Here is a 119,642-nt window from a genome sequence, read left to right as displayed (position 1 = left end):
TGCTGTGACTCATGAGCGATTTTAACTTTATTATTCTTTTAATCCTGATGCAGGCACTTCTTGTATTAAGGCTTATTAAGGTTTGGCATCAGGGATACAGCTTTGCAGCTGGCTAAATGCAAACCAGCAAAATTAGTAGCGTGGGGGGGTAAAGTGTGGCATGGAGCAGGAGCACGCTTTATGGTAGCGCTTGTGTGCTCAGTAGGACCCAACAGATTCACCAGGCAAACCCTCAAGTTTACCTTTCATGGTCCTTTGGTTCAGGAACATGAGGTTTAGTGCTTCATCTCTGGTGTGAAAGCAGTGTTCGTGGCTGCTGTGCACAGAGGGTGCAGAATACATCTCCTGAAGGAGAGGCCCATGAGTGGCCAACAGCATTAGCCTTCTCTTAGAAGACCCATGTTGGGGTAGACATCCTTGTAGAATAAAGAGTTTCACACTTCCCATGCTAGCAAATAATCATGAATGAATGCTGCTTTTGGCACTGCAGCAGAAAAAAACAGCACCAGGACAGCTAACTGGAGCTTAGCAGCTGTGTAGAAAAACAGACTGATGACACACACCACATTACTGCTTGTGCTCCACCAAGTTGCTATTGTTGTACAATAGTGAGTTCTTTATATTTTTTCAAAAGGCACATAATAAATACCAGCACGCAGAGTTTTATTAAAGTGACAAAACCCACTCATTATTGTCTTGACTAACATTATGTCTGTTAGTCAAGGCCTGGCTTTTAATAAAGTTTCATTTTAGCTATTGAGATGACAGATGAGGAAACAAATACAAACCAGGAACCTTTAAATGACTTATTTCTGGAAGCTGTATAAAGTTGTGAGGCACACATTGCCAGACATAAAAGATATCCAAAGGAGAGCGAGTTTCACCCAGTGTAGCTGTTGTTACGGGTGATGCTTATTACTTCTGATCAGCCACTGAAAAAGTGTTGGTTTTGTTATTGTTGTTTCTTTTGACACAGCACACACAACATCTGCAACTATAGTAAATGCTACACTTCTGTCTGCATGCCTGCCGGTGCCAGCAGGTATACCTGTTTCCCTGAAACACAGTCTAGTGTTTCATGGTTGTAGCACACTGGTTTTGACCCAAGGGAAAAGAAATTCCTCTCTCCTACTGGACAGAGACTCAGTGCGTGTGAGCAAAGCTGCCTCTTCTACATGGTCATCTCGGTGGCAGCCCCCACGGGCCTGGACATACAAATTCTGGCAGTTGGCAACAATAATCACCTGAAAACCTGAGCTGTGTTTGAGAGCTAAGGATGTGGTAACTGGTACAGGGACAGAGTTAGAGGGAATGGCACAAAGTCAAACACAAACCGTGCTCATACAGCACATGTGCACAGCCACCTCCCACCTCACAGCAGCCTCAATTAAGAAAAAGCACGTAAAAAACACATGACCCTGCTATCATCCCCTCAGCAGTAAGCCAGGCAGAGGTCACTGCTTCATGCCGATGAGGTCAGAAAAGGCATGATCTATGGCAGCCTCAAAGCAGATGCTTCATGGGGGCAAATTATCCTTGGCTTTCAGAGGGTCTGGCACCTAAAAAGCTACAGCCTTAGGAGAGTTTGAAACCTTGGAGCAGAAAAGACACAGATGGAGGGGCTGATGGGTAGAGAAATACAGTTCTGCTGACCTCTCTGAGGCTGAACAAAGCCCCTCAGTCTCCCAGCATAGCTAAGCCAGCACCTGCAAAGCCAAAGCCAAATCCACGTAAACTGGGACAGAGGGGGCAAGATGGGGTATGAAGTCCTAAGCTGTTGTTTGCTGACTGCCTTGGCTTGTTTTTATGTCCTGAATCAACAGCAAGAGAGATCAAGACTCCTCCTGGCACAGCAGTTGGCCATGACATAACAGTTTCCACATCTTCCGTGCAGAGGCTATGAAGAGCAAGTCCCTCAGCTGTGTCCCATCTTTGATCTTCTTACACAGTTTGCATGATATCATAGAATCATAGAATAATTAGGGTTGGAAAGGACCTTAAGATCATTTAGTTCCAACCCCCCTGCCGTGGGCAGGGACACCTCACGCTAAATCATATCACCCAAGGCCTCGTCCAACCTGGCCTTGAACACTGCCAGGGATGGAGCATTCACAACCTCCCTGGGCAACCCATTCCAGTGCCTCACCACCCTAACAGGAAAGAATTTCCTTCTTATATCCAATCTAAACTTCCCCTGTTTAAGTTTTAACCCGTTACCCCTTGTCCTATCACTATAGGAATTTCCTTCTTTTTAAAGCTACATAATAATCTGTTAGCAATTTCTTTTACTGTGAGCATCACAAGCATAAAAAAGTGGTTGCAAAGGTAAGTTTAGCCCAGGGTGTATGAAAGAGCAGGGAACAGAAAACCAAAATCCCTGCATCACGACCTCAGGACAATGTATGCCTTGTGCCTACTCACCTGTCAGGAGGAAAAAGCACACTAATTATTCCTACAGAAAATGCTCTAGATAAGAAGAGTTAAGAAGCATGCATCTTATAGCTGAACAAAACAAAGCAACACTGCAATTTATATATAATAGGTAATTTTTATTAAAAAAAAACAAACAAAAAAAAACATTGTAACTGACAGAGGAAAGAAACTCCATGAAATGTGCCATACATTCAAAGAGATGTATTTAAAGTAATTGATTTCTTATTCTCTGAGGTGATCATTGATACAGATACTTCCTGACAATTAAAGAACAAAACCAAAGTTCTGTAACCTTCTGCCCTAAATTATCTTGCAAGATGAAGTTCAAGAGTTCCTGGCCAAGAGTCCTACCTTGCTAAATGCCACATACAGAAGATGAATTTAGAGATAGTTCCACTGGCTTCTCTTCCAGCATTTGCAGCTGTGGTGTCAATGAGACTGGTCTGCAGAGCTCGCTGGTTTGGGTACTGATGACAGACTGAAGAAACTGCCCCGGAAAGAGTCCCAAAAGGAAAAAACAACAGTTGTCTTATCCTCAGTAATACCTGTAGTTCAAAGCCAAAGAGGTGGCCAAAAGTGTGCACTCCCAGGTGAACGTATAACATACAGAAGTGTATTTCCCAAGAGCCATTTATTTCTTATATCCCCGTTTCACAGAATATTAGAAAAAGACCACCATATACAAAATTCTTACAAGTTATTAAAAAAACCCTTCAGACCATTAAAACACACAAGAAAATATTTGTTTGCATACAGTAGAAATACAATCCTCATTAAAGCAGCATACCAGAGAAGCCAGTTGTTAAGTAAATTTTCAATTAAAAAAGACAAAAGCCCAGATGTTCCTGTAACACAACCAGAACATTGGAGAAAAGAGAGGAACAAAACATTCATAGTCTGCCATTCCGGGTATATCATCTTCGTAAGGTCACTTCAGGCCTAAAAGAATATGGTATTGAACAAAGAGCATGGAGACAGCGCCTGGGCAGAGCATTCTGTGCCCTACTCTCAGAACAGCAGCTCTCCTCGGCTATGCTTTACTGATGTAGCCTCCTAATGCCTTCCCTCCAGAGGACAGTTTGCCACCAATGAAGACAGTCCAGACTCAAATCATGAGGCTCCCAAATAAAACAGGGTGGCGAAGTATCTGATTTACACACTGAAATTATTAAAACCTCAGACTTGCTGCCATCAGTAAGAAAACATGAGCTCGTGGGATAATCTTGGAGAAAAAGTGATTCTCAAAAAGCTGTCCCTGCTCTACCACCTTGCTTGTGGTCAGACAGGGAGGGAGCCTCCAGAAGAACACAGCACATGCACAGCTGTTCCTGGGACAACATCTTGCCTATGGCTGCCTCATACCAACCACAGTGGTTTCATGACAGCAACTTGCAGACGCCCAGGGTCTTGGCAACAGCCCCCTGCAGGTCCACACCTCCTGCAGCTGCTATACACATGCAGATAGTTCTCAGGAAGGACATAGTGACCTACACTGGCAAACAGCCATTATAGGCAACATCTACATTTATAAATAAACTCGCTGCTCTTTCAGCTTCTTCAGTCCCTCTGTTGAAGTACAGACTGCTGATTCTTCTAAAAGCCTAGAAGATCTTAAGCAACAGAAAAATAAAAACACGGACTCCTTCCTTGGGTCAAAATACAAGAAACACCCCAAAACATCAACTGGTTCTTGTTTGGCATTAAACAAAACATAAACATAAATCTCAACCTTAACAAATTAAGCTGTCAGATGCTAGTCCTACTCCATAGGATGCAGCTTTTTCTCTTCTCAAAACTTTATCACTTCCCCTTCTGAGGCACTGGAAGTGGAGTTGCTTCTACTTTTGTGGCTCAGTCACCACACAGAAATACTTGCCTGGCAATACTGGCAACATCCATGGCCCCTTGGTTTGTGAAAGACGTCCTACAGCCCAGCAGTGTCCTGTGCACAGCTGCAGGAGCAGTGCTTGCCCCTTGAGGGCAGAGAGAACTGTTCCCAAACCTCATCCTTTCAAAGCATGACTACTTAAGTTACCTGCAGTATCCTGTTAGCTCCTCCTTTTGGCTTACTGCTTGACTGGCTGTGCCTGCTCTCAACACGGCTTCAGCATCTTCCATACTCGGACCCTCTTCATCATCTCCTTGATGTGTCCACCTGCCACACTGATCCCGCAGTGGAGGTGAACACCAGCCATTCACTCTTCAGCACACTGATGCTTTCCACTGAGTATGACAGGTTCATTTCTGGCTGCCCACCTCTTTGCAGGGCCTCCTGCCCTCACCTTCTCTGCTCACCAGACACCCTTCATAAAGAAAAGTGAAAGTTCCTGCATTTGCTCTTCAATACTTCTTCCTACATCATGGAGATGGTGAATGCTAGCATATGCCACAAACTTCCTGCCAATATACAGACTTTATATTATATAAATAGGTAAAAGTTTCCGACAAAATATCCTATAATTTCTGTGATGTAACATTTTTAAATAGCATTAAAAACACAAACCATCCAGCCCTTGTGATTAAATATACAAACATTTGTGAATTGATAAGGCTCATAGGTACATATGCAAAAATAAAGTGCCCCTCCCCCACCAAGAAACAGCTCTGTACAGCTATGTTTGAAACAGAACAAGTTATTTAAAATAAAACCTTACAAGCTGGAAGTGCAGCCAGACTTTCAATTCTTGTTCTCATTTCTGCTTTCAACTCGGCAACAGAGGAGTATTTACAAGCGAAAGAGGAGCTGCCATGGCTGACTCCACAGTGCCATTGACCTGCAACCTGTCCAGCTAAGTGCCTCACAGGGCCTTGGTGCTGGCTGGGTGAGCAGTGTGGGGCACGGGCTTCTGATGAGGGTAGTAGCTGTACAAGTAAACCTGTAACAGGATAGCAATGTCCACAAAAACCTGCAGAAGTCCACAGATGGAGAACTGGAAAGGGGCTTGATTCAAGATGAAGTAAACAGTCTTGAATGTGTCCCCGCTGGTCCACATCAGCACCATCTTGACACTAGAAGACAGAAAAGAAAGAGTATTTATTGAGAAGAACTTGGCTTGTGATTATACCTGCCATGCCACAGTATGCTACCTACTTCAGCAAGGGTTTATACTCAACAGTGGGTTGGGACACCCCTTGACAAGGACAGTGTACCTAGCCAAGACATGCAGCACTGTACTTGGAAGGGAAGATCAAATTCTCTACCCCACATATTGCAGCACTCTTACCTCAACAATTACAGCTCCAAATGCCTGTGGCTATGAAGGTAGCCAGCATTTTAAAATATCCCGTTGGGATATTTGACTCAGTGGTGCTCTGTAAACATGACTGCCACATGCTGACAGCACTGACCATAAATCAAAGTAACACAGTGCATGGAAAACAAAGGCAATTCATTCCAGCAGTTACTTCTTGTCCATGCAATTTTGCACTCCTACAAGGTGGAATAACATGTAGAGTGCTCTCTCATGCATGCACACTTTTTTAGCATCTGCTGAAACAAACACTTCTGATGAGGTACAAGAAACCATTTCTTGCTGCAAAAAATGCAAAACCAAAAGAAGTCCAGAAAGACAGATTGTCCAATAATACAGAAAGAGGGAAAACAACATGCCTGCAGCTGTTACTGGAAGGATGAGCATCACTAGGGATTTTTATCAAGGACACCGATCAAAAGCAATGCTTAGGCTTCCTTTTAATAGCCATCCTTGCTTTCATCTAGCTGCACTGCTGAGCCATCCCCTGTCCTGCAGTCCAGCTCCTGCTCCCCCACATCAGAAGAAACTCTGGGGAACAGAAGAAAGCTCTTCAAATAGACCAGTTTTTTTTCAGTGCCCTCAACAAAATGTGAACAGCCAGATCCTGAGGACTGTTTCTGAGCTTCATGCACTTTAACAGGAGTGCTTTTTAAGCAGCTGGATAAGCAGCAGCGGACAAAAGCTTTGTAGTTCACAGTATGAGCATTGCGCATGATTTGTCATAATTATGAGCAATTACGTTTTGCCAGCACTGACTCCAATTCATCAAACACAGTCAGGCCCTTGCAGCAGGGTAGGACTTAATGTTCGTTTCTCAAACATTCAGGCAGGGAGCTAGCACAATTTGTATTTTGGATACAAGTACACTATGCTATTACAAGCCAAATGCTGCAGCCCACTCTCTCCCTATAAAGAAAAGGTGGCCAAGTGCATCAGTTTATATTGCCCCATCACACTAGGGAAACGCAAGCCTTTTTTGTAACTCATGTGATGTCACTGAGTGCAAACAGGTCTTCAATCACAGAATCATAGAATAGTTAGGACTGGAAGGGACCTCAAGATCATCCAGTTCCAACCCCCTCTCAGGGACCTTTCAAAGTGAGTCCACTCCCACTGTGTGGAAGTGCAAGCAAGGACATGGGGTCGAGTAAGCAGTCATTCCCCATCCAAGGTCATTCTAAAAATGTAAATAAATAATCAGAGAAGGAAAACAACTGCTAAATCTGCAACTGCCAGTTGTGCTCTGTGCACAAAAAGCCTGCACCACCTGCCTTGTGCATGTTCCCAGTCACACCGAGTACCTTACACCACACTTATGGGAGGTTTGCCGATGCAAGCAGTGGTGGGGATTGTTTGGGATTTTAATTAGGAAAGGTGATAAACTCTGAGGGTCATAAAACTGGCACCTTGCTTGCAGGCAGCCAACATTCCTCCTCCTCTGAGTTTAAGCTTATCCATGTTCGCTAGGCAACTGATCACAATTTGTCAATCTCTGCTAGCATGGTTGAGGGACCCTCACTAAAAGCGCATGCTAAACCTGGCAGGTCAAACTAACTGCTCGATGTTGACAGAAAAACTATTCAGGGATGCCAGGAAATATCTGGATTAAGAATTTAATGTGCAAAAGATATTTGTCACATATTCCCCATGGAGAAAGTTAAGTGGGTTTTAAAAGTAACCCCAGGGTACAGTGTAGATGTGGAGAAGATACAAGCTGTCAGAAGATGCACAGCCTACAAAAGAGTTTACTCCTCCAAAGAAATAATAAACACTGGGGATTGCAGTTCTGCAGCACCGTAGAAGCCAAGCACTAGAAGCACACCTCTTCCTGTGAGACATGCTGTGCTGAGTTTGTCAAAGCAATTCTGGACTTTGCTAGGAAGCCACTTGTGAACTCAACAGCCTCCAACACCAACTGGGTAACTTGGTGCATGCTCCAGTAGCCTTGGCATGTTCCAGAGCCCTGCTATTCAGTTCACACGCACATCAGACATTCAAGGAAATCAGCATCATGATGGGGGTTCTCACTAGGACATGACAATGCTCTATACATGGGAAAACCTCAACTTGGCAAAAATGACTTAAAAAAATGTAACTGGTAGTGTAAACAGCTAATACCACTGGTCTGTCACTGAATCAAAAAAACATACATCCTTTGCTGCCCTATGGAGGAGACATTTACTCACACTCTCCACTCCCCCACCAGGCTATTTACAGTAGGAGTCAATTCTGGAAAAGTTACAGATCTTGAATATCCTTTCAATGCCCTTGAAAGAAAGCATCCTGCTCCTTTTGCTGGGAACCAGCTTGTTGCTGCATATGCTCTCTATGTTTTGCCTATGGTGTGACCACCCCGAGAACACCCATTCTCATCCGACCTTGGAAGCTAAGCAGGGTCTGGCTCAGGTCTTCTCTAAGATTAAGCAACTATTTAAGAATACTACCAAAAGATCTTCCCAGAGGCTGGACAGTCATGAGTGGCACAATGTATGGGATCATACGGGCAAGCGTTTAAACCAGTTAGCACCTCCGGTGCTTTGGAATTTCACTCCTGAACAAATGCGGAATCCAGAAAAATTAGCAGAACACTTAGACGAGGTGGGCTGCCATCCTGGCAATACCAGAGACGGATTAACTCGCTGCAACGTGCTGGGGCTTGGCCAACCTATCCTGGGCAGAGAGCTGCCTCTTACCTGCCCTGGAGGAGAAAAGAGGACCAGTGTCTGTGAAGAAAGTAAGGGGTTTATTGCTCAAAAGAAATAGGAGTTTTCAGTTGGCTGTGGGAAAGGAAGAGGAAAAAGAGAAGAGCACACCTGAGCCATTCATCCACTGCTCTGCTGTAACCTCCATTTGCTGAATGAAGCTCCAGTTCCTGTAAGATGTGTGAAGCTCATATTTAACAAGCTACCAACACACCACAGGGGGAAATCCTCTAGTCTCAGCTTTCTTCCCCTGCAGGACTCTGCATGCTGCATGATGGTAAATCTGTGGGATCACAGCAACAGCATGAATCTTCCAAGGAGCTACCTGACTCAGCAGCAGCTTCAGTGCAGGCTGCCACCGGCAATGAACAAGCCCTCTGCATGGCTCTGCTCCTTTGCAGTGCCATGCACCAGGTGCCATGAGCTGGCAGATTGCAGCCTATTGGCATTTATCTGGCCCTTAGCTTTACAGTGCAAGAGAAACTGCTGCGCTGTTAACGTAGATGAGGCTTTGCTGCAGGAGACAGTCAGGACCGACCACCAACACTGTCCGAGACCGGAGAGCACAGCACAAACAGCAGCCTCATGCTGTATCTTCCTGACATCTGCAAAGCCATGTGAGCGCAGCTGTTCTGCACAGCACTGGCTACACAGCAAAGCGGGAGTTGGGAGTAAATAAATGGGTGTCTTTCCTGAAATAGCCCAAAAATAAGCTGGGGTGACATGAAGATGCTCACCCTGCTGACATGAAGGATACAGTCTAGCAGGACAGCTCAACTGTTCTTAGCACAAATAAGTGAGCGGGTTAGGGGTGAGCAGTGCCACAATGCAGTCTGGGGACACGGAAATAAACAAATGGCAGCATTTGATTGTGTGACTACAGAGATGCCAACTGGAGGGACAGGAGGCAGGAACTGTGCTGAAATAGCTGGTATTGCCAGAGGCTGAAGCAGACTTTCAGTAAAAATAGCACTTCCCAGTAATTTAAATCAGTACTGCAGTATCCAATGACAACAGATCTCCTAAAAGCAAGTGCCTTCCTTACAGCTGAGCTTGTTACAAGGAGCTGCTAATGTAGTAACAGTCAGTATCAGGTCTGTGTCAATTGCAATTGACCACAAAGAGGAAAAGCTGGCATTTTTCAATTGCTCATAAAATCTGAAAGAACACTTATTTATTCTGCTGTTGGAATTAATTCTCAGAAAGACACCATCACTTCTGATCAGATGCTAGATTAGGGATGGATTGCTGAAGGCTTTTTTTTAATATGGCAATATAAAAATGCCCTACAGTACTGCTGTTCTCCACCGCAGACAGCAGATGCCACACAGACACTGTACCAAGCTTCATTTGCTAAATAAATAAATGGCATGCTAGAAAACAGCATTCACTTTTCTCATGGAACAACCTGTTTCATTCAGGTCCCTTACATATTGTGTATTAATTATGAAGTGACGGCAACTAGAGGCAGAAAACACTTATGAGTACACCGTATCTGCAGTTAGCCAATGAAGCATAATTTTTCAGGAGAATACTCCTGAAATTATTCAGATGCAGAGAGAGCTTGTAAGGTGCATTCCAAAGAGCTTTGTTGCTTCTCCTTGAGAAACTAACAGAGACTGAGTAATTTACAGAACAATGAGATTAGCTAGGTATTTAGTCTCAATTCCCTTATCCAGGACTAATAAGCTCAAATCAAAGCCTTTTGGCATCTTCATTCTTTCTGCTCAAAACCTGCCTGCAACAGTATCAAGTCTCTGGTTTTCCTTTGGAATCTGCACACACTCTGCTCAGCATTAGTCACTTTTTGGTCATTACACCTTTCAAGAAATCTGGAGAGAGATTTTTTACAAGGGTATGTACAAGGGTAGTGAGGCACTGGCACAGGTTGCTCAGAGAAGCTGTGGCTGCCCCGTCCCTGGAAGTGTTGAAGGCCAGGTTGGATGGGGCTTTCAGCAACCTGGTCTAGTGGAAGGTGGCCCTGTCCATGGCAGGGGGCTGCAACTAGCTGAGCTTTAAAAGTCCCTTGCAGCCCAAACCAGTCTGTGATTCTGTGACTCTTCTTCCTTCATCTGAAAGAGCAAAAACTGCCAAAAAAAGGATCTTGTTAAAAAATATAAGCCATGAAGCCCTGTCTTCCACCTCCCTGGTAAACTGGTCTGTCTGAAGACTAGTTGCAATCATCCATCCAAATAACTTACAAACAGTAGCACATTAGCAGAGCTGCAAAGCAGCAGTCTGCAGAACACAGGCTGGTACTTAGCACAAAACCCACACAAGAAAGATATGGCAGTACTCGCTTCCCGTTTGCACTGTAGATTTTCTCACATCAATGTTATGACTCTGCATGTTTGTAGCTTAACACACAAACCCAAAAATACCCTGCAAGCTGGAAGACACAAAGAGGATCAGACATGAGACAGTGACTTCCGCTGAGAAATTCTGTAGTGGTTTGACCAAACACTGCAGCAGAAATAGCAACAGGAGGCTTGTGTTGCCCTGGTGTAATTATATCCTGCTACAGTCACACACTTGTTTCTAATTGTGCTCAGACAGTCAATGAACTCAAAAATCCTGTTATTTTCAATAAAAGAAAAATGAGTATAATTTATTGACCTTTATCTACTTTGAATGCTGCTCTTTTAGGGGGATGTTTTTTCTCTCTCTTTCTATCCCAGGCAACTGTAACTAAGAGAATTAGCCTGGGCTCTTTTTGTTCAAGAATCGGTGGAAGTTGACCACAAATTTCCCAGCGTCATGGCCATGACATGGGAAATGCCAGGCTCAAAAATCTGAGCTTTTAGACTGCTGTAGTTTCAGACATTTCTTCATATATATACTATCACTTGACTTTCATATATGTTTAAAAACTGGTGACAGTTCTTTAGATGACTGGGGATATAAAAGTAGAATAAAATTATTTAAGGGCTGACAAGTTAATATTTCCTCCAGCAATAAGGTACACATCGAAACAGCCTGTCAATGAGTATTTTGAACATTGCATTTGGTTTTGGGAAGCAAGCAAGATGGTACAGAAGGTGCAACCTTTTAAGCTGTTGCCTCCCACAAGCCATTTGTATGGTTATGCCTGGAAGAGAAAGCAGATTCAGTTATAACATCCTGACTCTGGAAAACTTTCAGCTCCCATTTGCAGCTCCAAAATAGTCTCCTTAGAGAAGACAGCAAGCATCTGTAACACTGCACTTCGATCACAGGCTGGCCTGCCTTCAACAGTGAAACACAGACCAGAAAACACGAAATCCAAATGCCATGGTATTTTTGATACTGCACAAAACAAACAAAAATTAATAAATAGAGCATTTGTTCATAACAAAAAGCCATATGGCCTAACAAAAAAGGAGTTCTGCTGATGCTAACCTATTTGTTTTGCCTGCCAAAAATTACTGAAAAGGAAAAGAGAAGAAAACATTGGGATCGGATATCCAAAGTGTCCAAAGTTTGAAAATGTGGAAACTAAATGTGCACACCTTAAGATGTGTCCTTCCGTGTGAGCAAGCATAGATCTTGTTTTTAAATACTGCACAGCCAGCTGGAATCCAAGCATGAAACTGTCCACCAGTCCTACGTGCTCTGCCTTGGTAAGAGTGCCTTACCTCACTTCTCAACAATTCCTCTGAGGCTGGAGCAACACTAACCATCTCCAGATGGAGTCATTTGTTCAGCCCTGCAATGCTAGCAGGAGTTAAGAGGAGCATGTGGCAAGAGAGATCCAGCATTTATTTTGGATCTCTGGAAATGAGCTAAAGCAGTTGAGTTAAAGCCACAACCATGACCAATGGATACCGCAGAGGGCTGCAGTACAAGAGCAAACTGTCTGAAAGCTCTTGTGAAAGACTGTACACATCCCTGAGGAAAGATAAAATGGATGACTTCACTCTGGAACACCATCAGGCAAACAATCCCAGAAAGATGCAGTCTGAAGTGATTGCTGATGGGTTCTTTTTCAACATATGCATTTTATGCAGACTCACAAATAAAACGAAGGTTCATGGAAAATTATGGTAAGCAGGTATTTGTCAATTACTTTTCAGCATAAACTTCTGTTTTCTAAATTCCATAAAGCTGCAGGGTGTGAGGCATTTTGACCCTGCTTAGCACATTCACCCAAAAGCCCGTATGTGTTAGAACACGTCTGTCAAAGGACAATCTAGAAGAAACTACAAAGACACAGAACACGGGTCTGGTGTTGGTGGATAGTCCAGGATCACTCGTATGGCCTCTGGCTATTTCAAGCAGCTATGCCTAAAGTTTAGTCTGTACATGTCCACTAACTGGTAACCCTTAACAGCTACAAAATATTTCTAGTGTTCCGCAGCTTGTGCTTCAGAAAGAGGGGCGGCAGGTCTTAACAGCCTCAAACACCCTAAGTGTTTGCACAGCAGGTGGGAAAACAAATCTCTCTGTGGATCAGAGGAAATACTTGAACCACAATTTACACTAGTGCACTTCCTGCCAGGAGACACAAATGGACACTGGCCAGACTGCAAAGGTCAGGTCTGCTCAGACACGTGGTACAAACATGTCCGAGACAGGCTCTGCTGCTGCTGCAGGCAGATTTGGAAGCTTCAAGACCTGCTGCCATGAGATGGAGCATCTCTCCTCAAGTAGCAGCAAATCACGCCTTACACTGCTCAGAGTAATACAGTCAGCTGCCAACGCACACGGTAGTGCCACCTTAACATAAATGGTGCAGAGCATGCCTAAATTACACCACCCTTCAGCATCCCATGAAGTTGTTTTTGAATACCTGTCACTCCTTCCCTGTCTCTCACCTCTCGCTCAAGGCATTACAATTAATGGCACTGTAGACACAGCTGACTAATGACACCACTGCTATGCCCCACAGGGCCAGTGCTAAGAGATGGCAAAATTACGTCCCTGTGTTAGCACCACTCAGTGTATTGCTGTCTCTAGCTCTAAGTAACTTGAGACACATACGATTTGAAAAGTAATAAAAAGACAGGAGGGAACAAAGCTTTGCTTCGGCACAGCTTCAGCTGTGTATCCCAAGGCTCGAATCATAACTCTTAAATCTTCCTTTCTTCCTGTCCTAGGCAACAAAGAAATCATCAGACTCTTCCTCCAATTTAACTTGAGGTAATTTGAACACATTTTTCCCTCTTCTTCATATGGGAACTGGTACTTACTCTGAGTGTGCTTTTAGTATTAAAATTCAGTAACTGCAATTGTCACTTTAGTCAACATACATAAGGTAACAGTTCTAGCTCTAATGCCCTCCTTATTGTGGATGACGAGTGTTCAGTAATTGTCTCCAATGCCAGCGCCATGAGGACAAAATCTAATGATATTACAGTCATTACTTTTTATGAATTAATCACATCCTTCAGCTAGCAAAATCCTTCTCACATTCTAAGAAAACACAGAAGGACTGAAAACCCAAATCACACTAGTGAGAGTGATCGCTCAGGGACAAAGTCCTACCTTGCAATCAGTTTACTGCCCGGAAGTAAAGTTAAGATGTTTGCAAGAAACACAGCTCGCACTCTTCTCAAAACCACTTCACCGTTACAAGGAAATAATGTCTTGCAGCTCTGTATAAGGGTATGTCAGCAGCTAAGTCTTCATACAAAATGCCGGTTTTCCCCTTTCCTTCCACATGCATATGCGTGCACAGAGGTACTTGTCCTGGGTTCAGCAGTAGTAGTCATGTTTGTTTTTTTTTCCTTTGTGCTAGCTGGTGCAGTGCTGTGTTTTGACTTCCAACCTGAGAACAGTGTTGGTGAAGTCAATGTTTTCAGTTGTTGCTAAGTGATGTTTACCCTGACCAAGGACTTTGTGAGGCTCATGCTCTGCCAGGGAGGAGGGGAAGCCGGGAGGAAGCAGAGATGGGGTGCCTGACTCGGGCTAGCCAGGGAGGTATTCCATACCACAGCACGTCATGGCCGGGGTGGGGGGTGACTGGGAGTTACCCGGAAGGACACGGGGCTTCCGGGTGGAACTCGTCTTCTTGGCCGGTGGTATCGTATTCTCTTCCCTTGTTATTTTCCCTTATCATTGTTGTAGTTGATAGTTGCGGTGGTGATTTGTGTACATTGGTTGCTGGACTGTTCTTGTCTCAACCCGTGGGAGTTGCACTCTTTCGATCCTCCTCCCCGTTCCCCCGGGAGTGGGGGAGAACCCCGGTGGGGGGGGGGGACACGGACCTCAATTGTTGTCAGCTCGGCACCACTCACTGGGAGTGAATGAACAAGTTACCTGACTGGGTTTAAACCACGACAGTACTGAAGTTCAAGGTAACAGTGATGGACCATATGCCTGTGTGCAGGAAGGTTGTGCTTTGCCAGGAGGTGCCATCACAATCCAACACTTTCTGAGCCACTTTCCATGTGCAGCATCACCACTGACTTACACTGGCTGCTGAGCCCTGCTTAGGTTTAAAGCCCTAGTGCTTTAAAGCCCTGCTGTGGACAGAACTGAATGCTGAAGGGAGGAAATAAAAGCATCACAATCACATCCCACAGATAATAGCATGAAGCAAATCTTAAAATTTCGGCCCAGACTTTCTGGAGGTCAAATATCCCCTAGATATTTTCATTCCCAAACCCTTGTTTCTGCCCCTGTGCACACTATGAATCCTGCTTTAGGAAATTCTCTAATACGAGATTTAGTATCTGAAGGGACAGGGCTTCTATCATTACCCTGAAAAACCTTACCTGACAATGCCAGGACATCTTGCTTGGCATGTAATTATGTGGACATACAACATTCCCTGCCATCCTCCCTGGCACAATCCTACCTTTGAGCCTTGCTAAAACAGCTTTTTCTGACACCACGCTTTGTTTCTTCTTACATCCCACTCAAGAATGCTACAAGCACTCCCTGTCTCAGTTTTCAGGTAAATCATCCATCCTGTCAGTCACTGCACTTCCAAATTTTCTCTGTTTGCTTGCCTCTCTGTGTCTGAAGAGCCGGGGACCAAATGCACCACTGCAGGTCAAATTCTAACAGAAAAAAAAACTCATCTTTCTGGACCACCCTGCAAAGTAATTTCCTGGCCTAAGTTTCACCAGTTTCCTGCTGTTCTAGCTCATTTATTAACCACCTACATTACTCACCACCCTGCTCACTTACAGATCTTCATCACGGTCAGTATTACCATTATGGATATTTGCATCCTTGCATCTCAATCTACATTTCTCCAAACCCAAGTCTCATTTTACTTCCATTCTATATTCCTAATCTCACTCAGCCCTACTGCATTGAGGGAGCATCCTGGGTTTAGCAGTAGCAGTCAATTTTTCTCCTTCTTGGTAGCTGGTGCAGTGTTGTGTTTTGACTTTCAGCCTGGGAACAGCGCTGATAATACCGATGTTTTTAGTTGTTGCTAAGTAATGTTTACCCTGACCAAGGACTTTCTGAGTCTCATGCTCTGCCAGGGAGGAGGGGAAGCCGTGAGGAAGCAGAGACAGGACACCTGACCCGAACTAGCCAAAGAGATATTCCATACCACAGCATGGCATCATGCCCAGGGGGGTAACTGGGAGTTACCCGGAAGGACATGGGGTTGTCTGGGCGGACTTGTTTTCGGCGGGTGGTATTGTATTCTCTTCCCTTGTTATTTTCTCTTATCATTATTATCATTGGTGGTAGCCGTAGTGGTTTGTGTTATACCTTAGTTACTGGACTGTTCTTATCTCAACCCATGGGAGTTACATTCTTTTAATTCTCCTCCCCATCCCTCCAGGAGCGGGGAAGGGAGGGGGGAAGGAGGGAGGAAAAGGGAGGGAAGGAGTGAAAGAGCTGTCTGGCTGGGTTTAAACCACGACAGGAGACAATTCTGCAAACACGTAAGTAGATAACTTATTCCACTTACACAACCGACTGTGGTGAGTTCTGTCAAAATAATACCGGCATTGGAATTGAGGCACTTCTGTTCCTAAATTTGTTAGGTAACAGAGGAAAAAGGGCATCCTTAGAAAACTTAAGTCTCTCAGGTGCCTCAGTTCTGAACTTTAGCATCTTGGCAAGACCTGACCTTAATTATGCAAAATACCTTGCATGACACTTCCTTGCCAGCAGAAAACAGAGTGCCCAAATTTAATGGAATGTGTTTTTTTCTAGCAGAAGTACATTTTCTCTTGTATTCCAAATTTTCAGGGCACAGTGAAAAGCACCAACTGAAAAAAGCACTCACTAAATATGCCAACAGTGTTTTATTCCCATTACTGTAAAGAAGCCTTGAACTATTTGTAAAAGATGAATGCTTTTGCTTTGAAGTCAACTGCTTTGAATTTACCTTTTTAACTGACAGGCTGAGGTGCCAGGGGAAGAGAAATGAGAAAGAGGTTCAATATGAACAAGAGCTTTAGCAGTCCACATTGTGCTGCACTCTGGACGATACTTAAGGGAAGTGGATACTGCTGCTCACCCTGTCAGAAGTAATGGAAGGGTAAGGGAAAGAAAGTCTCCATCACCAGTTTTTTTCACCTGCCTCTTCCTTCAGTTCCTGGAATTCTCAGATGTCTTGAGCGCACAGGACACAAAGAACTGCCTTTGGAGCCTCATACTGTGGTGCTACGGGCCTTGACAGAACAGTTCTGGGGAGGCACAGCAGGCAAGCACAGAGGTGAACACAGCACTGACCCCAGCACAGCAACCCACAGGCCGTATGCCCACAGGGACTCAAGCAAAAGTGCAGGTCCTTGAACCTGAAGCACTGATCACAGGTCTGCTGTGATTGAAAAGAGGGTGTGGGAGAGGAGCAGAGAATCCGTTTGCTTCCTGGGATCAGAACAAAATGTTTTCAATCTATTTGTTCACATGCTGACAGGACTCTGCCTGAGTGCACTAAAGAAAGACCAAGCCTCTTTACTTTCCTGACTTAGTAACACTTCAAAGGGAGAAGAAACTAGCAATCTTCTGAGGACTAGAGATGACTTTCGAAACTCTTAACTTTAAAGCAGCCAGATTAAGGAAGGGAATCTGATGTTCTGGTGTTTATTAGAACCACAAATGAAAAAGGGTAGCGAGAAGAGAAGCTGTAAGTGATATGCCTTACAGCTGTACAAAAAAATTGGTCCATCCAGTCATGAAAATTGTTTACTGACTACTCCTCAAACTGTTGCAAACATGGATATGTATGCAAAGTCCAGAAATTAGAAACCCCAGACTATTTTATATAAATGCAACCATTTAGGACAATAGTAACCAGCTGATCAGTGACACAGTAATTAAACAAGAAATGTCACCAAAGCAAAACAATAGAACAAGTAAAACTTCCCCAGAAAATTGTATGAATGCTGTCTGGAGCCTCAGAAGCAATGACAACAACTTTTGCAAACCCACAGAGAAAGCTAAAGATCTGAGCAGAAAAAGCACTTAGGAAGATGAATACGATCACATAACTACAATAAATGGTAAGAATAGTTTAAAATGGGCAATTTGTAAGCACACTGACAACTCTGATTAACTTAGTGCAGTAGAAAAGGCAGTGAAAATAAGGAATAGCCTATACAACACAAAGTACAAACCACTTTTAAGTAGTGCTAATAATTTTGCATTTAGCAATGTATTTCTGGTTCACACTTAAGACCTTGATTACTCCATTTGCGAGGATCCCAGATTTACCTATTAGTTCCCAATTATTCTCTTGAAATCTACTTTCTCTTTTAGAACTCAGTCGCTTATGATTGTCTATACAATGCTTTCTGTAATGAAAAACCTGCTTCTCAATTTATGGGTCAGATGATTTGAATCCATAAAGCTATTCTTATTTAATTAACTCAGTGGCCCCTACTTCCTGTACCCCTCTTCAACCTCCTCTCTCTTGACTATTTAGTATATAAAGCAACTACTATTTTAAGAATAAGAGTAGACATGCTTATATGAGGATTTGGAGTCTACAATCTCAAAGCCTCAGAGAAAGAGTTTTCTCTCTTCAGCAGCTTCATTGCTGTTAGTGCCAGACAGGACACAATGCACTCCAAACTCAGGTCACCACTGTACTGGCCAGTGTTTGCCTTATGTGTATGGCACACTGAGAAGAGGAAAACTCTCATGTATGCATCCATTATCCCTACTTCTATTTCTTTGATTTTGCTCTCATCCATGCAGTTTCTCTCAGTGAGAAACAGAAGCTGGGGATGGGCAGAATCAATAGTGGTATTGCCTGCATTATCTTCTTTTTAACTTTTCTTCTTTTGACACTTTTTAAGTCCTTTTCAGTTAATTTCTCTTACTCCTTCACTGAACCTCCTCAAAGAAGCACAGATATGTAATGAAGCTGCTGTAACAGATGTCAACTGCATCTAACATCTCTCTTCTATGGAACTAAATTTATTTTTAGTTAAGAAGCTAATGCATTACTAGTGCCTGGGCAGAAACACGCACAACTGATGCTACTCCTCTCTGGATTAGGGTTTTGTTTCCTTTTAAACAGCAGAACTACAAAGCAAGTAACTCACTATTCAAAAATTCCCCCAGGCAAAAAAAATCCCAAGAAACCACAGCAGTGGCACCTTTACAGCACTTGCCTAATCTCCTTAAATCTAAAATATCAATAGAGGGGGTGGCCACACATTGGTTAGCCAGCCCTGAATAAAGCCCGACATCACAGCACCTGGCTAATTCAATACAGGCAAAAATACCTAGCAGCTCACATTAATCTCCACAGAGTTTGAATAAAGAAAGGATTGGTCTCTGGGAAAAACATTGTCCTCGAAAGTCAAACGCTTGTCTTAAAAAAACTGTATGAAGAGCTGCATAGCAAGCAAAAAGCTATAAAGCAGTACCAAATAAAAGCACCCCACAACAAAATTTTATCTTCCCAAGACATACCATCTTCTCCTATTTTTAGTATTATCTATAGTGAAAATGAGGAAATAATATCTCAGGATACACATTTAATATAATTTCTCCTTCATATCTCTTTACACTGCACTTATTTCACTGGATACTTTCAGATAAATGCCTGCTCGTAACTGGCTCACAGCTGCAGCACACATCATAAAACACTTTGAGTGGAAAAGCATTCTTAAAATTTGCAGCTCCTGGCTCCGGCAGCTCCTGAGATGATAAATGCTGATTATTTCTCCTTCGGCAACTTGTGGTTTTTAAAACAGGATAATCACTGTGACCAGTACAGTACTGACACAGGAGGGACTAACTATTTTCTTTATTTCATTGCACAATGATCTGATTGAATGCAATGAGGTTTTCCTCATTCAGCCTTTTTAGGCCAGATTTATCAAGACAGGTTCACACATAAGCAGAGTAACTGATTGTGCTAGTTGTATCTAGGTGGTGAAGTTTTGTGCCTTTGATCCAGTGTCAACCAAATGTGACAGGCAAAGATATGCAGAAAGGAGGGTCCTTTCAAGCAGACTGAAAACTGGCCACAGACTAGAAGAGAGACAAGGGGATGACACAGCCCTTCCCTGGTGTCGTGGTTTAAACCCTAGCCAGACAGCTTGTTCACTCACTCCCAGTGAGTGGTGTCGGGCTGGAAGCAATCGAGGCCCCTCCCACCCCAGGGCTCTCCCCTTCCCCCTTCCCGGAGGGATGGGGAGGAGGACTGAAAGAGTGTAACTCCCACAGGTTGAGACAAGAACAGTCCAGCAACCAGTGTACAACACAAATCACCACCGCTACTATCAATGACAACAATGATAAGAGAAAATAACAAGGGAAGAGAATACAATACCACCCGCCAAGAAACGAGTCCGACCCAGAAGCCTGTGTCCTTCCGGGTAACTCCCAGTTACCCCCCACCCCAGGCATGCCATGTTGTGGTATGGAATACCTCTGGCTAGCTTGGGTCAGGTGTCCTGTCTCTGCTTCCCCCTGGCTTCCCCTCCTCCCTGGCAGAGCATGAGCCTCACAAAGTCCTTGGTCAGGGTAAACATTACTTAGCAACAACTGAAAACATTGGTGTTATCAGCACTGTTCCCAGGCTGAAAGTCAAAACACAGCGCTGCACCAGCTACCAAGAAGGAGAAAAACTGACTGCTACTGCTAAACCCAGGTCACCTGGCTCTGTCCCTCCAACCCTTCAGCTGCGCAAGCAGTCCTGAGCCAGGCATAGCATGTGCTAACCTGTACCCAAGCGTGCAGTCAGTAAAGAGACAACAGCACACACCAGGAGCTCAACAACCCCTGCAAGACTACCTTGCTTATTGGGCCCATACTTCCAAGCTAACCATTGATGGCCACACTGGGGTATCACCTGGAATGTGTGCTTCTGAGTGTTCAAGACACTCAGCTCAGCTCAGTCCTAATGCTAAAATTCTTTTTCGCACCTGGGGAGATTCTGCTAACCAGCGGCTCTGAAGTCCAAGCACTGACAGAAAAGAAACTGTAGCCCATGAATTTGCAGTCAAAAAGGTTCACTGCCAAGTGATTTTTACGAGCTTTTGTGAAAAACTTCCATCAAATCATAGCATGGTTTGGGTTGGAAGGGATCTTAAAGATCACCCAGTTCCAAACCCTGCCACTGGGCAGGGACACCTTCCACTAGGCCAGGTTGCTCCAAGCCCTGTCCAACCTGGCATTAAACACTTCCAGGGATGGAGCATACACAACTTCCCAGGGCAACCTGTGCCAGTGCCTCATCACTCTCACAGTAAAGGCTTTCTTCTTTATAGCTAACCTAAATCTCCCCTGTTTAAGTTTAAACCCATTACCCCTTGTCCTATCACTACAGTCTCTAATGAAGAGTCCCTCTCCAGCATACTTGTAGGCCCCCTTCAGATACTGGCAGGCTGCTATGAGGCCTCCACACAGCCTTCTCTTCTCCAGGCTGAACAGCCCCAATTCTCTTAGCCCATCTCAGCCTCATCCTGACTCACTCTGTACCAAAGGGGCTCCCAAGCAGAAAATGCCTTAAGCATCAAAGCAAATTTCTGTACATTCCCTCAACAACATTTCAAGCTAGAAAAGAACTTCAAGTAGCTAGTATAAGCACCTCCAAGCCAAACAAGTAGAAGGAACAAATACAACAAAGAACATGGTTTGGGGTTGGCGGAGAGTGGTTATTTGTTTTGACCACATTAAAAATCATCCCAGCAAGTTTAAAAGCAGCAAAACAGAAGTCATTTCAAAACAATGAAAGAGAAGACAGCGTCACAAATGATTACAGCACTCCGTGAACTCAATTTGCTGCTCTACTGTTCCTACAGACCAGTGCACTGATGCACCGAAGTGAACATTTTGTCTCTTAAAAACCTTTACAAGTTGCCTTTGCGATTTGGAAATCTCAGTGTCATTGCTGAGATATCCAGTATACAGTATGAAAAGATAATCTAGTTTAATACCCCAAGAGTGGGTGCAAGATTAGTTTTCTGTCCAACACTTGTTTACCAATGGTTTCCTAGTCGTGACTGTAAATGCCTCCTTTGAGCTTTTTTAAAAGTCAGTTACAAGCAAAAAAGTTACACAAAAATAAATACTGATGTCATTTGCTACATACATAATAATGTATTACAAAAAAGTGATAAGCTAATATGTGAGTTACACTGGCAGAGTTATTTGCTGCAGGCTCAAAAAATTTTCCTCTTCATTACTTTTGCTATGCAAGATCTCTTTAGTCCATTTCTAATTATCAGTGTTGCGCAGCTTGAGTTGAACTTTTATATGCTGCTAACAGCAACAGCAGTAGTTTTAAACGTTTATTGCACTAAAACGTATTTCACCTTGGAACTGTTCAGCTGGACTCAGACAACAGGTCAGACCTCAGAGGTGTAATGGAGCTCCCACTGCCTTCAGCAGTGCTGCACCAGCTACTGACAGAATCTACTCCAACAGCTGCTGTATTTTCAAGTAAAATTTAGGAAAATGAAACTGCTCTTCCTAGAAAAGCTTTCCCAAACTACACTAAGATTTACCTACACACACAAGGACACACTTACTTGTTTTACATAAGACAGACACCATACCTCATTCCTTCCGTAGACCTATTCTGGTAGTTACGGTAGAGCTGAGGAACACCTAACATAGCTTCAGTGAACACTGCAAGGAAGCCCAGCGTTTCCACAAAGAGAGATGAGTCAAGCCAGAGGTAAGTGATGTAACCGGTCACACCGGTGAAGGTCAGGACACACTGCACGTAGTCTGTAAACTTGCTCCAATGCCAGAAATAGTTCAAGTCAAAATCTGCAACAGAATAGGAACGGAAGAAGAATAAAATATGTTTTCCCAACCAGACTTCAAGTTAATCAGAGTGGAAATGAGAGCTGGGAAGCATGAGGGAGCCACTGTCAGTATCTGGAGGCAGGGAAAGATAGAAAATAAGAGGAAGGACTGAAAAAAAAAAACCAAAACAAAACAACAAAACAAATCAAACTCAAAACCAACAAGAAAAATAAGAGTCTTGATTTGGAAAGCATTTTTTGGGGAGTGTTCAATAAAGAAACAATAAAACAAAGACTTACAAAATACCAAATATTTACAAAGATGACAAAGAGCAAGCATTGACCCTCAAGTACCAAACATGAAGAATTATGAATCTGACTCTAGCAGAGCTAGCATAGGAAGTGTTTCACAAAAAATTCTGAAACACTAAGTCCATGCCCCAAGTACATCAATGCAAGTGCTCTCTCTCTTAGGTCATTATCTCTGTCTTCACACATTGCCTCAATCCAAGCTGCTTAGAAGGTCACCTGAAGACCACAGCTCTGTTCCCTGGTGAAATGCAGCTGCTTGCCGTGGTACAGTTTTACTGAGGTAGGTGCAAGACTGACAAAAATTCTCCTGCAACAAGGCCTCTCACAGATATCACCACTTTTCACCCCAAGGGCAAAACAGACTTCACTCCTGCCTTTGGCAGTCCCCATGAATGCAGGGTGCACACCCAGTTCTACATCTATCAGAACAAAACGCTGTATCACGGAACACAACATCCTCTCTTGAGAGGAAAGTACAAACCAGCCATGACATTTGCTTAGTACGTTAACAGAATTCCACTGAAGGTATGTAGCTGTTGTATCGATGAATAATCAAATATACAAGACCCTTATCATCAACTGTATAGCAAAATAACAACAATTTTGAATAAGAACTCTGAAATAACTGTTCATTAGTAGGTGTTCATGTCTTCCTACCTTAAAAGCAAAGTTAAAACACCTACCTTAGGCCAACTTGATTCTGTTAATTGTCAAGACAATGAACAGGGTTATTATAACCAGCCCAAATGTGTGCAACACAGCAGCACATCACTAGAAGATTTCTGTCGCTGCCTCCTGAGCAGAAGTACAGGATGCTACACTGTTAACTCAGGCAAGGAAGACACTGACCTTCACTGAAAACAGGAACAACAAATTCAGTGAAATGGGAATATAGGCACTTAGCTGCCTGAGGATACACAGGCATACACACCAAATACTAATGTAATTTTCTGCATCTTTTCACACTTTCATATCATTATCAGTCTTACCCTCAGATGCTCTTATTAACTAGTCTCCCCTTTTTAGTACTCTGCAAGCCCTCAAACCCTACTGTCTGCATCCAGCTGAATCATGGTACTTTGCCACACAAAGAGGAAAGCAAAACAGGACAGGAGCCATGCCCAACCTGCAGCATTGTCAGCCATCTCCTTGAACTGAATTAAATAATCTGTGGCAAAACCACTGTCAATTTAACATTGACTTTCAGTATTTTATGGCAGTGTCACCTGGGACTCAAGAATTCAGGGACACAAGACTAAATAAAAGGTAGACCCAGTGCTGGCACAGCTCACACAGCACATGAGCATCATGCAGTTTTGGAGCTTTGCGAAGGCTTCCCTGTTTGGAGATGAAGGAAGAACAAAACAGAATGAAGCAACAAAAGGAGGGCACAACACAACCACAATGGCAGGAAAAGACTATCCATTTCAATTTATGTCTATTGCATTTTCTGCAGGGGAGCAGAGTCAATGAGAACCTCTGACAAAGTAGAAGGAATAACGGACACCCAAACTCCCATTTTTTTCACTTTGCCTGATCTACAGCTGCATAACATGAAATCGCAGAGGCATAACAAAGTAAACTCACACTTATTTTGACAGCTTCATGAGCAATACCAAGCAAATGGTTTCACCCAACACAATAAGTGTGGCACTACACAACTCTTATATTTGCAAGAAAAGCTTCCAAATGTAAATGTCCCTGAAAAAGCGAGAGAGGCATTTGGGCTCACAATGCGGATGGAATAATGAACAGCAGAAGAGAAGGGGACAAAGATAGTGAGGTTTTAGACCATTTAAAAAAGCAACCTCCATTCTGGAACAGAGGAGGTACTGATGGCTTTTGATCAAGATGTAACTACTGCTTTTACCAGATTACTTTTTCAAACCTTCTGAGATGTTCTCAGGCAGCCTTTAGTTTCTTCACAGACATTTCTTCACAGACATCTAAAGCACTGGTCAGAGCACTTGCATTCAAATATACAGGGTAGAAAACTTGCATTTAGTTTCTAGCATGGGTCATTCAATTTTGATACAGTGTCAGGGCTGACCTGCATAGACTGTGTTTTTCCTGCATTCTCCAGGTGCTAAAAGATCTTTTTCAAAAAACCCACCTCTGTATACCAAATCCTTATTTCCCCAATATCATTTTTTAATAGAAATGAAAGAACTAAATCTACATGAGGGTGTGGAAGTTTTGGAAGTTCATGGAACAAAACCAGTCAATGTTCACACAACTACTGTGAGACCAGCTACAAAATCCATGGACCTACACAAACACTTAAACATGCAATTATCTCCTCCTACACCAGCTGTTTATGTGCATATTCAGCGCTGATGCACTGAAGTCCATTTCCATTCACGTAAGTACTAATGTCCCTGAACCTAGTATTAGGCAGCCAAGAAATCTCGTAATGATGATAATTTACTCATCATCTTTTGTTGAGTACTGAAAAATACTGAAAATTTTCAGTATTATTTCTATTATAATAACATACATAGATGAGAAAACTATCATGTGAAACAAGACCTCAGCTGAAGCAGGAGAGTTAATTATTAAGACAGGAAAGAGACTAATTCTCTTTTGCTCAAAACTATCATGGTGCATATAGTTTTCATTTCACTATACTAGGTTATGAGTAAGTTCTAGTTTCTGCTATAAATTTTGAAGAGAGGGAGAAGAAGATGAGAAAGACAAAATGAGATAAGAACAGTCATAACCTTACAGAAAAACATCTGTTTATCTTAAAACATACCAATACATAATCACCAACTGCTCTACTTAACAGATGTATTTTCCAAATGAAGAAGTCTATTTTAGGACACTCCACATTACCAAATTCTGCATTACCAACTACTTCCAGGACAAAGGAAAAGAATGACTGAACTTAAAAAAAAAAAAAAAAGGGGGGAAGAAGTATAAAATGACCTTTCATACAGGTCATACTTTCTCTGGCCCTAATTTTAACTGTTTTGACTGATTTGCCACGATTGCTTCTTTTTAACCAAGGCTGAAGCTTATCTTCTCTGACAAGTGGTTTCAGAAATTCAAAGGGAAAAAAATATCACATACCCATCACTTGAAGGTTTGGAAACAAACTGTGACTCATTTTTCCAAGCGGCTCCCTTCTCAGGGAGGTGCAAACATACCAGTCCTGTAACAAGAGCTGCACACTTTCAAAGAAAAAAATGTTGATTGTGCTGAGTACTGCGATAGGTGTATACAAAAAAAGGCTTTTAAATGCTTAAAACCAAATGGGAACAGTTCCTTAAAAATTAAATAAAATCAGAAAGGAGAAATAAAACCAGGAGGAGTTTTAAAAACAGAACAAAATCTACATGTGTGTGCAGACAAGTCCTGTCCTCCTCCAATACAGAGCAATCTGCAGCAGAGCTGAGAGGCAGATGTAGCCGCAGCTGTCGCAGGAAGATAATTAGAGGACACCAACCAGTGCCTTGGGCCATATCATTTGAGGTACAGAACTGAACAAAGTTATAAATATTATTACAATCATTATTCACGTTGGAATAAAATTACAAATAATAGAGACAATATTGGGATTTTTGCCCTCCTTCCCCAGCAAACATTGTCCCCTTTCTTTAAAAGGACAAACAAGAAATACCACTACACCACAACTTATTTCTATCAAATGTCATAAAATCTGTCAAATTTAAATCCGGATGCATGATCTTTCTAGTCCCTGAAGTAGGAAGGCGCTGCTTGCACAGCTCACTCCATTCACTAGCTCCCCATCCTGCCCAGAAAGAAATTTATGACATGAGTCTCTATTCAGTTGATGCAGTTCAGACGGTATCTCCCAGTCACTAACATCCTGGACTGATCTGAATTGGCATTACTGCAGTGAAAGGTACTTTATCTTATTACCCATGCCTGAGCTCTTTAATCCACTCAGTGAATTACATTTTAAACATGCTAATCCAGTGATAGATGAGATATTTATGTTTGAAAATCCCATTGATGCTGGGGGAAGGAGTAGCTCAGTAGGTTCATTGTGCAATGACTGGAGAAAAGTCTACACAGCTTGAGGGTGAAGAAAGATGAGATTAGAAGACCTCCTCTGGGAGGCACATTGCATGTCAGCTATGAAAAATGTAAAGCAGGCAGAGACAGCACTGCAAATAACCATGGTTAGCACTAGTCAAGCCAAAATGTAAGTAGTACACTGAAGATTATGGTGTGGGATATATGCCAAATGACACAAAGAAGAATCCACAGTATCAACTTTCATTTGAGGATGACACAAGAGTCCAAACAGTTACATTATTTTTAGTCAAGAAGCATTATATACTAAGTCAGCTACCATGCTAGTTCCTTTCAGGAAAGTGAAGCAAAGACTTTGACATCCTAAAAATTATTGACTGTAGCTCTCAATTTCTCTTGCTAGTTGCCTCTTATTTTGTGCCTTGACCTTTCTAATTCTGTACCTACATCTTTGTGCTACATTCACTTACACTTGTCTTTAGTCATTTGACTCAATTCCCATTTTCCATTTGGTTTCTCTTGCATTCAAGGTCAATGAAGAGCTTCCAATTTACATTCGATCTTTTCAAGGTGGGAGAGTCTGCATTTAGCCCTTTGTATAGCTTCACCAAGGAAATTCTTATGAAGGCAGATGGATTTATTTTACTGTGCTCCCTCCTGTTCCTTATAAATACCATCAGTTCATAGCCATGCACCCAAACTGCCTCCCATAATCAAACCCTTGGCCTCCTGTATGAAAAACACTGCTCACTATCTCATTCTAAGAGCATGCTAGACAGTCTCTACTCCTGAGTGCCTTTCTAAACAGATTACTGGGTAGTTAATCCCACTCCCCCACCCCATTAAAGCTAAATCTTGTGCTCTGGGAGACTGCAGTGCTCTTCACAGAACCTCCAATCCCATGGTCTAACTCTGCACGCCTGACCTGGCCTCCTGTCACAGCCTATTTCTGGACATGATCAAAGGAGTCCAGCCTGAGCAATCAGATGTCCAACACCTTTCTTAGCAACACTGGAATCCAAAACCTGAGTGCTTAGATGCTGAGAAAGAGCCTGATAATGGTAATTCAGCCAACCTGGAACAGTTACAAAATGCAGTCATGGCTAGGAATTATTTCAGGTTATTATCCATGGTGGTTTTACTGTAAAATGCACACACATTTTAAGGATGCAGGAGCTGGAACCTACAGATCTCTGTCCTGCCTGTGAGTTAACCACTTGGCTACTGTGCAGCAGGCTCCCCCTCACTTGCTCTTTTGCTTGTCTCAAGAAGCTTGTGGTCTCTGCGGTAAAAGGGGTTCAGCTCTGAGCAGCAGGCAAATACTATGCCCCTCTTTATCCCAGCCTGGCAATATGGGCAAATCTTTGGACAGTTCAAAGATGCAGACTTGTATCACCAGGCTGACAAGAGAAATTGGCTCAGATATTTCACACATCAAGTGTTCTAAGCTACAAACAGGCACTGCACTCGGCAGTACCATCTTTGTAGAAGTAAATTTTGCCACATCCTCTGAAAAGGACTTGGGAGGCACCTGCCACAGGGGACAAGGCCTGGGCAGTAGATTCTGAAAAGGAGACTTTTACACTTGCAGTAACCTCCAGCTGTGCCCACAGGCATTATCTGTCTCCCTGGAAATCCTGATTACAGATGCCTTGTCTCAAACCAGAAGCAGGATTACAGAGAAGCCTGCTGGCTAGCATTCCCCACCTTGCTCATTCTGAGAAGCTCTCAGCAGCAGGTCGGTTTCTCCAATCCTCTGTTCTGAAATTCCTCTGTTTCCCACAGGACATCCAGGAAATAACTGGGCTAACAAGAGCAGGAAAGCTCAGTATGACTGTTACCAGGCAATCAGTAACTTCTCTCACTCTCACCAACTACATAACCAGTTAGGCACTTTATTCTTTCCTTCCTTCCAGAAAGAAGGAAGCAACATGAGAGATAAGCAATGAGAATTGATACATTTAGATTTTCTTTCTTCCGTTTTTTAAGAAGTGATAGAAACCTGCAAAATGCTGTCTGAAGCCAGCATTTCTTTTATACTCATTGGGACTGGAAATGGACTTGTTATGTTTCACTTGTGGTACAAAAGAGAAGAAATGAGAGCTTAGCACCAAAAACTTTTGGCTCTTATACAAACCACTTGTCCTGGGTTCAGCAGTAGCAGTCATGTTTGGTTTTTTTTTTCCTTTGTGCTAGCTGGTGCAGTGCTGTGTTTTGACTTCCAGCCTGAGAACAGTGTTGGTGAAGTCAATGTTTTCGGTTGTTGCTAAGTGATGTTTACCCTGACCAAGGACTTTGTGAGGCTCATGCCCTGCCAGGGAGGAGGGGAAGCCGGGAGGAAGCAGAGATGGGGCGCCTGACTCGGGCTAGCCAGGGAGGTATTCCATACCACAGCACGTCATGCCCGGGGTGGGGGGTAACTGGGAGTTACCCGGAAGGACACGGGCTTCCAGGTGGAACTCGTCTTCTTGGCCGGTGGTACCGTATTCTCTTCCCTTGTTATTTTCCCTTATCATTGTTGTAGTTGATAGTAACGGTGGTGATTTGTGTACATCGGTTGCTGGACTGTTCTTGTCTCAACCCATGGGAGTTGCACGGGAAGGGGGGGGGGGACACGGACCTCGATTGTTGTCAGCTCGGCACCACTCACTGGGAGTGAGTGAACAAGTTACCTGACTGGGTTTAAACCACGACACCACTCTATGGGGAAAAAAATAAAATAATAAAAGGAATTCACCATCTCTATAGAGATGCTGGTATCATCATTCTCCGTCTCCATTCCTTCAGGCCTGTAACACAGGAATTTCTGCATCTCTGTGAACTGTTAAGTATCTGCACAGCGCTGTCACCATAGTACCTCAGCACCTCCTTTACCTTACAACATTCCCATCTACAGGTTATTGTCATCTGGTCTGCACATTGGGTAGCACCCAAACACTGTCACTTCTTCCTTTCCAGCATGTCTAATATGGGAGCAAAATATTCCAGAGGGTCTTGAACCTTCTGAAAGGTATTTCATTTGTTCAGCTTATACTAAACAAATTACTGTCATTCAATGGAATCCATTTTTGACACCGTTTAGGCCATATAGTGCCTTCCCTTGGCTATATCTAGACTGATGTCAAGAGTTTCAATAGAGCAAATCATCTTAGTATTTGACTCTCCTAAAAGCTCTAGTACAAATCCTTTAGTTAACAAAAGGTAACCACTTAGACTTTCATTTGAGAGGGAGAAAATGTCAAATCTTAATTGCAGAGAAAAAGGCCTGACTCAAATAAACCTTGAAGATTCATGCAAAGAACCTCCATTTCTAAAACCTCACTGGAATTTCTGGTACTTGGTGAAGGACTGTTGAACAGCTGAGATTAGAAGCTCAAGTCTGATGAAATCTCCTCCACGTCAACATAATCCCTGTCTCCCTCAGCTGTCTCCTTTAGTTTGAAGGCAAGCACTTGCCTTCAATTTCTTTGTCTCGCTTTATGTGGTGTCACCAGCTTCTAAAATCATTTATGCTGGGTCTCTGTTTTGTCACATCAGGCTCATGTTTCTTCCTCACCAACAGGGTTATTACCTGCTCTTTTTCCTCTTTCTCAAAAAAATTATACATAAGTGGCCCGAAATTTTTCCAGCACTGTCCTCCCCCACCAAGGCTTCTCACTCATCTTCCATAATGTCCCCCATCACAATATACCTCCAAACATCAGCAACTGCTCTGCCCTCCCATCTACCTCCTCACAAAAGGGAATTAGTAATTGCACTGTTAAGATTGACTCACGTTGATTGCAACTACCTAAAAAAAAAAACAAAAAAAAACACACACAAATGCCCTGGTATATATAAAAAAGTCAAAGAATCCATACTCTATTTCATAACACCCTGCCTTTCCCATTAATTTGTTACTGTCCTGATTTTATGGCCTTTGCTTTAAGGGAAACTTTTGAATACCACTTAGCACAGCAGTCTTGACCAGAGATAATTAGCAATAGCAACTATACCGACCATTTTGTGAACCTTAAAAAACAGCAATTAAAAAGTTACACTTAGTCTGAAAGTTTTATCCCTGCTGCTAACAACACACAGGACAAGGAAGGATGGAAACCTGAAACAAAATATTCATACCCTGGGCACCTCCTGTGCAGCTGACAGCCTTTGCCAAGCTATTCACGGTGTAATTTGCTTTGTACCCAGCTTCAGTGTACAGGAGTCTCTCAGTAAAGAGAAAAACAAACAAAACAAAACCACATTTTAGAGAAAAATGCAGTCACACAGACATGTAAAATTCACTTGACCTTTAACTCATCATTGTCTTCCAAAAGGATGCAGAATTGTTTATATCACTTGTGCTGCACTATTATCAGCCCTGTCAAAATGTTAATTTGTGTGTTTATCTATACATCTAAATATGCTTGCATACACATATATACCTCTTCCTCACAGTACAATTACTAATGTTATAATCATTAAAAAGAAAGCAAAATTATAAAAGCAAGCAGAGGAGAACAAAGATTTTGTTCTAATACAGAAGAAGTTTTCACAAGTATGGTATTTGTGAATAAGGCTCCAACTGCTGGGCTCAGAGATTGCTGGTGAATGCCGTCTGAGCTGGGAAATCCACACAGAGTAGTACAGCTCAGCCCAGCCATCTCTGCACACTGCTGCAGAGCAAATGTAACCAATTCTGGGCGAGCCAGAAACAAATTCCTTCCCTGGTCCCCCTGAAAAAGCCTTTTTAAGTGTACTCTGGACTAGTCTCTTCCAAAGAAAATGCATTTTTTGGAGTCCTCTACATGGCATATGCTTTCAAGACTATCTTGCAGGGGGTACGCTTGCAACCCCCTACCTATTTACTTTGTGCAACATATGCACCAAACTCTGTTTTCTTCCCGAGTCTAGCTTAGAGAAAACACTACATATGTACTCCTAGGGCAGGCCAGTAAGATTAGAAGAAAAAAAGACAGAAAACCACCACCACAGATACATACTAGTACTGCTACTAGGGCAAGGCACTTAAGCCTAGATATATCTAGGTCAATATAATTACAGGACTGTGTTTCCTCTGTGAAGACTGGCCTCCTCAGTAACATCACTACTGAAGTTATCTACTGTGCTAATGCTGCTTTTGCCTGTTCAGTATGGAAGAAGTCTCTCCCCTTTCTGTTCCAATGTATTGACTGTTCTTAGTCACTGTCTCCATGAGACTATCCCAACAGATTGCAAAAGCAGCTAATAGCCAACTTACAAAATGACTGATGAGGAACTGCAGATCATGGGGCTAGGAAAGCCACAGGAAGGAGGTAGCTGTGGCCCAAAGGAACTGGTGCTATGGAAGCTATGTATCTGGAAGGTGGAGTGAAAGCAGCATAAACAACTTCAGAAACCATGTGAAACAGAGCGAGAGCATGGACTTCAGGAGAAAGTCCTCCACTCAAGGTGCAGCATATGAGTGAAATGGGAAGTACAGGCAGTGCCACAGCAGAGTTTGATGACTATGGACAGTCAATGCTTTTACGACAAACACTCCTGATTCTGCTCACCTCCTATACCAAGAGTGTCAAAAAACCCAAAGCAAGTCAAGCTAAAGAAATAAATCCCCCCCAACCATCTACCTGCAAGAGGCGGCAGATTAGAGACAAGTTCACTCTTCTTTTGGCTAAATAACACGTTCCTATGCTAACTATAGAAAGACACTTCTTTTTCTGACAGTAATTTAAGCAGGGATGATGATAAAGACACAGCAAGAAAAATGTGTAGTACCAAGTTACTATTTTTACATCGTTTTAACAATATCTTACACTATCCTCAGCATGGTTTATCTAAGTTATCACCCACAGCCCTACCAAGCAGCACACAAAGGCCTCCAGACAAAAGACTAAAATGGAATAAGTTAAGCACTGAAGTGCAGGCAGCCTTGGCTCCAAATTCTTGTAGTTAAGAGTTACAAACTCTCTATTAAAACAGGTTAATTTATTTTGAATAGTACTTAAGTATTCTTTGAAATTAAGGTCTCAGAAGATCTTAAGACTAATAGAAACAACGTGTACTTATCATACTCCTCATTCAAAGACTGTAATTAAAGAGATGAATAAAAGTTCTTCTGAATATTACAAAACCAAGCTGTGGATTAGCCCAGATGCAGGCTGCCTCTGATACCACCATGCCAGGGATTACAATACCACGTTTCAGGTGCAAAACAGCAAGTTACTCCCAGAAACTTCGTAAATAACTACCAGGTAATGATTCCCCCTTCTCCCCTCTTTCGAATTGCAGATTCCAGGGGAAAACACTGAATAGCTAGTAACTTGCCTAAAGACACATGACCTCTTTTTCAGCCTTCTGAGAGCTTGACACTCCTGAGACCCTATCTCCTCTATTGTGAAGACACCACAAAAAGAAAGTATTTATGAGACTTAATTTTTTTTTTTAGTTACTCAAATTATGCACACATACATGCACGTGTAGGTATGTTTACAACACAAAGCTGAACATTCTTCCTAGAAATATAAACTCCTCTACTCATTTAGGATTTTTGGGGAAGTTTAATCTTTGTTTACTGGGAACCCACCACCAGCCAAGACAAATTCTAGGCCCCAGACGGGCTGCACTAATTTGACATCCAAACAGAATAATGCCTTGTGCAGCTGCCTCCTTTGCTAAAATCATGTTATATTGTCTGCTAAACACCTCTTGGCAATCGCCTCAGTTAACCTCAGAATGACCCATTTTAGTATTGGTAGTTCAATGCTTCAAAATCACCATAAGCATGCAGGAAATTCTAGGAAGCTTTCCACTCTTTTTTCTCACTTCCTCTCTCCTCTGCCCAGTCTTTACTAAACACACGAAAATGTCAAACATGCTTTAATTATCTGAACTGCATTACAAAGATGCTAATATCTCAAAATGACTGTACAATCTACTCCATTTCATAGTGTTTCCTTTCAAATATCTATTGTAGTTAAGAATAATAGGGTAGGCTGATGAACAAGAATCCTTTTTTTAAAAAAAATAATTAGTATTCCTGGACTTTTGTTCTATGCTGGAACAAAAGTAAGACTTCAGAAAATCTGGGGAAGGATAAAGACAGAGGCAAACATACAGACAGGATTTGGGAAATAAGTTCAAATTTTTAACACCTCTGATTTGAACTAGGACCTTCCACCTAGCTTTTTCCATGTCCTAGGGCAGCACCCAATCATGAGGCTATGGCACAATCAGGTCAGGAAGGTTTTCTCTCAGCATAAATGCTACCTGTCCTGGTTTGGCTGAGATAGAGTTAATTTTCTTCCTAGAAGCTGGTGCACTACTGTGTTTTGGCTTTAGTCTGAGAACAATGCTGATAACACACCAGTGTTTGTTGTTACCAAATAGTGCTTACTCTAAGTCAAGGACTTTTCAGTCTCTCATGCTCTGCCAGGGAGGAGCACAAGAAACCAGGAGGAAGCCGAGACAGGACACCTGAACCAAACTAGCCAAAGGGGTATTCCATACAACAGCACGTCATACCCAGTATCTGAACTGGGGGGAGTCACCTGGAAGGGACCAACCGCTGCTCTAGGTGGTGAGCAATTGTGCTGTGCATCACTGACCGTCTTTTTTGGTTTTGAGTTTTCTCTCTTTTTATCATCTCCCTTTATTACTAGTAGTAGTATTAGTATTATGTTCTACTTTATTTCAACTATGAAACTGTTCCTATCTCAACCATGGGGTTCACTCTTTTTTCCCCCCAATTCTCCCCCTCCCACCAAGGGGCAGGGGAAATGAGTGAGCAGGTGTGGGGTGCTTAGTTGTCAGCTGGGGTTAAACTGCAACACATACAAACAACTTTGACCAAACAAATTCATTGAAATAATTTATGTGTGTGTTTGTGAAGATGTGACCATTCACCAGTGACAACCCTCACCCCAACAATCAATTCACACATTTCAAGCCAGCAGTAGCAGAAAAATCTCAATCTACCACTTCTCATTTGCTAACATTAACATCATTTAATGGATGTATATGGAGACCAAACAGGAGGAATTTCTCACACAAATTACTTTATAGCATTAGCAGGAAGAATTTATAAGGAGAGAGACCAGTACAGAGTTCGGGTGTTTGCAGACTGCCTTACTGATTACAGCACTTGTAACTGGAAGAGCCAAACAAGACAGAGCTACCCTGACACAGATTTCTACTTCAGCTTCCCAGCTGCTTAGTTTGACCACAGATAAATCCCTGCTTTGACACAATCGGTGGTTGTTATGCAAGATGCACTATAAATCCCTGTTTTGACACGATCAGTGGCTGTTATGCAAGATGCACTTCTGAATATCACAGTTTCTGAAGGTTTTGTGTCTGCAGTTTAATGCTCCACAGTCGATGTATCTTCCTCGATGTGGAAAGAAGGGTAATGGTAGTAAATTTAAATAAGTTGCTCTGTCATGAAGAGTTTGGTGTAGATGCAGGTGTGCATTCACAAAGTGTTCACATTTCCCAGCAGAAGTTTAAGCCCCTCTCATTCCTTTCAAGCCACAGCAGGACAACTGTTCAGCTCCCTGAAGCTTTTCTCATTGTGAAGTCACCAGAATTTCCACCACCATCCTGCCTTTTTTTTTGTTTGTTTGTTTTTAAAGATTTTATACACACAAAAAAAAAAGAACAAGCCTGGATTTTAACCCAGATCTGTTCACTTATTTGGTTCAAAACATAATCTCACAAACCGCTCTGTCAGTAAAAAGGATTAGGAATATCTTGGCATCGCTGCCAAACATAGAATCATAGAATATTTAGGGTCGGAAAGGACCTTAAGATCATCAAGTTCCAACCCCCCCTGCCATGGGCAGGAACACCTAACACTAAACCATGCCACCCAAGGCTCTGTCCAACCTGACCTTGAACACCACCAGGGATGAAGCACCCAGCCACTGCTGGAGACAAAAGACTTTGGCTGTTATGGCCTTTATAAATATAACTACTTTTAAAAAGGACAACAAAAAAACTCCACACCAAAACAGGCAGAAGACAGCGCAGTGGCAGTGCTCACCAGTGAGATGATTCTACCACCACAGGGTACAGTCCTTTTTACCTGGCTGAGTGATACAGGGCTTTGCCCTCCACTGCTGTATCCTTTACACATCCCATACACAGGAATGCAGGGGACACAGACAATGATGACAGGTGAACCACAAAGAAAAAAAAAAAAGAGCTGCAAACAATAGTCCCATCCACAAGTTCCTCATTAAATTTGTGTGTTCTTCTGTGAAGAAACAGTTTCTTCAAAGACTGAGCAGTTCTTTAAATCTACTATACACAGAGATTTAATGAGAAACTTTTAGATAAAAATATTTTAAGCCATCTCAATATTAAGTTTGCTCTGTTCGCTGAGCGCACAGTTACTTTTTCTACTACAACCTCCTCGCAACAAGGGGTGAAGAAAAGCGTGAGGGAGTAAATAGCATCTCTGAGGACACTGAGGACATGGTAAAAAATTAATTTAAGGCAAAAGACATTTTCTGAAATAACTGCTCCCAAGTTTTACATGAAAAGGGGTGAAAAGACAGGGAAAGGCAGCAGTGTAAAACCTTAATGTAAGCAAGAAGTCATTCCAAGTTTTTGGTGGCTTGTACAAAGGGACAAAAAAAATGTGGGCAAAAGGAAGCTGAGAATTTCAAGACCAGCAACTGTTTCTTTTCAAAGGCTGCTTCTTTCAAAGGAGATAAGGACATGGGAAAAAAGTTACCTAGCAACAACTGCACAGTTTGTGACAGTTACAAAGTCACAGTTACTAAAAGGTCACTTTAAGTAAGGAGGGGATGGCAAAATTTTTATAATCACAAATATGAAGGTAGTCTTTAAATTTTAAAGATAACTATGCACACATTCACACACAAAAAATGCAGCAAGCTTGCAAAGGCTACTGAAGTGTGTATAGAAACCAAAGCAGCCTATGTATTTTAGAAACAGCAGTATTGGTACTGATTTTGATGGGGGAAAAAAATCCCAAAACTCACACAACTTAAGCAAAGAAACAGCAACGTTCTGAATATTTAAAATGTTGCCTCTCCCAAGTTCTCACCAGGCTTTTGAGTTGCAATGGGTAAAGTAAAAAATGAAAGCTTTAAGCAGCTATTAAAAATGAAAAATGTTTCCATGAAATACTTCGGATCTGTCTCCCGTTGACTATGTCTCCACGGAATCGTTCAAAATGAACAAGACCCATTTCTTTAAATGCACAATACAAGTAAAAATAAATCTGCCAGAACTGAATTCTGGGGTTTGGATTTTTATCGTTACCCATGGGAGGGAACATAGGATCCTGATGCAGTAAATGTAATGCATACTGATCATGGAGCAGAGCAAAGAGAAAGTAGGGCACATAATAAATGCATATGAAAGGAGACATTCATATCTTCAGGAATAGTGGTGGTATAGCTCCCTCCACAAGGAAGAAAATATGCTGATTACTAGCAATCTGTGTGTCTGGATGGAGACCAAGTACATCTGGACCCTCACCATAAATTCATGATTCACTGAAAAATTACAACTTTTCTGCTGTTAATCCAAGAGAGTAAAGGAAGCACCTTCACATGAACAGCAAAGTTATATCCTCTTTTCCCCAACCTTGCTCAGTATCATGTCATCTCCTCATATAGACAGACATCACATATAATTCTTTTAGTAACAAGATAACACAAAAATTTGAAGTTGAAAATATTTATTCTGAAAAAGAAATCGAAATTTTAAAATGTGCTTAGGCATGCTCCTCATGAGGCCTATGTTTGCCACTCTATTAATAATCATTTAAATCACTGAGCATCTACTGCAGTTTTAATGAGTCAAATACTGAATCTAAAGAATTCAGGCTGATGCACTAGAACCAGATCTTAGACAGCTTTATCTGCTTCTGCAAGAATAATTTTTTCACTTTTTCAGTTTAGCTTAATAAAAGTATCTCATTTATTCAAACAGTAAGAAACTGACTGGGAAGCAATTAATACTTGCTCTGTTCTGTGTCTTTGAATGGTGACTGAAAGTATAAAAGGATGAGATGACCACAGAACAAAAAAATAAAATCAGTGAATGAATTTTGCTAAAAATCTATCTAAAAATAATGTCTACTTCGTTGAGGTTTTTTTTAAGCACATTTCCACAAAATGATCCTTCAATACAAAACACTGCATTTAGGTTTTTTTTTTAAAGTTGCTCCACAGTTCTGTTCTAAATCAATTTTCAACCAAAACAACCTTCCTCATCCCAGCTTCACTGAACTAGTCTTCAGAAGTCAAAGGGAGATGGTTTAGGCCTTAAAGCAGGAATAACTGTTTGTGCGATAAGACTCTGAAGTGAATTCAGGAACTGATACGGCTTTCAAAAAAATCCTTCCACCTTAATCCTGTCTCTTCCTTGACACAATCTCCTATACAACCCTCCAGCAGTCCAGGCTGTGATCTCAAATGTGGCTGTAAGCTAAGCAGTGCTCAACACTGCACTGTCACACCACCAAATGTCTAAATATTTTGTCACAATATCTAATGTAATCACCTCTTCTGAAATATTCATTTAGGGTGCATGAAATAGTAAAAAGTATCAAGCCAAGGAGATGGGAGAATAAGATGATGTACTGCCTGACTTCGAAAGACTGCCATGTCTCAGGATGAGACAGAGGATGGGCACAGGAAAAAGATACTTAAAACACAGAGTTCAAAAGAAAGAAATTTCTTATACTGTCAACAGTACAACAGAGCAGGAGTGTTTAGTTAATAACTTCTATACATACTCAAGTCTGTGCTACTGCAGCATTCCCATCAAACAGCCTCCACACGAAATGCCAATGTCTGTGCCATTTTCCATAATGAAGCCCATCTCCTCAACACACAGGAACAGAACCAACAAATAATTCACTAAAAAAAAAAAAAATAATCTTCTCTTCAGCATTTGTAAGTCATTCTTTGGGCACCTGTTAACCACCAAACATCAGAAGTGACAATCTGGCATTCACACCAGAGGGGTGTTTGGTTTTTGTTCTTCAGCATGCCTTGGGCCTGCAGGTTCATAAAATAATACCAAAAATAAATAAACATGAATAAAAGTAACTGTGAACTTACTGCCGCCAAAGAAAATTAGTAAGTGAAGCCTAGCGAGGCAGAGGCGCTTTCCATGATGCACTGCTGAATCCAAGACCACAGGTGGCAGTATTCATCTCAGGGATTCAGGTCCTTCTCAGACAATGGAGACAGATCCATCTGCCTTCAGCTTCTGTGGATAACTCGGGAAGTCTTGGGTAGAACAAGACAGGAGGCCTTTTTCTTTCATGGGAACACTGAGATTTCAGCTGTTTCTCCATTCAAAGTCAGAAGGAAATCATAGTCTCCCAGCTATGTACATTCAAAGAGGGAACATGAGTACTTAAATAGCATAAGGGCTAGTATGCTTCCTTCAGGCTCCCACCGGGGCCCCTCTCTCCTGCCTGTATCTGGCTTCCCAGGGGACCGTCAGAGCCGCTTTGCTCAGACTAATACACTCGAAGTTATCTGTGCAAGCCGGAACCTCCACCTCAGTCTCTCGCATCCCATGTGAGCGCCATGATACCAGCTTATAGCCTGTACAAGTGGAGTGTTTCAGCTCCAGTCTTGACAAGGCTAGAAGCATTCAGGGACAGAGGCAGGCACAAACTAAATGGGGGTGAGGGCAAAACTGCACCAATTGCATGCATCCTTTTTGTGATTACAACAGGGAGTCAAGAACATACAGGAAAGCAGGAGCACCTCAGTCCCCCTGCAGAGATTCATCCTCAGCAATCCCACGCAATACAGACACGGAGAACCTAGGTTCCACTGCTGAGTGTTCCTGCCTCAGAGCTGGAATATAAAATGGAATTTCCTGTTTCATCTCACAAAAGTGAACAGCCCAGGAAGACTGGCTAACTGGAATGTAGCAAAGGTCTTTCTTCTTTCTCACTTGAAACCTCATACACACACACACAGTATACACAGTATGCTAGAGATTGGAAGGGACCTCAAAAGATCATCTAGTCCAATCCCCCTGCCAGAGCAGGAACACCTAGATAATGTTACACAGGAATGTGTCCAGGCGAGTTTTGAATGTCTCCAGGGAAGCAGACTCCACAACCTCCCTGGGCAGCCTGTTCCAGTGTTCTGTCACCCTCACTGAGAAGAAGTTTCTTCTCAAGTTTAAGTGGAACCTCTTGTGTTCCAGTTTGTACCCATTACCCCTTGTCAGAGTTTGAAACCCCTTTTCCAATAGTTGTATCTTTGTGCATCACTATTTGCAAAGTAAGAGTAGAGTGGGGGAAGGATGGCAATCTTTCAGTAAAATAAAGCTAACCCTAATTGTTTTCAGCCAAGAAAATGGTCAGGTAGTGCATTACAGCTTAAAAACACAACACTTGCATTCAAATAGAAAAGGGGTTTTTTTCCTTTCATACAACAGTGAAAATGGCAAAGCACCTATGCTTCAGTGGTAAGTGCCTTTCAATGTGCAGCATAAGGAAACATCTTGTTAACATGTCATTGTTTATAAATAAGAGCTTTCAAAGCATAGATTTATTAAATATATTCCCTATTTCTCACTTAATAGAAAGTATCAACTTCATATTCCCAGTGCACTTTAAGTAAAAGGCAGCTAATAAAATATACAGGATAAAATGTAATGAAAAATTAAATCAGGCTGAGTGTAACAATCAGATTCTACCTTGAGCATCACCTCCACAAACAGTTCATAAGCACATTATGCCAGCTCAGACAGCCTACTGTAACCCCAGCCCCTTGTAACACCATTTTAATTGGGACCAAGTGAAAGCTGTCACCCAGCTCAGCACTTCAAAGTATTAGACTCTGGGTGATCTCATTGTCCATTTCTCCCACTCCATATACTGCAGTGGGTATGGTTATTTCAGTAGGCTTATTTCCAACAGACTAAATCTGTAAACAGAAGCTGAAGTCCTGAGCAAATGAGGCCCACAGGGCTTCAACACATGAAATGAACTTTCTAGGGTGACAACATATCTGTCTTTCGCTTGGAGCCCCTGTTCAAGAATGAACAGCAGAAACTGAGTGCAGTCTATGCCCTCATCTTCTTCCAGTCCAGGACATAACTCTTGATATGTTGACTCTGCTGATGTGTTCATATGTTAAACTGTTGATTCTATGCCACTTGCATAAATGTAAAGATAACATTATTTTCAAATATATGAAATCTACAAAACGTGGATGTGCCAGGATCTATAACAAGATCCTAAAAACATGATGCAGTCAGGATTCTTTTCCCTAGCAAGCTGTCTAGACAATCCATTATGTCTGAGCACACAGCACTGGGCAACAGCAATTCTTTAATCACACATCATGTCATTCAGTGTTACAAACCACTTAGGGAAAAGAAAAAGATCTATCAACCTATCAATGCATCTGTACTAACAACTAAAATCACCTCAGCTTAGAAGTTTATTCTGAAGTCTGCTGAGTTACCCTTTAAATGTTTCATTATTTACACCTTTTGCACTGAACTGGCAACTTGGCCATCATCTTGAAAAATCATCATTTGTCTTCTAACTTGTTTTGCTTACAGAAACTGAAAGGCATCAGACAAGCAGCAAAGCAGGATGTCACTATGAAAGTCAGACAAACAATTCTCAACATAGCTTTAAACTTACCTATTGCCTTCCTGCATTAGCAATGATTTACTGTGCTTTCATTGGTAAGGTCTGCCCTCTACAGTTCCTAAACCCAACTAGCAAAGCTGAGGGAGTGAAGCAGTACCCACAGAACAGGAAGGTGTGTCTGAGAGCACCTAAATTGATAGATTTATGCAAGTCATGGGATATAGATGGGAAGCATCTGAGGGTTTTGAGGGTGCAGGCTGATGCCTTTGCAAGGCTGCTCTATCATCTCTGAAAGGTCATGGTGACTGGGAGAGGTTCTCTATGACTGGGGGCAAGGAAAGTAAAAAAAAAATTAAAAAATCACACCTATCTTCAAGGAGGAAGAAGCAGGGAACCACAAGCCAGCCAGCCTACCCTCATCTATAGGATGATTATGGAACAAGTCCTCGTGGCAGTCACTTCAAAGCACATGAAGGACAAGAAGGTGACTAGGAACAGACAGCATAGATTTACCAAGGGCGAACCATACCTTATGCAACCTGACTGCCTTCTATTATGAAAAGACTGGCTTTAAAGGCAAGAGGAGAGCAGTATATGTTGTTTACAGCACCTTTAGCAAGGCTGTTGAGTCTCCTACAGTATCTTCATTAGCAACAACTTCAATTGTTGTTTTGAATCTTCAAAACACCAACTGGTAAGTGGTCAATAAAAAGGGTAGAAAATTGTCTGGATCATCAGGCTTAAAGAATTTTCCCTCCCAAAGGAAAACCATACGATTTATGACCAGTCAGAAGACAGCCCACAAAATATCACAGCACTGTTCACTACTAGGGCAAGACTCCAACATCTTTTAACAACCTGGACAATGGCAAGTTCATGAAATTCAGGTGAGTGCATCACAGACTGAGGGACAGCATTACTATTCAAATGGCTATTAGTCTGGAGATACAGGCTGACAGTAATACCATGAAGTTCAGGGTTACTGCACAGCTGGGAAGGAGTAACAGTACAGCTGCTAGGGGCTGACTCGCTAGCAAGCAGCTTTGTAGACTAGTGGAGGGTAGCCTAGCAGACAATTTAAGAAGAATTAAGCAGTGTGTCCTTGTTGCAAAGGCAGCTGATCACTTACTGGGCTGTACAGTTAAGCAAGTGCATGGCTAACAGACAGAGGGAAGTCTTTATTCCTTTCTATTCACTACCAGCAAGACTGTACCTGGATGGAGTTCCCAAGTACAAGAAAGGCATACCTACTGGAATGAGCCCAGTGGTGGGTCATCAAGATGATCAAAAGGCTGAGGTACATGGTATACATGAAGAACAAAGTTTGTTCAGCTTTAAGAAGAGAGGCTTCTTGCTGCTATCTGAGAGTGTACCTCTGGACATAAAACTTGCCTGTGCAAGGCCCTGAGCAACCTCATCCCTGCTTCTAAGGGACCACATAACTCCTTCCAAACCAAATTATTCTAAGACCTAGTTTAAAGAACAAATCTTACTATTCAGATCTAGATGTGACCAAGTATACAATGGCATGTGACAAGCTAAAGAAGTCTGAAACTGCAAAAGCTTCTCACACCTGCTAAAGTGAAGCAGCACCTCTGTGCATAGGTGTTCCCTGCAGGAATAGGCAGACAAACTGGCTGTATTTGAACATTTAGGTGTTTCACTACTAATGTCATTAAAGCATCTAGTTAGTCTGGCTCCAACCACGAAGGAAAATTTTATTTCAAAAACTCTGTTTTTTCACAATTTCTCCAGTTACCACCGCAGCCCTGACAACAAGATCAGTCTGATCTCCCAGGTTCCAAGCACTGCTCAGCAGGCAAGGTTTGGAAACCCAAGAGCACCCTCGTGTGGCTAGATGTTGCTATGAGCTCCCCTTCCTCCAGTTAAATTACACGCAGCACAAGCAAAATCCGCATTTTATTCCCAGGTTTACTTCCCCACCACACCACCATCAAGAAGCGGTATTTGTGCCAGAAGTACTGCCACCACACAGTTCTTCCAACGGACCCTACTTAAGCCGTCTTCTTTCCACAGGACTACAGCTTGGTGACAGGCCTCACAGAGGCTGCTAAAAGGGCACCACAGCAATCAGAGCCAGAGAGAAACCAGAGCAGTACATTCCAGAAACAGCGCTGAGCTTTGCCTTCTGATACCTCTTGGTAATACTGCTCATGCCAAGCTGGAGAGCCACCTTCACCATCACCCTCTTTTCTCCCAGTGCTAAGACAGTTTTTCCTCAATTTAAGAAAAAAAGGAATATAAGTTCCTGCTAGCAGATAAGGGTTTTTTCTTTTCCCTGACCACTTCAGTTTTGTGGGGGTTTTTTGGTGGGTTTTTTTTTAAGAGAGACTGAATGAACAGCAGCTGTACTTCTCTTTCCCAGCTCCCCCAACCATTGCAGCATGCACTTCATGCTGCACGGAAAACAAAAGGCCTCACCACTGTACAAGCCTCGCTCACTCCACCTAACCTGCACCCATGCCCTGCCTGTCCATTCCCTTTTTCCTTTTAGCCAGTAGGCTTTCAGAATAGGCATGGGCCCTTTACAGGTGTCCTGGGTTCCCAGGACAACAGGCTACATTCAACTTGGCAGATCACTGAAGTAAATAAAAAGAATGGCTTGCTCCCATTTTCATGCTGAAGCCATTCAAAAGCAGTAGCAAGGCTGATACAAAAGGAGGGTCCAGCAGGCCCTTAACTCAGGTCTGAACAAACTGTTCTACCACCAAATAGCATCTTACTGAAGCCATTATGACTCAGTAAAGATTTTACAAGTCTCTGTCTAGCTGTTTTCCCCACCACCCATAAGCTGCTAAAAGGTAGCTAAATAACAATTATAAAATGTGGTAGCCTCAAAAATATAACACCATCCTCCAGGTCCCCTGCCCTGATCACTACTAAACCCATGTAACACCTTCTAAAAGGGATAGAGATGCTTATGGTCTGACTACCACCAATGACAGGAACCAAATGAAATAATGTGAGATGCAAAACATTGCAAAGATAATACAACTAACAAAATTAAGAACACAGTGTATTCTTCATTAGCTAACATATATATATATATATATATCTCCTACACCAAAAGTAGAAGTAAAAGAAACAAAAGGATGGTATTTTCAAATTGCATGTGGGGGTCTCATAGAACACCAGAGGGAATATTTTATTTACAGTCCCCCAGTAGCTCAGATCAGAAGAGCCCTCTGCAGGACATTAAGTCCAGTCTTCTGTTCAAAGCTAACCTGTTAAAATTTAAAAACAGAGCACATTTCACTTTACCAAGAGGTACTTTGGGTCTCTCAGATTAAGAACGGGTAGATTTTTAAACTACAATGATGAACCAGTTTGACTACAAGTTACTGTATGCATTACAATAACAAGCAAAGCAAAATGTCATTGCCCACATGAGGCACGAGAAAAGGATAATCCCTCCAGCTATTAAGGCTTTAGAGGTTTCAGTTTAAGAACCGAAAGAAGCTGCAGGTGGCAGCTCCAATTTCTCTAACCTTTTGAAAAAAACAATTTACAATGACCTTCCAATGCAGCCCTTAAAGTCCAAGAATGTTACTTACATTTATCACTGAATGTAAAATATTCACAATAAATACTCTTTAATAAATTCACTCCGTATTTCATCCATGTTTTTGTGGTTGTTCTTGCATCCTGCCTATGCCGGCTCACTTACTGAACAAGTGATCACAAAAAATATGAGCAGCAAGCTTAGAAGGAGAAAGAGGGGATGTTTGGAGTTAGGAAGTTTGTCTCTGCAAGTAACTATTAACCAAGTAACAGTTGCTTCCCAAGTAACTGTTACCCTGCTTTCCTGGAGATGACTGTACACCTATCAGCCAATGGAAGTAGTGAATGAATTCCAAAGAAAATAAGCTTCACCTGTGCACACAGCTCTTGCTTTACCTGTTAAACTATCTTTATCTCAAAAAGCAAGTTTTCTCACTTTTACCCTTATGATTCTCCCCTCCCACGGTGGGGGAGTGAGTGAGCTAGCAGCTATGTGGGGCTCAGCTGCTTAGCAACAGCCCACAACACAGGGACAGGCATGTTACTCCCTGTAGCTTTACTACAACTACTGACATTATGTCCATAGCTCATTAATGCAGCAATACACCTGAAATCATCTTAAGACTTGGAGGCTATTGCCTCATACTTACTCATACAGGTAATGTCAATCTCCTCCCTTTCTATTGCCAAGTTCAACCATGTCTCCCAGGAGAAAAAAACAGCTGGTGATCACCTTTATTCTCAGGCATCCCACCATTTTCCTCTAGCATTTAAATGTGCTATATGCCATGCATTTCCAAAGCAACCTGCCCACCTAGATCCCTCACCACAGCATCTGTCAGTCTGTGGACAGGTTTATTTATTGCAAATCCCCTTCTCCCCTCCTGGATCTCCCACACAGGCATGTGGGCCAGTGTTCTCCAACACAGGAAATCAAATTAAAAGAAAAGCCAATATTGCACTGTGGTGAGAAATGTACTTTCACACAGAGCTCTATGTTCTACCCTGTAACAAGCACACAGGCATGCAGCAAACATACCATACTCATGCCACCAGCTCACCGTGGAGAGGGGGGGGTGTTTCTGGTCTCTCATGTCAAGGAAACTGCAAACTACCAGTCAGAGGTCATAGGTGCACGGAGGCCTCAACAATCATAAATTACTGTTTGGTTCCTCCCTTACCTGCTGCCTTTTCTAAAAGCAAAATATCTCTCCGAAATATAGAATTTAAGTAGATAAATTTAAATTTAAACTAATAAGAAACAAAAATTATGTATTTAAAAAAACAAAAAGGTATTATAGCTTTCAACTTAATTATTCACTTTCAACGAACTGAAAAATGCCACTTCATCTTTAGAATCCCCATTTCTTATTTTCTTTTGTCTCCTGAAAAGATCCAAATATTGATGCAGAGAAAGATGAGGGAAAATAACTGCCCCCACCATACACAGAACTACAACCAAAGTGCCAATGTAGCCAGGTACCATTTCCTCTGGCAAAGCAGACCAGAGTTCCTCAACAACTAGAACCCCATTAATACCAAAAAAAAATCCATCCTTTTGGCATCCTAGCCACACAGACACCATTATAACCCAACTCTCCTGGATACCCTCCCCTGAAGATCAACAAAGGCACTCTTGCATATAATGCATATAATCCTGGAAAGAAGGGATCTAAATCCCTTCAAGTCTGTGTGCAGTTACGCACACACAGTGGTGGTGTGCATCCTAGCAACAGGTATGATTTCGTTACGTATTCAACTACACAGCAGCTGTACAGGGAACTCAGCTATTAGAAAGTGTGGTGTAAAAGTCACATAATTTCAATGAAACCAAAGCGCTACCCACAACTGCCTAAGGGAAACTGGTTCTGCACTCTGCTCAGGTCGTCAGCACGAGGACAGAGAAGCACATTGTGCGTATTATTGACAGAGCACCCACAGAAAATCACAGAGCATACCTGCACCCTTGCAAGCCAGACACCCTGCTGGACTCAAAGGGAGCCAGAGCACCAATTAAATAAAGTTCACAACCTTCATGGCCCATGTAGGTGAGGCACTCAGGCACATGGTTTAGTGGTAGACTTGGCTGGCAATGTTAGATTTACAGCTGGACTCAAAGATTTTTTCCAACCTAAATGATTCTAGGATTCCATGCAACGTGTTAGTGCTGTTCTAGAGTATGCCAACAATGTATCACAAACCAACTGACACCCCCAGTTAAGTAAAGACTGCAGACAAAGGAAGAGCTGAAAGTGTGAGTTATTCACAAGCCTGTCACACTGCCCATGGAAACCATGTAGCAATGACTGTACCTGCTTAGTTCACATTATCTTCATTATTTTGCAGATACTAACAGAATGGTTTATGTTGGAAAGGGTCTTAAAGCTCATCCAGTTCCAACCCCCTGCCATGGGCAGGGACACCTTCCACCAGACCAGGTTGCTCCAAGCTGCGTCCAACCTGGCCTTGAACACTGCCAGGGATGGGGCAGCCACAGCTTCTCTGGGCAACCTGTGCCAGGGCCTCACCACCCTCACAGGGAAGAACTTCTTCCTAATATCTCATCTAAACCTACCCTCTGTCATCACAAAGCCATTATCTCTAGTCTACCTAGATCTAGCAGAAGTGTCCTTCAAGATGTTTAAACATCAATTCAGAAAAAAAAAAAATAAAAAAAAAAAAAAGTCCCATTCACTTTGAGGCTTGCCTGCCACACCACTGAGACCAGTCCAAACTTCAAAAGATACAGCCTCTTGGGAACAATGCCTTGTTTAGTGGTTTTGTTACTTCTGCCCCAACAAACTCCAACACACACATAGCTCAAAATACATACAGGAAACTTGTATTTTTAGTGTAATAGATTAAGACATTTATCCACATTTATTCTAAACATGACGAATTTATTCTAAACATGACGAACATGACGAATGCAGCTTTGCTCAGTCTCTGCAGCAGCCATCAAATGCTAGCAGGTACCAAGTAGAACTAGATACTTCCATTACAAAAAGGGAATAAAGTATTATCCCTTCAGAACTGGAGCTACTTAATTCTTTTTGATTCCTTCCTTTCCCCAGAAAAAGGGGAATAATTTTATTTCTGTATGAAATCAGGAAACCCTACACTCTGGGGCCTACAACACTGTAAGTTATTTTACTTAGGTCAGTGAAATTGCAGCTCAGTGAAACTGCAGCAACCTTCCCTCACTCAGCTCTCCCCTTCTCCCCACTCTCAACTCCCTTCAGCACTGACTGCTAGAAAGTCAGTTTTCAGAGTCATGTGCCAGATAAAGGCTTTTTCAGATAACATGTGGATAAAGCAGTGGCATTAAGTGGCTTGCTGGATTCCTGACGAGGAAACGTACCTAAAAGCAATTCCAGACAGCACTGCAGGAGCTCAGTTACTATTAGTAGAGAGGCATCAAACAAATGCCTCAGTATGCATCTAACAAGTTGAAAATTCATAGACTGACTAGTACGCCTTCAGATGAATAGTTCTACAACAAAACAGTGTTCATGGATAGTCAATCTTCAATTACAAACACAATATACAGTGGTTTTACTATGTAATCGGAAAAAAAAACCCAACCCAAAACAAAAAAAAAAATCATAATATAATGGTTTCTGAAGCCTCAAAAAATACTGAAGAACATTTTACACCACTGAAATAAACAGGTGAACTGAAAAAGCTGATTTATTCTTCTAGGGGAAAAAAAAAAGTTTAATCAAAACTCATTAAAAGACATTATGAGAATGCACTGTCAGGTGGAAATATGGCAAATACTCCCCTTACCTAATCTCTATGTGATCTTCCCCAGAGCTGTAAGAAAACACTGCACTGCAGGACATAGCTCAGTGAAGCCCTCTGTAAACTGAAGTATGACTTCAGCTGCGACGTAAAGCATCATGCATCCTACTCTTTACACAACCAGGATATACATACATTATGTTGTATGTACAAGATAACCAAACACCTCAAAACATTTCCTATTTGTTTACACCCATAAGAATTACCACATTTCAACATACTTGCGCAACCCAGTCTTTAAAATCCTGTGCAGTAGCGCAAGACTGACCTGTTTTTCTTAGTGATAACTCAATTCATCCCATTTTGCCAAGCAATTCCAAAATGAACTTGAAGTAGTATTTATTAACCAAATATTTCAAACTTAAAACAGTTGGATTAAAAGGTAAGGTGCTTTTTTCTACAAGCCTCAACTTTTTAACCTATAAACTACCAAGCACATCACTTTTTAACAAAAAAAAAAAAAGACAAAAATATCTGAAACTAGTAAAAGATCACATCAGTTACTTATTTCTGTTTGATTTTAACTACTTGAAGCCTTTTTAAATAACCCACTCAATCATAACTAGGAGCACAGACAACTCTTTCTAGGTCTCACACTATAAATAAAGCATTAATGAATACTAGTGAAAGACAACAGGAATATTGGCACAAGGAACACAGGACCGTTTAAAGGTTACATTCCATCGGTTAGTGTTGCAAGCCAGTGAGAATGACTACAAACTAGAATTAAAGACAAACAGAAAAACAAAACAGTTTGATACCAAGTCCAGGGGGAAAAAAAAAATTGGTTTGAAAACACAAAAGGAAAAGGTGCTTTGCAAAATTCTGTCATTGGACCCAAAAAGGTAAATTTCCCAAAGTGTGTATTTTGCCCCTAAATCTGAAAGGGGAGATCCAGAAGATGAATCATTAAAAGGGAGTTTAACCTTAGCAGGAACGGCCATATGCCTTCAAGAAAGCACTCAGGTCAATATTACTCTTCAGTAGTCTCCTCAGAGCTAACTCCAGTCTAATTAACTGCGTGTGTTGACAAATACAGAAGTGAAGGCTCTCCTTCGGCACCAGTAATATTCTTCTTTACCTTCTATTTTTTCAGTTGACCCCTTGCTAACTCGAGTATTGCAACACAGCATAACTTAGTATAAATGTGAGATTCTGACTCAGTTCAATTAAAATCTGTCCAGAAGTTTACTTTGGGAACTTTTGTGTCTCTAGTCAACATAACTTCCCTAGCGCTAAGCCTCAACTAATTTAAAACAGAATTACCATGACTTGAATAAACTGTCTTTCCAAACTACTGAGTTGAAAATACTGCCAAGCGGGTTTGCACCTAATATTTCCTCTTCTTTAGGCAAATTAAAAAGCATAGATTCCAACTTTGAAACAGAAGATTGGAAGATTTCACTTTAAGTGTTACTAATTCCCAAGTACCAATGTTGAGGCTGCTCTAATGAAAGAGGAATAAGCCAGAAAATTTCACAAGGATGCAGCTGATTTGCCTGAACATGAAGCATTGTGGGAAATTTCTTTAGTAGCATTCTGAACAACACTAAAAGATACTCCTGTATTTTCATAGTTTCCTTCAGACTCAGATCTGGAAGAGGAGAAATGTGAGTCCAAACAGACAGATCCCTGTATCATGTAGTATTTTGCTTGTCTAGCTCAGGGAAGGAAAAAGGAAGGTATCATTGACACAAAACATGGTGAATTCCACTGTCTTCAGAAAAATGGTTTCTGAAATAAGAGCTGAAAGCATCTTTTCCTCTATGAAGAAAGTTAAAAAGTGGAGAAGGGAAAATTTAAAAACAAAACAACAACAATCAAAAAAAAACCACCAGTTTTAGTATGTCAAGAAAAGGTAATGCAAACATTCTTTATGGAAATGACCATGCAATCATTTCAAAAAATGTTTACAAAAAGTAGCAAAGCATGAAATATGTAGTCAAGGCGACAACTTCATGCAGAATGGGTTTGTCCAGTACATACCCAGATAGGATCTCTTGGGAGGTGCTTTGATTTCTTCATCCTTACTATCTGCAGCTACATAAAAAACAGTAGAGGGGGAAAAATTAAAAAAAAAAATAAAATAAAAAAGAAAAAGGAAGGAAAGACAAACAGACTTGTATGATTAAATACAACAGTGGGTCTTTAGTTATAGTTTAGTCAGTTAGTACATTTTGCTTATAAAAAGTTATAGCCAAAACAAAACATGCCAGAAATCTTAGTTCCCATGCCTTCTATAAAACTCCCACCCCATGATGTTGAGATAGGGTCAAGCGGTAGGAAGTTCCAAAACAGTCTCAATGCACAACCCAATAGCAATGTACCTGTGGGAGAAAATGAAGGCTTAAAACAGTGAAACAGACAGCTTAGCTTTTTCTTTATCTATGTTTCACAACCAGAGAAAACAAGCTGTTATCTCAGCAACACTGAATGTGTAGATATATATGTATAATCAGCTAGCCAATACAGTTGCCTTGCCTCCCATGCAAAACGCTGCTCTAAAAGTTTCAGAAAACCTGCACTTTAGTCAATCATATGAAAGACAAAGAAGACACCAATCTGCATGCTAAATTCTTTCACTCTAGCCTTCTTCCACCAGCTGAAAACCACATACTACGCAAGTGTGCTTTCCAGTATCAAAAACAGAGCTCTTCAAGGGATCAAAGTACTATAATAAGACACAAGTTATAAAGCCGATTAAGACAACCAGCAGTTGGAAGAAAAACTGGATGAGTGACCAGAGGAAATCGTCTTCATGTAAAAACACAAGAGCCCATGTTCTACACGGGGAGCCTGGGCTGTATATAAGAAGAGACACCCAAAAGCCCATTTTTAACAAATGCTGTCCACTGGTTTTCAGTATAGTTTATACATTCAGGGAGCTAGAAATCTGTCACAATGTCTTGGGCCTGAAATGAAACTGATTCTTTGCTGGAGAGGTGCAGAAGCCTTATCTGGGGAAAGAAAAAGAGGGTCTTGCAGAGAGTGTCTGTCCCTCCAAGAATATGAAATGACTGCTCTGGCCTGCCAATGTTTTCAAGAGTGACCAGATGTTTTTAATTATCTTTATCTTTGAGCACCTTGCTTCAGCTTCCTCTTGATTCTCGAGTCAAGACATAGGACATGCACATTTTGCTTTCAATATTTAGCTCTCTAGCATGGTAGCATCATCATGCCCCAGAAATACTACAATGCTTTGAACAAAACCAACTACAACAAAAGAAACTGCCACTGAACCTTACCTTTCTGTACTGAGCCAACAACATAGGGTATATACAGCTGCACAGACACCAATTTAAAAGTGGGCAATGAATAATGAGACCTGTTGTGATAACAATAATGGCACCAGGACATTTGCATTAAAGCAGTCAAGATGCAATTAAAGTGATGTTAAATAAAAGATAAAAGATGAGGAAGTATTTTTTCATGCCTGCTGATTTAATCTGCAGACTTCTTCATACAGTTTTCTAAGTATTCATATGCAGGAGAAAGAACTGTACTATGATTGGAGGTTTTAAAATAAAATTAGAATACTTTGTTGTTTTCTTGCTTGGCTTAGTTTGGTTTTTGTCATGTCATGTGTTGTGTCCTCCCCCCAGTTCAGAACTGTTAAAAACAAACTACACAGTCCAAGCTTAACAAAACAGTTTCATACATAAAGAGGACTTACTCTGCCTTCAATCAGCACATAATAAAGTTTACGTATCCAGAACAAAAAGTCAGTGTAGCACAAGATGGGCTCTGCCACTTTCAACTTGCTTTCACTGCCAGACTAAAAAAAAAGGGAGGGGGGAAGGAGGAGAGAGAATCTCATAACTGAGAGCCACTGAGAGAAAAAAATAAAAGATTATGTGAGTTTTCCTAACAAGTTCTCTATGTAGAGCTTGTAAGAAATAATCAAACATTACTGGGTAAGATTCTCAGGAGACTCTATTTTTCATGCTATGCTAGTTACGCTATAAAAGAAAGTACAAACATTTTGACTGAATGGCTTTATGTGAATGTTCTGAATTGCTATTGATATGTATTTTAATCCATTAACAGCACAAAACAGGCTAGAGAACACAGGATTAGGAAAGACTGCTCCTTAATGCTTCAAGAAGTTTTAAGTAGGTTCCTTCTGAACTAGTTATTACTAAAGGGACCTTAGCTGTGAGAATAATAAAAACAGGAGAAAAAAGGCAATTCCCACATAATTCAAAACACACTGGTAGACATATACTAACAGAGTAGAGGGGAAACATCACATTTAATAGTAATGCAAGAAACCAGCAAGCCCCCTTCCACTGAAATATTCTACTCACTTTCTAAATATTTTGGATTATTTTGAAGAAACATTCAGAGGTAGGATAGAAATTAAAGAAGAAAAATGTTTAAACTGAAGACTAGCCATGTGAGAAATAATAAACTATATTACATACAGAAATAGTGCACCTTCCCCTCAGAATTCTGCAAGGTTAATCAAAAACACTGACCTCAAACATAACTTCTCACTACCCCAACAAGCTATGAGGAAAGAAAGTTAAGTACACAGACTTATCAGCTTGCATAGATCACCATAAAAATCGGGAGATAAGATTAGTATAGGATTAGAAACATCGATCTCACTCCTACTCATATTGTGCTTAAAATACAAACCTATCTTTCTGTCTTAAAAAAGAGCTTTGTACGCATTGATATACTTATTCTGAGCCATCGTGCTACAGCTGGCCTTTAGTAAAAAGAAAAAAAAAATAACAATCACAAGTAAGAAGACTTTAGTTGTTCTCAAAGTTTGTGGGGGGAGGCAAGCATTTCAATAAAAACAAATAATAAAGGTCCCTAAGTAAGTAAAATCAGTCTCTCTAATTAAACATATAAACTGAGTTTCAGGAAAAAGAAAGGGGTCAAATGACTTAATGCAACCTTGAGAACTTTCCATTACCTGGTAACAAAAAGACTGATTATCCTTTAAGGAGACTGTATGTCTTTCAGGGAGAGTTATTTAAATAGGGCTACATACTAAACTGAATAGCCTCCCTTTCTGTTCAAAGGTTACCAAACGAGCCTGCAAGACTGTGTGTGTAAATGTGCACGAGGATCATATCCCCTCAGAAAAGGCAAACAGAGAAACCTTTCTGCCCCTTCAGAAAATGCTAGCGTAGAGAGCAAAGGAGGGAGAAAGCATACATGCCCCTCCCAAATGCCTTCTGGATTTTAACTACTGCTAAGTCTAGCTGGAAGTCATTCATCCTGGCAGACCAAGAACCATTGTGAATGCCACAGCTTGTGTCTGGGAGCTGGAGTCCAGCTCCCATTCCACATGAATTCACTTACCTGAAAAGTTTCACAATACAAAATGAGCAGGAATTAAAGTCGCTTCCCTAGCTACTACATAAATTACCCTACTGCAGAGCCAGTAGCTACTGCCTTCTAATGATGGCTGTGCATATCTGGAACTGGATCAGACCCTCAATTATTAGGGAGTGAGGGAAGAGAACAGATGGAGAGAATAAATTATCCATTCCTATTGGCAAAACAACTGACAAAAAGCTGACAGCATTAATTCTCTTCTTGTTGTTAATAAGCTGTAACTTAAAATGTTAAGTCAAAGTCAACAAGGAGAAACACAAAAACTACTCCTCTTGCATTTTTTATCTGGGAAAAGGAAAAAAAGCAGAGAGTTTCCACAAAGCTTGAACATCAAACAAGGAATTCTACTCTGGCCCCGACTGGAATTATCAATGCCTAAAAATTAACAAATAACCAAAATTAAAAAACCACATGAAAATTCCCGTAAATCCCCAAACTAATCCCACACTAAAGCCCAAAGAAACAGTATACAAAAAGACAGTTTGGCAATCATGATATGACAGCACCTCCTATTTTGGAAGCAAATAACTCTGTAAGTAAAAATTAAATTATGTACAAAAGCAAGTATTTGCATGCAAAATAAAATTTCAGGTAATAGTGTATGATCATACCCAAGAACTTAGTACAAAGTACAGGTGAAGAAAATAACTTCCTATTCTGGCCAAGATCTTAAAAAAAAAACACAAAACAAAACAAACAAAAACCCAAAACACAAAAAATAACAAAAAAAAAAATTCCAGGCTACCACAATGGCATAACAGCCAGCTCTATATTCAGGACATGGTGTGAAATATTAAGGAGAACTCTGATTTCTAGACTGAGCCAAGACCCATCTGAGATAAAATTACAGCTTTACATATTTATCCCTCAAAAAGCAGTTTCAAAAAAGAAGTTCAGGAAGTGCTACACCAAATTATCAAGAGAGGAGACTGGACTGCAATTCGGAGAGAATTTTTATCCAAAGTAACAGTGCACCATGCTTTCAAAAGCATTTATCCTGCAAAAAGACAGTTCCCGTCACTAACCTGCAAAAGAGCGGCGTTTTATGTTTAGCTCATTGGACACGCGTACTTCAGTGCACAGTTTCAGCATCAGTAACATAGTAATGATCATTATAATGCTTTGCCACAACAGAGGGGATTCAAAATGCCTTCCAAACCTGAAAAAAATAAGAAGGAAAAGAAAATATATAAAACGTCTCAAAAATGACAAGTGTTGTACTCAGTTAGTTTCATTCTTTGACCCTAAGCACCTGAAAAAGGAAATCCTAACAGTAACAGGTATGAAAGGTTGAGGAAGAGAAAGTTACCAACCAAATCTAGATGCACATACAGTAAGTAGCTCAGGGTCATACTCCCCTTGACAGGACTATCTGAGAACTTTATTACAACATCTCTGCGGACTGATCCCAGAAATTCTGAAACCAGAAGCTTAAGTCTTTATTTCCAAAGCTAGCAGCAAACCTATTATTTTGAAAGGAGAATCAGATTCATTGATTGGTCAAGACAGTACAGAGAGACCAGTTATGTCGCATTAATACCAGTTACGTCCTCTCCACATACACACTCTGTATATTTCACAAGGACTTCTATGCAAAACTTACCTTTCTTAATTTTTCATTTTAAGATGAAGTCATAAAAACAATAGCACTTGCCCTATAAAGAAATAAATACTCACAGCTATTAGCTTGCTAGGTTTAATATAAAATATTCCTACAGAGTGGAAAGATCAGGTCTGGACCACAGCTGGGGGAAGCCTAAAGTATGTGGGAACTGAAGATACATCATTTGTTCTCTCGTGCCCTCCCCCAATGCAATTTCTGCTTGCTCACAGAGGATGCTTATAATGTGAGCAGGTGGGAATTACTGAGCCCTTCTTGCACATAAAACAGGAACGTGAACTTGGTTTGTGGCCAATCTTGATTGAAGAGCTTACCCTTATGTGATTGCACAAGGTTCTGTCACAAGAAAATAAGACTCTTCAGTGAAGACCAGTGATGCTCTGAGCTCCTCTTTCTGCATTACTTGAAAGCTCAGCAATCTGCACCAGACACATCCAGTATGCGCATTAAAGGTAAAGGATGGAAGTATTTCATGTGCAGTCCTCAAAGTGTACTAGATTTGCAATAGGAAGGCTGCATGCATATCATGGTGAGCTGCTTCTCTGTGATCATCAGTTCAGCCAGATTTTACACCTTGAAGACAGAGAAGGCAGCGTGGAGACCTCATAGCAGCCTTCCAGTACCTGAAGGGGGCCTACAGGGATGCTGGGGAGGGACTCTTCATTAGAGACTGTAGTGAAAGGACAAGGGGTAACGGGTTAAAACTTAAACAGGGGAAGTTTAGATTGGATATAAGGAGGAAACTCTTTCCTGTTAGGGTGGTGAGGCACTGGAATAGGTTGCCCAGGGAGGTTGTGAATGCTCCATCCTTGGCGGTGTTCAAGACCAGGCTGGATGAGTCCTTCGGTGATACAATTTAGCATAAGGTGTCCCAGCCCACAGCAGAGGGGTTGGAACTAGATGATCTTAAGGTGCTTTCCAACCCTAATTATTCTATGATTCTTTGTTGAGGAAGGGATTTGCTGAAAACGCATCGCTATGCTCCCCAACTCCTTCAGCCTACATCGTGAGGCACAGGCTTTCTAAACTTCGTCACAGCACTGTTATCAAGGCCATTCTCCGACTACACCATGCTGCTTCGCAGGCATGGCAACCACTGCCGTCCTCTTGACAGTTCCTGGTTTATAGCACCCTGGCAAAATATAATTTCTTGAGCTTGGCTACTTTCATGGTAGAGCTACACAGCAGTAAAAACCAATTAGGTTCACCATTGCATTCTCACACAATACTGCATTTTCACTATAGCCATTTCACCAGAGAGATTTCTTGTTATGAGTCAACTACTAAGGAAAATAGGAGAGAGACTGGAAAGCCCCTGACTAGCTTCCTTGGAAATCCTCCTGTGCAGAACATGCAAGCAGCCCACAACAGTGAAAAGAGTCAAGTATTTCCTGCCTAATGGGATACAGCTAAGGAAAAGTATGACACCTTCAGCCTCCACACCACTGTCAAAGGCACAACCAGAACCTACAGGAAGAATAGCAGTTCCATGTACTGTAGTCCCTCCTTCTTTCTACCATCAATGGATTTGTTGTAGGCCACATGAGACCTACTAAAAAAAGCAGAAGACTCTATGAAGAAGAGAATAAAGAGCATGACTGCTGCATGTAATCAGAGGCAGAGCTCACTCTGGATAAGGCTTTCACTCTACTAGGAAAATGCAGGGGAGAAGAATGAAAATTTGGCCTAGACTAGCCTATGCCCATGATCCCAAAGCTCATTCAGCCCGCGTTGCTGACTGTGGCCAGCTTTCCCTGAACTACTGGAATTCACTTCTCCTATATTTGTCTTTTATTCAGGGAATAAGGAAAACAAATGTGGGAAAGACTTACCCAGAACTACAGAGCACTTAAAACTGTTTACATCAGGTTCAGAAAAAACATCTCCAATTACAAATACATTTGCATGTAAAAAGATAGTCATGTATATAAGATGTGCTGAGCTAACAGCACAGTAAGCTAGAAGCTGTTATGATGGTAAATCCAGCCACAGGTCACTGCAAGGTTAATTTCTCCCTGCTGATGAGATTACTTGCAATTCAGTAATGGGTGCCTCACAAAAGTATTGCTTGCAGTATTAAAAGCCACCCACTACAAACACACCTAAGTATGGCCACCTGCTGTCTGATCATAACAATTTGCCATCACCACAGCCTTACCAGAAACAAGACTGGAAGTATTGCTGCAGATTGTCTTAAAAACTGAAAAGTTAAAAAAAAAATAAATAAAAAAACAGTGAAACAAAATTCACAACACATGAGAGGTAAACTGTTAATCTCAAAATCCTTATAGGGACTTCAAACAATGCACAACACCTAAATATTTTTACAACCCTCCAGCCAAAGACAATAAAGATTACACAACAAAACATACTCACATGAAATACACCTCCCCAGAACCGAGTCTTGCAGGTAACAAGACCCTCTAAGCTAGGTCACGTCTACAGGAAATCAAACAGCTGCCATAGAAACCAACAGGCAGAGAGCAAACAGATGACCTGTGCAACAAGACTGAGACGAATACCAGCATCAAGAACTAGTCGCATTCTTGAAGCTTTAAAAGTAAAGCCAGTACACTCATTTTGCTCAGGATCATGGCCAACAAACACCACTCCAAGCTGCTTACTCTACTTTGCATTGATATTAGGGCCTGTCAAAGCAACACTAATCCAGTTTAAGACTCCTCAAGCCATCCTGAGCTAGGAGCACTCTAAGATGCAAGCCCTGCAGGAAGAGCATGCTGTTCCACGTTCTGTTTAGCTTCTGCCTTGCAGATGTTTCTCCTATCTTTGCCTAAGCAGGAGCCGGGAGAGTAGGAACTTTAAAGTACATTATAAAATATGGAAGAGCCTTAGGATATTAGAACAGGCTTGTGGAAAAGAACTCTGAAGTCCTGGAATGAGGGGCTCACCATCATTATTCCACATTTTCACCCACAACTACCATAAAGAAGTTCACTTAAAATGAACAGTGACATATGGAGTATTCAGCGAACTCAGACTTCGTATGTCTGACTACAAAGAGACAAAGAGTTTTTTTCACTGTTTATTTAATACTGTAAAAACAAAAAGAACTCTAATGTGCAAATAATGGAGGGGATTTATATTTTATTAGTATTTCAGCAGCCTTAAAATGACTAATGCACATTCAGGGTGATAAACAGAAGTAAACATTCAAGTCAGAGCAGAGACTAACTCGTCATTGAGAAAACTACATCATTTCATCAGTATGATTCAATCCCATTGCAGTAACCCTGCTATTCCAGTGCTGGGCCTCCTCAAAATAGCAAATGACAATTGTGCAAAAGAAGCCCAATCTAGACTGAACATGAAAGGATTGCTCATCTGAGACACCTCTGGAAAGAAACTGACTGCTGTTGGTGCAACTTCATCACCATCTCCCTCACCTACACTCCTGGATGTCAGAGAGACCGTTCCACTCACTGCAAAAGTGGAAACCTCTGAAGTTACTATAGGCCTCACTGACCTAGGTCAACTTTTCCAGCTCTTTGGGAAGTTACAGATTCTAAGGCAACATAGAATGCATGCGGGATACTGCACACACCACCAGGGCCATGACATAATAGCCCAAGGTAGCAGCATGGCAGCTGTCTTGAAAGACAGCCCATTAAAATTACCGAACTTAATCAGCAAGAAGAACAAGGAACAAACTAGTTTTACAACAGGATCTCATGATACGAGTTTCTACTTGACACATAAACAGCCAGGACTTTATGGAGCATCCAAAACAAGCTTCTCACTTGGCATACAAAATCCTACTTTACAGCTTTACAAAAGAGCAGTGTATTTTATCCTTGTTCACTGGCATTTATAAAAAGGAGGAGGAACTGCATAACACTTTTGCTCTCAATATCTGAGCAAGATTCCACCAACAGACCATATGTAATCTAATCTTTCAAAGTTGTAGTCATTCTGTCAGCTTGGTTTATAGCATCATCCCACCTTCCTCACATGGTGAAAGCTGGAAAGATCTATTTTAGTGACAGGAGTCTTAAAAGCAAAAGTTTCTCCTTCCCACAGGAAGTTCTAAAAACAGATACCACTGGCCCATTCTCTGAAGCCAAAGAAACACCTGACAGCAAGGACCTGATCCCCAGGTAGGACTGCAGGTTTTACAGAAAAATAAATACGTAGGTATCTACCCCAGACAACAGCAAATCTATCATTTTCCTATAAATTAACTTCAGCTGCATACTTGTCTCAGTAAACTTCTACTCAGAACAAGAAGCTTATTCCACTGCCTCTGGCACCGAGAGCTCTGAGTTCTACTAACATTTCAGTTTTCATAGCCCATTTTGTTTCAGGTGAACTGAAGTGTAACGGGTAGAGGGTTACCTTTGTCCAAAAATAATACACTCCATAGTTTGTATCTTTTCCCTGACAGTCAGAACTTGTTTCCAGTTTGTCTTAAGCCAACTGTTTTATGAGAACAACTGCAAAATTGCACCACTTTATTTTCTGTTGTTTGGATTTCTATGACATTGCTGTATGAGGTTTAGGCCCGCAGAATTGCATCTCAAAAACTTTGGAAAGAATATTCCTGGAAAATATACAAACCGTATTATACTACTACATAAAACATTTTATGGACTGCAAAACTGAAAAAAACCTCTGGGAACTGAAGAGAGTCTAAATACTTTTGGCTGAACTTAACTCAAGTTACAAGTAAAAATGCCTACTGCTGACTTCTAAGAAATCTGCAGTTCCCTTTCCTCTAGGTATTCTGATTTTAATATTAAAAGACATCACAATTTATCTCACCATGAGCTCCGTATTAAAAATATAAGGGAGAGGGAGAACTCACAAGTAAGTTTTTCTGCATCCTCCACCCCCAACTGATTACAACTCTCACCCGCCTTCTTGTTCCTGTTCTCAACCATGACAATGCAAAGCTAGTCAGCTGTCAGACTGCAGGCCACATGAACCAAGAAGGTATGTCTGTCTTGATCACAGCTGAGTTCAAATGCCACAGTAGGCTTTGAAGCCAGCCCACAGCTTCAAAACAGCCTAGGACAGCTTATCCAAGGTGATCAACCACCTCAAAAGCCACCTCATCATTAAGACTGTATCCAAGTATCCCTTGGATATTTTAGTAACCAGTCTTAAACAAGAAATCAGAGCAGACTCTAGCAAGTACAGTAAGACACTGCCTAACAAAAATGGTAACGAAGTGTTCTATTAAAAATGCAGAAAGGAAACAATTTATATCAGATTTTCCAGGGCATGCCAGACATCTTCATATGTATCAGAACTACGAAAGTGTTGAGCTCTGCACTGCCTCTTTTGCTTTACCCACAGCAAACCTTCTCTAGGCTCACCAACCCAGAAACTGAAATGAGTGGAGAGCAAGAAACAATGACCTATGGGGTCTGGAGAAGACAGACAGGAGAAGCAGTACTGACAGGGGCAGGACTAGGACAAAGAATCAGATAATACCAACCATAACTCATGACAAGCAGCTACACTGGCACCCCAAAATAAATGCTGCTTTGAAGTGTTACATAAAAATATAACAATAAATTATTACTAAAAAATGAAGTTAATGTAATATCAAGTCTACTCATAGCACAAAATCTACTTTTCACACTGCTAAGTGGAAACCTCATTGTGTGATGCTGTGAACACAGTCTACTTTTTAAACTAGGTTTTTTCCAGACTCCTCTTTAAAAGGACCAAAGACTTCACACACAGGCAACACACTGAGCTACAAGTTTGCAGTCAAGCTTCTACTTTCTTTTTTCTAAACAAAAGTCTTGTATGCATAAACAAAGCAAAGTGGAATCATGCCCATTGCTATCCATATGCAGTTTCCATTCTTGCAGACCAGTGCTCTCCCACTACTTTTCCACAAAATTCTGGCATATAACTCATTGTTGGAACACAGAAACACACATTAGCGAAAGCAGAAATCTCTCTTCAAGGATGATACTTTTGAGACATTGTGTAACAGAGGAGCATGAAAAAATTATTTAATAGATAACGTGTCACTGTCATTGCCAGTAAACAGAAGTTCTTTGAGCACACCCTGAAACTAAGGCATTAGGTGGAAGACAAGGAGCAGAGGCATTGCACTGAATCCTCTTGACTTTAAAAGATGGCTTACCATTGCAGACAAATTAATTGGAAGAAGAAAATTTGTGAAAACAGGTAATGAAACAGGACTGTTATCCTTGATCTCTTGTTTATTTGGTTACTGTCACAGCGCAATACACCAGCTGCAACATTACTGACACATAAAACATGCCAAGAAGATTAGATAGCAAATACTCTATTTGGAGGGGAGATGAAAGGTCAAACTTCACTCAGTGCAAAACAGGACATTAAAATAAAAAAATACCACCCCCCACCCCCCCCGAGATAACTATGGACAGGTGTAGTAACATATGGAATCTGACAATTCACAAATAGGAAATGAGGGAATTACCCCCATAACTGAGGTGAACAAAGTACAATAGGGCCATTTGGGAAAGCTAGGCCTGCGTCTGTTAGGAGTGACAGAGATACAGCAAGACTGGCACTACTCAGGAATGAAAACCATGGCATAAAAGGCAGCAACTGTCTGTTCCTGTTGCCTATGGATCTGAAATACTAACATTCCACAAGAATTTATGAGATTCATGGAAAATCTGGAAGTAACAACAGAAACAAATTACAGAAATGTCTCTGAAGTAAAAAAAAAAAAAAAAAAAAGACAAAACCAAACCATTACCAAAAAAAAAAAAAAAAAAAAAAGCACCAAGCTATAGGAAATAATTAAGGCCTGAAAAAGAACACTATTAGAACATGAAAGTTTTTAAAGCCTGCCACTTTAAGTACTTATTTTTGGATCAGGGTGGAGGGAAGTCTGGGGGGATGAATCTGGCATAATTCATACACTTAATAACCAGGGATAATGAAGAGAAACAAATAAACCAATTGAAAACAGCAGCTATATTTCAGTAAAGTTTTCAGATGACAGACTTTGATTAAGGTCTGGACTGGTTTGCTAAATGAAAGGAGAAGTAGTGTTATCAACTGGTACTTCAGAAGTCAGACTGCAGAAAAATTGTACACAAACAAAATTACCTGTAGGACTCTTCTGTTCCAGCACAAGAATGGATCATATTATTTAATAAACAATCATTAAAAGTAAAAACTTCCAATTTCTTCCACTGAATATTACATAGACAATTAAAATCATTCTGCTGTTTTTGTCAAATTATCTAAAGTGCTGTGCCCCGGATGTCATCAGCCATAGGTGACATTAAACAGCGAACACAAAAATTGAACTGCCAATATGCTCATGAATGCATTCTAATCATGTTCACAGAAATCAGAGGCTCTTGCTCTGCTATTTTCCCTTAATCATCCATACGCCCAAGGATAACACCCACCCTTAGCTGATGTTTTCATGACTTACTGGTGTTTATAGGGATGCCTAATCTTTTTAAGTAAAGAAACAAACTATTCTCTCTCAAGGAACACTGGATTATCATTATACAAGTCTTAGATCTTCCAGTTCAATAGAACTAGAAAGAGACAATTCATTGTAAGTACAGAAATAAAAGTTCTGCAGGCCCCTACCTGCAACATTTCACCATTGAAACGGCTGTATCACAAGCCAGCAGCACACCTTCCACACTACCCCTCTGTGCACATGCTGCATCAACCCATTCTATCCCATCACCGAGCTCCAAGATGACCAGACCCTACAGAGAGTATGCCTCAGAGAGTGATACTATTATGTGGCTTAAATACTCACACTAAACACACCAAAAAAAAACCAAAACAAAACACATAATCCTATCAATATAACTCAGTTCTATTGCAAAAAAAATGACAAATCTTTTAACGTTAACATAAATTTTAACTTTTCATTACTCATAGTATTTATTCTTTTGCTCATCTCTTAATTACATACACTTAAAGTTAATTCAAATTAAAGACCTTTCAGTTCTTCAACAGTCCAATCCTCATTTCGGAGATGTAGTCGCCTGGGTTACCTAGAAACCATCAGCAGCTCTGTTCAGATACAAATCATTTGTATATTTCAACTACCTCCAGTGAAACAGAAAATAGACAATATCTGTTCCTCAAATTGTTAAGTCGGGCTTTTTGCTTCTCCTCCCCAGGCCAGTTCCCCTACTTCCCTTCTGCTCTCTGCTTTCTCCAACAGCTGCTTCATACACTTCTCCCCAGGAAAACATAAATTCAATACAACAAGGAGCTCTGATCTAGCTATGACTCCTCAGTTTGACTGCCAGTGGTGGAGATCCCCTGTTCTCTCCCCTCCAGCACAGGACTTATATGTTACATTTTGCTGCAGAAGAATCCAGGAAGCAACTTATACTTAAGGAATCAGAGGAGCTTTAAAAAGAAAGTGGAAACCAACAAAATGACATAGCCTGTACCTATCAGTTCTCTGTGGACTACAACACAGTATTTTGTAGTCAAAAAAGTCTTAGAGTAACTGTCCTTAGTTGCAGTAATTTCCCAGACCATTTTATCTCTTTTTTCAAGTACATTCCCAGTGTTGTAGCATCTATACTATGAGAAGTAATAAGGAATATAAGTTAATAAAATTAATTCATGGAAGTCATGCCCCCAATAACATTTTCTTTGCCCAGCAGCACAAGACCTAAATACGGAAGCAAACTTGCTTTTAAATATTGAAAATGGTTTTAAAAACAAAAAGGATTACTCTGAAAGATAGCCCACTTTTTGCCTGCTTATCAAATAATGGATATTTCCTTTTGTAGTTACGCAAGGAGATTTAGAAGTGAACCCCCTCTGAAGCCAGGTGGCATCAGGGAAAATGCAAGGACATATGGCAAATATCACAGTGACGTTAATACCAACTAGATGCTACAACAAATGTGCAGGACCAGGGTCCTCATTCTGAGAAGAGAGCAGGAAAGGCAAAGGAAATATCAAATACAGTCAGCAAGGAAAAAAAAAAAAAAACTGATTAAGAATAATCTTCTTTATCAACAAATTAAAAAGTTACATCTTGCAATCAAAGCACTAATAATCAAATCTGGCAAGGGTAACAGACAGGACTCTTAAGACCAGGTTATTTTATCCAACACAGATTCATCCACTTATGTATGGACAGACAGTATTTTGATCTTCAAGAGCGCTGTCAAAGCACGTAAACCACATTATTTCCCCAAATACTGCAATTCAAAGCATTGTAACTAGCAAGCAAGAACCTTTAGGACCAACAGACAGACACACACAAAACCAACTTACCAAAACAGTATCCGCAAAATGTTTGCGACCAGTAGCACTAGGCAGACGTAGGTGGAGAAACCCTCAACGTTCTGTGTCCGGCGGATGTCTCTGTACTGGGGAATGTAGGGCACCACGCCGCCGAACACCATGGCCCCCGCAGCACCCCACGACACCAGCTGCTGCATTGGGACCAGCAGCCACTCCAAGCCACCCGCCTCCATGGCGGGAGGAAGCGGGGAGGCTGCCCCGGGGGGTGTCACGCTGAAGGCTCGCCTCCCGCTGCAGTTCTCCGGCGGAGGTCGGCTTTAGCCACGGGCGGGCTCCCGGGCGGGATGCGGCACCATGTCTGCTCCCTCTCTCGCAGGGCCGGCACCTGGGGAAAGGAACGGGGCGTGAGCCTGGCTCGACCGCGGGGCTGCTCCAGCCGCTCCCCGCCAACAGCACGGCACTACCGCACCCCGACCACCGCCCTGCCACGGGCGGGCCGGGGACACCTCTGCTCTGTCGCCCAACCTGCCGAGACGCTCCCGCCCTCACCCGAGCTCCCCACAGGGGAACCCCGGCTCTGCTACGGCTCGGGCGCGACAGCCGCCCCCGCCGCTGAGGCGACCTCCGCCAACGGCCGGGTTGAGGTGGGCACGGACACACGCCCCGTCCGCCGACGCGCACACACGCCCGCCCCTAACCGGCTGCCAGGCGTTTCTCTGAGGGGGCCTCCCTCCCCAGCTCGCCGGGGGCTCCCCGCCGCGCCCCGCTCAACCGGAGCCACTCGAACGCACACGCCCGCCCGCCCGGCACCGCCGCGCCCGCCTCCCCACCTGCTCCGGCCACCGCCATGCCCCCTCCGCCCACCACCGGTCCTCAACTAGGGGCGACGGACCGGCGGCGGCGGGCCCCGGGCGGTCCGTGACGCCACAATGACCAGCCATGCCATCCGCCAATGAGTGACGGGGCCGCCCCGTCGATTCGGCGCGCGCGCGCCACGCTGCCGGTGGCTGCGGGCGCGGGATGTAGGGCTAGCGGAGCCCTGGTGACCGGGCACGGTTCCGGCCCCGCCGCCGCTACCCGGGCCATGACTGCTCGGCCGCCGTCACCGGTGCGTCTGTCGCGGGCACGCACCGGACAGCGAGCCGGTTGCCCCGGGATGGCGGAGGACGTACCTGGGGAGCCTTCCTTCCGCACCCTGTTCTTAAACGCTGTCCCAGACCTCGCTCCCCTGTCTCTGACTTGTTCCTTTTGCTTGAAAGTTACGGGAAACTCTGTCACGCCTCATGGAAATCACTTCTCAGTGGCTCTCAAAATTGCAGCCGCTCCTTAACTGTATCCAACAGCTGCAATTGACACATCTTCCTGAACAGAGAGGGGTTATTTCCCTGCAATGGTACAGATAAGGGTGGCAGGGGGCGGGAAATCTCGCATTTTCCACCCAAACTGATCAGCAAGTCTTTACTGCTGTTGGCACTGGGCCAGCAGAGTATCACAGAGTGGTTTGTGTTGGAAGGGACCTTAAAGCTCATCCAGTTCCAACCCCCTGCCATGGGCAGGGACACCTTCCACCAGACTGGGTTGCTCCAAGCCGCCGTCCAACCTGGCTTTGAACATTGCCAGGGATGGGGCAGGCACGGCTTCTCTGGGCAACCTGTGCCAGGGCCTCACCACCCTCACAGGGAAGAACTTCTTCCTCAGACCTCATCTCAATCTCCCCTCTGTCAGTTTAAAGCCATTCTCCCTTGTCCTGTCCCTACCTGCCCCTGTCAAAAGTCCCTCTCCAGCTTTCCTGTTGGCCCTTTTAGGCACTGGAAGCTGCTCTGAGGTCTCCCCAGAGCTTCTCCCAGCTCTCTCAGCCTGTCCCATATGGAGGTGCTCCAGCCCTAGGAGCATCCCTGCAGCCCTCCTTTAGGCTCTGCTTGAGCAGAAGTTCAAGTGCTGCATCACAGATATGACAAAGAAGTAGACAGCATGGATGCTGCATCCTCAAAGGGCTGCTTGAGGTGGTGGCAAGCTTCAATGACACTAGATAGTTCATCTGTTCAACCTTACAAGTAGCTGCGCAACAGTCTTCAAATCTTGTTCTTTGGACTCTCTGTAACACTTTGATGTATGTGTATATGCTCCTGCTGCTCATGCAACAGGTGAGAAATGAGGTGGGGTTTCCTGCAACTGAATGGTGTATTATTTTGTGTGGCATATCAGCAACTGTAAACATTTGTTTTGAGTCTTGAATGGAAAGGAGCTGAATTAAAAACAGAAATCAGTATTTGTTTCAGGGCTTCCAAAGCCTTTTACTTCTGCATAGCAGCATCTCACTCAGCCGCAATCATTTCTGCCACCTGGCAAGTTTTTATTGTGTACATGCAGCAGAAGAACCTGCACATTACTGCAGAGTGTATTTTTCAAAGACCAATTTTGGGGTACTATCACACAAATATCCAAAACACCCTCCTACACCAATGAGGTGGCCATTGATAACATTAGGATTCATCTTTCCTACAGGGAAGCAGTAGCTCCACTTTGTTTCACAGACCTGAAGGTTTGTTAAAAATACACAGTGGAAGTCTTTAATTCTGATTTTTGGCTGAGGAGCCTGAAGTTCTTGATTTCAGAGCATCTGGCTCATTTAGAGAGAGTATAACAATCAAAGTATGTATAAACTGCATCATTTAAAACATTTTATTATTTAATGGCTCATATTCCAGATATCACTTGTGCATTGTTATAATCACATAGTTATGTCAACTTCTTATCCAAAACTTCTTGAGAGCTCTTGCCACATTATTTTTCTTTAAACACATAGGTCTAAACAAGCCTCAGGCTGAAAATAAGTGTACCGCCGATTAGGAAGCCAACTTCCGTTCCTGTAAATCTAAATGTTTTGAGAAAACATTGAGAAATCATCTTGAGAAAATAGAGATTTTAAAGTAATGGCTACCTACATAGAAGAAACTGCCCAGGCTGACACCAGTTCTCCAGGTTAGCTTCCAGAATAATTCCAGGATACTTCTAAGTCTATGTGATAACAATTTTCATACAATATTAAGATTCTAAAGTACTCAGCTGGAAACAGACAACTGCCTTTCATTGGGTTGTTCACTCTGACTTGAAATTGTAAGGGTAAAGATGCTGAACTACAGCAGTGCAGCATGTTACTGTGTGAATGTAGTAGTTCAGCTTTAGTCAGTGAAAAATGTCCATTGATGTAAGATAAACTGACTAGTGATACCAGACACTTGGTGGGGGAGGAATGACAGGTTGGCTTGAACTCCTCCAGCTGAGCAACTGCACAAAAGCTTGTGTCAGCATTAGGGAGGGACCTTTTGGGTCTCAGAATACTCTAAGCAGCCCGGGGCCAATTTCTTTGGCATCGATGACATCCTAAAGTGTTCACTGATTTCAGCAGAATATATAACCAAGCACACAGAATATCCAACTGTAACAGACCCAGCAAAACTCTAGTAGGAGGGTCCCCTGGAGAAAATTTATCTAAAGTTTAAGCTGTAACAGGTGGCTGAACAGAGTCTTGACTCATGCAGGAAAACTTCTGCAGGTCTGAGTGCAGCCAGATAAGAATGCTTCGCCTTGTGAAGCTTGACATCAAACTAATTTTCAATGTACTTAGTAACTGAGAGGGAGCTCAGAAGGACCACTTCCTCGGTGCAAAATCAGACCTACCATAGAAGCAGTACTGCTTCACTGCCAGACAGTAATCCTTTGGTTCCGAGTGAGAAAATGAACAGGTGCATTTATTTTTCCACATGGACTGGCAAAATTCCCCTTTACAAAAAAAACAAAAATCTCCATTTGTGTCATGGTGTGCCTCCTCACAAGCCATAACCACCAGTGCAGCTTGTGATGGCTGCATCCAGCTTACTCTGGACTTGGGGACGGACAGCAACATGGTAGCCAAGGACTGCCTGGAATGGTGACCAGAGGTCTTGCTGGTATGCAGATATGGCTGTAAGTCAAACATCATACTTTATAAATAGTGGACAGACAAGGGCCTGTGGAGCTCTCCTGCACAGCAGTGGGCTCCACGCCAGGATCTCCCCTGGAGTAGGGACACATCTCAAGGTTACTCCTCAAGGTTGAGAGGTTCCTTGGCTCAACAGATTCTTGGTAAGTGATTAACAGCATGCTAAACTTTGAAATCATAGCTAAGTGATACAAAGGGTTGATTGCACATATATACCCTTCAGATATAAACCTGAGAGTAAGTCTGGAAGTAGGTGCACTTAGACTCCTCTCTGAGGAGTTTAGAAAGCAAAGAAGTCTTTTCTGACCTTCATGACCCAATGCAAGAGCCTCCCTGACAGTTTTGTGTGACCCTGTCCTCTATTCAGTAAATAATCAAGTGTACCTTGCCACTGAATCTTGTGAAACCACACTCACCATTTAACTTTGTTAACTCACTGGTTTATATCAATAAAGTACATTGATGCTTCTCTCTTATGAGTGAAGTGCATGACTTCATTTGCGACAATTTGGTATAATTTAACTACCTGTTCAGAAAACAGAAGCAGATGGTACGTTTCACACCAGGTCTTTGAAGACTAATATTGATCTTTTCATGACAGCTGCTGTAAGAGAACTGAAATGGAGTATGTGAGCAGCTCTAGCCACATAGTTCCAAACTAGGTCCTAGCAGTTAACATTTTGGTGACAGCATAGTCCTTAAACCTCCAAGAACTTTGATTTATTAAGAAATCTGGTAAGATAATACCAGTTAAGAAATGTTCCTATGTCATCTTTGTATACAGTTTAAGCAAGCTGAAAGGGGTGAGCGGATATGGCATGTTTACAAATGCATTTTATGTATATAAATATTTAATGTATATATTTATATAAATATATATATAAGGTTTTGTTTTGCAGTTAAGTCCACTGAATTAGAAGAAGCAGAGCACAATTGCAGAGCCATATTCCTAGTAGAAGAACACTAGGTTAAACAGGACACAGGAATCAACCACCCAAGTTTTAACACTGAAGCCTTAGCTGCCTCTTTGCAGCAGGAGGAGGGCTGTTGGTACTTCACTTGTAGCAAAAATAGGAGATTGCTGAATGTCTTCTAACCAGTCTGTTGTCCTGTCAATTGATTTTGAAAGATGAGTATTAAAATTATTTTATATTCTATATACCAGAAATGCTGTTGCACTGAAGCAAGCATAGGAAGAATTCCCTGCAAGATGTAGGCTAAAGACATTTCAGATAACCTTTAAGTCACTCCTTGAACGCATTGTATCATAAATGTTGTCATAAGGATCATGTGAATTCCTAAGTAGCCAAATTCCCTTCAAATATCACATTATATCTCACTGTACAACTACAAACCTAGTAAAATCAAAAAGAAGTCTTCACCATGCTGCTCATGGAAAAAGTAAATGGGTCTTAAGTACCTTGAAATTGGCTATTCCTACCAAGATGTATTATCACTAAATCATCATCCTCTTCTCTCCACTTTTGATTTTCTAAAGCAACCCTACTACACTGGTGAGCCCCTGTCTTTGCAACTAATGGACAAAATCAAGCTCAGGAGGTATTGTTCTGTGGGTGACGGGATAGAAAATGGATCCAGGTGTTATCGCCTTGGTCCCGCTTAAGCCTTGGTGAAGAAAACACCAGGTATTAATGCCCTGATCGGGCCTAAGCCTTGGGAACTGTAAAGAGAACAATGAAGGGTAAAGATCGGTTAGCAAAACAAAGCAGGCAGTTTGCAAGATAAAGCAGGATGTGCATCTCAAAGACAGACCAAACAATGTGAATATTTGTAACCCTTAGTAGTTTTGCTAAATCGGGATGATAAGGGAGTAAAAGAGTGGAAAGTTACTGCTTAGCACTTAGTAGACTATAAAAGGGATGGGACAAGAAATAAAGGTCTTCAAATTTCACCAGAACTGGAGTCCGTCTTTGATACACCATATTGTTCTATCGCACATAGTTGATTCTACAATCTTCACCAGTTTATCTTCAGCACTGGTCTTTATAAACAGAGCAGTGAGTATGGAGCATGCAATGGAACTCCCTCTCCACTTCCAAGGGGGACCTCTGACAAACGTGCCCAGTCTCCAAGCTTATCTCTTAGCTCTGCACCAGGGACTGGGAACCAGGATCATGCAGGCTGAGCTGCTTAGACTGCTTTCTGTACCTAGGCTGCTACCATCTCCAAAGACAAATGAAGAAAAAGTCCCAAATGAAACATGACAGTGAAGCACAAAACCTGAGAGCTGGCAGAGATACATGAACCATTCTTCATTACAGCTTTGAAAAACAAACAAGGTTCAGGTGAGTGGAGAAATAAATAACGACATTATCACACAAGACAAGAAGTTGAACTGGAACTGCTTAACCGACACCCTGTTCTTCTGTCAAACAGGTCCAGCTGACTACAACTGTTTATCTCCCATATGCTCTTCATATGCCATATTGCATTGCCGCAGGGTCACCTCAGCAAGCTGGTTCCAGCAGAGGAGCCTGCAGGCAGCTGATGCTCAGCACCAGCCATCTGCACATCCCTGCCCATGTCTAACATTGCAGGCAAAAGTTCTCCTGTCAACAACCTTAAGGAGCTGTTTTCTCATAAGAAAATATATATTAGTTTGAAGGACCAGAAATGAGAAACATCTCCAGAGATGGGATCTGCACAGTGTGCCATGGGAAAATTCATTCAGGTTCTATCCAGTGCTGAACCAATGCATGATGCCCATCATTGTGGCATAAGGTTTACTCACCATCTACATTCTTTTTATTTTATTTTATTAAAAAGGCTGTTAAGTATACCTGCACCATAGAATCATAGAACGGTTAGGGTTGGAAACAACCTTAAGATCATCTAGTTCCAACTCCCCTGCCATGGGCAGGGATGCCTCACCATAGACCATGTTGCCCAAGGCTATGTCCAGGTATCTTCCTCTCTCCCACACTTCACTCCTCCCTGGGTCAGCATATTCACTAATTACAGGATCACTGCATTCAGCAAGAAGCTGCTGATACTGGGAAGTAAGATGAAAAAGAGGGACTGTCTTAGGCTGACCCCAAACAACACTGAAGCCCTCACCTAGTCACTCACTCACATCCCCCCCAGCAGTATTGAGGGAGAGAATCAGGAGGGTGAAACAGGGAAAAAACCCAAACTCTTGGGTTGAGATAAAGTCAGGTTAATAAGGGAAGAAACACAACACAAATGAGTGAGGCAAAGGCAATCACTCACCACCTCCTACCAGCAGACCAATGCAGAGCCAATCTCCAAGCAACAGCTATTTTGGAAGAAACTACACTACCCTGCAGCCCATTTTTATTGCTAAGTGTGATGTAGCATGGTCTGGCATGTCCCTTTGGTTAGTTGGGGTCAGTTATCCTGGCTGTTTCCCCTCTCACCCCCTTGCCCATTCTTAGCCTATTTGCTTCTCTGTTTTGAGAAACAGAGCTGGCCTTGATGCTGTGTAAACACTGTTCAGCGATACCTCAAACACTGGTGCACTATCATGTCACAAATCAAACACAGCACCATACAGGCTGCTATGGAGAGAGTTAACTCCATCACGGCCAGACCCAGCACAGGGAGGGGAAATGTAATTTGGGAAATCTTTAAACTGGCTTTATCTCTGAAGCACAAGTGAGGGTGCAAGTGCAACGTCTTAAGTCTCACCAGAACTATCCCTAGCCTTCCTGATTCATTTTGTCTCCCTCTTGATGAAGCTGTGGGGTGGCTTGGAAGCAGAGAAAACAAAAATGACAAAGAAACTATAGCTTCAGCATGATTCAGAATACTACCATGTGATCTGAGGTCAGCAGCCTTACAGCACCCAAACTAGTCTTTCTTTCTCTGTTCCAGGATAAGGCCAAAGTGTGTCAGGTGACATTTACACACTGGTTTGCTTCTGTTAAGCTCAGCATCTGTGGTACCCTTAAGAACAACTTCTACGCATCAGAACGGAACAAAAACAAATTTACGCTGCCCTTACCAGGAGCCAAAGGGGAGGGAAGGGGAAACAAAGCCCAACTTTATTGCATGAGTAACACTCGAGTCCAAGATAGTAATCTAGATGAGACAGACACAAACATTGCAGTCTGATTTTTCTGAAACCCCAAGGAGCTGCAGTTACAGGTCCTTTTTGACTAATGGAACATTGATCCCAGAGAAGAGCTGAACATACTCACATGTCCTCTGAGCCACTTGAGCAAGCACCAAAAGTGCTTTAAACACATCCCCTTCTGATCTGGAGTCCCACTAGCCCTTGTCACTGAAGCCCTTCCTCTGCCTGTGGAGGCCCAAATCTCCACTGCTCTTCTGCCCAGGTGACACTTGTGCCAGCTTATTGCTGGCAGCATCCCTTGGCACTCTCCAGTCCCTCTATGTCCTTGTCATTTCAAATGCCTTTTGCCAGGCACACTTGGAATATGCACCCACAAGACTCCTGCTGGCAAACACCACATTTAGTACTAAACAGAGTAGGGGTGGGAGGGCCTCCTACAGCAGCCAAGCTGCATAGAATACCTGTCATACTCTCAGCACCCACCCTCTGCCACAAATGTCTCGCAGAAGAAAGCAACTGAATCAGGCAGACCACTGTCAGCAAAGGTTTCAGTCTTAAAAGCGTATTTGCAAAGGATCTCTGTTTCAGACAAAAAAGCACAAGATTTTTCTCCCAACAAAAATAGCTGAAGAATCAGATTTCCACATCCTTGGGGTTTGTATTAGTGTCATTGCTCACTGATTCAGACCTTGCTATTAAGGGTATATATTGTTTATCCTACACGTGACGTTCCCAAGAGTTGTTTCCCGTATTTGCCCAAATCCACCCATGTTTCCTGCAACCACAGTAAGTGGTAAGTTGGTAATTCAAAGTGAATTTAAAATGTACCTGAAACACTCTGCTTGTCTTCTCTGGGATAAATTATCTCTGAAGCATGAACATAGTGCAGTTTGCTCACAGAAAACTTTCGCCACGGTTCTTTACAGCTTCTGAAAAGCAAAACATGCATCTTCAAAGGAAGAACTCCTTTGCCCAGCTTCTAGCACAGGCTCTTTCACCAAATTTTGTAGAAAATCACTCTCTCCATCACACGCCCTGCCACAAGCCACATTTAATCTCTCTGTACAAAACACATTCTGCTCTGGACCATGAGGCACCTGGAAGAGAGCAACACAAAGCTGTAGGACCTAAACACATGGGGTTGGATCACTGTCCTTGTGCTGCCCTGTCTTGCCCTCACAGGAGAGGCAGGCAGAGCCTTGCCTCTTACACGCTGTGATTTCTTCAAGAAAGCTCCACTGTGCACATATGGCACTGAGCATAAAGAGTAAGACTGCAGGGTGATTTGAATGCAGCCTCTAGATCCAGTGTCAGGCATGCCACCAGTGAGCTACAAGGATGGAGAAACAGACCCTGTTCCCTTTTCCACTGGTGACACACACCTCCAGCTCCCTCCTGTAGCCCTTTAGGAGGGGAACTCCTCCAACTCCATTGCCCAAAGGCTGTAAGGAGCAAGGCTGGGGCAGAAAGCAGCATGGGAAGTAGCACCTCTTACCAGCCATGCCTGGGAAACAGATTTCTGGATTGCCATATAATAATTCCATCAACAGCAGGTAGAGAGGTGATTTCACACAGCCACAATTTACACACAACTCTTCAGAGAGCAAAAGGAAGCCATCACACCACCCTTTGTAGTCAAAGCCGTTCTGCTCCTCCTACATTTTATCCTCAATGCAGAACACTAAAGGGAAAACTATACCCTGTTTTCTGTTACAGGTACTTAGTGATAACATGATATCCGTGGTACACCCAAGGAACTTCTGATAAGGAATATCCTTAACCCTGTCAGTTTTATTTATGGAGAAACTTGCAGAAAGAGGCTGACAGAACAAGTTTCATAATATGAGAATTGGTGAGCAACAGTCCCAGAAAGCAGCTCATTCACTGAACGCAGAGCACCTTGATCAGGGATCAGGTTTCCTGACCGCTGGAATTACCCTTTTCTCTTCAAAGATACAGAGCCTGAAATCTGAACCATGCACAAACACCCAAGCTTTTAATATTCACCTCAAATGACTTGTCTTTCAAAGAAGCACTAGGGTGTTCAGGCACCATTGACCCGAACGCCCTTTCCCCATGCCTGAAGCATTTGCATTCCTTTCACCACATCTTTCTAACCTCTTAAGTAACAGCAACTTGTTACTTCTACTGATGTTACCAGATGAAAGAAAAACGATGTCTTCACCAGTGAGTATTCCAGTGGAACAAGCTTTCAGTGAACTACACTATGCTGAGTCAAGAGAAACAGGTAAATGTTCATAGTTTGCTTGCAAGAGCCATCAGCACCATTTGGGATTCCAGCATATAAAAGCTGATGACTTGGCAAAGCCAGAGGCTTTTTCTGCACATTGTGTCCCTCTGAACAATGACTGCAAAGTGACACAGGAGAAGCTTCTTAAGAGAGAGGGAAAGACCAAGCACAGCATGACTCAAAGACCCAACCCTACAATCTGGTAGCAGAAATACCATGCCTGTGGTGCAAGAACAAGCTTGTACTTAGCCCTTTTTTTCTTTAGAGAAACCTTCTACAATTGACATGGCCCAGGAATACTTGCCTTCTTGTCTCCTTCCATGACTGTATTTCCTGTTTCCTTTCCTGCCACACATGTAATATTAGGGTGTTTCTTCCCCCCCCCGCCGATGTCCTCTCTGTGTCCTCACATCCATTCTAAAGCAGGCCAGAGCTTGGAGTACATGACAAAAGGATTCCTGTCCCCTGCTTTATAAAATCTTACTTGTCAGCAAAGAGAAGAGGGAAGAGACTTTATGTAACATCCAAACAGTAAGAGCAATGCATTTCTGCAAACCAATTCTTTTACCACTCCACACCGCAGGCTTTTACAGCATGGCATTGAATAGTAGTGTCATTGAACTTGGAGCTTAGGACTATAAATATTTAAACATACTTTTACTTCCTGTCCTCCTTCCAGCATTGGAGGGACTGGAATTTCCCTAGGAAAGAGCAAGAGAAACACGCTTTGGGTATCATTTCAGCATAAAAGCACAATGTAAAGATTTTACAGCACAGTCCCATGATTGTGAAACAGGATGGAAACAGATGGCTCCCCAGCCTCTAGGTCACCCTACTTCTTATTTTTACTTCATGTGCTTCATAACAAGAGGACATATGTAAATTGAACGTTTCTAAAGTCTAGGCTTTTTACTGGAAGAAACTAGCATCGGCCATGTTTTGCCATGGAAAATTAATTTATATTGTCAAATCTTTGCTTTTGTTCCCCAAGACCTGTTTTGGTATTAATTGCCAACATGAACTCCTTGGTACCTTTTTAGTAAATGAAGTATTCCTTACTTTTTGCAGTAAATACTTTCATGAGCACCAGTAAGACTGGTTGTTTACTGGTTCTCAGGTAAACCTCTGCTTTTGAAACAACAACAAAAGCTTTCTTTGTTGGCTTTCCTTAGTGCGTGGATGCATGCCTAACATGGATTAATGCTTTTAAAATATGGTGCACCTTCCCAGATTTCAGACCCTGGAAATGCAGGTAACAGCTCAACACTGAAAAACAGAGCCCTCTGAGGAGGGGGAAATAAGACGGCAGCAGAGAGCACTGGTTCTATTTTAAATGAATTAAGTGTTAAGCAAAGTCTTTTTGCTCTTTTCTATTCTTACATTTTCTGAACTTTGGAACTTTTCCATTACAGTTTTTTTGGTTTACAGACACTTCATTTTTATTCCATAAATCCAACTGCAGACCATTTGCCCAATTCTGCTCAAGATTTGAACTCGGAGGACCATTCAAATCAGCTGTGGAGTCCACAGAGTAAAAGAACCAGAGCTCTGGAGGGGGAAATGCATGGTGAAATATTGACTTCAGTCTCCTTCACTCTTTTAATTATCTTTATTCCATTGCTGGGCTGGCTGGATACCATGTTATTTTGCTCCGACCCCCCTGACCTGCCTCACAAACAAGGGGAGCTATTTACAAAAAACCTTTACCAAGTAATGTTTGTTTTCAGTTGAACCCTAACCTAGGCACTGATAAAATGTGGTGCTACAAAGTTTTAGTGCAATTCTTGCAAACTCGTTGGCTATGTAATGCTTGCTCCTCCACATTTGCAGCTGTTTCTTCACCCCTGCAAGGTCTTCACTGCAAATAGGACTCTATGACTTTGTTCGAGATATCTGGACACAAGCAGACAGGTTACCAGCAGTAAAAATAGAAAAATAGTACAATTTTACTATCTAGCCCTAAGGGAAATGAGATTAGCAATGAATAAACAGATAAGAAGCAACAACTGTTACTTCTTATTTATGCCACAGAACAAAATAAGCTACGTCATTGAAGCTATGTGGCTACATACTAATGCAAAACATATCCTTATGCCTATTATTGTTCAAATTATTTTATCTAGAAGCTTTCTAGAGCAGTAACACTGCTGGAGCACTCAAGCTGTACAAAACTTGCTTGAGTTTTCTTTCTACAGTAAGAAAGATAAAGAGGAAAATCTGCAAGACTGGGAACATAAGGATGCAGAAAGGAGAAGCCAGGCAGCAATGCAGAAGTTGGCTTTGATGCCAAATATCACCATAGAGATTAACATGCCTTCCCAAATGAGGTGGGGAAGGTCAAGAAAGAAGATAATTAAGTTTTTTAAGAAGGATTCTAAGTGGTAGGCTTATAGGAGATAATCTTTCAGTATTTGAGGTCATTTCTAACTCAGAAACTTTGCGGATGAAAGCATTGTTACATGTTTGGTGTATCTATAAAGTAATAGGCTAAGGAAAGCTATTGCCCAACAGTAATACTCCCCTAACCATATAGCCCAGTACATTAAAAACATCTCCATTTTACATTAGGCAACAATTGCGGCACTTGGCACACCTGTGTACACAACAAAACACCTCTGCAGTAGATGCGCCAGGAGCCTTTTATGCTGTGAAGCTGCGAGGGATGACCTACATGCAAGCACGACTGCAAGAGGCACCGCCCAATTTATGCTGATAACCTTCGGTCTTGTCTCTTCAGACATCCTGGTGCAAGGAACTTCCAACACGCACGGTGTTTTTACCACTCTGTGCTGCAAAACTAATTACATGTTAAAAAGGAAACAAACCTTAAAACAAAACCAAAACACCAAACTTAAACTTTGCTGGTAGACAAGCATTTTTCTTCACTTCAGCCCCATGAAATCGTAAGATCTCTGAAGATCAAACCCCAACATCCTTATTTAGTTATTACCCTGTAGAACTACGATTTCTTTGGGAATAAAGGAACAGGGCTTAATCGTTCATCCTCTTCCCTCGCTGCCTTTCCTGCCGGCGGCTCCAGGCGGGGCACTCACCTGCCCGCCCCGCCGCAGCCAGGGAGGCGGACGGTGGATCGCAGCTCGGAGCCGGAGCCGATGGCGGCCGCCGACCCGCCGGGCGCCGGAGACCTCTCGCAGCTGGTGAGCCCGGCGGCGCGGAGCGGGGGCCGGGTTTGGGGCCCCGTTTGCTGCGGGGTTCCGCCTGCGTGGGCGTCTGCCCGGCACCGGGGCCGCCTCGCCTGCGAGTCCTCCCAGACAGGCGAGCGGAGAAGGGCAGGAAGCCGGCGGAGAGGGGCGGGAGGACACGCATCTAGCGGCAGGCACCCCGGGGCCCCTGCATTCTGTGTTTCTCTGGTTTTCACCCGCAGGCGGAAAACCTGCTGAATCAGCTGCAGGAGAATTTCCAGGCTCTGACTGAAAAGATAACGCTGAGAAATATCCTCTTTCGGGCCGGGTTACTTAGCCCCACGGGACGGGTTTCACGCTCCTACGGCTGCGGCTGCCCCGCTGAACCGGGCCCGGTACTCTGCCTGCGCGCTGATGTGAAGAGGAGCTTTGCCTTTTAATGTCTGGGCGATTTTTTTTTCCCCCTAGCCATCAAATTAAAACGTAATAATTGATGTTGCTAAGCGCTGTGATGTAAAGACAGACGAATTGCCCCCAAAGCCCGTTTTTACCCCTTTACTCTTAGTAAACCCTAAAGACCTCCTGAGCACAGGAAGATGAGCCCTGAAAAGGAGAAAATCATACCTGAAGGTGCTCTGAGCTTGCTCATTAGATGTACTTGCAGAAACCACCTCTGCTTTCTGAAATGGAGAATTTATTACATTTTCCATTTTTCCTGAAACTCGACCTCTCAGGAAGTGGCTGCTTTAGTGCAAGAAAATAATTATGTTTTATATGATCAGAATATCTAGTGGAAGGTGGATTGGAACTGGATTGTCTTTAAGGTCCTTTCCAATCCAAACCATTCCATGATTTATGAATATGAGCATAATGTTTTATGTAATCAGAATACAAGCAGCACTCATACTCTGTGTAGGCTGGCTGCATGGAATCACCTAAAACAGTTCTTCATAAAGAAAGCAATCTCTTACACAGAAAATACTCCAGCTTGCTCATGGGGATACAGGAAGGCATTTGAAAAGAAGAGGAACATAAATGCATATCTCTTATCTGTTGTAAGAGGAAGTGGGCATACAACCTTGTCCATGCTTCATCTTGCATTAAATGTAAGAGGCTGAAGTATGTGGAAGAAAGCTGCTTGTTTTTCTCACAGAAGAAAAAAAAAACCCCACCTTACTCTAGATTTATAAAAAGTTATCTTTAACATTTTACTGGAAGAAATGGGTGAGCGCATTGATGACCTTGAGAAGCACGTTGCTGACCTGATGACAGAGGCTGGGATAGAAAACACCGATGAAAAAGTAAGAGTAATGAAACTTATTTTTTACTGTGTTTTAGATATTTCCACTTAGTTCTGAACTATGGGCAGCTCCTAGCATGAAAATACTCTTTATTAATCGTACTTTGTATTTACTTGGATTTTAAAGGATACTGCAATTAAAAAAAAAAACAAAAACAAAAAACCCCACAAAACCCAAAATTATAAGTATTTTGGATTTCTTTTTGCCAAGAGCAAAGAATGCTACCAAGTTTTCAAAAGCAAAACTAGCTTGCTGCATCTCTTCCAGCTGAGTGCCATATACATGGGGTAGTGCATACTAATCCCAAATATAAAACTGAGGCTGTACATCTGGAATAAAATGTGTGTGGCTTAAAGCGCTCCTGCCCGCCATTCCTAGCCCTCAAGTAAGCTAACCTAGCTGACTGAGGATTCTCACTGGTATAAATTTATGTACCTCTGCTTTTAAACCCACTTCAGCTTTCCAGCATTGCTCAGAGACCACCACTTAAATACATTCACCCCAAACACAGCAGTAGTTTGTTCTTGCAGCAGTAAGACGGGGGGTGGAAGAAGCAAGGATAAATTCAGTGGTATTGCCAGATAGTCCGTAATACAAGTTCAGGATTGCGTGCTGGATTTTATATCACTGTCTGCTGCAAATACCACCCCCACTCACTCCCTTATAATGCCCTGGTGTGCTTAGTATTTACAAGACAGTATTGCTTCCATGTTCTGTGGGTGCCAGTAAGGTCACCTTCCTGTTGCGGCATGCTTTCCTGATTCAAACTTGACACATCAGTTACTCTTTGTCATTTAGAGACTGCTTACCCAGCCAAAGACAAGAATGTAAATTTACTGAAGTAATTTAAGCATCTGTTTGTTCTGATGCTTTTTTGTGTGTGTTACGAAATAATTTTTAGAAATACAGAAAGCCAATCCATGAAGATGTATTTAACTGTACAGAGATCTTCCTATTTTTATGCTGAATCACATTCATGATTAAATCACTAACCTACTTACTGTTTCTTTGCAGCAATGAAATGGGATGCGATCAAGAAAGACAAAGGGAGAACAGCACTGCACTGGATTGGGGAGTTCACAATGGGTGTTGCTAGACATGAAAAATGTTAATGAAAACATGCTTGCATCATGTCATGATAGTTATCTCTTAAAAAAAACCCCACCAAACCTACTGTCCTGTAGAAAGCTTGGTTTATTCATCTAAATGGGATGCTGTATTTCCTGTCATAGAGAACAGCTAGTTTCAGAGAAAGCAAAACCACTATTTTGGATAGAAAACTATATCCTATATAGTGAACTTGTCCAGTCACTAACTTCTCCAATGTATGAAAATGTATTTCATTTATTTCTATAATATTAAAATTTCCTTATTTTTTGTTGCCTTTTTAAGTGTTCTCAGAATAACAAGATGCTTCTATGACAAAACTTTTCTCATTGCATGTGCCATTTTGACGTTTCTTTAAATGTTTTACACTACAAAATGTACCTTATTTGATGTTACTACAATGGTGTCTTTGCAAAACTTCAAAGGCATATAGCCTGTTCTGCACTAGAAGATACGGCAGTATTTCCACAGATTAGTTGTACAGCTGTTTTCACAAGCTCACTCAAAGCTGTGCACACCTGTGCAGATAACATCATCCAGGTATGTATATTATGCCAATTTAATTTATTTAACATTGGACATTTTGATGAAATGCCTATTTTAAAGGCTTTGACATAGATAAGGAATTCTAGTTACCAAATGTGTCCTGAACAAGACATGGCAGAATCAAAGAAAATAGGAAATCTACACTATCTTTAAGGTTCTTGCACACCAAAACATTGGCACTTTTTGCAGGAAAGCTTTTGTTTGAAACTTAATGGGAACCTCTTACAACAAATGTAGAAACTGAAAAAAAGTAGAACAAAAATTTGAAGAAATTAGAATAGAAATTGAAGAAAATAAAAATATATTACCTCAACAAATAAAGGATGTTTTTTAAACCTTCAGCAGGTGTTACTATTAAAGAGTCTTCATTAATATAGAGAACTCATTTTCATTGGTGCTTTAATCAGTGTAGACTGGCTAGCAATGTCAAACTGGGGAGGAGGAGGGGAAGGATTAAATTCTTGAGGACAGGCTGAAGGAATGGGCCAACAGGAACCTCATGAAGTTCAAAGGCAAGTACCAAGCCTCACCTCCAGGACATGGTAAACTTATGCTGCAGAACAGTTGTAAGAGGCTGGCTGTCAGGAAAGGAGTCTGGCAGACAAGCTGAACACGAATCAGCAGAATGCCTTGGGCTGCAGCCACATGCTGGTCAGCATCAGCAAAAGTAGAGCCAGCAGGACATTCCCCTCTGTTCAACTCCTGTGAGACCATACCCAGAATACTGTGTTAAGTTTGGGGGCTCCCCAGTTCAAGAAATATATTGTTATGGGGGAATTTAAACAGACAGCCACCAAGATATGGTGAAGTACAAAGCATACAAGGGTTTGAGAAAATGCCAGTAGTTCAGCCTTACAAAAAGACTGTAGCTTCCTGCTGGCAACAACTACCCTATGGTAGAGCACAGAGAACAGTTAAGGCTCTCGTTGGAGGTGTTTTATGTAAGAGAGTTACAGACACAAGCTGGAATGCAGAAAATTCCAGCTAGATGCATGGGATACTTTTTTCCAAGTACGAAGGTGCTCCAGCAGCAGAACAGGCTTTTCAGAAAGACTGAGGAATCTCCATCCTTACAGATATTCAACACTGGACATAGTCCCAGGCAATCTGATCATGTGTGATTTACTTTGACTGGGAGGTGGATGGCCCCTTCCAACATAAATGATTTCATAATTAATAGCAACTATAAATCAGATTAACTTAAACAGAAACTGGGAACCTGTACTTTACTGCCTCAGCTTAGTCTAAATCCTCTAAAAAATGAACTTTACAGTAAAAAAAAAAAAAAAAAAAAAGCATATTTGAGTTTGTCTTGTGACCTGTGCTTTTGGTCCAGTTTCTATCTCTTTTCTGCATACTCTGGCTTGTTTTTTTCTTCATCCCACAAATATGCATGTATCAGTTAGAAAAGCAACACTGGCTCCATTACGACAAAAACTAAAGTGGTCAAAAATGGACATTTTAAAATACATGCCACAGTGTAATCAAATCCAAGTCTCATGAGTATATATGCATTTTAGTACACCATCAGTCAAACCAGAGGTCAAATGAGAGAAAGCACATCTCATCCTTACTTCACCTGTTGACTATGCAGCCAGCTCCAGAACTGTGATTACCCTTTGGCACTGCAGAATCTACTAAGTACTTCAAAATTACTACCATATGCATAATTATCATGAAGAATCATATCCATCACCACAAATCAATTTAGTTGATTGGGGCGCATGCGTGCACACAAAGTCATGGAAGATGTTTTCTTTGAGTTTTTTTTTCCTCTGAGCTAAATATTAATAAATGCATCTTAGTGGTTTAGTCTATTTTTAGTGGATACAGAAGACCAAGATACTATGCAAGAACATTCCAACAGAAGTGATGGGCTTTTATCTTCAACATTACGACTTTGCATCCAATTGAATTTGTTTTCTTTCTCAAATTTAATTATCTAAAGAAAATTAAGGTGAATAAGTGGAATTCACTTTATTTTATAAAAAGTTGTAGTATAGTTTTACTATCTATTTATGTACAAAAGAAAACAAAACCAGTTGAAATGATTTTCTGCAAACAAGCTTTTTGTTTGTCTTACATAATGCCAGAAGGACACCACAGAGTATAGTCTTTAAAAATTCAAAAAAAACCACCAACAACCCAAAATTAATCTACAGCAAGTACTACTGCAGTCAGACAGTTCCAGGCTTTGCATCTTCTTCTTTTCCAAATGAAATTCAAACCTTTTAAATAATTCAAAATATACTAAAAGTTGAAGGAGTTGTTAGGTTTGCTTTTTTTTTAATATATATATATATGTACACACATACACAAGAATAAACTTAACTGGATGTAGGGTTTAAAAAAAGGCAACCCTAAAGAAAAATCAGTATCTGTATTTAGTAGAATAATCTTTTGGCGATACCACCAAACCTCGACCTTTGCGGGCTCCTCTATAAACAGTTTCTATAATGTCAATCATCTCTTGCTTATCTTCCATTGCCCAGTTGATCTTGTTGTTATTACCTGTACCTAAATCAATCATGATGTGTTTGTTCCTTTAGAGGAAGGAAAAAAAAAAAAAAAGCAAGTTAATATTGTATTATAATTCGGACAGAAACTTCCTATCATCCCCAAGAACATTTTGTAGAATTCAAATGAAGCCCTTATAATATAAATGAGCTTGCAAAATCATCTCAAAGAAAGAGCAACCACTCCTGTCACTCAAACTGACTATTTCTGAAGCTAGAATAATGACTGCAAACATGCCCCCAAGATTGCTACCCAGTGCAATTATGCTTTTGCATATTCCTCATTGCCTGTATTTATTACTCACTACTGTATAACATCAAAGAGAGTTTTACACTTGTCAGGTGCACATTATGGCTCATCAATGTAGATACTTTAGCTCCAAAATCAACTTAATGCTTTGGGTGTATCTTTAAAGCAAGTTTAACAAGCTTGACTGCCACATTACTGCAGTATTCTACACAGGGAGCTCAAAACAATGGATAACAAAACCAGCTTTCACTATCAGTAATTTGTACTCTACCATTAAAACACTGTTACTAAGCTAACTGAAAAACAAGCCATTTTCCTATTTAATTGGATTACTATCTTTGTAGAGCAATGAAAATATAAACATCAGTATACTAATATGCATTTAAAAATTATTTACTGCAAAACTGAATTTGACACACCAAAAATTTAACTGCTAGAACCATCAAGTACCTGAAGAAAAACATGACGGTACAGGGATCGTACAACTCGTACATCTTGTTGAAATCTGGTACTTCAGTGATATCCACAAGATAAATAACAGCAAAGTTTTTTACCTAAACAGAAGACAGGAAATATTGAAGTATTATATAACCAAGCTTTTGATTATTTGTACTACCAATTAAAAGACAAACTTTCATTATTGCACCTTATTTTCCCAAAATATTAAGTTATAAAATCACAGTAAACAAGTCTTGCCATTACTTTGAACCACAGCCACCAATTAACATAAAAAAATATTCTTAAATACAGCCAAGATGTTCATTTCACATCCAGCATTAACTGAAAAGATACTATGCTAAATCAGTATCCAGAGAAACAAATGCCCTTTTATATATAACTGAGACCTTGCAGTGATATGCACAGCTCTAAACAAGTAGAATAACTGCTTTGTGCAAGCCAAGCTGGCACATGTTGCCTCTGTCCTCAGCTGCTTATAGACTTCACAAACTTAATGATCTAAAATGCCCTAGAGTGCCCGCCTTCGAGCACTTTTTCCCTCTAAACCATCTGATTTGTTTAACAAGTCTCTTAGAGTGAAAATAAAACTGATAAATTTAATAATAAAGCCTAATAGCTTTTCTGAGGTGTAAAGCTAGAAACAGAGCTTAAAAATGTAATTGATAATGAATAAAAGATCTTGATGAGAAGCTATTCTCTGGGCAATTCTGGTAAAACAGGCTTTCACTTTGCAGAGTTACTGAGTAAACATAGAAGAATCCCTCCCCTTTAATGTCATAGTTAAAGTCTTCATTCGAAAACCAAAACCATGTCACATTTTTGTTTCCTAAATGTAGCATACTTGACATGAAGTGGAAGTAGGAGAAGTTTTAGTTTCTAAACTTAGCTCATACATGTACAGGCATCTAAAATTGCACAAGCATTTAACTGCAAGGTGTATTACCAAATGCTCATGCATTATACCATCAACGCACAACATTGTTTACCCTGTCCAAATGCAATTTCAGTCCTTTCCACCTCAATACACAAAATTACCATCCTGAAATTAACACGTTGTCTAAGATTTACGACAAACTTACTGTTCGTCACAGTACTTCCTACTTGTTAATTATGCTATCAAATGTCCGGAAATGCTTTGTTGAGTTTAACTTCTGCTTATGCAAAGATGTCTTATTTTAGTCCACAAAACAGGATTAGGCTGCACCAGAAAAATATTATATATGGTGTACCCTATACATAAACATCCTATCAGGCACTTTAATTGCGAAAGTATGGAGATGTTTAGTTACAAAAAAACCCAAACAAACAAACCACCCAGAAGCATCAGTAAATAACTTTTTATGGACTTCTGCTTCAAGAGAGTTGGTACATTATAAAAAATCATCACACTTCAGTAAGTATTACTAGCAAGGAAAAGAAAATTTCTTCTGATGTGGAACAGCATTAAAATAGTTCTTTTATGCTTTTTCTGTGCTTTTATGGAGCCAGTTAAACCCTAGACTCTGTCAATCCAATGAAAACATCCCATTTAAGCCATGTTTCAACACAGGCAAGAGGAAAAGCCTTGAAAATCTGATTTAGTCATAATATCAACACCCTCTGAAGTGATCATTTATGCCCATTAAAGTTTTATATGAAAGATTTCTAAGAAATGTAATGGAATGCTCAGAGTTAACAATTTAGCTGAGAAGCGACTGAAGTTACTCCCTGGTTAGCCTTAGGAGGCAAAAGACAACTGTGCATGGGTTGTTTGCTGTTGTTCTGGGGGATTTTTTTAAAGCCAAAACCTGAAGAGCCATTTTCATTTCCTCCTATCACTTTTTAACTCCATGCGGCTGGCATTTTCAGCAACAGTAGCCCAGCTCTGCCATGTAGGGAAATTTCTACAACACATTCGGCAATTCTGGCAAACTACACAATCTTTGAACAATTATTTAATTTGGAGATCAGAAAATAATTTTAAGTTAAACTAAGCATTAATACAACATTCTTAGGACCTGCTCTGTTCACTGAAAGATTAGTCCAAGGTGATTATATGTTGCACCGGAAGGCCACTACAAAAGCACTGCTAAACTGAAAGATTACTTCCACATAGCACTGGAACAACAAAACTTTAAAAGTTAATTTTACATTATTATACATTTAATTTAGTTGAGCTGTTTCAGAATCAGAAATGCTTGTCATTGGCAATGAACAGTAACAGCCCAAGAACTTAAAAAAGAGAACTAGACTATTCAAGTCTAAGATACTACATGAGTTACTCAAAAGGACTGGATCCCTCAAATCACCTTTGCACAGCACATACACAAGTTACCACCAAGTATCTCAGACATTAACTGAATCTTCTTTCTCTCCTACCTCCTTTTATAGGAGAGAAACTGATGACAGTTGCCTACTCAAAAAGCTTGTATGAAATCTAAAGCAGACCTCAAAGCTTGATACAGACTCTCAAATTTAAATTTGGAACTTTTACAATTGGCTCTGTTCTTTCCCCCTTGCTGGCTTAATTTCCTATCTGACAAGCTTAACCACAAGGATGTGCTTTGTTGAGTTTGGACACTGGCTGCCAAGGTTGCTTGTGATATGGGTCTGGCCGTGCAACACTTCAATATATGCAGCCGCAGGAGGCTGGGATTAAGGCCTAAGAATAAACTAGATAAAAACATGGATAAGAGGCTAAATACGGAAAGGTGACGCAGAAGTGCTGCAGTGAACCTAATATCTACTTGTCTAGACATCACCACGCCAGACAGGGTAGACTTGTCACCAAGAGGTACTTTATTTCAGCAGAAGACAAGCCCTGCAGAACTACTCAAATGTGTCTTTGCATAGTACTGACTAGTTCTACAGCCTGAAGACACACTTACTGTCTCAGACACATTAGAGCCAAGATACAGAAGTACTGAGCCAGCTTCACAGCAGTATAGAGCAATATCCCAGATGGCTTCATACGCAGACAGCTCTGATTCACAAGGCTTTACTTTAGGCTTCATTTTAAGCAAAAGCAATTTTAAGTATTTATGGATTCAGGCTTGTATGTATGTTGGATCTATATGTGAACTAATAAGTCTGTAAAGTCAAACCAAAGCTTAACTTCTCCCCATCCTTTGGGACGTGAATCTACTTCCCAGACAGAGTTGTCAGTTCAAAAAACTACATTCTTACACAGAAAAAGCTTGCTATCGTTTCAAGGCAGTGGCTGCTAAGAGGTTCTCTTTCTGAGTTATAACTATGGATATACTATGGAGGCCTCAGAACAAGAATTAAATACAACTTGGAGCAAGCAAACCGCTCTAAATAAAAGCAGTTGCAGTTGTAGCAACTGGGACTATATTAACATTGTTAAAATAAACCAAAAATTTACTGCCCAGAAAATATGCAACAAATCTTGTGGCATTTTAGAAGTCGAATACATTATAACACAAACTCATTCTGAAAGTACTTAACCTTGTAAAATACAGTGTATCTATAGGATTCTTAACATCAGATACAGATTCTTCAGTCTGATCTTGATACAAGACCACACACTTAGCTGGTAAATAGGAAACAGATGTAGAAAAAAAAATCATACGACAGATTAACTAAAATCTCACTTTTCCTCCAAAGTTTTCCCTCCTGACTTTCTTCATTAGGAATGCCATTCAAAAAAGAACTCATGCATTCCTATAACATGAGATTACTACAGCAATATCTGATCAATGACTAGGAAGAATGGTAACAATCATGAAGTTTCCTTAAATTTCTGTTAGGGGTAAGTAATACTTTGCTGTTGTTGTTAAGATTTGGCTCCTATTAGAAGCAAATCTCACAAGCATAACATTACCTTATGGTCCAAAGTGTATACAGCAAATACCTATGCAAATCTGAGACAAGAGTCTATTTTCTCGTCTTGCTAACCAGTTTTCAGACAATGTTTTTTATGTTTATATGTCTTTATGGACAAGCAAATCGGGGGGGGGGGGGAAGGTACAGGAACTGAGATTAGCCTTTGCAACAAAACATTCAAGTTGAAGGCGTCTAGCAGACTTGCATTACTGAACTGAAAGAGGCTGCAAACACAGTACAAACTTGAGAGTCTGTACTGTACATATTTATTTGATTTTTTTTCTTGCTAATTTTGCTGTAAGTTTAGGTGACAAATTTCCTGGGGAAAAGAGAAAGACATTATACTGCTGAGAAAAATGCTTACAGCTAATAATTTTGAAAACTACAGACATAAGCAAATGGATCAACTTTAATTATAAGCACCAGTAATTCTCATACCAATATGCTTTTTTTTATAGCTTCCTCCTCCCCGCCCCCCCCTTCTTTTCTTCTCTCACTTTTCATTCATGTAACCTTAGCAGAAAGGCAGAGACACAACTAATGTCTGAGCAAAAGCCACAGCTATTCACACTTCTGATTATAGTTAAATAAAAGCAGAACATTTGAACAATCCTCCCTAAACCCATACTGACCTATCTGTTAAAGTAAGCTGGTTTCACAAGAGGTTATCCGATTTACAGTATTCAGTCCTAGATAAATCATGGGTTTAAAATATTTCCTAAAAAAAGTGGTATTAAAGTAATTTCGCAGCCAAAGCCCTGTGTTTCAGGGGATGAGGTTTTATAATTGTGAGCCTTCCTTTAAAAAAAAAAAAAAAGGGTATGTTTTTAAAAAAGGTGTTCAGAGGAATTTTCTGAAACTTAATTCCTAGCTTTTTGGTTGCAACCCTGACAAAGCAAAAATCTAACATCTTACAATTGTCATTTGTTTTGACACTGAGTGAAACCTAGCTTCTTTTTCATTTAACACAGGAGGTGGAACAGAACATTCAACTCTAAGTGGAGCACATTTCAGTGAAAATAAACCTCTTTGTATTTTCATAGATTGTTCTAGTTTCCTTTCTCCAAAGAGGATTCAGACTGAAAAATTACCATTTTTCTACTGTAAAGTACAGATAAATATTACTGCTACCCAAAAATACACTGCAGATTGAAAGAATATTGCACCATGGTAACAAATGTAAAATATGGCTACATTTTCTTCAAATGTAGCATGCAGTTACAGCATGTTAACGTTCTGTAATATTCTCTAGCATAAACACCTGTACAATTGGAACTTTTACTCACTCTTTAAAACAGCAGAGATCCAAACATGGCTTGTAAGCAAGAAGATGAGGAAGGATCTCCCCCTTTAATTTGCCATTTCTGCAGAGGGAGATTTTTAGATAAGAAGTTATATTGTTCTTTCTTCCCCCAGTCACCCCTAACTGCCAATATGTCTGCTGTATCTTGCCAAAAGATACTTACAGTACCTGAGCATAAGACACTCCCAACACGTTAAACACAAAACAACTAAACCAAATCATGTCACAACTCCTTACTGTAATCTATCTTAACAGTTAGCTATAGGTTTAGATCTTTCATTGTAGGGGGCTTCGAGACAGATGTTCATTTACTTAAAAACAGCACTAAACCAGAAAGGGGTACACCACAAAAAGAACTCGATATCAAGTTATGCAGTATGTGCACAATTTTACATGAAGATAGTCAACTCCTTTTCCTACCCAAGTTACTGGCTTTTTCCCATCATTTTCTATGTGATCTAGTTAAAGAACAGCTATGAATTTCCTACATCTATTACTATGCAAAACCTTTACCAAATACATGAAAAGGCAAACTATAGCTAATTCTGCATGTTAATAGTTCAAGTTTTCCTTCAAGATCTATCTTCCCTATGTGAGTGATCAGCTTTCAGCAGGCTTTTGGTTTCCGTCTGAGAACAGCTTCAGAGCTTGGCTCCTAAAATTTAATTCAGCCCATACAACTCAATGGAATGCCATCTGTCTCCATGAATACTATCACTGACAGATTAATCAACATCTTCCTGTGCATTTTAGGATGTCACAATTTTTAAGAGTCAAAATGAAAGTAACTTTTCAAGTTGTTTAAATGGAAATCAGAAGCTACTATGCATTCTCATTGTAAAGTGAAAGTGCTGCATTATCTAGAACCACAGCAGTTCTGCTATCAAACACTTGTTTCTGCCTGAATGCTGACGTTCATTAAATGATGGATTATTAACGGGCAATTTTAATTTCAGAATTTGCAACACTCATTTCCCCACATTAAATACTACAAACACCAGGGTAGTCAATGACTTTAGGAGTCGCTCACAAATCAATCAAGCAGCTTTCTCGGTGCCTCCTAAAGCTGGAATACCTTTCCAGAAACCGAGTTATAACCTGCCTCAGGCTTTGTATAAACCCTTTGAAACAGCGCAGAAAACAATCGCCTGACATTACAGCCCCAGTTTACCTTCTCAGCAATACTGTACAAGACTTCATCCATCTTCATGCAGGTCGGGTCCCAGTCATGCCCAAAGCGGATGACCACGACTCGGTCCTCTTCCGAGAGGATGGCCTGGTCCACCTGCCAGCCATTGTGCAAGTGCGGCAACATGTACGACATCCTGCAGGGCGGCTGGCGAGCCTGCGGGACAACAGCGACCGCCCGGGAGCTGACAGACCGGCCTGCCTTCGCACGGTACCCCCGCCACACTCCCACAGGCCTAACCCTCCATTCAGCGGCACAGCAGTGCTGCCATCCCACTGGGCCCCTGAGATGCGCCGGCGGCCATCGGCGCCAGGGCCGGGTCCCCTCACCCCCATCCCTGCCCGCGCCCCCGCCCCACTCAGCCGCACGCCGTACGCGCCGCACCCCTCGGGCTTCCTTCTCTCGGTGAAACGGGAGGACGGAGCCACAGCGTGAGAGGAAGCGGAAATAACCGCATGGCTTTCCCGCCGCCGGGCACGCTGGGAAAGGCGCTTTCGGGCCGGGGTTTCCGTCAGTGGGCGGGGCAGAGCGCGCCGAAGGGGCGGGGGGGGCCGCTTGGACCGCACCACGCCAAGTGTGATGGAGGGCTCGGAGGGGTGGTGGGACGGCTGGGACCACTAAATAGGGAGTGCTTGAACACACTGGGTAAATGTTTCAGTTGAAGTCATCGGCAGCGAAACCTGGGCATTTCAGCGTTAGGTTACAGAACTGAGCTGCCTGTTAAGATTGCGCATCCCAGGCCGATCTTGCTTTCTGGAGGGCTTGTATGTTATTCTGGTGCTGTTATTCTTTACTGTGAGGGTGCTGAGGCGCTGGCACAGGTTGCCCCGAGGAGCTGTGGCTGCCCCATCCCTGGCAGTGTTCAAGGCCAGGTTGGACGGGGCTTGGAGCAACCTGGTGTATTGTGAGGTGTCCCTGCCCATGGCAGGGGGTAGAATAACTTAACGTCCTTTCCAACCCAAACCTTTCTGTGAGTCTACAATTCTAATCTACACCATGCATTCCTTTAAAAGGTTAGATTGCAGAATAATATGTGAAACGCATATTTGTCACTATAAAAAATCCACACAAACTTGAGCTACGGCTTGGGGAACAGTCCTAGGACAGTAGCATCAATTTGTACCAAATTACTTGGCCCTAGAACTGCGGAGCTCTGCAAACGCTATTAAACCCTCGGTTTGTGAGCCCTCTTTCTAGACAACTCAGTGCCGACAGCATGAGAGGAGAAGGCAGGTCGTCTCGTCTTGTTACAGACAGAAGCACTTTGACCCCAGCTGCCCCCATAGAAGCAGCCGCTGATCCCCTACCCAGACCGAAGACCTACCGGGGCTGCGGGGGCAGGGCGGATGTGCCCCGTTGGGATCCGGAACTGTGAGCTGCCAGCTCCTCCCGCTGCACTTCAGTCGAGCTGCGACAGGAACACCGGAAAGTAAGTAAGAAACAAGCCCCAGTTAATTCTGCGGTGGTTACTTAAGTAATTCACTTTCTTCTATAGAGAAGTTAGTGGGATGGATTTATTCTGGGTAGCGTATGCTATTGGCTGCAACTTGAAACAGCTAGGGAAAATTACATAGGTTTATTTCATACAATCATAGAATCACAGAGTGGTTTGGGTTGGAAGGGGCCCTAAAGCTTATCCAGCTCCAACCCCCTGCCACAGGCAGGAACACCTTCCACCAGACCAGGTTGCTCCAAGCCCCATCCAGCCTGGTCTTGAACACTGCCAGGGATGGGGCAGCCACAGCTCCTCTGGGCAACCTGTGCCAGGGCCTCATCACCCTCACAGGAAGGAACTTCCTCAGATCTCATCTCAGTTTCCCCTCTGTCATCTTAAAGCTGTTACCCCCTGTCCTGTCACTCTTACAGCAAAATCATTTTGCTATGATTTGGCTAACTCCAAAGTGATACAGCAAGTAAGTGGTGAGTCACACTCAACAAAAGAAGTAAGGCCACTTCAAGTTAATACTCAAATGCAGTCCTTTATATTTGTTACTTGTCTCAATCTGAGTCATATTTTCAAAGTTTTCTCTGCCATGCAAGCACCGGAATTTAGTACACGTACATTATATCAGCGTTACATGTGATTATAGATGTACGCATACATGGAAGTATATAATCTTACGTAAATAGAAACTGTGAGGAGCAACAGCTTTAAAGAAGAGAGTTAGCAATATTGCAGATGATACTAGTCCAAAACCCAAATTGTCATATCCTTAACAGGTGTTACATTTAGCACACTGGACAAGACATCCAATAACTGAGTAATAATGCTCAGAAGCAAAGCGTTCAGTCTGTTAAAACCAATTCCCTTGATGTTTGGCCAGTCAAATTTGGCTTGTAAATGTATTCATCCAGCTATTGCTTCTCATGGACATCACTGTCACAGGAGAAGTCCTGTGGATTACAAACAGAGGTACAAGACATACTCCTGTAGTGCTGGAGGACGAACAATAAGTGCTTCTCACACCAAGGTTGGTATCTGGAGAGCCCCCTTACCTCTAAAAGGTTCCTTTAAATGTTTTTAGTTTACTGCTATCAATATTTTTAAGATTGTACCTGGACTAGCAGAACCCTGGTTCTTGAACCAAAGCTGTAGTCTGTTAATGACTCATGTGAGCATCAAACATGGCTGAAATTGTGGTGAACTAGCATGTCTGCACTAATGAAAGATCAATTACGCTCAACTAGCCTGTTTCTAATGCACCAGCTGGTTTGTTTAAGGCTAAACCAGCTCTTCCTGCTGAGACAAGGGGGGGGGCACAAAATTACAAAATGGAATATATAAACCTTTAGAATCAGTTTTAAGTAATGTTAAGTTTGATGGCTTTGTAACAGTAGCAATGGAAAATTACTGAGGTGCATGATACATAGAAAAAAAAAATAGAGTACAGCTAGAGAACATACTGAGAATTCTTGTACAAGATAAATCGTTATAGTTGATGTAGTTTTAAGAAAAACAGTCTAGAAGAACAGTATGCAAGGATAAGGAGTATCTGGGAATGGCAGGTGTCCAGGATGGGTTATGGTTAAACTATCTGATAAGTAGGAGGACAGGAGGATTATTATGTCTGTGGTGCTAACAAACCAATTAAGCTGGTATAAGCATCTACTGCGCATGCTTCAAATGCTGCCAGAAGTGATGAAGATTGTTGGAAGAAGTAAACGACCCTCAGAGACCACCACGACAATTCTGTAAGCATGCGGGGAGCTTTCTGGAAAATAATGTAATCCATACGTAACCTCATGAATATGTATGTATGCCCAGTGGCTGTAAGGGCGGCTTGCATAGCAATACAGAGACACACGTTAGGAGGAGCTATCCCCCGTGTCTCCCGGCGCCACAATAAAGAATACCTGCTTGTCAGATTGAAAACTTCGTTGGCAAGTTTGTTCCTGTAGTTTTCTCCGAATCACTGCGCTGCACTGTGGCTTCCTCATGGATCACCTGTCTGCTTGTGAAGTTTAGGAAGTGCTTCTAAAATTAATGTAGATCTGACTCTGACCTTCGTAAGTGATGTAGTGTAATGGAGGAGAGAGTGGTGATGAAAGCAAATGGTGTAATACAGTGCTGCCTTACAGCATAAGGTTTAGTTGATGTCCAGTCTAAGTAACTTGCTGCAGGAGCATCAGGTTGTGATTATCAAGAATCTGGACAACACTCACAGTATGACATCAGATCTTGTCTTTTATTCTGTGTGTAATTCACTCTGGAATACAAATCTAGTTTATCCTTCTAAGGTCATGTTGTGTAATACTGTAAAAGATAACACAGATTACAGCTGGGGAAATGTGCACAATTTTCACAAGCATATGTGGGTTCAGCATACTTCAGTTGGCAAGAAGTAGATATATTTAAGAACACGGTATTCCTTTGCAATATGCTTGCGCTATTCATCTCATTGCTTTCTTTGCTGCTGTTCAGAACCAGTGTTACCAGAGACACTGCTCATGGTGAACTGCAGACCTGTCCTTACGTGGAGGCTCTTTCTAGCCCATGTATGGCAGCAGATGGGAACTGAGGCAGAAATGCAGGTCAGGGCCAGGATAAAGAAGCGGTGTTGCTGATGTTGAGGTTGTAAGCATTTAACAGCTGCAGTTGGGATAAGCCTGAGTTTGCTCAGGAAAAGGGAAAATACAATTTGTCAGAAACTTTCAATATGCATTGATACTCTTTGTTACAGGTTTGAATTCTGGTTACTTAGTGAAGGCTTGTGTAAGAGGACTTAAGCAGCAGAATATCTCTGCCCAACATTGTGTGCCCAGATTAAATCAGCACACTTGTGAGAAGTAATTCTGATTCTGTTAGAGCAACATCAGGTGTCCTGGACCCAAGTCTAGAACACAGTATGTGATAAAGACCTAAAGTGATTGGAGCACTGCAAACAGAATTGTAAGAAACTAAATACAGCTGTGTTTAAGGCATGCAGCAAATCTTCAGCTACCATTTTTTGTAGCTGTAAGGGCTACCTCTAATTGGGCATACGGCTATCTGTGGAGCTCCTATCTTATTGCAGCATACAATACATTTGCAGAGTATTGCAGAGAGGACTAGGCTCAAAACCATCCAGCAGGAGTAAAGGTCTAAACAACTCTGTAGGGGAAAAGTTCTAGTATTGATATCGGAATAGACTCCACAACTTGTTAAAGTTGTAAAGTAAGTATGCCTTTATTCAGCTGAAGATGCACGGGGGATTACTCCTCCAAAGGCATGCGTGCCTCAGTGTTGTTTTCCTCTACATTTATCCTCTAAAGTTCTACATATGCATTAGGTTACACAATATGCCTATACATATTTCTGTCCTATTCCCGCTTCGTATTATAATGAGCTCAAAGGTCTTCTGCTCATGCGCAGTGCCTCCTGGGGGTCGTGGGCAGGGGTCTTCAGATGAAGTAAACGAGTCTTCCTCTGACCTGAACTTTTCACCCTTGGTCCTCTCACATGCTCCTTAGGAGCCTGGATGAGTCTGGTCTCTGTCCAAATGGTTTTTGCTGAAACTTAAGTAACTGTTTTCCTTATTAGGAGGTTATGTTCTGGTACTGCCTGGTAAAGCACGATAGGTATTTGCTGAGCGATACATCTGTTAAGCAAGCTATGTAACTTAAGCAATACTCCCTTGTACAACCCCCCCTGTACAATTTACCTAACCCCCTTGTACAACTCCCCTGTACAATAGTCCACATCAGTATGAACAACTCTGTTGTCAGTGGTACTTACCATGTGTTCTTCCCCACTGGTTCAGCATGGAGGCATGGGTATGCTAAATTTTGCAAGAGGTAAGTTCAGGTACAGATCTAGATGTTTAAAGCATTGAAGGGCAAGCAGCGTGGTAGCTGGCTCTTCATCATGCAAATTTCTTAGGTTTAACCCATTCCTGACAGATGTTTGTCAGACCCATCTGAGCCTCAGTGCCTCCCTACGCTATCTGCAGCTTCACCAAGTATCATCAATAGGCAAGAAACTTTGAGTAGCTTTCTATCAGCCTTTGTTTCATACCACTGCTTATAGAAATGAATTTGTGGATAAGGCTGAGAAGCTACTATATTTATGTAAGATCAACATTGATTCAGGACTAAAATGAAACTGTTTGAGAAGAACACCTTGTAGGACTGAGTTTAGATTGAAGGGGTGGATATTCCTTGGTGTTATATTCTAAATCAGCAGTTAGTGAAAACACTGGGAAGTTGTCTAATGTACCACTAGTACCAAGGGACTGTGGATTTATTCTGTTCATTAAAGCCAATATTGAATTCCATCAGTTTCCTGTCTTACAGATGTGAATTTAGATTATCACTACAGCATCACTCCTTTAAGGGTGTTCTCCTAAACACAGGAATATTTCTTCTATTCCTCTGTTGCAGGTCATGGCAGAAGACTTGCCGGGCGTTTTGATTCTGGATATAGGGGGAACTCATGGTGTGCTAGAAAATCTTGCAGTGCTTTTGAAGAAACACTTTCACCTTATCACCATGAAGGAGTTTCTTGAAAACAAAAAGGAAATGGGCAAAAAAATCCAGTCTGTTTTTGTGTTTGAGTGCAGGCCAACTATTGACCAGGAGCTTCTAGAAAGCCTGCCTAATTTAAAAGTAATTGGAAACTCTGGGGTTGGAGTCGATCATTTAGACTTGAAAATGATTTCTAACTTTGGCGTAAAAGTGACCAACACCCCACATGCTGTGGCGGACCCAACAGCAGACATGGCAATGGCTTTGATGCTGGCCTCTGCCAGAAGAGTAGTAGAAGGTAATATTTTACGTTTTCATGGATCTTAGTTACTTCTTTGGCATATCTCACTTTCACTGAAACAGATGATCTGCCTGAATCAGTATTTGGGGTGCTTTTACGAGGAAAAAATATTCTGAGGACTCCATTTTCAGAGGGTTTGCTTTTTCTGTGTCCCACTTCTTTTTTTAAGGCGATGGTGACAAGAGTAAATAAATTATGCACTTTAAAGTCACTTGTGATACCCTGTTTGGAATAATGTCTGAGGCTTGATTCTCCTCTGGGTGTTTACTGGGTGGGTTCCTTATAACAGTAAAAACTGAATACAGAGCCCCAAATCAAATGTCACTGCTTCTCCATTTCCTGCTGGAACAAGTGTTAGACGTTACAGGGAGGTACAAAGCATTAATGGCCATGTCCCCAACTCTAGAGCAGTAATTAGTATAACTGTTCATTTTTTTCCTGCTTCTGTGAAGAGTTTTTCTAAACCTATGGGTTGTATTTCCAGGAGAGCACCATCACTATTATTGAAAGCACTCATAATCCTTTTGACAAAGTTGTTCCAAACTGTACCACCGACATTAGTTTGTGTCCTCAAAGATAGGTCCTTTCCCCACATGCCTTTGCTATGCAATGTGTTTCAGGGAAAGGAAGGTGTCAGTAGAGGCTATCACAAGAAGCTGCTTCTGTCTTCAGGGACTCAGTCGTTCTGTCACTGCTGCTTCCCCCCCCCCCCCCCCACCCCGAGCATGAAGTAACACCTCTTCCTTGTGATGTTTTCTCATTATTGCATCTTTCTGGACCTCAAGTTCTGTATAGAAAAGCTTATTGAGATCCCTGGCTAAGCTGGAATTTGCAGTCTTCACATCTATTCAAACAAATAGGGCTGCTTTGGGTTGTGATACAGGAGAGAATTGGTGAAATTTACCAAAGCCAAAAAAACACCTCAATGAAGTCAATGCTTGCAGAGTGCTAAGTGTCAAAGAAGGTATTTCTGAATTTCCAAGAAAATACTCCAGCCACAGAAGAGCTCCTCCTAGCACAGTACTCATCACAGCATCTCTCCTGTGTTACTGACTCTAGCCCTGGCTGCAGGGAATGGCACCATCCAGGCCTTTCTATAAACTGGTCAGAATTAGTAAGGATTTTTTGTAAGGGGTGTCCCACAGCCCCACTGCTGTGATGGTGAGAAACTTTGTCTTTCTTTCAAGCCTACATTTATGTTCAGTTTGTACCCATTTAGCATGTATTTACATTCAGGCTGCCAGATTGCGATTTCTCCAGACACGAAGTGTTTTGCTGTTGACTGGCTGGGTGTGGAAGTAACCAGAGCAACGCTTGGGATCATCGGGATGGGCAGCATTGGGTACAAAGTGGCTCAGAGAGCTAGAGCCTTCAACATGAAGATCCTGTATCATAATAGGAACCGGAGGTAAAATCATGTGGTTTCTGCACATAATTAGGCTGTAACAGAAGCCACAGCTCTGCTCTGTGTCCCTGGTCTTCCTAGACACTTGTGATAGTTGTAAGCAGCATGAGGATTACCCGCATGCCACCACTTCCTCACTTTGGCTCCTTACTGCTTCCCTTGCTTGGGAAGTAGCTCCCTTTGCCTCCTGCACTGACTCTTCCCTGGTTAGCTAACGGCAGTTTGGAGCAAGGGAAGTGTAACCCTTCTGGAGATGTCCAAGCAAACCAGACCTTATGCCCTCATTGTGTCTCCTGTCCTGCTGGACTCTAGGATTCTGACAAGATCCCTGGCACACCCAGCCAGTCACCCACTCCTCAGCCCAGTCAGATCACTCATCAGAACAAATTGGCATAGATGCATGAGAAGAGCGGGTTCTGACTGCATCCCCAACCTCCTATGCCTGATACTGCCTACATACTTTGCACATTCATTACTCCTTCAGTGTCCCACCACTCCTTTTGCCTCTTTTTAACCCACATCCTTCCCACCTCCTTCCACCATCTATACCTTTCAATATCTTTTTCTTACCTTGGCCTAAACCCTCTTGTTCTCTATGCTGTTCTTTATTTCTCCTAGGGTTGATTGATTGTTAAAGCCAGTTAGAAGTACTTGTGTCAATTTGGGTGTGTGTGCATTTTTCCATCAGGAGAAAGGAAGAGGAAGAGGTAGTTGGTGCCCACTACTGTGAGAAGATGGAAGACTTGCTGCAGCAATCTGACTTTGTTATGTTGGTTGTGAACCTGACTCCTGAGACTCACAAACTAATTGGGAAAAAGGAGCTGGGGCTGATGAAACCCACAGCTACACTAATAAACATCAGCAGAGGTAGGACAATCTAAAAGCACTGTTTGTGACTGCACAGTTAAGGTTGTGTTTTTTCTGATTATATTGACATTCCCCCCTCCAACCTCAGTCTGTGGTATCTCTGTATTGTTTGAGTCATGAAGTAACTGGCAGTCTACAAATTAATGACTTTCCATAGATCAGATGCCAAGTGTTCAAAGGTCCTATAGAATTTATGAATACTCAGTAGCTGTTATCTTAGCCTTATACTAAACACAGTATTTTTTTCATTGAAAATAACTGAAAGGTTTATCATCACTGATGATGAATGGGATACAAGAAAAAACATAATTTTCATTTGACACAGCTATGAAGAAAAGAAACCTCACATGTGATTACAGATCTGTTGGCACTGAACAAGCATATGAGAGAGATTATAGTTTCAGTAAAGAAAGCAGAGAGAAAAGAGTGGAAAGCTTGTCTGTAATACAGGAAGTCAGTGTCTAAATGAGAAAAACACTGAAAGTGGTCACATCCCAGGAAAATCCTTATTAAGTGGACCATAATCATAGAATAATGGAATGGTTAGGGTTGGAAAGGACCTTAAGATCATCTAGTTCCAACCCCCCTGCCACAGGCAGGGATACCTCACACTAGACCATGTTGCCCAAGGCTCTGTCCAACCTGGCCTTTAGCACTGCCAGGGATGGAGAAGACCACTTCTTTGTGCAGCCTGTTCCAGTGCCTCACCACCCTCACAGTAAAGAACTTCTTCCTTATATCTAACCGGATAATCCTTCTCTAATTAAAGATTAACAAATCTGTTCTTTGTGGTTAATGGTTATTAGAAAAACATGCGTTCTAACAAGACAAAATTCTGTCATTTTTCTCACTAGACTGTTGAGATCTTTCTCCTCTTCCAGGTAAATACATGCTCATTAACTCATCATACTAGCAAGATTTCATTACAATACAGGTGCAGTTATTGATCAAGATGCGTTGGTAGAAGCTCTCCAGAAGAAGATTATTAGGGCTGCTGCTCTGGACGTGACACACCCTGAGCCTCTGCCAAGGTAAATAAACCTGTTTTCAATTCTATTAATCTGAAATGTTTTAAACTGTGTACCAGAGCGTGCCAGATCTTGACCTCTGTGGGGAGTCTCTCTCACCGGTTTAGGGCAAAACCTCAGCCTGTCTTGCTGTTATAGATGGCAAACTATTCACCTTTCCCCCATCTGTCAGTTCTTTGCTAGCTTAACTGACAGGCAAGGCAACAAAACCAATAGAAAGGTAGAAGAAATGGGTAGGCAAGCTTCCCAAGCTTTATGGGGTTCTTTTATGAGGGCTTGTGGCCCTTTTATGTCAACATGCCATTGCTGTTTCCTGATGTTCTGTTCTTAACAGCTAGCATGGGATAGCTGCAGAGTAAATTCCCTATGTAACGCATTCTGTTGTTTCTGTTTCTTGCAGAGATCATCCATTATTAAAATTAAATAACGTCATCATAACCCCTCACATTGGAACTGCAACAGTCCAAGCTATCCATATGATGGCAGAAGAAGCAATAGCAAATATGCTGGCTGTTCTCAATGGCCAACCCATTCCAAGTGAAGTGTTTCCCAAATGATCTGTGCCAGATGATATTGCTAAATCTCATACGTATGGGAAAGCACTGTATCTTACAGTACCACTTTTAAATTACTGCAAAGCTGTCGTCTCACTAGACTTGATCTGTACTGTTATTTACAGTTCTGAAAAATAAAGTGGAAGTAATAAAAGGGATTTGTTTGAAGATTTTAAACTGAGCAGTTATGCACTTTGATGTCTTCAGTTTGTTACTTCAGTGAATACCTGTGTTCTAGTACTTGCAGCTACATGATGATAAGCAAGTACACCAAGCAGTTTGTGTTAACACTCTCAAATATATTAAAGGTGAATTAAGCATTAATTCCCTGCTGAAATTTGACTGTATCCTGAAACACTTTTCAGCCAATATTGCAATGTTTTTATACCAGAACACTAAAGGAAGCAGACTCCTTTGAAACGATCATAGGCCTAACATTTTCTAATGCAAGAAGAGTTCTGCTACATCTACATGTTACATCAAAGCAAAGCTAATCACTGAAAATGTGTCTTTGATTTTCCTGGGGAGATCCTTTGAAAAGCAAATTCCAAGAGATTTAGTTTCATGCAAAGATGATGATTTTATCTTGACTGGCCATAAAACAATGATAGATCCACCACTGAAATCACTGGGGTGAGGGTACAGCCTAAAGCAGAATTAGTGATCAGTCCTAACTTGCAGCCCAGGGCCACGTTTTTTCTTACAGTCTTTTCCTCATGAGCAAGCAACAGAGTCAGAAAACAGTAAATGTTTGTCGCCTCCATAAGATCAGGAAGCCTTTCCATTATGCTGCAGTATGGTCAGGCTTCTTGAAGGAATGGTAAAATCAAGTTTTAGCACAGGAATTGTAAACAGACCTACATTAGACATTCAGATATAAATAAATAGTGAAATACTGCTAACAAGACAGCAGCAAGTATTGCTATACGGGATTCCAAGATCTTCAGCCCTTGAACAGCTCTCTGCGCTGCTCTTCCCAAAATTCCTATGGAAAATCAATGGTAGCTGTAAATGGTCTTTTTTTTTATTTTTCAGGCTGTCAATTCACAACCCTCTGACAAGCAGATGGTCAGCAATTCCTGAATAAAAAACAAATTTTAATCTGAGTGCATAAGTCCTTCTTGGAAAACACATGCCTAAGTATCTGTTATTTTGTTAATTCATGATAGCCTCAGGAAAAGGCACTGCAGTTCAAAAGTCACTGGTGTCTCTTCGAGGACTGGAAGCTGCAAAAATCTCTGCAAGGAAGCATTTAAAAATTAACCCGGTAACTCAAAGTTCATGATGAAGCTGTGCAATCGGTTTTCACAAACTGGATTTGGTCCAACATTTTTCTGAACTACTTAAACATTGTAATTTGTGATTTCAGGGTAAGGAAGGAGATCTGTTGCACCAGACTACTGATGGTCTGAAACTAAGTATTTGATGAGAAATAATTGTGTGTTATGAGCCTGTTGGCAGTGATACAAAATCTTACAGACATGAGGGACAGAACTTGCTCAGATTTGGATTATGTGAATACCCATGTGTGTGTGTATAATTGGTAGTATACTTAAAATAACTGCTTTCTTGTCATTCTTGTTTACTTCCCTATCTAAATATGTGGCTTATAAGATCTTGTCATAGGTGTCATGAAACAGGACATGAAAGTGATTATTCTTTAAAATGTTTTGGGAAAAAAAATATGTCTTTCTTCTGACACTTTGTGTCCTTCTTTTTTGTGCAGATCATGGGAGCAGGAGAGCTGCCTGGGCTTTTAGTGAATTAAGTTGGTGGCATACATGGGATGTCCATGTGGTGTTCCTGAAGAAACATTTCTACCTCTTCATCATGAAGGAGTTCCTTGAAGACAGAAAGCATATGAGCAAAAAGGTCCAAGCAATCTTTGTGGTGGCACAAACCAGTCATTGACCAAGAGCTCCTTCAGAGTCTGCCAAACTTGAAAGTGATTGTGAATTCAGGAGCACAGATGGATCGCCTGGATCTGAAACTTGTAGCTAGCTTTGGCGAGAAGATGGCTCATGCTCCATGTGCTGTTCCCAACAGCACAGCAGGTAGACTAGTGGAAGGTAACATCTCAATTTTTTTGTGGCTTCTAAAGATCAGTCAAGATCTACCTACCAGTAACTTGACTTTTCCTACAATTATATGCAGTGCATGTAGTTTCACATAAAATGTGAAAATCTCAATATGTTGGGTTAGCACATAGAACAATTGGTATTTTTACCAATATATATAAATACCAATATATATAAATTATTACATTTTACACAAACATAGATAACATATATTTCAACAAAGTATAAGTAAAATCATATGAGTTCAGTTTTCACAGGTCACCAGCCTGGGTTGAAAATACTTGGCAGAATTTAAACACATTTGATTCTAATACAGTGTTTTGCTTTGTGGACCAAGTGTCCTTCGGAGCTGGAATACTTTTTCTTTTTTTTTAGAAGAAATAGGTCTGTGGACTTAGTTTCAGGTGAAGAGCACACTGAAGTGTGCTTTCTACATATGAAAACTTTAAATTTCATCACCTTCTTCAGTGACTATGACATTTGGCTGACAGCAGACATGCTTCTTGATGTGATAGCATTACATTGTTACAGACCAAAAGTGGGGGATGCCAAAGATTAGATGGTAGCTGCAATCACAGGCTGGAAGAAGAAATTAGAGTGTGGAGGCAGCAATGGATCACAGTAAGGGTATATGCTGAAAGCTGGGCCTGACAGAGGCATGAGTATATTCTCAGGGACTGAAATGGATTTGTGCAGAATAGGGGAGTTTAAAGGGCATGAGAGCAACGAGGCAGTTTGCTCCAGTTTCTGCTAATAGCAGCCTTTCTATTAGATTGGCTATAAGGAGGAAATTCTTTCCTGTTAGGGTGGTGAGGCACTGGAATAGGTTGACCAGGGAGGTTGTGAATGCTCCATCCCTGGCAGTGTTAAGACTAGGTTGGACGAGGCCTTGGGTGATATGGTTTAGTGTGAGGTGTCCCTGCCCATGGCAGGGGGGTTGGAACTAGATGATCTTAAGGTCCTTTCCAACCCTAACTATTCTATGATTCTATCATTCTATTTTCATCCACAGTTTTTTCTTGCCATTTTCACAAATAGACGGACCCTTGACTTGGTTAGACTTGCCTCACCCTAAATTTGTTTCTACCTCAGAAGGAGGAGATAATTTAAAAGTGTGATTAATTTCTTATTCCATCTACATAAACTGTACCTGGTGGCGTTTCTGATAGCTCTGCCCTGGCATGACTATGTTTTATCCTGAGGTGGTTTTTGGTACTTTCATAATATTCTGTTCTTATGTTTTAGAAGAGCTGGCAATATTAGAAAACCGAAATACCACCTTGATAGCAGACTAGTAAGTGCTGTCCCTGCATATGTTTATTTTCTGTGTTGTAGAACTATACAGAATTTTGCAGGTTTAACAGATAATCATGGAAATTACTGAGTAGTGATTTTTAAGGAAGTCACACTTCTCTTTCCAAGGAGAATGGCAGAGGTGAACAGAAACCCTGTACTTAGTCTAAATAGTAAATCCCATATCTAGTGTTATTTTCCACATAACATTTCCAAACATGGTGGTGTTACTAGCAATAATTATTTTAATTGTTGGTGCAGAACAGGGCAATATTTTTCTAGTTTAAAGCAGCAAAGAACTTTTAGGGGAGATTACATCAGAAGGCTTTCTGCAGTATGGTGAGAATAAATGGGAATGTCACACGCATGTGGCAGAGAAAGAGGATGTATTAGGTACCTACGACATTACAGAAATTATTGCTATTTAAAATTGCGTGATTGTAACCTTTAAAAATGTCCTATAGTAGTACAAGTGTTGTTCCTTTGTGTTGGACCCCATTCATTTCTCATATTGCAGTGTTTTTTTTGCAGGTTATCACATTGCAATTTCTTCAGGTATGGAGTACTGTGAAGGCAATTTTCCGGGAGTTAAAGTTACTGGAGCTACTCTGGGGATCGTTGGCATGGGCAGCACTGGGTATAAGATTGCTCTGCAAGCCAAAGCATTTGAAATGAACACAACAGGACACAGTGGTAAAAATATGTCTTGACTCTAATTACAGCAGAAACTCCCTTTTAGATAGTCAGCATTTACTTTTCAAGGAATTATATCAAGAATATAGCAAGAAATGAGGGAACAGGATCAAGATTAAAACAAGAGATAAAAACAAATGGTTACCTCAAATCGGTCTTGTAAGGAGCTACTTGGTGATTAAACACTTGGAAACTTAATTTAGGTTTTATATCAGAAATTCCAATGTTTCCTAGACATGTGAGCAGAAAAAGGAAAATCAAGCTTATACCTTTTTTATTCTTATCATATCTTACTGTAGTGCCACATAACTCTACCTTTTGTTTATTTATTCCCCGTTTTTTGAAGCTGGGGAGTGATCTTGTTGAAACTGAATTACCGGAGAAACTAGAAAATACATGCTTGGCACAATATGAAAATTGATTAACTTGCAAACTGTTCTTGAGAAAACCTTGTTTCTCTTCAAACCAGTAGGATTTTGCCAAGTATTTAATTGGATTTCACCCCTTATTTCTAGTCCTTCCTATCCTGTGTATCTGGAAATCTGATCCTTGTTAGAGATTTAGCACAGGGGCTCTTCAGTGTAAAGGTGAGCAAAACCCCCATGTACAACGCAAGGCCAACTCAAGGCAATCAGGCAAGGTGCAGCCAACAAGCAGAACAAACGTTTACTGCTATAAACTGTGATCTACCCTGAGAGAATTTTACTCCTCCCTGACTGAAAGGGACAAGCTGCAGTGCAAGTACATGTGGCTTTCAGTGATTTTCTGCATATGCAGACTGTGCAACACAGTACAACAGAAATGAAAAACCTGCTAATTTTAAAGCATATTTACACTTCAAGCTTATGTGCTGAAGTGCGATGCACTCTGCATGCTGCAAAACTGGCTGTAGTTCCAGTTATTTCTTTACTCACTTAATCTCTGGTTGTTGACCTGGACACTGAAAGAAAACAATAAAATGCATGTGTTAGCAGATAAATGGTCCAAAGTTACACTGAAGTTATTTTCTTAGTGTAACTCTTTATTTATAGGCTAAGGAGGAGATAACTCAAAGCTATTCTCTTGCAGCCTGGAACAGAAGTTTGTACACACAATACCCTATCATTGCTTCTTTAGTTCCAAAAGTTCAGTCAGATAGATTTACAAAGAACAGGAGAAATGGCAAGTATTCCTTTTGATTGTGAAAAGTTCAAACTAAAAATCTCGCTCTGCTTTGATAACTTTTTGTGTTGAACACTTAGTTTTGTGAAAGTCCTGGGGCAGCCTGGAGCATGCCGAAGAGCTGCTTTGCTGATTCCACTCATCAGAAAATGACAGGTTCACTGGAGAATGACAACAGGATGAGAACCAATAGCATGCTTAGTGCTCACACAGATGAGTTCTGGTGAATACCACTACTATGGTTTCAGTGATTACTGCAGCCCCTGAGGTGCACTTTCCCCTTTCCCCACAGGGGATCCTGGAGAATGGACCATGTACTGACATCTGTTCCAGTGCTTAGCCTTAGTCCACTTGCAGACTTTAAAAGAAAGCCCTGGGCCCTGCACTGGCTGAGATGCAGGCACGCAATCCATCCCCTGCTGTAGACCTTGGAGTCTTCCAGAAGGGCCTAAACAGCCAGCTGAAACTAAATCCATCTTTGTTTGCCTCCTCTTTGCTACATGACTGTGATAATCAGATCCCTTATTCTGTATACCAGTGATATCACTGAAGAAAATATTTTCATGACCGATGCCCTGAAATACCATGTGATCCCTTTTTACCCCACCAGGAAAGAGCAAGAGGAGCAACCTGTCAGTGCCTCTTACCGTGAAATGATAGCTTGCTCCAGCAGGCAGATTATGTAATGGTGATGGCAAGCCTGACACCTCACTCATAGTCTGATTGAGGAAAGAGAGATGGAGCTGATGAAAAGCACAGCTCCTCTTACTGATACCAGCTGAGGTGTCCTTTAGAACCATTGACTGGCCTGACAAGAAAGTATGAGCTGTCTCCAGTTGTGTTACATGCAGCACCTCCCTGCATCCACTGCAGGCCAGATCAGGCATGGCAGAAATTCCTCTCTCTCACCTTCTATTCTCTTTTCATTCTCAGATTATTACTTGCAAATGGCACTCAGACACATTCTTATTCCAAATGAGGTGTAGCAGTTGACCAAGGTCCACTGGTGACTGCTATGCAGACTGGTAATCTTGAGGTGCTACCGGGGCCTCTTCTTTGGATGTCAGGTACCTGGAGCCACTGCCATCTCTGTTTATTCTCAGAAAGGATGTGTGAGCCATGAATACAAATGGGATGTATCACAGATGTTGAGTTTGATAATAGGCCAAAAGGAAGGCTGGGTGCCAGAAAACAGCAGGAGAGGGCCTGTGTGCCCCAGGGAGTATTAAACACCCTCCATAGAATCACCATAGCAAGCTGCAGCAGTGCTTCACTTACAGATTGCGTTAACTGAAAGTGCAATTTGCCCTTGAATGGGTGGAAACTACTGGGGTCTTCCCTTCTTGGACCTGCTGCATTGCCCCGAGATTTCCCTCCCAACAGGCTTGTTTCCCAACACAAGGCTGAAGTACTGCGTATCTTCTGGGCCCAAAGGCTACTTCTGTAAAAAACACACCTTTACTAGAATGGTGTTTCATGTAGTTAACTTTGATGGCATTTTGGCCTGGGGCATATTTGGTTATATCTGTGTGCCAGGACATCACTATTCATTATCTGAATTGCATAAGTATAGCTCAGACCATTGTGTAGGGTTAATGTATCAGGAAGGCTTAATCTCTCTTCTGACATAGTTCAAATTCCTATCTAATGACAAAAGTCTGTTTCTGGACAAAAGAGCCCAGTATAAACTTTTTGCATGTACTTTTGATGTCCAAACTTAGCTAAGACAAGTTATCAGGTTCTGTGGATGTAAGTGAAACTTGTAAATTTATATTTAATTAACATTATATATAAATACAGTGCAAAATCTAAAGTTGGATTTCTCTTTATTTGGATGAACAACAGTAGATACTTTTTTCCTTTCTCCCAGATATCATACATTGTTCCAATTAAATAAAGTCATTATGCCTCACCTTGGCATTAAAGCAGATAAGGCCACCTACATGGTAACAGAGGAAGCAATTGAAAACATACTAGCAGCTCTTCATTGCCTACCCATACCTTGTGAAGTGCTCCCTAGCTGATGTGCAAAAAACATCACAGCTCTCTTTATTCTCTTCCCCCCCATCAGCTTTAAAGGTTTTTATTCTTACGTTTTGCTCATTGAGAGAAACCTGTTCCAAGTGGGAATGAAAAGCCCTGGCTTGGTCTGTCACATGTCATTAAAAAACAGCTTTTACATTTTAATTTCCTCACAATTACGCTTCTTGGTAGGTTACATAGTCCTAAAGAAAATGTCACTTTAGACTACATAATTCACTTTGTTCCCATTCTATTAGCTATCAAAACCAACAAAGAAAGCTTTGTGGCTAGAAATATTACTAACTTTCCATGTGGAAGTCTTCATTTAAACTAGCTCCTGAGACACAAAATGCTGAGGTAAAAGTCAGCTTCCAGAAATGTACTCAGAATCTATTTAAAGGAGACTGCATTTTGGAAGACATTTTAGATAACTAGCACTAAGGAAAATTAGTCTTCAAGATGAACATGCTACCATGTTTGTAATACTAAATTTATGTGCAGTCTACCTCCAGATTTTCAGCTTTCTACAAATATTTGGACATACACCTGGAGCCCTCTAAGCTTCTAGCACCATTCTGTAAATTAGTGGGAACACAAAACACATACAGCATTAAAATGAAAATCTCTGTTTTGTATCACTGCTTCTGGACGTTCACAAGAATAACTATATTTGAAACAAGATACAACAGGGAGCTTCACTACTGTTACTGCAATTACTATAATAGAAAAAGTCAAAATCCCACAGCTTATCCTCCATTAGAAATAGCACCTGTATTACAATTAATAATTCAAATCCCACAGGAAAAAGTACTCTTTCAACAGAAGAATGCTTATCCACCTCGCTAAAGCTTTGTAAGAAACAGTCTGCTGTCCTCTCAGTTGTGTTTATGTACTCTCTGTTGTCTTAATACAAGTCCAAAAGACAAGTAAACCAGTACACAACTTGTACACAAGTGACAGTGCTATGCATTTTATTATATAGTATGACTTTACGAATAGTATAATTTATCAGTAAAATTGATAGCAAAGTTGCCATTAAGTGCAGCTAAGATTTTGCCTGTAGTCTCACACATCTTTACAGAGCCATTTCCACTTCCTTTTACTCGCTGAAGATAGTCACTATTTGAAATTCCACAGACAGAAAATCATCACTTGTGATGCGGAGAAAACCCCAGGAACAAACTCACCAACAAAGTTTTCAAGTTGACAAGGGGGTGTACTTTATTGTGGCGCAGGGAGACACAGGGTATAGCTCCTCCTAACGTGTATTCACCGTATTGCTACACAGGCCATCCTTATATAGTCCCTGGGCATACATACATATTCATGAGGCTACACATGCATTACATCATTTTCCAGAAAGTTTCCCCCATGCATACAAAAATGTGATGGTGGTCTTTGAGGGTCGTTTACTTCTCCCAACAGTCTTCATAACTCTGGCAGTCTTTGAAACACCAACTTAATTAACATTACAGACATAGCAATCATCCTGTCCTTCTACTTATCAGTTAGTTTGCCTGTGCCCATCCTGGACATCTGCTAGTCCCAGATACTCCCCATCCCCAGGTCCTGTTTTTCTATTCTGTTTTTCTTATACTTTTGATACTAAGGTCCTAAGGACCTAAAACTATATCAACTACCTTCAAGCACCTCAGTTATTTTCTATTACAATGCGATCAAACTTAACATTACTTAGAACTGATTACATTTTGTGCTTTTGTGCCTCCTTGTCTCACTTGAAGGACAACTTTCCCGAATGTTCTCCGGAAGCAACTACCTCTCTTGTCAAACTACATCGTGTTCTGGTTTTGGCTGGAGTAGGGTTAGTTTTCTTCCTAGTAAGGCTATGTGGTACTTAGCTTTCTGCTGCAGTTAAATTGCAACACACTGCAAAAATTGGCCCTTTGTTTCCTGCCTTTCCTTGATCTATGAATATTTATTAAATAGTATCAAATTAACAGTTAAGGAAACCTTCCTGTGCTGTTAGATGCTGTTCCCCATCTCCTGTTAGATGCTGTTGCCCATCTCTGCTATTCTACTTAGACTGTGCTTGGAAAACACAATAAATGCAATTACTAAAAATGGATCAAAAAATGCAGTGGCCACATGAGCAAAGATACCATCAATTACAGTTCACTCCATTAATCCAGATTTGTATTAATGTTTTAAACATTTTGATGAGTGAAGAGTACGTGATCTGGAATAAAATGATGCTGAAGTATTCTAATGGGAAAGCTGACCTTGCCTATGGCAAATAGATGGGTTAGTGATAACATTTCATGATGGTTTAGAGCCAGTGAAAACAAATGGATCACTTGGGTTAGCCTTGCCTGAAACGTCAAACCCATGAATGCAGATCTCCTGCCTCTACTTTTTTTGTCCTATGAATCCTGATCGCAGCAACCTGGTCTAGTGGAAAGTGTCCATGGCGGGGGGGTTGGAACTGGATGAGCTTTAAGGTCTCTTCAAACCCAGACCAGTGTGTGATTCTGTATAATATTGCTTTATGACACATAGCATAGACATGGGAAATGCATGTCCTTCTCCAGTTTCATGTTTCAGCTAGTCTATACATTCCACCTGGGAAATGTACACATTATATTATGCAAAAGTCTTTTGGGCTAATACAATACTTCAAAGGTTCTAAGAAACAATCCTAAGAAACAATTATTATGCAAGCGACTTATTAACACTGCAGGCATCTGTTTGCCCTGCAGTATCACATGGACAACAACAGCAATGTTTAATTATGGGAATGAAGATCACAGACTGTGCATCACTTCTTTCCTCACACCCACAGGCATGTATTTCAGAGAACTCTGTCACAAAACTGGTATAATAGATCCCCTTCTATAACAGAAAATGAGCACTGCAACACTATGTAATTCAGTTTCACATACTACATGGAGGTCTGTAAGGTACTCTACAAATTAAATCTACTTAGAACAAGATAGTGCACTTGTGTAACACTCTCATCTTGGTTTACTTTCATCACACTTGGCTTGCAGTAACCGTGATTTGGTTGCTGCCCACACTGTGATATTCTGGGCCTCAGTAATTTGAATAGCTCTTCAATCACTCCTACTATAAATAGTTCCCTGACCTCTTCTGTCACACATGTTGCTATACAGATACATTACTTACAGAGATAGGTCAGCTGAACCATAATATGAAAATTAAACATTCAAGTTCACAAAAATACTTCGAAACCATCTGTTACTCTCCACGTACAACCACATAACACATCCATTTTCTTGCCATTTCATATGTATGTCCTGAATTTTTGCTTACAAAAAGAGTAACATTCCTTTGACTATTATTTTTTTACCTCCTCTAAGTCCTCATTCATTTTGTTCATTCAAATTTGTTGATTTGATATGCAGAGAGAAAAATAACCACGTTGTCCTTCCAAAGTTGGGAGGTTTTTTTAACCTTCACTACTAAAATATGGTAGACGTTCTTCCTTGCTTCATGGCAAGAATGACTTGGGTCTTTGAGAGGGCTTTACAATAGTCCTCTGGTCCCAGGTACTATAACATGAGCAGTAAATTAAAGGATTACCCATTATGTCTTATCAGCAAACTTGGAATCAGTTGATGTGAATGGGTTTGTCTGAGGTTTTTTAAAAGGGAAAATTCAAGTATACCTAACTAAGAATCCAGTGAACATGCTGTGATTTGATCTTGCTAGGTAATGAATTTTTGCTTTACTTGTCTGAACTTCAAATCCATGTAAGCAAATGATACTCAAAAATCATCACCAGGATAATTAGAACCATTTATGCTTTGGTATAATTATCACAACATTTTATTATGCTTCATCTTTCCATTAGTCATTTTATAGAGGATTTGGTGTTAAACTTGACTGCCTTGATGTTGAGCATATCAAAATGTGTTTGATAGAATTCAAGAAGGCACGATTTTGTAATCCGTTCTTTTGCAAAGCAGTACAGGAGTCAGGAGAGACAGCAGCACATAAGGGCTGGTTATTATATGAAGGAAAAGACCTTCATGTGTGCAATGAAATCTGTCACTGCTGTCTGCCCATCAAAGCCAACTGATTCTTCGTGCCACATGAACTCACATGCAAATAATGTCATGACCAACAGAGACCATACAATAGCTGGTATTCAGAGATAGTATGCAAAGAACCAGTATGCTTGATGTTAATGCAAAATCCCTGATTATTCTGATATCATTAGGAGCTTAGAAACACAAAACATATAGCACCTATCAAGACAGACTTAGAGAGTTTGGCTTGTTCAGCCTGGAGGAGGCTCAGAGATCTCAGAGGAGATTCCAAACAAGAAATCTGGAGAGGAGCTTTTAACAAGGGCAGGTAGGGACAGGACAAGAGGGAATGGCTTTAAACTGACAGAGGGTAGGTTTAGATGAGACCTGAGGTAGAAGTTCTTCCCTGTGAGGGTGGTGAGGCCCTGGCACAGGTTGCCCAGAGAAGCTGGGGCTGCCCCATCCCTGGCAGTGTTCAAAGCTGGAAGGCTACCCCATGCCCTCCTGTGTCAGACTGAGCCCTGCGGTCCACAGCCCAGCTCCTCCAGTCCCATGAGCAGGGTCACCGGGACAACTGCAAACACCTTAAGGAAGGGCTCAACCCGCCCTAAGGCTGGGAAAGCAGCCACTACTCCAGGCTCTGATGGCTAGCAAAATGGGGGAGAACAGGGCCGCTGCCCTTGTAGTGAGCTTGGAGTGTTAGAAGCCCACGTGTACTTGCATAATGTCCTGCTTAAGCTTGTTACTTATTTAGTGCAGTGCTGTTCCTAACGTACATCACAGCCTGCTCTGAGGTCTGGCACTGTGCTTCATTTTGTTGTACTTCATTTTACTGTGCCTTTTAAAATTCCTATCCAGCTCCACAGCATGTACCCAAGCTTCCGCCTCCAACTTCACCACACTTCCTCTGCTGCCACTTTGTTTTGTGAACATTGCTGGCCCTGCTGTATGCGTGACCACTGTGCCCAAAAGGATGGTGAGAGAATGGTAGGAAATCTGAAAACAAGAGTAGCATCTTTCTTACTGTAACCCAGGTCTGGTTGTGGGTCAGGATGCTTTGGTGGAAGCCCTTCAGAAAAAAGTTATTAAGGCAGCCGCTTTGGATGTGACGTATCCTGAACCCTTGCCAAGGTAGGAGATGTATTTAGGTGAAGTATAAATGAGTGTATGTATGTGGTTTGTGGTTCAAAGTAAGTACAAGTTTGTGAGCGTGTGAGAAGTTACACAATCTTGTTAGTAGGAGTACACGATGGACGTGCACTGGTCCTACCAAAACAATGTCCCCAGTCCTTCCGTCCTAGCCAAGCAAATTTCACATTGACTCATTTGGAGGATTTGTTGCATAAAAAACCCACAAGCAAGGCAGCAGTTTGAACTCCACTAAGTATGCTTTGGTCGTGCAATTATTTTTTATTCTTCATTATTATTTTAAATACTTCCCTGGCCCCCTCAAGGTGATGAAATAACAGATGAATGCTCTGTGCGTGACTGGCTGAGTACTTATTTTCCTTTTCCAGGAATCACCCCTTGTTAAAGCTGAAGAATGTTATAATAACTCCTCACATTGGAAGCGCCACCAAAAAGACACGCCGCCTAATGATGGAAGACATGACAGAAAGCATACAAGCAGGTCTTACAGGTCTTCCTATCCCTAATGAAGTATTACTGTAAAGCGGCCTGCATTTAATGTTATTGTCATTAGTGTTTGTCCTGGTGTGATGAAACAGTAATTTGATCACTCTTCATGCAATTATGCCTGGTGTGTATATACAGATCAAATATAATCGTTCTGGTTTCAGCTGGGGTAGAGTTAACTTCCTTCCTAGTAGCTGGTGCAGTGCTGTGTTCTGGCTTTAGTCTGAGAACAATGCTGATAACACACTGATGTTTTAGTTGTTGCTCAGTAGCACGCACTTACTCTGATCACGATTTTTCAGTCTCTCACGCTCTGCCAGTGCGGAGGGGCACAAGAATCTGGGAGGGAGCAGAGACAAGACATGTGACCCAAACTAACCAAAGGGGTATTCCATATCACAGCACGTCATTCCCAGTATATAAACTGGGGGGTGTCACCTGGAAGGGGCTGAAGACTGCTCAGGTTGGGCTGAATATCAGTTGGCAGTTGGTGAGCAATTGCATTGTGCCTCGCTGCTGTTTATTGTTTTTTTTTCTTTCCTCTTCTAGTTTTGTCTTCTCTCCCCTTGTTATTTTCCTTATCATTATTAGTAGTACTATTCTATTGTACTTTAGTTATTAAACTGTTCTTATCTCAACCTGCATGTGGGTTTCACATTCTTAGTTCTCCTCTCCATCCTGCCTGGATGGGGAAGAAAGAGGGTGGGGTGTGAGTGAGCGGCTGCGGCTGCATGGTAGTGAGATACCTGCTGGGTTTAAAGCATGACATTAGTGAATGGCTTTGATTTATTTAAATTACCAAAAAGACATTCTGTTTGGAAAACCACAGTATTTTGTCATGAACTTCAATGAAAAACTCAAGTCTAGAGTCTTACACTGGTGTAATTTATTTTATAACACATTTAATTATTTTCCCTCACATCCTCTTTAAAATGCCCATCAACGTTACAGCTAATTGAAGGATGGTTAAATCGTATTCTAGTGTCACCGACGAAGTACATGGCACAGCAACCTGTGTGGGGGTGATGGACCAGCTCATCCTGATGCTATGGCAGCAGCGTTTGCCCTTGGGGAGCAGTTTGCAAGGCCTTGCTGGGGAAACGCAGCAACTAGCCTTAGTTCCACTTCCTAGACATCTCACCCACCTTAATAACAGGGCCTGGCTATGTGTACGCATGAGCCTCCCCGCAGCTCGGCTCCTCTCTTCCCCCGCGGGGCGAGCAGAGCTGCTCACAGCCGCCCACAGGCTCCCGCTGCTGTGTCGGTGCAGGCCCGGGCCGCTGCGCCGCGAGGGGGAGCCGGCGCCGCCGGAGCAGCCGCCACGGGGAGCTCAGCAGCACCGAGTCAGATCGGGCCGGGGTGGTCTGCAGCGGGGCGGGCTGCTGGGCCTGCCCTGCCGCTGCTGGTGCGGGCAGGCGGTGCTGCCGGTGTTGCTGCGGCCTGGCAAGCGAGCACCGGGCCGGAGGTGCCGGTGTCTGGATACTGGGAAGCTCTTCCCTGTGAGGGTGGTGAGGCCCTGGCACAGGTTGCCCAGAGAAGCTGTGGCTGCCCCATCCCTGGCAGTGTTCAAGGCCAGGTTGGACGGGGCTTGGAGCAACCTGGTCTGGTGAAGGTGTCCCTGCCCATGGCAGGGGGTTGGAGCTGGATGGGCTTTAAGGTCCCTTCCAACCCAAAGCCACTTTGTGATTCTTCAATTTTGCCCCCCCCCCCCCCCATCACCTCCTTTCCTTGCCCTTCACCCCAACTGCCGGCCCAGGAAGCAAGTTGGTGGGCGGCCGCAGGCACCGGACCGGCACCGCAGAGCGCGCGCGGCCGGCCAGGCAGCCCCGGCTTGGGCGGCCCCACTCCGCCCTCGCCCTCCTACCGTCCGGCCCCGCTGTTGGGCGCGGCGGCGAGCGGAGCCGGCGCTGGCGGGTGTTGTGTGCTGCCCGGGGCACCGGTTCTCCTCCGCGTCTCGGCCCACGCCGCAGCCCCTCGACGGGAGGCCGGCAGCACCTTCGGTAGGACCGGGGTTGCGGGGCTCGGGTGTCTCCCGGGGTCTCTGAGCCACGCTCGAATTGGCTGGGAGCGGGACGGGGACAGTATCATGATTTCTCCCGTGCCCTCCTTTGCCGTGCCGAGCCCTGCTGCCCACAGCCCAGGTCCTCCAGTCCCATGAGCAGGGTGACCGGGACAACTGCAGGCGCCTTAAGGAAGGGCTCAGCCCGCCCTAAGGCTGGGAAAGCAGCCGCTACTCCGCGCTCCGGCGGCTGGCGAAATGGGGGAGGACGGGGGCTCTGCCCCCGTCAAGCAATGGGTGGGCAGCAGCGGCGCCTTGCCACAGCTGCCCTGGGGCTGCGCATCCCGGCGTGCTCAGCCGGGGAGAAAGGGCTGCCCATTGGTGTCTGCCCGGTATGCAATAGCCTGTTCAGCACCACAGATGCTGTGGCTCTGAGTGGCCAAAGAGGCAGCGTGGGGGTCTCTTGTCTTTAACCTGAGATAATAGAGTTGGTTCTTTCCAGAGACAGCAGAGTGAAGAGTTGTCAGGACACCGAAGGAGACTGAGGCAAAACAAAGGGTAAACTTATGTTCAGGAAGTTAATTGATAACTCCAAAGTCCATAGCTCAAAAATTATAGCTCTGTTCTATTAAACAAGACTTTTTCCTGAGATAAGGAATGCTTATTAATTAATATGGTTGCATGGGTGGCAATCAAAGGTAGAACTTGGGGGCTAAAAGATACTCTCCCACTCACATGGTCACATTCTTAAATTACCAAGACTTCAACCTTTAAATACTGAATAGTGATCAGGATAGCATCTGGTAGCTCTTTAAGCGTTAGCATAGCTGGTGTGCCAGAAACAACTAACAAGATAGTATAAAAATTGAACATCCTTCTGAATAACACAGGAAGAATGCAATAAAAGTTGAGCATGTGAGTATCTTTAGCCAACTCTGTCATCAAGTGGGAAAACAGCACATAATGAAGCCGATCAACTCCTGTCTCTTCAAAGAAGGAACAATGGGTCTCCTAAGGATATGTCTTTTTGGTCTCTCCTTGCTTTAGTAGGCCATGGAGGGTCAGGAACTGCCTTACGTGCTCATTGACTGTATAGGAGGGAAGCATGGAGTATATGAAGACCACGTTGAATTTCTGGAGAAACATTTTCATCTCATCAGCATGAAAGAATATCTTGAAAACAAGAAATCTCTCAGTGAAAAGATCGGAGCTATTTATATGTGGTATCACAAACCAGTTATTAATGAAGAGCTGCTCCAGAGCTTGCCTAACTTGAAGATAGTTGCAAGCTCTGGAGTGGGAATAGATCACTTGAACCTGCACCTCCTATCCAGCTATGGTGTGAAGGTGGCCAACACTCCATTTGCCGTTTCCACTGACACTGCAGACTTTGGGATGGCTTTGATGCTGGCATCTTCCAGGAGACTTGTGGAAGGTAATAACTGAAATGGTTTTAGTCTTTTTCGAGAAAAGGTGACCTTTCAAAACAAGCAGTTAGCAAGCCTGTGCTGATGCAAAGGTAAGTTTAAAAGGAGAAATAAAGGAAAATAGAGGGATGAGGAAAAAGTTAAGACAAGCCTGTCATGTTGGCAATAACTTGCATGCATTGTGTACCATTTCCAAACAGATATATCAGCAAGGTAGGTGTGTTCCTTCTTCAGACAGCCCTAAATTCAGGCCTCTTCTCCCATAGCCCATAGCCACTGATTCATTGTACTTCTTTACTGCAGTCCTTCCTTTTCAAATTTTACTAAAAGGGGATTAAAAGGAGATATTTTCAAGTAGGCTTGAATCCTGTCTTTGCCAAACTGACATGTATCTGAGTCATTATTATGCACAAGCTGTCCAGAAATCCCTCCACCATGCTCTGTGTTTCTTTTCTGGGTCAACTTTGTTGTTTCTACAAGACAGCTGGGAACCATATTTTGACCTTACTGAAAGTCTTGATGATAATACAACTGATTCATCAGTTGCACATCAAAGGAAGATTGCTGCTTTGGCCTTAACTTCCTTGTCTGCCAAAGAGGGGCTGGATATGTTTCTGTCCTTAGCAAGAAATCAATGTCAGACATCATGTTAACAGTACATTATCTGCTTCTTGTCCAGAAACACAACAATAACAACCTAAACCATTCTATGATTGTATGATTGTTGCCATTCCTGTGCTTCTGCCTTGTTTTATGATAAAAAGTCAAAAAAGCCCTGCAACCCAAAACTAGTAACCTGATGCCAGGACATTCTTTAAATGACATATTTTCATCTTTTCCCTCCCCCAAGGCTATCAGATGGCAGTCTCCCCCAGCACAGAGTATTTCCCTGCAGACTGGCTGGGGACTGAAGTTTCTGGGGCAACCCTGGGGATCGTGGGGATGGGAACCATTGGCTACAAAGTGGCCCAGAGAGCCAAAGCCTTTGAGATGAAGATTTTGTACCACAACAGGAATCAGAGGTAAAGCAGGTTGCATCTCCATGGAAAGTATTTTATCACTGCTTTGAAGCGTTTTTTGTACCTTTCACTATCAAACTGATCTCCTGTTTTCTCTGTGCAAGATTAGGACAATGTGCTCTCTGTATTATTCTTACTAAATATTGTGCCAAGAAGCAGGAAGAGCCACAGATCATGGCCAGGTTCACACAAAAGTCCAAACCATCAGGCAAGCTCACAGGGCAGAGGCCAGACAGGGGCTGAGGAGAGCTGGACCAGCCCTGCTGAATCACTGGGACAGGAGCTAATAGCCCGAAGGGAACCTGCCATGGGGTCCTGGGATGTGAGGAAGCAGCGGGACAGGGACAGCCAGGACTAGTGGTGTCCTCTGAGCCATGACAAAAAGTCTCTGCTATATTACTGTCGCTTTATTTGGGGTGGCAAAGTACATATATACCTGCTGCAAGATGGTAATTAATTTCCCAGCTTATACGGAAACAAAGTCAGGAAGGAATGGGAGAGATACATCTCACTGGTCTCCCTGAGCCTTCCTGTCATGTTGGTGACACTGTAATAGACTGAGGAAAGGAGAAGTAATCGGGAGGATTTCGCTCCCAGATTTAACCTTTTTACGTTTAACTTTTAATGTGGTTAAAAAGGATGTAACCATGCCAAGTGCAACGTCCTATACCTGGGCCGGAGCAATCCCAGGCACAGCTACAGGTTGGGCAGAGAAGAGATTCAGAGCAGCCCTGTGGAGAAGGACTTGGGGGTGTTGGTTGATGAGAAACTGAACATGAGCCGGCTTCAGTGTGTGCTTGCAGCCCAGAAAGCCAACCATATCCTGGGCTGCGTCAAAAGGAGCGTGACCAACAGGTCGAAGGAGGTGATCCTGCCCCTCTACTCTGCTCTTGTGAGACCTCACCTGGAGTATTGTGTGCAGTTCTGGTGTCCTCAACATAAAAAGGACATGGAACTGTTGGAACAAGTCCAGAGAAGGGCCACGAGGATGATCAAGGGGCTGGAGCACCTCCCGTCTGAAGACAGGCTGAGGAAGTTGGGGCTGTTCAGCCTGGAGAAGAGAAGACTGCGTGGAGACCTCATAGCAGCCTTCCAGTATCTGAAGGGGGCCTATAGGGATGCTGGGGAGGGACTCTTTGTTAGGGACTGTAGTGATAGGACAAGGGGTAACGGGTTAAAACTTACACAGGGGAAGTTTAGATTGGAGATAAGGAGGAAGCTCTTTCCTGTTAGGGTGGTGAGGCACTGGAATGGGTTGCCCAAAGAAGCTGTGAATGCTCCATCCCTGGCAGTGTTCAAGTCCAGGTTGGAGAGAGCCTTGGGCAACATGGTTTAGTGTGAGGTGTCCCTGCC

The 119,642-nt window shown here is 42.0% G+C and overlaps 5 protein-coding genes across 14 annotated transcripts in view; 3 read left to right on the top strand and 2 right to left on the bottom strand.

Moving 5' to 3' along the window:
* Positions 1-3,769: 3,769 nt before the first annotated feature.
* SLC66A2 (solute carrier family 66 member 2) lies at positions 3,770-78,364 on the bottom strand. Of its 4 annotated transcripts, none has more exons than XM_057424243.1 (6): positions 78,269-78,364; positions 64,956-65,310; positions 55,111-55,244; positions 50,717-50,770; positions 22,303-22,519; positions 3,770-5,442 (listed from the first exon to the last, which is right to left on the bottom strand). In XM_057424243.1, exons 2-6 carry the CDS (start codon positions 65,156-65,158, stop codon positions 5,232-5,234), a joined length of 819 nt encoding a protein of 272 aa, XP_057280226.1. In that variant the 5' UTR covers positions 65,159-65,310; positions 78,269-78,364; the 3' UTR covers positions 3,770-5,231. The 4 variants fall into 4 exon arrangements, with proteins under 4 accessions (XP_057280226.1, XP_057280225.1, XP_057280227.1 ...); XM_057424242.1 differs by lacking the exon at positions 78,269-78,364 and adding an exon at positions 65,756-65,865; XM_057424244.1 differs by lacking the exons at positions 50,717-50,770; positions 78,269-78,364 and adding an exon at positions 65,756-65,865.
* HSBP1L1 (heat shock factor binding protein 1 like 1) lies at positions 78,248-81,050 on the top strand. Of its 2 annotated transcripts, XM_057424249.1 has the most exons (4): positions 78,248-78,373; positions 78,601-78,667; positions 79,571-79,659; positions 80,674-81,050. In XM_057424249.1, exons 1-4 carry the CDS (start codon positions 78,329-78,331, stop codon positions 80,677-80,679), a joined length of 207 nt encoding a protein of 68 aa, XP_057280232.1. In that variant the 5' UTR covers positions 78,248-78,328; the 3' UTR covers positions 80,680-81,050. The 2 variants fall into 2 exon arrangements, with proteins under 2 accessions (XP_057280232.1, XP_057280231.1); XM_057424248.1 differs by lacking the exons at positions 79,571-79,659; positions 80,674-81,050 and having other exon boundaries at positions 78,601-78,813.
* A 2,627-nt stretch (positions 81,051-83,677) lies between these two features.
* On the bottom strand, positions 83,678-91,351 carry TXNL4A (thioredoxin like 4A). 2 transcript variants are annotated; one of them, XM_057424246.1, is made up of 4 exons: positions 91,239-91,351; positions 90,837-91,010; positions 84,529-84,632; positions 83,678-83,855 (listed from the first exon to the last, which is right to left on the bottom strand). In XM_057424246.1, the coding sequence occupies exons 2-4, from the start codon at positions 90,987-90,989 to the stop codon at positions 83,684-83,686; spliced, it is 429 nt and encodes a 142-aa protein (XP_057280229.1). In that variant the 5' UTR covers positions 90,990-91,010; positions 91,239-91,351; the 3' UTR covers positions 83,678-83,683. The 2 variants fall into 2 exon arrangements, with proteins under 2 accessions (XP_057280229.1, XP_057280230.1); XM_057424247.1 differs by lacking the exon at positions 91,239-91,351 and adding an exon at positions 89,649-89,726 and having other exon boundaries at positions 90,837-90,973.
* A 1,723-nt stretch (positions 91,352-93,074) lies between these two features.
* Positions 93,075-101,133, top strand: LOC130607275 (probable 2-ketogluconate reductase). 3 transcript variants are annotated; one of them, XM_057424238.1, is made up of 6 exons: positions 93,075-93,325; positions 96,714-97,095; positions 98,335-98,506; positions 99,192-99,370; positions 100,305-100,401; positions 100,799-101,133. In XM_057424238.1, exons 1-6 carry the CDS (start codon positions 93,122-93,124, stop codon positions 100,953-100,955), a joined length of 1,191 nt encoding a protein of 396 aa, XP_057280221.1. In that variant the 5' UTR covers positions 93,075-93,121; the 3' UTR covers positions 100,956-101,133. The 3 variants fall into 3 exon arrangements, with proteins under 3 accessions (XP_057280221.1, XP_057280222.1, XP_057280224.1); XM_057424239.1 differs by lacking the exon at positions 93,075-93,325 and adding an exon at positions 94,866-94,886; XM_057424241.1 differs by lacking the exon at positions 93,075-93,325 and adding an exon at positions 95,101-95,244.
* Positions 101,134-115,744: 14,611 nt separating this feature from the next.
* The window catches only part of LOC130607353 (probable 2-ketogluconate reductase), a 6,203-nt gene continuing 2,305 nt past the window's right edge, over positions 115,745-119,642 (top strand). The window contains exons 1-3 of one of the 3 annotated variants that reach the window (XM_057424385.1): positions 115,745-115,844; positions 116,894-117,278; positions 118,121-118,292. In XM_057424385.1, the coding sequence (XP_057280368.1) occupies positions 116,897-117,278; positions 118,121-118,292 (554 nt within the window). In that variant the 5' untranslated portion in view covers positions 115,745-115,844; positions 116,894-116,896. Of the gene's footprint in view, positions 115,845-116,345; positions 117,279-118,120; positions 118,293-119,642 lie in introns of those variants that run through there. The other 2 variants (XM_057424383.1, XM_057424386.1) reach the window with 2 other exon arrangements.

The sequence above is a fragment of the Pezoporus wallicus genome, unplaced genomic scaffold (assembly GCF_028554395.1).
Source record: "Pezoporus wallicus isolate ANWC-B61680 ecotype Strahan unplaced genomic scaffold, APGP_CSIRO_Pwel_v1 contig_5485, whole genome shotgun sequence".
NCBI lineage: Eukaryota > Metazoa > Chordata > Aves > Psittaciformes > Psittacidae > Pezoporus > Pezoporus wallicus.
The sequence above is the reverse complement of the archived record's forward strand: the minus strand, read 5'-3'. Positions and strand labels throughout refer to the sequence as shown.

What these genes read in the sequence shown, in the direction of transcription:
- LOC130607275 (XM_057424238.1), top strand. Translation starts at nt 93,122, where the DNA reads ATGCTCAGAAGCAAAGCGTTCAGTCTGTTAAAACCAATTCCCTTGATG. An exon ending in TAAGTGCTTCTCACACCAAG is followed by an intron (nt 93,326 to 96,713) that starts GTTGGTATCTGG and finishes CCTCTGTTGCAG; the next exon opens with GTCATGGCAGAAGACTTGCC. An exon ending in TATCATAATAGGAACCGGAG is followed by an intron (nt 98,507 to 99,191) that starts GTAAAATCATGT and finishes TTTTTCCATCAG; the next exon opens with GAGAAAGGAAGAGGAAGAGG.
- TXNL4A (XM_057424246.1), bottom strand. Translation starts at nt 90,989, where the DNA reads ATGTCGTACATGTTGCCGCACTTGCACAATGGCTGGCAGGTGGACCAG. An exon ending in TGTACAGTATTGCTGAGAAG is followed by an intron (nt 84,633 to 90,836) that starts GTAAACTGGGGC and finishes TCTTCTGTTTAG; the next exon opens with GTAAAAAACTTTGCTGTTAT. An exon ending in ACCGTCATGTTTTTCTTCAG is followed by an intron (nt 83,856 to 84,528) that starts GTACTTGATGGT and finishes CTTCCTCTAAAG; the next exon opens with GAACAAACACATCATGATTG.
- HSBP1L1 (XM_057424248.1), top strand. Translation starts at nt 78,329, where the DNA reads ATGGCGGCCGCCGACCCGCCGGGCGCCGGAGACCTCTCGCAGCTG. An exon ending in CCGGAGACCTCTCGCAGCTG is followed by an intron (nt 78,374 to 78,600) that starts GTGAGCCCGGCG and finishes TTTCACCCGCAG; the next exon opens with GCGGAAAACCTGCTGAATCA.
- SLC66A2 (XM_057424243.1), bottom strand. Translation starts at nt 65,158, where the DNA reads ATGGAGGCGGGTGGCTTGGAGTGGCTGCTGGTCCCAATGCAGCAGCTG. An exon ending in TCCCAAGAGATCCTATCTGG is followed by an intron (nt 22,520 to 50,716) that starts GTATGTACTGGA and finishes ATTCTGTTGCAG; the next exon opens with ATTTTGACTTGAACTATTTC. An exon ending in AGGTCTACGGAAGGAATGAG is followed by an intron (nt 5,443 to 22,302) that starts GTATGGTGTCTG and finishes TCTGTCTTCTAG; the next exon opens with TGTCAAGATGGTGCTGATGT.